The sequence below is a fragment of the Nannobrachium achirus genome, assembly GCF_963921795.1.
Source record: "Nannobrachium achirus genome assembly, chromosome: 2".
Taxonomy (NCBI): domain Eukaryota; kingdom Metazoa; phylum Chordata; class Actinopteri; order Myctophiformes; family Myctophidae; genus Nannobrachium; species Nannobrachium achirus.
Genome location: NC_137811.1, coordinates 37929203 through 38073381, shown reverse-complemented (window position 1 = coordinate 38073381; position 144179 = coordinate 37929203). Strand labels below are relative to the sequence as shown.

The following is a 144179-nucleotide window of genomic DNA, read 5'->3' as shown; positions in this document are numbered from 1 at the left end:
ACCACCATGGTGCATCTGGCTTGGCTGAGCGTCTTTCAGAGGGGCAAAGCCGGGTGGGGAGGGTGGGGGTCTTTGTTGCTGCGCCAGGGACCATCCATCCACAAGTTCCCCACAGAGCTTACTGGGGAAAAGGTTGTGTTCATCACTTCCTGTTGTCAGTCATTCAATTCATCTGAGGGATCAAATCAGTCAATAATGTAATAGAAATAGAAAAGGGTCATATTAGTCTGCCTACTTAACCTACAAGATCTTCCTCCACACAGCTGATTCAAATGAATGATCAATGCTTATTATCAAGCTCTGAGAGAACAGGTGGTGGATGTGAAGGTGTGATAGTGGAAGGTAACGGCAGTCAGGCAAGTCCCGGAAAAGACGCACTGTGATTGGCCAGAGTCATGATTGGCCAGAGTCATGATTTAATATTCTGTCCCTATCGGGACAAAACTAGAACGATGCTGAGTCGGCTCAAGCGACCTTCGCAACGCTCGACACGGCGACTCTCTCGCTTTAGCTCGCTCGGCAGTGTCTCACGTGGATCAAGGTCGCTTGAGACCCATCACGGTTTCGTCAATAAATATGGCGGTGTCCATGTTTTCTGTCTTGCATTCAGCCAATGAGAACTGTTAGGATTCCTTATTACGCTGTCCTCCCCCCTCCCAGCGAGCTGTGGTGTTCCTCAAGGAAGCATACTACTATGGGGCCTTTACTGTTCCTAATTTACATTAATGCATGTGACTGTAATTTGTCCTCGTTCGCGGAATAGCGGATGACTCTGCTTTCCTGGCCAAGAGTAAATTGCAGGTTGAGCTCCAAGCTCGCTAAAATCTGCACATGCTGCTCGCTGATAACAAACTGTCATTACTCCAAAATAAACCTCAGTAAGGCCACAGACTTTTCGAGTAGAGTGGGTGACAATGTTATCACAAGGAAAGAAGAGATTACCTATCTGGGTTGTAATCTATCTATAAATGCGAGAAGTCTCTGCGTGTCTGTCTGTCTGTCTGTGTGTCTGTCTGTAAGCCGCGTATCTCGAGAACCGTTCGTCCCACCGGCTTCAGATTCGGCACGCGCGTTCCCCGCCGCGGCACGGAGTGCAGTGCCGGGTCTCGACCCGACCCGACGCGCGGTTTTCCCGAACCGGCGCGAAACGTTCGGAATCTCCTTATGCGGGGTTGATTGTTGACATCAGGCTGTTCCGGAGGAAATCGGCGAAAGCTCTGACTCATTGTGACATCACTTCATAAAAAGCTCTGACATCACATAAATGGACACAGGCAAACAGATACAGAGATCTCCATATATGGGCATGAAATGGATGCAGATAGACAGATACAGATATCTCCATATATGAGCATAAATGGACACAGGCAAACACAAGCAACAAAGCGTGGGACTGGGAGGATGACTTGAATGATGCAGATTTAAGCAGGCTGCGTATTCTGCTTAAAGAAGAAACAAACAAAAAGCAACAGAGATCTCATATATGGGCATAAAATGGACGCAGATTAACAGATATCTCCATATATGGCATATATGGGCATAAAATGGACGCAGAATCACAAAGATCTCCATATACGGGCATAAAGGGACACAGACAGACACATACAGAGATCTCCATATATGGGCATAAAATGGACGCAAATAGACAGATATCTCCATATATGGGCATATATGGGCATAAAATGGACCCAGAACTATATCTGCAGTGATCTCCATATATGGACATAAAATGGACACCGACAAGCAACAAAGCGTGGGACTGGGAGGATGACTTGAATGATGCAGATTTAAGCAGGCTGCGTATTCTGCTTAAAGAAGAAACAAACAAAAAGCAACAGAGATCTCATATATGGGCATAAAATGGACGCAGATTAACAGATATCTCCATATATGGCATATATGGGCATAAAATGGACGCAGAATCACAAAGATCTCCATATACGGGCATAAAGGGACACAGACAGACAGATACAGAGATCTCCATATATGGGCATAAAATGGACGCAAATAGACAGATATCTCCATATATGGGCATATGGGTGGGTGACGTGACGTAACGTTTTCGCTGTCCTCGGTGTCAAACATGTATAAATAAAAAATATATTTGTCAAAAACCTTCTGAATATTGTGCAGGACATTACGCTTTATGTGAACTTACTCAAGATTAAAACATTTCATTCCTCATTTCTTCAGAATCTTCAACCAAACATGGCAAAACTCATATGGTGTGACTGTCCTGACCTTGTTTCTCAAAGTGGGAACTTGAATAAAACTAAGAAAAAGAATTGCTAAAAATCATTTGAAAATGAATTTAGGCTAAAAAAAATGTCTATTTTGAGCCTATATCTTTTCAAAGTCAAAGCATAATGTTTTCAGTCATTTCTGATCAAAAACATTTTGTCCCCCAACCCAAAATCATTTGGTGTGACACTAGTTTGGAAAAATTAAACAGGCAATTATTTGGACACCTATTGGCTAGAGAGGTCCTTCTTCTGTAAGGCTATTCAGCACTCCCAGCACAACTGCAAGACAGGTGTCTGAGGTGAGTTATGATTTTAACATTTTCATGAAATGCCATCTTGTTGAAACGTTCACAAACTCACCATTCTGGATGTCTTTTGGTGTGACACCTTTTCTTTAAAAAAAGCTTAAGTTATTTGAAGTTTTGGTCATATTTCCATGTAGATCTAGGCTGCTTTGTTATAGCTAGCATGCTGTTAGCATGCTAATGTGTACATAGTAGCCTCAAGGTAAACCTAAATGCAGAAAACAGTAATATGGTGTGACACTTAATCATATGGTGTGACAGGTCTGCTTGTCACGCCATATGACTTGATTGTCACACCATATGATTTATACTGTATTTAACTACAGATATAACAATAAATAACAAAGTTCCATGTTTCTTTTGTACATTTAAACATTTGTTTTAAACATTTTTACATAAAATGTAATTTAGCTTCATTCAGTGATACTTCAAATTCATCAGACAGAGCAGAAACCCCTTCACAGAAACCTTAACATATTGTTTCAATCTAAACAATATTTTCTCTTTGTCTTAAACTATACATTCCATTTTCTTTTGTCAGCTGGGAAATGACAAGTGCTGAGAGAACGAGAAAGTACAGGGAGAAACTAAACAATGACCCAGCAAGGAGAGAGGAGCCAAAGGGGCGAGACTGCATTTTCTAAGAAGAGCAGGAGGTTGTCTGTGGCATAGCAGAACCACAACAAGGCAGCCGGTTTGCTACCCTCACCAAATACGACTGGCTGATGTACAATACAGTCTAAATGTATAATCTAATCTGATCTAATACTTTTGTACTTTCACTCACTGGACTGGACAGTGGACAGTGTTAAGGTAGGACCCGAGACAAAACTAGCGAAAATAGCTGATCTACAAGCGCTCAACACGTTGTGCTTGTAGATCAGCTATTTTTGGAGTTGCGCAACCCAGCACTCTTTAGCTAGTGGAGATGTGGTGTAATGTCATGATTCCTAATTACATTTGTTCAACACAAAATGCTGTGTTCAAGTTCAGGAGACTTCGGAAAAAAGCAATTTACCTGAATGCTGAGTTCTGTTTCCACTAATTGGTGTTAATAAAATGTTGCCTTGGCTCCAAGTGTGGCTATGCGCCTTATTGTCTCTTTAGGATCCTTCTGCCGTGGGCCGGCAGAAGACTTAGGTGTGTGTAGCATTCCTGTGCACATCCTCATCATCCATCTACTACTACAATTCTTTCTTATCCCATGTTAAAGCCCTACAATAATATCCTGTTCAGAAATATTAAGGCCATGTTATCCTGGGTAATTGTTTAATCAATCAGTAAAGTTCAGTACTCACTAATAGGTAGGTTAAACACAGTTTGTTTTGACACATGAAGATATGATCATACGGTGTGACACTAAATCATTTGGTGTGACATTCCAAATAGTGAAAAATCATACCTTTATTAATGATTAAACCAAAAAAATGTTTATGCATTACATAGAGAATATTATCAGGAAGAGTCACAAATATTTGTGTAATTTTAGAGAAAGTTTTGACAGAATACATTTAAAATATGTTGTAAGATCATGAACATGGGCCTCACACAGAGTGTCGATTATGAAAAAAACATACAGATATAATTAATTTTCAAAAAACTATAGTGGATCACTGGTTAGTTATGATAAAGGACTTTGATAAAGTGAGTAACTTAAGAAAGATGTACTCCATTTTCATTTTATGAACAATTATTTTCATGTCACACCATATGACGATTTTAGGCACAAGTACAACAAACTGCTGAATAAAGTCTGATTCCAATAAAATATCTAAAAACAGAATGTATTTCCATAAGGTTGAGAGTGAGTAGAACAAAAGTAAATAACTTTTATGCCTGCAATTTAAAGTTTTTTTAAAAACACATTTTTTGGGGCGTCACGTCACTGACCCATATATGAGCATAAAACGGACCCAGAACTATATCTGCAGTGATCTCCATATATGGACATAAAATGGACACCGACAGATAGATACAGATATCTCCATATATGGGCATAAATCGGGTTTGCATTAAAGGGTGGGGCATTCATTCCCTATTTACATCGTTCCCGAGTTGGCCAGGTTTCGGGCGGCCCAGCTTCTAGTTTAGATAACAATCTTTCCGGTGATAAAATTGCAACAAAAGTAATCAAGAATGTCAACCAAAGAATACGATTTTTGGGCAGGAACTACTCGTTGGTCAGTAGGAAAGCACTGAGGACACTAGCTGGAGCACTGTCATTTTGACTATGCATGCTCGATGCACCTCATGGTACACTAAAAAAATCAGACTACTACTAGACCTCACACCTGGGACTATCACCCTGCTCATTATGCTAGGGTGGGATTGGCTCAAGGTAGAGGATTGAGTACAGCAACTTGCAATGGATTTCAAGATACTCAAGGGACCAGTGCCCATGTACAGTACCTGTCAAACTACCCGGGCACAACGCCAGATTCGCCAATTCATTTTACTATTATCTGTGTGGAGAGAGATCTTGTAGGGAAGGAGACTAACCCTTTCTGATTTCTGTCAGGCTGTGTTCCCACACTATTGTCTACTAATCTCTCAGCACCACTGCCCTAAACATGTAGTGTTGTTCTTAGTAGGAATAAACACAGAAGCACCCAGAAAGGGGGTGAGCCAAACCGAGTTCCTGTTTCTACACAAAAAATGACACCTCCTTTTTTGTGCCGTCAGAGGCAAAAACAAGAGGAAAAGCGTTGTTCCGACGTTGCGTTCGTCCGACTCTCCACCCCATTGTTTTTTAAGTCACCCAGCCACACCTCAGTCAGTCAGTCAGTCAGTCAGTCAGTCAGTCAGTCAGTCAGTCGAAATTGACATTGACTCATATTGGCTGGCCCCTGGGTCCAACAAAAATCCAATCTCTGCCCCCTTGAGCTGTACCAATTTAGTACAGTTTAACACTTCTTTTGCAATCACAGCATAAAAATAGTGAGGCAATTACTCATAAATCTCTCGTAGACCGCTTCCCCCCGAGGAATTTCAATGAAATCACCAACAAAGGGACAAGCGGGGTTGGTTATTTTTCAGTTTCTGTCCGTCTCTGTTATTCTCTGCCCAGTTCAATGTGTCACCCGCATGTTGTCAATGAAACTGTCACTTCAGACAAGCTCTGGGCTTTGGTGAATTGAGTGCTAGTTTGAAAAAACAGGAAATAGAGTCTCCAGTCTCTCTCCGTTCATTTCAGAAACACGCAATCTCCACCAGCTGGGAAGGTTACCAAGCTCAGGCACAGCATGACCCCCCCTCCCTCGCCAATGTTTACACACTTCCTCTAACTCCAAACACACTTTGTGAGACATCTATTTTATGTAAAAGTATCTATACTGCAATGTAGAAGTACTTTTGTTACAAGTAAAATAATTCAACATTGAATTGAGTAAAAGTACAAAAGTATTGGTATTAAAATGTACTTAAAGTACCAAAAATAGAAAGTGCTCGTTATGCACAATGTCCCATTTCAAATACATTTTCAAATACAATGTCTAAACATCTTTTGAAAATTGCAAATCTACAAGCTCACAATGTGTCGCATTGTGACACATTGTGAGCTTGTAGATCGGCTATTTTCAAATGGCCGAAATGTATAGGCATGTAGGGCTGAAGTGGTTAATGTATGTTAACTAGTAACTAAAGTTCCCAAATAATTGTAGTTGAGTAAAAGTACGATATTTATTTGTGTAGGTGCCTCTTATAGGTGTAGTGGAGTAGAAGTATAAGTACTGAGAATTGGAAATACTCCAGTAAAGTAAAAGTAGCTCAAAATTGCTTGAGTAAATGTACGTCCACCACTGTCAATTTGAAGACTTCTTTTCCAAAATACAATAGATTAATTTTGTTACTTGTGTTTTAATTTTGCATTCATCGTCAGTCGTCAAGTGTTCGTATCACATTTTGGAATAAATCACATTTTGGAATCAAAACCCCTTCATTTGTTGAATGTTCTTTAGTGTTCTTCCCCTTTAAGAAAGGGGAGCAAGGCTAAATCAAAGGGGATTTCTAATGATGTGACCAGTGTTGAATTGCTCTGGTCATGCGGGCAGTCGCTGTCCTGTATCTTTTCTGAGCATGGTCACGCCTAGCTCTCACGCACACGGGACATACATTGATGCCAAACAACCCCCAAGTTCACACCTCGACAACGCTTTAGTGTCACAGAGTCTGCATATCAATAGACCTGTATATTAGGTGTTAAGCGACGTGCGCGTGATGTCATGAAAACCATGTACCCCCAATAAGCAATGCAACACTGGATGTGACAGCTGATGGAAATCTGTTGCGGAAAGATCTGCTGTGTCATTGGCAAGCTACATTTTCAGCAGGACTAAAATTAAAATGCAAGCTTTGTTTACAAAAGAGATATATATATATATACCTGCTCCTGCAGAGTATATGCAGCTTGAAACTTGCTGGGGGATGATTTAAATTCTTCAGTTGAAACCGTATATTTGTCTTCCTGTGCGGCTCAAATGTCTCAATGGGCTGAGTGTTCGGAGTCTCCTTTTAGGAAAGATCTCCAAACTGGAGTCATGCTGTGTCATGGGGCTGACAGAAAATCACATTAACCAGACTTAGACATTTTCTTTTATGTCATGAGCTCACAGAGGCGGTGGGGGTAATTACAATCATCTTGGACATAAGGCTTGGTCAGTATGATGTTAGGCTACTACACATTATGATTATGCAGCCTTAGGGTTTACCTCAGTTGATATAAAAACACAACAGGAAAGACATGAGCATTATATTACAAAGTGGTCCTGTGGGAATTTCAAGTGAGTCTGATGAAAAATATTATGCTGGAGGAAATGAATAAAGAAGGTGCATTAAGCTACTCACTATACACTTGTAATGTCCTGACCATTGATTTGCAATGGTAGCTTTCTTCCACAATACTAACTTATTTAACAGATAACAGGAATAGTGTAATTGGTTTATCCTGACTGCCAGAGCATGGCCTTGTAGTCATTGTGAGTGTGATGTTCTTTGGGTGATGTATCACTACAACACAGAGGGCTACCACAGCAGTTTTGTTGCTCATGTCTCCAATGGTTCACAAGTGATTTGATGATGCTAATATGCTTTCTTTTATGTCATGCAAATATTGGATCACTGCTACCGCCATGCACATCAAGTGTCTGAATTCCATGGTATTGAAGTAGGTGTAACAAATTTCCTGTGCCCCCAATAAAAGCAGAAAGGGCAGGCAATTTAATAGAACAGACTGGACAATGGAGAAAAGGAAATTGAAGTCTAGAAAAAACAAAGTGTCCCTTCATTCCTCAACACCTGTACACGCACAAGCGCACACGCGCGCGCACACACACACACACACACACACACACACACACACACACACACACACACACACACACACACACACACACACACACACACACACACACATGGATTCCAACGAACCTCTTTATGACATTCCGTTTTTTACTCACATATTCCCTAAAGCATAATTGAGTAGAATGTAGAATCCAAACCATCACTGGCTTGTCCATGCGATGTCCACTTTTTTCTGACATAAATACATCACCACATAATTATTAACAGGGTCCCAATGGGGCACAATTGAATCAAGAACAGATATACTGCATGTGATTAATTTTATTTTCATTTTAATCCCTCCCTTCAGCTATATTCTCAAGGGGAGCCATCTGTTCCCAAGTTCAGACACTTTCTTCTTTTCCGTGCCAAAAGTCTCCGTCGAACTACAGGTACACGACTCTCCTGTGACCGAGACAGTTAAATCTTAATCTCATCAGCTCTGGTAGGGGTTACTGTGGCCAGATATTTTTAAGTCTGCCCCTCGTAACAGAATGCATCGGCCTTGAGTTGCGTCCAATAAAATTAAATCACACGGTCCTGAAGTGGAGGCCTTTTTATTCTGTAACAGCATCATTGCTGTCAGTGAGCACACAGTTTAGGAGAATTAGCCGGTGCTGTTTCCACTCCCCGGGAACACCAGTGTATTGGGTCTCACTCGGGCTCCACTGTATCTGAGGAAAATGTAATTCTAGAGGCCTTGTAATGGATTGGGCTGTCTACTTCTGTATTGTGTTTTCAATATCCACTTCGGCGGGCCATATAGCTTGTCTACACCCGGTGCCAATAGTGAAGCAGGGCAATGAAATGAAACCCTTGTTTACGCTCTCTTTCCTCCCCCAAAAAAGAACTGGGCCAAGCTAGTGTGCAGTGTGCACAGTAAAATCCTGAAGGACCCTTGTGGGTCCATCGTTACACTCTCAGAGTTAAATTAACACTCAAGGTTTTACTGTGTACTGTGCTTCTGTAGTATCCGCTAGCAGTACACAACAGAGGCTAATACATAGTACCTATCTATTTTCTATCTATCTATCTATCTATCTATCTATCTATCTATCTATATATATATCTATCTATATATCTATCTATCTATCTATCTATTAGCCAAATCTATGTCTGTGTCTGTCTGTGTATCTGTGTTTATGCCTGCAGCCAATCACAGGCCATGGGCCCGTAGCCAATTAGAGAGGGGGAAAGGGTGGCGTCATAATATCAAGGCATATATAAGGGCCACGAGAGGGGCCGTCTATTAAACGGGCATATGACCCATAAGCAATTTGGCCACCCAGACTCTACAGTAAATGGGCCAATCTCCATGATTGTTCAAGTTTCACGTGACATCATAATATCTTCCATAAAACGGGCGAAGCAGGAAAACCTCTAATATACACAAATTGGGTACTGTGAGGGCCGGCCGGCCTAACAGTCCACGGCCACTTTACTCTGATTCAGACATAACCATATAAGGAGTTCCCAATGCAGCTACACTCAAATATAGAGTGTGTTGTCTAACCTCAATGTGTCGTTATGGCATCAGGTGCAAACAAATCAGTCAGCTCCATACAGTATATGGGCACAAAAGTGGGCATGTACTGATTACATCAGAGCTCTCCAAATATGGGCATAAAAGGGACAAGGACTGACAACTCCAGAGATCTGATGGCCAGAGCTACAGATCCGACCGCCACGCCCAATCGCCCATATATGGTCATGTGCATATATTGGACCGACTGACCGGCTTCAAACAGCGGCAAGGACTCTATGGAGTGCAGGGCTTGCCGATGAGTAGTTCGGATATCCAGTTGTCCAAAACCGCCGATTCAACTAATAAGCCCATATATAGGCATTCCAATATGTGGGCATATGATATCAGGGAACTCCATATACGGGCATGAAAGGGACACGGACTGACAAATAAAGAGATCTCCATATGGGCATAAAAGGAACACAGGTAGACAGAAAGAAACAGACATCTCCATATATGGGCACAAAAGTGACTCAGATGGATACAACAGGTACTCTGACAAAGCCCCTGGCACTATCAGATATATTGGTCAGATATGGCCAATTTTAAAAACACATTCTAAATCCTGATCTAAGTTTTCAGAAATGTAAAAAACTAATTAAAAAAAACATGTGTTGCAATGTACTGTATAGCAACAACTAACTCATTCTGTGCCAATGACGGTTTTCGACGGTTTTTGTGTTTTTTGTATACGCTCCCTCGTTTAGCTGATTGAGAAAATGTGTGTTCATGTGTGTTCATTCTAGTGGATGGACACTTTTTGTCATTCAAACAGCTCTATCTCTGGAACCATTTGCCTGATTGACAAAATTATTTTTGCCACTGAATCACAACAACTGTGTCTGTTTCTGTGGGGGAAAAAAATATATATATATAAAAAAAAAAAAAAATCATTGCATAGTAAAGAAAAACATACAAAATGGTGGCACACCTACCTTGGAGCCATTTTGGCATTTGGCACAGAATGAGCTAAGATGACACAGATGCTTTCCAGGTTTTAAAGGTATAAGGCACGGATACATCCCACTTTTATTCTACCTATGAGGGCTGATTCTGCCAATGCATTTCAATGGGAATGGAGCAGTTTGCTGCCATTTGCCAAAAGCTCCATTCTCATTGAAATGCATTGGCAGAATCCATCCCATACTGTAGGTAGAATTAAACTGCGGTGTGGCCCTTCCCACACTGCTTTCCCGGTCTTAAAGGAGTAGTTCACCCCCAAAATAGACTTTTTTTCTATTGATTACTCATGCCATGGAGAGTAGAGTTCAATAATATTTTTTGGTTTTTGTCACATTCCTAAGACAAAAATTTGATTCGAGTAAATTTACCCCCATTGATTCCGGATGGGGCCCCGTTTCGAAACGGGTCCCCATCCGGAACGAATGGGGGTAAATTTATTGTTATCACATTTTTGTCTTAGGAATGTGACAAAAAACTAAAAATATTATTGAACTCTACTCTCCATGGCATGAGTAATCAATAGAAAAAGTCATTTTGGGTGTGAACTACTCCTTTAATGGGGGTTTAATGCAATGGTTATTATCACCAGAGAAGCTCATTTCACACAAATATAAATTTGACAGATATTTTAAATGAAATGAGCCCCACATGGAGGTGTGATTGATACACATATAGCAATTTAAGTTTGGGATTGCGTTAGGAAAGTGTAATACAGTACCCTCATTCCCAGAACATGGCTTGCCTAGATTTCCAACAGAACAGTAAAATACTGTTCTTCAAAACTGTAAATCTGTACAGATCAAGTTTTCCTCTCCTTTTGTCCTCTCCTCTTTTTCTATCTGCAGCACAAGCCATCTGCAGTTTGCCAAATGGACTAATGAAAATATACAAGGAACATAAAATCTGTTCAAAGCCGGAAACCATTTTTTTCATCTGCTTTAAATAAACCATGCTTGGAAACGTGTTGACCGCACCAGCAACTTTTGATTTAGATTATCACAGATGTGCCTTTTGGTGAGTGACTTTCCCATAAGGCATTGCAATCTGTATGCAAAACAGCATCAAGCTTCTTTTTTTTTTTTTTTTTTGCAAGAATTTCCCTGTCTGATAAATGAACCGGCCTCTCTGTTGTCACTTCCTATATTTCAGGAGAGGGGTTAGTAACCCTTATGTATATTTTAAAGTGGGGCACATATTTTTACCTCTGTGCAATTCATATGTGAGTTTAGCTCATCTATCAGATTCAGATTTCTCATTGCATATTCATTGAATTGAGCTGTAACTTATGCCACGTGCAAGTGGCAGCGGTGCTTTTCTGCATTACCCGCTGTTTACTTGATAAAAGGTAGAGGATCTACAGCAACTGTCACAGCTTTCTGGTTGTATGGTAGGAGATATTGGAGAGGAGCAGGAGGCGAGTGGCGTGTCACTGTGTTGCAGCAGATAAGGCTGCAAGGAACTGCTGTGTTCATCACTTTAGGGGAGGATGAAGTAAAGTGGTGTCTTCTTGCCTTAGCCATTGCTGGCGAGTACAGATTCAGTCAAAGCAAGAGGAGATCTGAGAGGAGTATCTTGATAAAAACTGCTAACACAGTGCAACTTTTTCCCCCTTTCGTTTCTCATGATATATTAGTCAAAATCTTTCAGTCTTTACGTAACTCTTCCAGCTAGGACTTCTCATTATTACCATGGTGATTTCTTCTCTCTATTTCTTGTTCCTTTTCCCATCTATATAATGTTTTGTTTTTGTTCCAGCCTAATTCTGCTGATGTGAGAGTGTGAAGCAAGCAACAGCAGGCAAAGATTTTGTGCTAAAGACAAAGCTCAGATGAGATTCTGTCTTGTTCCCAGACAATGCAGCTGCCAAAATGACCAGAACACAAGTTAGTCTTGGTGACAATGCACAGATGTTTTATGTTTCAGCCTTCTGTCTCCATGTTGGTGGTCATTCTATGAGTCTTTATTGAATTATTAGCACACCAGCTAATTTCTTTTGTAAGTGCTAGCCGCTCCAATATTGTGTGTATGTCCAATGTGGGGAAAATAAGTATTTGAACATTGCAGAATAGAGAGTCTGCGATTTTCCCTTTTCTGATTGGACAATATAAAGGATTTGAGGATTGGTCAAGCTTCACGTGACATCGCAATATAAATAGTAAGAGAACACTATTTTACTTCTGGAACACTATTTTCTACTGTGAAATGAGCACCGCTCACTCAGTTACTTATTTTATATATTTTATATTTCAGGAGAGACATTTTACTTATGCTGATCAATGACCGAAGAACTGAACAAAATAAATGACTCTTACCAGGAGTCATCAATATGTCTGTGTACACAGACAAATGTGTCTTGGCCTTGACATAACAATATAATGATCTTATTTTGATAAGACCCTGAATCTCTCAGTCTCCAGGTTTTCCTCAGAATATGTATGACACTGATTTATTGTCTCCACCAGCCGAAGGCTGAGGGAGAGTATGTTTTCCCCTCCGTCCGTCCGTCCGTGTGTGTGCTCAAACTGAGCACACACACTCCCTGGATGCTAATTCAGAACCTCTGCCCCACATTTTTTTAAATCAGCCTCATGGTGGCGCTATAACAGGCCGATTTGTGTGGCCTGGTGGAGACCTGTGCTCGGAAGAGCACTGCTTCTAGTTATAATACTGTGAATGGCACAATAGGAGTCCACTAGGAGTGGTTCTTTTTTTTTTATCTTCAAGGACCCCCATAACTCTGAGAGTACACAAATGGAACCTTGGTTCCATTTGTGTACTCTCAGAGTTATATACTGTACCTGTAAAGGTCATTCAAGGCTATAGCTCTTTATGTGTTTCTGGTAATATGTATTTGTATGTCCATGACAAAATAGAATTATGACAAAAATGTCCATCCCAAGCTCTTACATACCTGTACAGAAGATGTAACGCTAAACAACACCTTGAAACTTGAACCTTTTAACCTTGGTAATTCACTGCTTGAACAATGTGCCCCTTTGTGATTTTGACAATATCAAAACCTTTACATTCACTTGACAATTATATTACATATTACATATTATGGCGATCCACAGTGTTCTGTGCTTCCAATAACTATTGACAAATGTCTCTGTGGAAGAGTGGAGACCACCTCCAACCACTGCAGATGTGGTTGTTACAGTACATTGTATTAACATACTCTATCATAATGGTTAATAAGAAAATATAGATTGTATCGTTAAAGCAAGACTGAATAGTATGAAAACTTCACCTTTCAGATTACGCGGTCGTTGTTCCAAAGAAGAATAATGTTGACAGCAGCCAGACCCATATTTCTTTCAGTTTTTTGTTGACCAGGCAGTGTATTGGAATTGGAATTGGAGTGGATCTGATTACTTGGCCTGGGATGCATATTTTGGTGAGAGCTCACTTACAGTAGGTACCCAGGAGCCAGACAGTGGAGGTATTTGTAAACCAACAACAAGATCTTAAAATCAATCCTGAACTTGACTGGCAGCCAGTGCAGGGACCTTGGGTGCATGTGTACTTATTTTTAGGGAGGCAACATTAAGTTTACATTAGTCCAATCTGCTGGTTATGAAAGTTGTTCAGTGTCACAGAAGAAGATACAAGCTCTGACCTGATTGCGACCGTAGGTCGCACTTTACTATCAAAACCACCACAAAGTGTAAGTAACTCCGTCCGTCCATCCGTCCGTCCGTCCGTCCCTCCGTCTGTCTGTCAGTCTGTCTGTCACACCTCACACGTCACACTTTTTCCCTGCTTATATCTCCGCAACCGTTGCCCCGATCCATGCCAAATTTTGCACACACGTTCCTTGGCTGCCAAACTACAACCTCCAAGGACCCCCGGAGCTCCAGGGACCCCCAGGTCCCTGGGGGACCCCCAGATGTAAAAAATGACCAAATGCGCAAACATGACCAAATGACCACCCCAACGGGGCTGCTCACGGGGAATTCCCGGGGACCACCGACTCCTGGTGCTCCAGAACGGATGCAAAAGTGGTGGCGCCCCCAGTGGAGGACCCCCTACACTGCAGCTCACATAAAATGCCGTAACTCCGGCTAGGAGCGACCGGGACAGCCGGGGCCGGTACCTATTCGTCCGCCTTGCCGGCGCGGAGACCCCACCCCTCATTTCTCACATGGCCCTCTTCTAGCGCCACCATGAGGCCGATTCTTGCAAAACACATTTTTGGACACTGCTCCTACAATTTTCGCCCTAAAATCACGCAAATCGGTACACAGTATGTCTACACTCATCCCATCAACATGAATCTGTCCCATATAGCGCCACCTACAGGCCGATTTTTAAAATCACATTTTTGGACACTGCTCCTACAGATTTTGCCCTAAAATCACGAAAATCACTACACAGTATGTCTACACTCATGTCATCAACATGGATCAGGAAGATTTTGGCAAAACACATTTTTGCCCTATTTGTGGATATAAGTGACCTACGGTCGCTTATCTCCCGATTAGGGAGCCTTACTGGTGATAATTGTAGAATGCTGGTAAGATTCTGATGATATATTCTGATAGGGCTGATGCAGCCTGACAGCTGGTCGCCAGTTCGACTCCCGATCCTGACGACCTTTGCTGCATGTCACTCCCCCTTCTCTCTCTCCCCATTTCCTGTCAGTCTACTATAATCTATCAATAAAGGCAAAAGCCCCAAAAATATAATAAAAAAAATAAATAAAAAGTTTATACTCCTGAGTGGTAACATTCATAGACTTGATAATGGTCTCCGTTTCGTCTTCTTTCAAATTTTTATCCCACGATTTTGCAACAATTTTTCACCCAGTGCCAATTGCCTAGGCTGTAATCCCGGGCGCTGCTCTCCCTCTTTCTCTCTGTTTTGTCTTTGTTGAGTTACAGGAAGTCATTTTTCATCTAGAGTAGACATATTGGAGATACGGTTCATAAGGGAGTCTCTGAGATAGTAACTGCAGGTCAACCGCATATGAAAATTTATGTTACAGTACTGTATATGCACATATGATGGCTCACAGTGGGATCATACAGTATAGAGATACTGCACAGTCGAGGGCCAAGGACTTTGAAGCACGCCACTTGTAATGCTGAATCTAAAAGAGGAATGGTCCTATAGAGACAACAAAAGCAATTTTCCATTACCGTTCTGAGGCCAAATGAGTCTGCGCTACACCGCTCCTCTCCACCCTGTTCTGTGCCAAAGTTGTGTGAGAGGTTAGCATTTGTATTTCCACTGAAGTGGACCTGGAATCAGTAGGACGTCGAAAAAGCTAACAGTCAATTGTACATAGGCCTACAACTGAAAAGTAATGGCAAGTAGGATGATAACAGCATGCAGTGACAACTGTGTGTAGGGCATAACGCATAACGACTCAATTGGGGAGAAAAGGGTATAAAAAGCAACAACTAAAAAAAAGTGGTTGGGCACATCACTAAACGAGCACAGGTCTCCACCAGGCCGTGCATCCTGGTGGTGCTACTGTATAATAGGCTAATGTAAAAAGGGTGGCATATGTTCTTCACCTTAGATCTTTCATGGCAATCGGACGCTGCATGCATGATTTGAAGCATTGTGTTTCAAAAATGTGTTTTGCTAAAGTCTACCTGCTGGTGGCGCTATAACAGGCCAATGTGAAAAGGGTAGCATTTGTTCCTTGACCTAGTGGGAATATGTGTGCCAAATTTCACAGTAATCGCAAGCTGCGTTGATGATTTGAGGCATTTTGTTCAAAAACGGAGCAATCCTGCAAACTTTGGAAGCCAATATTAGCCAAACAGGATGGAATATGAAATATCAGACGGATCGGACTTGATCACATGACTATAGAGATACTGTGTACCGATTTGCGTGATTTTTGGATAAAATCTCAAGGAGTAATATTCAAAAATGTGTTTTACATAAGTCGGCCCAAAGGTGGCGCTATAAAAAACTGATGTGAGAAATGCAGGGCAAAGGTTTATCCTTAGCCTCTAGGGAGTGCGCTTACAAAGTTTGAAATTGATCGGTGGAGTTATAGGTAAAACCACAAATCGGCCTGTTATAGCGCCACCATGAGGCTGATTTCAAAAAATTTAAGTGGCATTTCTTCCTCGACCTAGTGGGAACGTGTGTGTGCAATTTCATGATAATTGCACTTTGCGTTTGGGATTTGAGGCATTTTGTTCAAAACGGCTCAATCCTACACATTTTGGAAGCCAATCTTGGCCAATCAGGATGGAATATGCAAAATTGGACAGATCCGTGTCAATCACATGACTGTCGAGATACTGCCTACCGATTTGTAGGATTTTTGGACAAAATCTGTAAGAGTAGTGCACAGAAATGTGTTTTGTGAACATCGGCCACTAGGTGGCGCTAGAAAAGGCCTATTTGAAAAATTTAAGGCAGAGGTTCTAGATTGGCACCCAGGGAATGTGTGTGCTCACTTTGGCAGCGACCGGGCCAACGGCGACTGAGATTTGGTGCACACAGGGCCGGTTCCTGGCATAGGCAACATAAGCGGTCGCTTAGGGCCACAACCATAAGGGGGCCACATCACAGGGAGAAGACTGCAACGCGTTTTGAGCTTGTAGATCAGCTATTTTTCACTATATGCATTGTGGAGTGAGTGTGAAGTGGCCCTCTCGACATGTGGCCAAGACCCATAATATCGGAATACTGATATATTATTGATTTCAGCTGTTACCCACTTTAATTACTTCAGTCTATAGTAGTAGCATAATGACCAGTGCTATAGTCTTTTTTGTCAATGTATTTGCATTTCATAAGGTTAACATACGAACATATAAATGTATTTGAAATTAAATAATAATGTTACTTTTCAGGATTCCAGTAAAAAAAAAATAGCTAAAAAGAATACAGGATTCCAATTTAAAACAATTTGAAAATAATGGATCACCGCAATGCTTGTAGATCAATTTTTTTTACAATATGCATTGTGGCCCTCTGGAGTGATTGTGAAATATAGTGGCCCTCTCCATCATCTAAGTTGCCCACTCCTACCCTATCCAAATGCTACTTATTATTTTAATGCGCAATAAAATTTAGATCTCACACAAGACAACAGAACTGAAAATATGCCACATACTGTAGAGTTGAATAGGCCTACAAGTTGCAATTTGAGACCAAAAGAACACAGGATGAAGGTGTGTGATGTTTTGTATGAATCTGATTCAAATCAATTGTTGTTTTTTCTTGTTATAACATGTTTTTGGACAAATTAAACAGTGTCTAGAAATAGATAATGTATTATAATAGTTATATCTTGGTTTTGAAATGTTTTTCATTAGAGCATAGGCCTACATGTTTCTGTTTTAATAGCTTTTAACCAGAGAGAATGATCTAATAATGTTTTACCTCCATTGTAAACTTTATTGTGTGTTATAGGTAGAACTGTCTGATCTGTGCCAAAATGCAGATTTCTATGCATTTCTGGGGTTTTGACCGCCCCTCAAAACCCCAAATATTTTTGGCTGCCCGCCTTGCGGGCGGCCAGGATGTATCCCGTATTTGAATCTCTGGGAGTTGGCAACCCTATGTGTAGTTAGTAGATACATGCTTGAGTGCTAACAACAGACACCACATGTTCTACTAGATAGAAGAAGACATTATTATTTATAACTTTGGTTTTGGCGATTCAAAGACAGTTAATAAGTGCGCGCGTCCGTCAGTGGGGGGCCACCTAAAATAATCTTGCTTAGGGCCACCTGAACCCTAGAACCGGCCCTGGGTGCACACAAACTGCGAGGACGCACGCACGCACGGACGGACGCACGGACGGACGGACGGACGGACGGACGGACGGACGCACGGACGGACGGACGAAGGGGAAAACATACTCTCCCCCATGCCTTCGGCTGGTGGAGACAAATATAGGGCAAAGCAGTGGGTGTGGGTTTCTGGTGCCACTAAATAATCGTCCATAATCTTTTCCCAGAGAAATTTACAAAAACATGTATCTATTATTTTAAGCCTAGATCCAGGATCCTGGTGAATTTGTATTCTGTGGGGGAAAAAAGGAAAACCGCTAAACAATCATATACCGGTAATTAAATATACATTTTATTTTTTCACACAATGAAAGCTTTTATGGCCATGATTCACCAGGATCCTGGATGGCTTGATTCTAGGCTTAAAATAATTCATATACATATTATTGTAAATCTTTATGAGAAAAATGAATGGACATCTTTTTAGTGGGCACCAGAAAACCACGCCCACTGGGCCACTGCTATATGCCCCATAGGCTAGGGATGTAGTGAAATCGGGGACTGAGCATTGGTTCGACCTCCCGTTGGTTCGACCAGGTTAACATTCACCATGCAGGTTAGCATTTCACCAGGTGAGCATTCACCAGCGTTAGTTTTACTGAGGTAACTTAGGGTTAGGATTGCGACAAAAACATCTTTGGCATTTATATGACTGTCTTTTTTTTTTGTTTTGTTTTCTCTATTTGTGATTGGTTCGCATAATATATGAACAAGTCTTGGTTTACTGTATGCCCTGAATTTCAAATAAACAAAACTGTGAAAAAAAAGGATTGCAACAAAAACTAAAAAATATCCATGCATTCAAGTCTCCATGGCGTGTGTAATCAATAGAAAAAAAGTCATTTTGGGGATACTCCTTTAAGGTTAGGTTTAGGTCAGGGGTCGGCAACCCAAAATGTTGAAAGAGCCATATTGGACCAAAAAAAACCAAAACAAATCTGTCTGGAGCCGCAAAAAATTATAAAAGCCTTATATATCGTCGTTGTCGGGTGGAAACCTTGTATGTCTAAAACTTCGTTTTGTATTTATCATTTAAAAAATGAACTAAACTAGTGAAAACAGCCGATCTACAAGCACACAACGCCTCGCACCGCGAGGCGTTGTGTGCTTGTAGATCTGCTGTTTTCACTACTTTTGTGTGTCAGTCTTGTCTGATGAAGCAGGGCTTTACTTTGCGAAAGAAAAACATACAAATTTGAAACTTGGAGATACAAGGTTTCTGCCCGACAGTGACGATAAAAAAATCGTTAAAACAAAAAATATCTTTTCCCCCCCATCTTTTTTTCTTTTCCATACATTTTTTAAAAAGCTCCAGGGAGCCACTAGGGTGGCGCTAAAGAGCCGCATGCGGCTCTGGAGCCACGGGTTGCTGACCCCCGGTTTAGGTGGTCGGAAAATTGGGTGGTCGGAAAAATTACATGGCACCGTGAAATCAAATTTAGACTGGCATTCTCATTCAGCAACACATGTCTACCATTCAGTATTATTGATATGAAACAGCTGCGTTTATTCTGTATAGCTCAGCTCCGGCTCATTAGCCAAACAATGTTACAATCATAGGCTACTTACGCTCTAAAAGCACACTGCGCACACAATAATGTATGTTGATGGAATGTCACAGATCATCCCTGAAATGACACTTTCTGCGCCCTACATATGAGATACTTAAATGGTTTCCTGTTGAAATAAGCTTAGTCTTTTCATGGATCTCCTTTTAGTAGACCTTGTACCAGTGAACTGTACCGTCATGAATCTGTACATTTTCCTATGCAAACTTCTAATAAAGCCTTCAATCAATCAATCAATACACAGCCCTGGGTCGGCCACCCTGCCTGGCGGAGATATTGACTCTGCTTAGTCTGCTATGCATTATTTTATTATTTGATTACCCCATCCGTCGCTCACCTCATAAATTAGCCTAGACTCGATACATCTATGATAGTCGATCTTGATCCAAGGCCTACTCATAAACAAAATACAAAAACAACCCCTGTAGCCTACTGCATGCATTTGCTTCTCATGTTTTCAGATGTCTTAATTGTCTACATAGGCCTATTTTAGTGTAGCCTAGCCTAAACGTTTCAGTTTTAAACAGGAACGTTCTACAACCCAGCCATCATCTTATAATAAATTCAATCAGAAATAGCAGCAGCCCTGTACTGTTCCATAATGAAGAGTGTGGAGGAACATGTGTGCAATCACGCAGGTGAATTAAATCATGATTCATGATTAGGCGGCATAGGCTATTCTATTCAGAGCTCAGAGGGGCTCGCTGATCGATGTCGATGTTTTCTTTTGACAGGCTGCCGCGGGAAAAAAAAGTCACAGTGTAAATGTATGTCTACAGACACAAGTGCTGTTGCTTACCTTGATAAAAATGAATTAGGCCTACAGCAACAGGTAGCCTACAAGGCAATAGTCTCACTCTCCAATTTATCCATAATGACTGACGAGAACGTCGAGAAGTCAGCTTTGTTTTGATTCCATTGCCATCACGAGCATCGCGTGTGACATATCTTTCATCCTCACCGACCAACGGGAGTTGGAACCAAAAGGCCTACTCAGTTCCCTCATCACCTGGGATCGGTAAGTCAAGACAATGAATACATGCCTAATGCAGTTTGCAGACATGTTATAGGCTACATTATATTACAAAGCATAAAATAAGAAAAATATATTAAAGAAACCACAAATTAAAATACATAAGCAAATAATTATGTAGGCTATAAACTGTTGTCTTTAATACATTATAAATAAATAAAGGGCATAGGCCTATTACACAAATGCTGATGTTGAAGTGGAAGAATGTAAAAGAAAAAGTTAGAGACAAACATGTCTAAATGGGTTATGAATAAGATTAATAGCATACTGTATTATGCATGCTGTTGTTGTGACTGCCATAATTCTGTAATTATAGGGATGTGGCCTATCATTCAGAGCACAGTATCACTTATGCAAAGTCTATGTGGTCTAAAGGTCATGGAAATCACATTATTTTATTTAGCCTATTCAGTTGCTCATTTCTGTCTATTGCTGGGTGACTATAGGTGACAGCACCAGTAAGACTCCCTAATCGGGAGATAAGCGACCGTAGGTCACTTATCTCCACAAATAGGGCAAAAATGGGTTTTGCCCAAATCTTCCTGATCCATGTTGATGACATGAGTGTAGACATACTGTGTAGTGATGTTCGTGATTTTAGGGCAAAATCTGTAGGAGCAGTGTCCAAAAATGTGTTTTTAAAAATCGGCCTGGAGGTGGCGCTATATGGGAGAGATTCATGTTGACGGGATGAGTGTAGACATACTGTGTACCGATTTGCGTGATTTTAGGGCAAAAATTGTAGGAGCAGTGTCCAAAAATGTGTTTTGCAAGAATCGGCCTCATGGTGGCGCTAGAAGAGGGCCATGTGAGAAATGAGGGGTGGGGTCTCCGCGCCGCCAAGGCGGACGAATAGGTACCGGCCCCGGCTGTCCCGGTCGCTCCTAGCCGGAGTTACGGCATTTTATGTGAGCTGCAGTGTAGGGGGTCCTCCACTGGGGGCGCCACCACTTTTGCATCCGTTCTGGAGCACCACGAGTCGGTGGTCCCCGGGAATTCCCCGTGAGCAGCCCCGTTGGGGTGGTCATTTGGTCAGTTTAGCACATTTGGTCATTTTTTACATCTGGGGGTCCCCCAGGGACCTGGGGGTCCCTGGAGCTCCGGGGGTCCTTGGAGGTTGTAGTTTGGCAGGTAAGGAGTGTGTGTGCAAAATTTGGCATGGATCGGGGCAACGGTTGCGGAGATATGAGCAGGGCAAGAGTGTGACGTGTGACGTGTGACTGACGGACTCACTCACGGACAGCCTGTGGAGGTTTTGGTAGTAAATGCGACCTATGGTCGCAACAAAAACTATTGGCCCTGACAGACTGACTGCCTGATGTCATAGTGTTGGGGGCTTTAGAGAGGAGGATAGAAGGAGGATTTTGAATAGTCTTGCGTAGCCAGACAACTATTCCACAATCTCCGAATGCTATATAGAGTCTGGAACGGCAGCTCCCGAACGGCGAGCATCGGAAGTATCCGCTTTATCTCACACTCATCGTTTCTATTTCCGTTTGCCAGACTGTATGCCGGGAGCATTTGCCCAAATCGCGGAGGCAACAGTGTGGCCTTGCGAGACTAATTTTGAGTGGTGTCAGTGGTCCCAGAGGGGAAAACGCTTCTCTGCACTGACCCAGCACTGCCAGCAATGGCTACAGCCTACCTCAGGCTAAGCACATGCAGGGGAGCAGTTGAAGGGTTAAGTCTGTGCCTTGCACAGGGACAGTTAACTAGGCTAAGTTTGGAGGAGCTGACGATGGAACCGGGGACACCCCTGATTCCCAGACGGCCACTCTACCACAGTAAATGTGCCATGTGGTAGTCTAAGCTACCTCAAAGTTAGTTTTTCTAAAGAGCATGTTCGATGATAAATAGCTGGTATGGTCTGCTGCTAGGGAAAGGCTAGATATTTCTATGTGTCATTAGTTCGACTAACGGTTAGTAAGGTTAGGTTTTAGGGTTAGATTTAGGCATAGTTTTACTGAGGTTAGGGTTAGGGATTGGGTTAGGTTTAGGCATAGTGGTTAACATTCACCCGGTTAGCATTAACCAGCGTCGGCAGGTTAGCATTTCACCAGGTTAGCATTCACCAGCATCAAACTAATGGGACGTCGAACAAATTCTACGTTGCAATATCAACACGCTCCCCTGCTGCTAGCCTTGCATATAAACAGAAGGCGGAAAAGGGACACTTAAAGATTTTTCTCTGTAAATAAAGTTGGGGCATTAAAGACACATTTTGATTTTATTTATTCTTTACTAATAATAATAATTACAATAACAATGTACTGAAGACACTGCCAAACCATGATTGACTCATGACAATTCTCCGAGTCTATGAATGCACTATTATATTTTGTCTCAGGAAATCTCAGATTAGAGCCATTCATATTTTAGTGAAAAAGACAACGTTTCTGCCCGGAAGACATTAAAAAGGGGAAATAAAAACATCTGTCCAAAATGTGGTAATTAGCACGGCTTCTGCGTCCCAGGCCAGCCTGGGATGCATCTATCTTGACATACCGTAGTAACTAACCCCTCTGGTCAGATTCTAAACCATGTTCAGGCCTTCACTAGAAGCATTCTGCTCTAACTGGCTGATCCACCATGCAGCACCCCAAGAATTCAGTCAAATACTGTATGTTAAAACCCTTTCCCTGACCCAAAATATGGATGTGCGCTAATACTGCCAGGAATATCATTAATTTTTCAGTTCAACATTACAGCATTAAATGTGGCTTTGAATGGCTAGAGGCTGTGTTGGATTTAATATACCACTAGAGCGCGCCAACGATAAGCTTTTCAACATATATCTATGCTTTTCAAGGATGGAGTGATCACGTGGCCATAGTTGGCCTACTGCGTCCGTTAACATTGGCCTGGAGCTAACCATTAGCGTGGGACCGCCACACGCGCGCTTGATGGTGTAAATATTATGATGGCCCATCGGCTGGGACATGTATCCACGCCACAGACACTAAGTTCAAACCGGGTCAAAATCCGACGTAATGCCGCAGCGTTATGTATTGTAGTGTGTATTGAAACCAACGGCTAGCATAGGCGATTTTACACAGAGGAGGCCTGAGCTAGCGGTGACGTCACAAACCAATCCTTACTTTACACGGTCACCCGTTACCATCGTACAAAGTAGGCAAGACCATTTCTTCAGCAAAAAATATCCAATAAATTACTAAAAGAGAGAGTCTCCTATAGTTAGAATGTCGATCTCGAAGTCGACCCACAGGAAGAGAGTTAAAGAAGCTGACTCGAACTGACTGTCATTTATTAATTAAACTTGAACTAGGGAGGGGACGATATGGAAATTTCATATCACGATTATTGTGACAAAAGAAATCGCGATTTACAATATTATCACGATAAGCAAAATCCATTATCCTGGGGCAGAACATTTGCCAAAAAATAGCAGATCTGCAAGCTCGTTGTGACGCGTTGTGAGCTTGTAGATCGGCAATTTTTTGGCAAAGATGTTTGATACAGGTTATGCAGCTCAGCAAATAAAAGGTGAATTGATCCCAGTGCATGACGGAGGACGATATCACAGTAAATGAAATCTCCACAATACGATTATCGTGAGTGTTTTTTATCACGATAAACGGTAATATCGCTTATCGTCCCATCCCTAACTTGAACCTGATCCAACAAACGGCCACCCTTGCTCATTCCTCAAGGGCAGCTAAGCACAGTCAGACAGCCATTGCTCAACTGACTCTCGAACGTCACGAATCGAACACACTCCAAAATCCCCCAGTCCTTCCTCTGACAGGACAGACACTGGAAGTCATCTACTCTCCGTTCCTGGTGATCGAGACCACAGTGGGGGAAAATAAAGAGTGCTGAGTCCCACTCCCTTGCAAAGTGCATTGCTCTGAATAACCTTGACAATGGCTTGGAGGATGGGTGGTGGGGGGAGGTAGGGTGGCAGTTGTATCCATTTATCTTTTGTTGTAGTGGCAGTGGCAGGATTTATTGGGCTTTGGGTGTCATCCGGTGACAAGGTGCACATTCTTTCTGTGCATTATGGGCCTAGATGATAGTGGTGGAAGGCCTCAGTAAATAACCTGAGGTTATGTGTTTTATTGAGCTATACATTGTGTGGAACCTACGATTGATTGAATCGCTATGAAGGAAAAGAAAGTGCTGGTGAAATAGAAATACGATTGAAATACGATTGATACTTGATACTGAATGGTGGGAAATAGTTTATGTCTTAGCTCTGGAATTGGAATTTGGCTTATCTTGCCGTTGATAATTATGTGAGTACATCGAATCAAAGTAGGGATCTGTACATCTGTCAGACAAAAATGTGTACACACAGCGGCCAAGAATAGCTAATGTGTCTTCACACTTCAAACACGCTGTTAACAGAATATGGGAGAATAGCACATTTGATGATTAGACATGTGACTGACAAAAAAAAAATATTAAATTGACTAAAAGAAAGATTGGCTGAACTCTGCCTTGTCTGTAAACAATCAGTTACGTAAAAGACCCAATGACTCATAGACTATACAGTAGATGACAGCAAAAATATCCAAATTAAATCGTCATTTGATCTAGAATTGACTTAGAACAGGATGAAATAATTGTTTCACGTGTATCCTTTTTGTTGCAAATCTAAGGACATTATTGAGTTTAGTGAAAAAAAGAATATTAATGATAATAAAAGAAAAAGGTAATGGACCAACGTTTTGAGATAGGAAAAAAATGTTATAGGAGTCTGGTAATACCGCCCACCCCTTTTTCACTTGTTTTGATATTAAGACGTAAGATCTACAGATCACCTCACTTGTTAAGATTGCCTAGCTTATGCAGCAGTTGTGTGGCAGTAATTCAATTATACAGGCCTGATGCATACGGTTGGGCAGGAAGTTTAACTGCCCTCAAAACTGCAAACATTTACTCAAATGGTTTACAAAGGAGACATTACTCTCCAGCCAAGAAAATTTGGAACGGATCAGAAATGCATTTTAAGCAGTGTAAGTGGATGTACGCTCACAGAGGCACTGGCATACGTTCAAGCAAACATTCCTCAAAATGTTCCTCAAAAACCAGGAAATATGGATAGGATTTTGGGAAATATGTCATTTAATGCCCACCATGGGTGTGCAATACTTTTAGGAAAACAAACCTAAACAATTATAAACAATTTTGAGAAGAGTAGGCCGGTCACAATTACTACCTAATTGCTGCCTAATTGCAATTATTTGAGATAATCACAATTATTTTGCATAGTCGTCATAATCATTTCCATATCAAATAAGGTTCATACTATGAAATATTAAAATAAATAGTGGAAATAGCAGATCTACAAATAGATCTGCTATTTCCACAATTTTGTAACACACTTTGTGTATAAAATACAGCGTTTATTTTTGCTATAATACCATAATTATTTATTTTCGATTTTTGGTGTCAGCCCTTGCCCCATTTCTTTGTGTATTTAAGTTTTTATCATATCTCTCTCTTCCGACTTCTGTTTACAACTTCACTATCAGGCGAAGGGGTGATGCAAATCAGACGGAAATAGACCTGAAGTGAAGGCTCGGTTGACACAAGGATGCTGCAATCAATACAACCACACTGGATTGGCTTTAGTGGCACACAATCTGTCTGTTATCCCACAACCACACTGATTTATTCGGTGTGAAATCTCCCATTGCTGATAGTTCTAATTAAGCTTTGGGACGCAGGTGGGATCAATTTGGACAACACTTGGGTTGAACTTCTGCATTGACCTGACCTGATACTGTCACTCACCACAATGACATTGTTTGTCATGAGTGATTGTAAAACTGTCTCCGTTGTGTAACTAATGATATTCCACTGTTAATACCTTGTCAGTATCCAATATAACAAGAGTCAGATGACTGGCCACGCACCCTGCCAACGATATTTCATCATGTTCAGCTAGCATAATAGAGCTCATCCAACTGGATTAGTCTTTATATCTGCACTTTGTCTTAAATGAATCTAATGGCACGCTTCAGCGGTCCTTGTTTGTCTTTGTTTGCTGCTTTCGTCTCCAAGGGTTACCCAACAGCTCACTGCATCATAATATACTCAACTGTTTATTCCTTCCTGTTGCCCATAAAAATAGATATTTAGATCGTTTTACCACTTCCTTGAACCGTGGCATGTTTATTTTCTCCTGATTTAGATTGATCGTTGATGGCCTTTTAAAAAGGTCTTTTCATCTGGATGAAGGCAGGATATTGAGATCACATCAGTATCTAATTAGCTGCCGTTGACGCTGGGAACCTCGCGTGTAGAGTTTGGCAGAGGTAGAAGTGCAATCCTTGGGTTTTTCTCCCCTCCTGTCAGAAAAGGAGGGAAGAGAATGATCTCCCCTGGTAGTTCTGGAGTGACGGTGTTGGCAATCAAAGCAGTGACAAACTAAATCAATTTAAAACGCCTGTTTTCCGAGATCATATCATTCCTCCGTCCCCTTTAGTTCGCACGTTGATACCGCACACCACTACTGTTTTGACATGCTTTTCCTGTCATGGAGTGACTTCATACCTTAGGTTTTTCATAGCATTTCTTTTATATTGAACAATAATATTCACAGCATGGCATTACATAATCCATGTTTTTTCTTTCTTTCTATAAATATAAATGTTTCTACACTTTAGACCTTTTAGCTCAAGACCCAATTTGACATCATTTCCCTGGGACCCAAACTTGTGAAAACAGCGGATCTACAAGCTCACAACAAGTCGCTTCATGCCACGTTATGAGCTTGTAGATCTGCTATTTCACTACTTCTTAAGCATTGGTTTCTAGTTTATGGAATTTCTTTGATTTAATATTTATTCATGAAATTACTTACAAAATACTTTTGAAAGGTATTTTGTATTCATGAAAACTGAAATACATACCGGTAGGTATTCATTCACTCGCGACCCATAAAAAGTGGTCCATGACACACAAATGGGTTCCGATCCACTGTTTTGGAAACAGTGCTTTAGACACTGCACAGACTGATTGATACACTAGATAGACCTTTATAGATAGACTTTTATTGCTCCCCTGAGGGAAATTCAGTCACAGACTTGACACTTGATACACTTTAGTCTTTAGTACTTAGTGCTGCTCAGTTCTATAATAGCCTTATACTCGTATTATTATACCATGTTTGTTTTTGTATCTTGGTTTTTGTTTTTATTCTGTACTATGTTGGACACTTAGCACAGAATCAGAACTTTATTGTCACATCACAGATTTACAGGTGTAAGTGGGTGGATTTAGTTTTTGTGCAAGCTCCATCAAAAAGGAGTAGCAAAACCCTGTTTGACCCGGGGCGAGCGTGTTTTGGGCGAGCGTTGTGTTGTCACATGACTCACATGATAATTTGTATCTAATTTAGTTTGGCGGGGTCACGTAACAAACTGTGACCTTTGTTGCCGATTTGTGGGACCCAAAGTGCATTACTGTAGCTTTTCACTCTGTGTTGTTTAAAGCCCTCTAAATGTGTGATTCAGATTTGGAGCAGATGGAACATCACATGCGTTCATGATTTGTGGCATTTTGTGCAGAATGGGCCCCTGAGCCAATTGTAGTTAATCCAAATGGAATCTGAAAAATCTGACAGAAAATGTTTGATCACATGACTACAAAGATCATGTGTACTCAGTGATTTGTGTGAGTTCCTTTTTTACAACAAGATGCTGCAGATCGGTCGGTAATTGCCTGCTTGCATGGGGTGAGGTAGACCTGGGCATTGTGCGGCCTGGGGGCCATATGCGGTCCTTCGGTTCACTCTGACAGGCCTGTGTAGGGTTAATGGCAAATTACAAAATAAACACATTTTCAAATTTTACCTCATGCATGGACTAAAGCTGCATTGCTTTTATTTTGAAGTTTTGTATTCACATACATACGTATGGACTCAATGCGTACATAAGCACGTGTGCGTGATCATTGGATGTTGTCTCAATAACAAGCAGGTGGTCAGACTGGTCACAAGTCAAGACAACCTGCCTTACAATACCCATAAAAAATGGCCAAAGTGGCTAAAAAAAGAAAAGACGATAACGGGTCTTGGACCCGGTGCGTTGGCCCCTGCCGGAAGGGTTTATGTCAGTGGCAGTGTTGGGCAGTAACACGGTAACACGTTACTGTAATATTATAACTTGTAAGGAATTACTGTAATGTTTTGAGTAACAATATTACGGTTACTATTTTCCCCAAAAGTAACTTGTTACAATTTTCACAAGCCTTGGTGGAATTGCAGGTTGTGACATAGTGCTTGTAGTGTGACTTGCGTGTTGTCATGATTTCGATTTTGTCAATTTACAATTTAGGCATTTAGCAGATGCTCTTCAAACAGAGTGATTTACAATAAGCAAGGACAGCAGCACTTGGTAATAATACATCAATACATCAACATCAATATCAAATACATTAATAGTAATCTAAAAACGTAGGTAGACCAAGAACGTATTCAATAAAATAAAAATAATAAAAACAAATAAAACATCAATAATCTGTACATCGAAGCTATACACACAATAGCTTTGATGTATGATAGGATGCCAAGCCTAAAATGGCCAGACATTGGTCTATATAAAAAAGATCACACCCGTGTGAACTGAGCGGTGGAAGCTGTGCGCGTGTGTGTGTGTGTGTCTGTGCTTGTGCGTGTGTGTGTGTGCGTGCGTGCGTGCGTGTGTGTGTGTGTGTGCGACTGTGCGCGCGTGCGTGCGTGCGTGCGTGCGTGCGTGTGTGTGTGTGTGTGTGTGCGCGCGTGTATGCGTGCGTCTGTGTGTGTGTGAGTGTGAGTGTACCTGGCCTGAACAACAGCGCCCCTCCCTTAAAGGGATATTTCACTTTCAAAAAAACTTTTGGTAGTTTTATCATCTAATCAGGCTTTTATGAACACCCTTAACAGTTTTTAATTAGCTTGATTGAATATTTAGATATTTGATGTAAATGTTACCAGGCCCTACAGGCCCAGGGCCTCTCCCCACACACACCCATTGTAACTTCAAACTTCATTTTAACCATGATAGATTCATAAAAAACACCCATTATTTTTTCTGGTGACTCATACTACCCTCCAAATATGTGAGCAGGCCGTGTTTTTTCGATAACTTTTTTCATTCATTCTTAATAATTATTTTTTTGCATTTGATTTTTTCCATTTTCCCAAATAATTATTAAAAATAAATGAAAAAAGTTATCGAAAAAACACGGCCTGCTCACGTATTAGGAAGGTAAAATGAGTCACCAGAAAAAATAATGGGTGTTTTTAATGAATCTATCATGGTTAAAATGAAGTTTGAAGTTACAATGGGTTTGTATGTGGAGAGAGGCCCTACCACTGCTCCCTGTTGAAAGTGGAATATCCCTTTAACGTGTGTGTGTGTGGTCATCAGAGGTATTGCAGGCTACATACAGACACGCATACACACATACACGGATACACACACAGCTCTGCTCATTGAGGGTAGGCAAGTGTTACAGTAAGTGCTATGTCTAAGGTGGAGCCTGAAGAGGTGAGTATGAAGAGCTATAGGAAGCTATATAGGGAGTGAGCCTGCAGTTCTAATTGCAATGGGGAGTTCATTCCACAGTTTGGGGGCCAGGAGGTGTCGACACACTTACAAGCAGCCTTCAGGCAACGGCACAGTCAGTTGGACTGCAGTCCCCTGCCCTCCCCAAGGAAAAAGCAGTTACAATGTCCTTTACCTTGTTTTAAAGTCCATAAAATGAGTTAATATAAAAGTAACTGTTCGATCTCTGCACCCACAAGTTGGCCACAACACAACTGTATGTGTTCTTTACGCCTGATCTGTTCCATTTTCATGCCACGGTAGTTGTCATCTTCATGCCAGATTTGTACTTGGCTGCGTGACTGTTGTGTCACGCAGCAGCCATAGCTGATCTACAAGCTCACAATGCATTGCGGTTCGCACTGAGACCAGTTTTGAGCTTGTAGATCGGGATGGTAGATAGTAGATATTTTCCTAAATCCGGCATGCTGCAAACCCCACTTGATCTGAGAAAGCTTTTGCTTAGCAGACTATAGTCCATCTAAATGCTTTCTATAAGCTGTATATATATATATATATATATATATATATATAGGGGTGCAACATATCAAACCAAATATCGAAAATCGAACCGAACCGAAAAATAATATCGAATCGTATTTTGGTGACACGATTCGATACTTTTCGATACAAAAAATAAACAGAAATGTCCTTGAATTATAAATGTATCTTTATAACTATGTATTTTTTTGTTTTAACTTTGAACAATACGGTACCCAACCTATAGGGTAGTGGTTCTCTAAGTGGGCTCTGTGGACCCCTAGGGGTCCTTGAGGGGGTTCCAGGGGAATGTGGATGTGGAGTGGTATTGTATTGTTCGGTACAGGGTCATTCGGTTCGATATTTCTCGGTTCGATTTGATTTTCGATATTCGGTTCGATATGTTGCACCCCTAATATATATATATATATATATATATATATATATATATATATATATATACTATTGTACCATCGTTCATTGTTGATGGTGTTTTTATCAGGTCGTAGACGGCCTGATCAATGAAGAGACATGCAAGTAGTGATCACGTGGTCATATTTATCATCACTTACACGTGATTTTTTCTTTACTTTTTCCTCATTGGCTGGCCCCGTAGCCAAAGAGGGCTCAATGTCCTCTCAGAGTATGGCATTATACGCACAATGCAATACTGTGTTCGGCCACTGTTAATATCTATATATTTGTGGCGCTGTTGGGCTCAATGTCCTCTCAGACAATGGCATATGTAAATGCCAGTATACAAATAAGAACGTTTACATTTATTGAAATACGAGTACATATGTCTGGACGTAGTACAAGTGTGACCTGATGAATATGTCTGAGTCATAACTTGTTTACAGCTTGCCAAAACTGCCAATAAACACGCTGCACTTTCTCGTCACTTTCTTGTTACTTTCTCCTCATTGGCTGGCTTTCTTTTGCCTGAGATTAGCTGCTCACAGACAGACTCACGGACAGACTCGCAGGGGTGAAAACATTATCTCTCACTTCAGCCGTTCCAGTGATCTTGAATCTTTACTCCATAAATATACTTATTTATAGATACAAGATTCAAGATTCAAACAGATTTATTTGTCACGAGCAAGACGGTAACAAAAATAGCCCAAGGTTAGATAAGAAGCTGGGATTGAGCAGACATTTTCGATTTTGGCTGCTGGGTAATGACTCACAAAGCTGTACTTTTCCCAACCTTCTGGATTTAACAACCTTGAAGTTCCTTTATCTCTCCACTTTAGTTTATCCTTTCAAATATGCTAGTCAGATCTGCTTGCAAGGTGTGCGTATATTTACGTGTGTGGCTGGGGTGATGACAGTAAACATTTCTTCTGAAGGAACAAGTGATTTTAGTCAAGTGATGAGCTCTTGACACCAATTTAAATGTTGGTTAGACTGCAATAATTCTTCCTTCCTTTGAGATCAATACAACCCTCGTTTCTCCAACTGTTTATCTGTACAACCTGCTGTAAAGGCGAGATAAAGGAAAAGCGAGAGATGGAGATTGAAAAGAAAGAGAGAGAACAATATAGAGGGTAGGGAATCACAACAACCTCAGTGGAGACTAAATCTGTAATCGGTTTGATTACCGGTGCGTGACTTCCCTGATGTGTTCCGTTAACTTATGTGAAGTTTTCAGATTGAGTCTGTGGGTAGAGTGGGTTAGGACTTTCCTTCCAGATAATTGTTTTGTGTTGTTTTCTAACAATATACATTTGTATTTCTTTTCAATACACAACTATAGACTGCACTCTGTCGAGGTGCCAACGACGCCATGTATGGCCTACTTGTGTGCCAGCAGAGAGCGTAGTACCGTGATCGGTGATGAGTGCTGCCTGTATGTACAGTATGTGGCTGGACAAGTTGAGGTGCCAACTTGCGATTTGTTATTATTTGCGGCAGTGGTGGAAAAAGTACTCACATTTTGTACTTAAGTAAAAGTATCAATACTGCACTGTAGATGTACTCCGTTACAAGTAAATGTCCAGGATTCAAAATGTATTTGAGTAAAAGTATGAAAGTATTGGCGTCAATAAGTACTTAAATTACCAAAAGTAAAAGTAATAAATATTTGAAAATAGCAGATCTACAAGCTCACAACGCGTCGCATCGCGACGCGTTGTGAGCTTGTAGATCGGCAATATTTGAATCCAAATACAATATTTGGATTCAAAATGTAGTGGATAGAAGTAAAAGTATTGGAAATTGGAAATACTCAAGTAAACTACAAATACCTCAAAACTGTACTTAAGTACAGTACTTAAGTAAATGTACTTAGTTACTTTACACCACTGTTTGCGCCAGCAGAGTGCGCGAGTACTGCGTTCTGTGATTTTGTATGTGGCGTGTCTGTCTGTCTCTCTGTCTGTGTACGTCATCCAATGGGAAAACCCTTGAAAAAACACAGGGTGACGTCACCAACTTGGTGAACAAGTGCGACCTGATATGAATAACAAGGTGCAGGTTGGCACCTCGGCAGTGTGCCAACTTGCCCACCCAATTTCATCTCTGTGTTAATGCTTGTAATGACAGACTACTGGCTGGTCCCCGTATACTGTTTCCTTGCTTGTTTACTGGTGGTTCTATTTTCATGGATAGCTTAGCCTCCCTATTTATTTTGTGGTGTTTTTGCTTTGTTTTTCTTTGTTAATTGTACTGATTGCGTTGTTGTGTAGGTAGGTACCAATTTTTATTTGGTTGTTATTATTTTGTGTTTTTTGACTACTGCATCAATTAGTATATCTTAATTTTTATGCATACATGGCATAATATATTAAAATCATTTCTATTAGCCTTCATACTGATGCCTTATACTGTATCTACAGTCATTAGGCTGTAATCTATCTCACTTATAATATCATAATTGCTAATAAACACAAGTAAACTTTTATCATTGGGAGCATAAATCGGTATGCAGACTTTTATTCTTCTACCTGCTAATAAACACTACCCATTATTCATGAAAAGTTATAAAGTCGTAAGAACATAATGCTTTCTGTAACCATTATGAATGGAGACTCAGAGTGTGGTTGCACCTTCATGACAGCCCATTGTCTGCAAGTAAAGTAAGGGTGCAGATATCTCTATAATGTGTTTATTGTTAGGTATAACTATATTTTAATGATGAATAAATAAATATTGGTGCTTTTGTTATGATAATATCCACTGTGTAATGCATTAAATGGATGTCATATAAACTGTTACTGTTAAATTAAAATGTCAATCAAATGCTATTTTCTCCTTGTCCTTGTGACTAAATCATCACCAGGGTATTTGTGGTTTGCCTGGGCGATAATCCACTTGTATCAACACAGCATAATGTGATTAAAACTCATATTTTAAAAGCAACAAAAGTGTAGGTATCCCCCCCCCCCCTCCATAAAATAGGCAGAGCTTATGTTAAAAAAGACACATCCTTTTAGAACCTGGTGCTAACAGTCATGACAACCTTCAGTGATCCTTGAACCACATGAACCAATTAGCGTCCCATTATGTTCATGTTATAATAGGCAAAAAAGGGTGATCATTCAGCAAAAATAGGTGAACATTCATTGCATTGCAATGTATTATGAGCTTGTAGATTGACTGTTTTGTGCTTCTCGATGTACAATGAAACCAACGTAATAACTATCTGGTTTCAATTATCCTGTTGAGTAAGCAGACGGCAGGACATGGATGTTGTCAGAAGAGGGCTTTGAGGGTGCTGCCTTTGATCATCTCTGCCAGGCAACTTGAAATAAAGCACAGGATGGAACACTGATCAATAGTTTTGTGACTGGCCGACCAGTGCAGTATTTCAGGTTGATTGCCCAAAGACCCGGTTTCAACTTCAATTTCAATTTTACAGCAACTGGAAGTGTTGTTGTTGCAGCAGCGGCTAAACGTTTCATGCATCATGTTCCTTCTTAAATGTCTGCAATTGCTGTATAACTCACTTGGCTGAAACTCAAGTAGAAAAATATTGCATGTTTGGGGGGGCACAGACCAACTCTGTGGAAAAGGGGTTTCCCAGCATTTCAAACCGGCGAGAGAGGCTTTCTAAGCGTAACTTTATACCCTCCAGGTATGATTGGTATCTCCCGGCCGCCTGTACTCCATTCACCAAGTGATGTAAAACACATGGCGAGGAAACACGAGGAAACCAAGCTTTGGTCCCAGAAGGCGAAGCGGGAGGGAATCCGGCCAGAGCGGCGTCCTCGCACATGTAGGTGGGTTACACACAAGCCACATTTGACATGGTGAATTTTTATGTAACGCTGCGTTTTATGAGCCCTCCATAACAGTACTTGGACATCAGTACTACTACTTGGTTTACTTAGAATATTTGTGGCCGAGGCAACGTGGGCCAATGCTTTCTCATTGGGTGTTGCGTTTCCACATCTGCATTTATGACATTTCTCATGACTCATGATCTGCGCCGAGTCCAGGGCAAATAAAAATACAACACTGTTTGCAACCCGCTTCTTTTATTTCCCTTTGCCGTCGTTGTCATGACATCTCGTCTCTGAACTCTCGAGCAGCAAGCGCTAATAGATGTTGCGAGGAATTACAACATAACGTTCCCTTGGCCTGTCAATACAGACAGCATACATAAATATTCATGTCTTGAATCTGGTTATGAGAATATTTGGCCCCGGCGAAAAAATGAACAATTCCTAGCATAACAAATAGGAATTATAACAAATGACAGATGCATGAATTACATGCCTGAAGGGCAGTCGTCTGATGAATTATTCACTTATTTAATTTGTGTATCATAATGTCGGCACACACCGCTTCTTCTCGCTGATTTGGGCTTGCGGGGGCAGGCTGTGCGCGGCTGCACTGAAGGTGACACTAGCCTCTGTTCCACGGTGCCATAGAGGGAGCATTAAGCACTGTCGCTTCTTCCTGTTTGTTTGTTTAAGGTCAGGACGCCATGGCTTCTTTGTCTCCCCCCCCCCCACCCCTTCTTTGTTCCTTCTTCCCTTTCCCCCCCATTTCAATTCCTTCCGTCCATCCCGCTCTTCTTTTGACTCCCCCCTCGGGCTTCTCTCTTCCCCTCAGATAGCCACTAAAAGGCTCTGAAAAGCCGGCAGCCTGCCTGTTGATCAGATAGCCCTATAACTAATGAAAAGCGTCATGGAAGTGACAGCAAGATTAATGAAGTATCCTGGGCTGCACTCGCATGTGGCCGCAGTGGGGCTCCTCCTGCGCGGCTGCCGGGACTGCTTAACCACTATTTATGGTGACAAATAATGCCCCGTTCTGCCACCGACACCTGTGAGTCAAGGTTAAAAAACACATTCGCCGCAGCCAGCCCGACACTGGCAGAGGATAGGTTGAAGGAGAGTGAGTGAGGGAGGACAGAAGAAGAGAGATGGGGAGAGCAAGAGAGGGTGAGAGACCCATTGCTGTTCCTGCCATAGAATAAACTTGGATGTGATTGTGAGGATGGAGTTGGGCAGGGAGGGGGGCGTGAGAGAGTGGGGTTGGAGGGGGGGGGGGGGGGGGGGGGGGGCTATGAGACAAGGAATTCGGGATTAATTGAAAACATCTGTGCAGAGCAAAATGGCCGCTGCAGAGAACGAGAGAAGCCGCCTGGAGGGGGGGTGGGGGGGGGAGAGAGAGAGAGAGAGAAATCACAGCACTCGAGTGTAGCCTACATTGATTTTTCAGTCCTGAGGAGACTGTTATGATGTCACCAACCGGCTGGCCGGCTACCTCAGTGTGTGTGTACGTGTGCATGACATGTGTGCACGTGACAGACACACCGCTTTGATCAGGAGTGTCTCATTTGTAGTCGATAGGAGTGGCCAGGGCTCAGCGGCAGTCAATGCTGTCTGACCTTCAGTGGCATTACAGTGAGCCAATCAAACGGACGGTGTGAGGTAGCAGCCAAAAGGATGTGTGTGTAGGTAAAACACACACGGCATGCACATGACGCATGCATGCGCACACACTCGCACACCTATACTCCCATACACACCCACTTGGACATAACATGTGCACAATTAACTCAAACACGAACATATGCTCGTGCAACCAAGTGAAACCCAGAGTCCTTCACACCGGTGTTGCACACCATGAATAGCAGATCTATCTGCTATGTTCGGTGCGTGACACGGCGTGCAACCAAGTTTAAACCAGTCATTGTAAATCAGGCATTAAGAGTGGTGTGCGAGCAGCAAGTCCACACAGTTAGCATGTGCAGGCTTGTTTAGCACTGTACCAGTGACTAGCTTACAAACATCTCTGCAAAGAAACACATGGTGAAATACATGTGTACACAGGCGGTGGTGTGTTCTACCGTGTTACGCTGATTTCTCAGTCCAGCAACCATAGCTGTGGTGTCAGGTGGTACTATGTGTGTGTGTGTGTGTGTGTGTGTGTGTGTGTGCCGACACCGCAGCCACACGGCAGCGCTCTGAACAAATGTCTATATATATGTAGTATGCTGTAATCTTTGAATTTGTATTTTTATGGAATACCCTCTAATGGTGACCACACGTGAGTGTATATACGGGAATAATATTGCTATTCAATTCAATTCAATTCAAAGCGGTTTCTCCATAGCTCTTCAGGCACGGGGGTCTGTAGCTCCGTTTTGATGCCCTGCCCCTTAAGTGTCAATTCACAACAAGTTGTCTCAAGACATTACATGTAAGGCAGAGACCAGACAGTCCCACCCTGAGAAAGCAAGCAAACAGTGGCAACGAAAAACTTAACTGGAAGAAACGTCAGGTAGACCCTGGCTCTAGGGTGGGCGGCCGTCTGCCTCGGCCATGTCGGGGGGAAAGAAAGAGAGAAAGAGAGACTAGAAAACCAGAGCACACCACCTCTGTGTACAGGTGTGTGCTGCATAGGCACATTCTTTACACACTTCATGCCACACAGTCACACATGCATATCATGCCATATGCATGTATAAAGGCACACACATATATATATATGTAGATTATGTACGGTGTATACCGTAAGTGTAAGCACTGTGGGGACGGGTCTCCATTCAGAAACACCCCCATTCAGAATCACCCCCACTTAGAAACAGGGGCTGAGCATTCACCAGGTTAGCATTTACTAGCGTTGGCAGGGAGATGTGTAACCAATAGGGGTGTAACGATACATTTTAATAGCGATTCGATACATATCACGATACATGGTTGACGATACGATACATGAAGGATATTGGTTCATTCATGGCGATACGATACGATTCGATTTAATTATTTAAAATCGATATAGTAACTATTTAGCAAAGAAATTAAATCTGTGTGAAAGGTGTGGATAGTGCAGGTCTTTAAGGGAAACATGTATTATTATGGATTTAAATAAGTAAACACAGTGATTATCTGCCAAATACATGGGCATTGTATATTGACAAACCTGCACCCAGAGATTACACACATTTATCAATAGACCAGTGTAGCTATATGGAAAGGAAAAGTAATTAAACCCCTCCTTTTCATTTTTTCTTCTTAAAAATGCTAAATACAATGCACAAGTAGGTAGTATTGATACAATCGATTCTTTGCACTGCCGATTCGATACGATACAAAATAAAACAATACGATTCGATTTTAGCTGTTTTCATTTCGATCTACTTCGTTTTTTTAAGTTAAAAACGATATTTCGATACAGTTACTATATCGTTACACCCCTAGTAACCAAGCACTGTGGTCTAGCTGTTTACCACATAACTTTGTGGTCAACTGAAGGCCTACTCATCTAACACTGTGGGGTCCTGAGCTGTTAGCATGGTGCGTGTGTGTGTGTGTGTGCGTGCGTGCGCATGCACTTGCAAGTGTGTGTTGTACGTGTGCAGGTGCATGTGACTATGTGTGCACATGCAGCACATACATGCGAACATGCAGGGACACGTGTGTGTGTGTGTGTGTGTGTGTGTGTGTGTGTGTGTGTGTGTGTGTGTGTGTGTGTGTGTGTGTGTGTGTGTGTGTGTGTGTGTGTTCCTGAGGAAGGAGGCCACAGATTGAGAAGAGCATTGAAGCAGGTCTCATGACTACAGCAGCAAAGCAGCACAACTCTCATATCAGCCCTGCTCCCAGAGAGTCCGATTACAGCCAGAGAGAGAGCGAGAGAGAGAGAGAGAGAGAGAGAGAGAGAGAGAGAGAGAGAGAGAGAGAGAGAGAGCAGGCAAAAAGGCAACTGAGTTAAAGAGAGGGAAAGAGAGAGAGAGAAGGGAAGAGATGAAAAAAGAGAAAAATGAAAACAGATTAAAAAGCAATGAGACTGACCACAGTGAGGGGGAAAAAAGGAGAAAGAGGCGCGAAAAGAGAGATTAGGAGAAAATGGAAAAAGAGCGATTTAACAGAAAGAGACAGCTTACAGAGAGACAGAGGAGCGAAGAGACAAAGCAGTGAAAGATATATAACATGATTAAACAGGGAGAACAGTGAGTGGAGAGCGAGAGCAAGAGAGATCTGACAGAAAGTGCAGGAGACGAGGAGACGTTCAGATAGAGCCTCGCACAAATGAGAAAGCTATAAGGAGCAAGAGAGGCAAGTGGAAGCCGAGGATCAGTCAGCAGAATGAAAAAAGGAGCGAGATACAGAGAGAGATGGGAGAGGGATCACATGAAGGCGAGATAGCAAGGGCAGAGAGAAGTCCGCTTGATATAAAACAAAGATGAGACAGGAGGAAAAAAGTGTGTGTGAGTCAAAGAGAGAGTCAGGCAGACAGAGAGAGAGGGGGAGAGAGAGAGAGAAAGAGGGGAAGCACATTGGATTTCAGAAGACGCTGTTGCTGGAAAATGTAGATAGACACCTCAGAGAGAAGAGAAGCACATTGAGCTGAGAGAAGAGCCAGTGTGTGAAGGAACGGGGGCCACGGCCAGCCAGCGGTGCTCAAGCAGAGAGGAGAGAGGAGGAGACGGAGGGAGGGGATGGTTAAAGAGGAGTGGAGGGGAGGGGAGGGAGGCGAGGCAGGACCAGTGGGAAGAGAGAGAGAGAGAGAGAGAGAGAGATAGAGAGAGGGAGAGAGAGCCACAGTGGTGCACACACAGACACCGCGCACAGTTGCAGAATGCAGACTGGCTGCTGACTGCACTCTCCGATTGAACTCCCTTTTATCACACGCACACGCACTCACAGACAAGCGTACACACGCACACGTGTGCGTGCACGCGCGCACACTCATACACCACACACACACACTCACAAACAACACCCAAGGAGTGTATGAGACATGCCAAGGCTTCTGTCCATGGACACACACACACTGGCAGGGCATCAAAGCGGAGCTACAGACCCCCGTGCCTGAGGAGCTATGGAGAGCAGCATGTATTTTGGTGAGTGTGTGTGTGTGTGTGTGTGTGTGTGTGTGTGTGTGTGTGTGTGTGTGTGTGTGTGTGTGTGTGTGTGTGCACGCACGCACGTGCGTTGATACCTGTGTGCAGGAGGTGTGTATGTGCGTGAGCTCGTTTGCCTGTTGCCTGGATTTCTGTCATGCATCCAGATATCGTTTTTCCTAAAAGCATGTGTATTGAAAGTGACTCGGTGCGTGTCGCGTGTTCTACAGCATGAAAGGATGCACAATGGAGCTGACTGCTGTTAATGGAAAACAGCATGAAGTTGGACATTCTGGAGACCCAGCCTGAAACCCCCCTCACCAGGTGTCTGCCCCCCCCCTGACGCAAAAAATAAAACATTCTATTTCATTCGATCAAATCCCATGTGGCAGGGGTCGAAAGTCCAGGCTTCAGATTTCATTGTGGACGTTTTATAGACTGTCCAAAGTGTTTATAGTGAAGGAATTTAAAGAGCAGTGGAGTTAGCAAGTGGCCTGTCTTAAGAGCCACTTGATATTCTGTGTGGGAAATGGAATCAAAGAAGGAAAAAAAAAAAGGTCTCCTTCCATTAGTTTTATGAAGGAGACGAGAGGAGAGGAGAGGAGGCTTAAGCAGTTAATGCGCCAGTGACTCCTCTTCAAGAGCTTCTCACATGGCTGGATTACAGTCACATCGGACGAACACTTACACAGGGATCTGAAGTTATAAAGGAGCGGGTGATTTGTTAAATGAAAGACTCTTTTTATGTATATATGCTGCTAGGGCTTAAAGTGATGGGTGAAGTTGGAGCTTGAGGCTTATAAGAGTGATTGGCACATCCTCCTCGTATGGAGAGACTGGATGAAGCATTATACATGAAAAAGGTGTCAGGTGGAGCAATGGTTTTTCCTCAAAAGATCTATTGCCAGTGTTGGTCTGGGGTGGTGCTGCAGGAAAGTGGAATGTGTGAATGTGTTCAAAATTCAGTCATACATAACAGTAGTCTATGTGTTATTAAAAGCTGGTGTGTAGTGTACACATCTTTTTGTGGTACAATAATCATAAGAGGCATGTGGTTACGGAAAAGCATAACTTGGGGAATGTGCCATTTTCTCCACCTGCGACTAACATTCACTTAAATGGAGGTGCTCTCTCATTCGTTGTTGCGTTGTGTGCATCAGTATCGGCATCATTATACTGTAGCAGCACATATGGACTCTGGGATCTAGAGCACAGAAAAGCTGGAATATTAACAACAACAAAAAAAACATTAACGACATTGTATGATGTGAGTGATGGTGAAACGATTTTACTCAAGTGTGTTTTTGTTTAAAATGGCATTGCATTTTATTTGGGGGTGACATCACTTACACTGTTACACCCCTGAGAATGTGACCTCTTTAAAATTGCATATAAAGAATACAACAGAAAAACAAAACAAAATCTAGATCAAAGGGACTGTCCCCCTGCGTCGAAGCAACCTAAACAGATCAAACAGGGCCGTAAAAGAACAATAACACAGCGGGACTAAACCGTCCTAAGTGCACATTGCAATCATACAAGCCATTAGTGTCTTTTGAATGTGATGCCTGGAGCAAATGGATCTGGTGAGTCGGGCCTCGCGGTCAGAGTTTAACGGCACACTAAACATCTCTTTGGTTAACCTCAGATTACAGAGCTCAAGGGAAGTGATTGTTGGATCAAATTCAGAGACGGCTGTGTTTATTAGAGGTTACACGACTAAAAAGTCATGACAACAGTGAGAGCTACACGTGTCTGTCTGTGAGACCGGTGGGGTGTGGATCTGTGGAAGAACAGGTTGTCTAGATAGAAGTACTAAACACGGCCTGGGCCACAGGGTAGTTAGTGGTCCAGGCACCCAGGCTAGTAATCCAGCCCTTGCAGCGTTGCAAGTTCGAGTCCCGATCCTGACGACCTTTGCTGCTTGTCACCCAACCCCATCTCTCTCCCCGTTTCCTGTCAGCCTATCAATAAAGGTAGAAAAAGCACCCAAAAAAAAAATATATATATAAAAAAAAATAAGAGCTAAACGCAGGCTCTTTGTCATGCAGCGTCGATGAGCATCGTGGAAAAATATTTGGGGGTCTTAAAAAAGTAAATACCTGAAATGTTAATGGGAAGTGCTATATCTGTTCTAGAAAAAACAACAACATTTGCACACAAATTGTTTATTCCAATTGGGGTGAGAAGTTATTTTGTTCTCTTTCGTTGAAGGCAATAATTCATCTCATAACTCATCTCATATTGAGAGTCATGGAACACAATCAGTGAATTCTCCATAAATGCAACGGGGGCACACATCTGAGTCGCCATCAGCATAAGAAATGGTTTTGACATTCAGTTGAACTTGCACTTATCTAATAATTGGATTTATATTTGCCGAGTGAAATGGGGAGGTCTGGTGCGGTGCACGACTCTCCATTCCACGACGACAACAGTTTCGCCGGCTGTGTGGAATCATCGGCGTCTTTGGACAGATCTTATCGCTTTAGCAGGGGCCAAGACCAGGACGGAGAGAGAGAGAGAGAGAGAGAGAGAGAGAGAAAGAGAGAGATAGAGAGAGAGAGAGAGAGAGAGAGAGAGAGGCAGTAGTGGAGGGGAGTAACGGAAGATGATTAATTATTAACATCAGTCTCCTCCAGACATGATTTCTACTCTCCCTTCCTCGCTCTCTCCCTCTCTCTCAACCCACGGCCGCAGGGGTAAAAACGCTTGAGTTCAGATAAGTGAATTTTTCAGGAAGGGCACTGAGGAGGACAGGCGGACGGTAAGGGCACACGGTGAATCCTGAGTGTCCATTTAAAATTGACACTCAGGATTTTGCAGTGGGTGCCTCGAGGGGCAATGGCTGAAACTTTCAATCACGTGTGGTGTGTCGGACATGGATGTTTCCGAGGAGTATAGGTAGCGGTCTCATCTAATTTAAGAAGACCTTTTTTAATGCCAGTTGTAGCCTAAATGATCATAACTCAACTCGGTTGTACACCAGCGTCTAAATACATTAGCAGTCTTTCCAATAAATAATAATGTAAATAAAGTCAGTATAATAGAAGCTGTGTTTGAAAAAGATGCACTGACTGCAGTGCACATGCTGAACCTTTTCTAGGGCATTTGATTGATTTGACTTTTGTGATAAATGTTATTGTTTTGCTGAAACAATGACAAAATTGGAGATAAAAGAGATCACAATCAACTACAGTAATGTCACTCGGTGTCACTAAATGTCACAGAATGAATACGAGACCTGACTGAACACATAATATGTACAGTGTACAAATTACATTACTATAGGTCTGAACTGTTACACCTGATGTATTGATGTCAGTTAATGATTCTTAATTTTTATACTGACATTGCATGCCAGTATCGAGCTGTGGAAATAGCCGATCTACAAGCTCACAACACATTGTGATACAATGTGTTTTGAGATGTAGATGTGCTTTTTTTCGACACATGACGTGTCAGTGTATAAATTACGTATAATTCTCAGGCTGGGCACACAGTAGCACAGTATTCATTTTAATGGCTGTGACCCATTAACCTTTCAGCGTTAAGTGAGAGAAATACTGACTCTAATTCTGTCCCCTGCACATTACAGTAATATGTCAGTACCAGCTGGAAAGTCTCAAGCCCACCTGGGCCCCGTGCTGGTGAAGAGTGAGTGAAAATTTTGAAATTGTGGTTGAAATATTGACTTCTTTTTTTCCAGCCACAGTCAATGTAAATATTAACATTTCATACGAGTTGGCGATTGTGGGCACCTGTGTGCTGTGCTTAAGCTTTCTCTGACAAATGCAAACATCTTAAAACACACATCTTGAGACACATACAGTGCAGGGGTAGAGTAGAGTTCAGGTAAGGGTTAAGGTTAGCACGCAGCCATAGGCTCATTTTCCAATTCAAGTGCTTGCTGCCGATGACAGATGATGCAGGCTGAAGAGAGTTGAAACACTATATTACCTATGGCAGTGTTGCAGGCTGGAATCTGCCCCTTGTGTTTGGACATGTTCTGTGCCCTGCTATTGTTCCAGTAACAACCACTGAAAGAATATGATCTTTTATTTACCTCAGCAAAGTGACGTGAGCTCCAAGTTGACAGGGTCTGCTGGAATGTGCTGTACGTGGGGCACAGCCATTTTTGTTCAGTTGTTTACAGCACTGGTTCAAAAACAGTGGGTCGGGACCCATTTTTTGGTCACGGACCAATTTTTTAGGGTCACGACTTGAGTAAAAAATCTATTTTCTTTTCATTTCAGATTAATTTTTTCATATACTGTGTACATATATATTTTTTTAAATGGTTTTATATGGTACATTTAAAAGTAGTGAAAATAGCCAATCGACAACACAACGTGTTGTTCGCTTGTAGATCTGCTGTTTTCACTAGTTTGGGTTCCAGGCAAAGGTCTGATCTCTCTTTTGGGTCTTGACCTGAAAAGTTTGGGAACCACTGCTTTACAGAAACTGCTGATTGTAAACTTTCAAAACGTATCATACATTGAAATCTGAAAATAGTTATATGTATTATAATGGGGAAACGTGACACAGTGTGCCGCAAGTTGGCAAACATGAAATTGTGAAAATGAAGGAAACACAATTTCACGTTTGCCTACTTGTGGCACGTTCTATCAGAAACCTTATCACGTTTCCCTTTCACGTGTCGCAAAATAAACTCTACTTGAGGTTACATGGAAAGTCACAGACTTCCATCACGTTGACATCTTATTTCATCACATTTTTCAATTTCCCAAAACATTGAAATGTTTAGTTTTCCTTGTTGTTGGGGTTACCTTTTTTTTGCACTGAATAAAATTCACATCTCAAAAACGTCCTCCAGCACGCTGTCACTCTACACCACACTCGAGAGTGGAGAAATAATCCCACATTTCATCCCCGATGATTGAGCTGGTTGTTTTGACTGTACTGTACACGTTGTGGAGCTGGATGGTGGATCTGGCTGGTCCGTGCTGAGGCATACTTATAGCCTGACGTCAGGCGGGCATGTCAAAGACACTGTGCAGTAGGATGATGTCTGCCTGGAGAAGGACATGCTTTGTTAAAGGGGAACCGGGACGTGTCTCCACATGAGAGACGGCATGTGTTCTTTTTCCAACAGATGGCAGCGCTCTGGCGGCTGAAGGCTAAAAGACAGAAGAGAGCAGGGAAGAGAGCGGGCGGCTCGACTGTGGCTTGCTCCCTCTCCCTCATTTTATGACTTATGCTTTTTATTTACCCTTTACCATCGCCTTGGGACCGAAACGTGGCAAACCTTATTTTTATTTGTCTCAGGCCGGTGGTTTGACATCCTATCAGCCAAGCCTTTTTAGAGCAATGCTGGCCCAGACGTCCACTGTCGTTAAATGTACAGCGATAAAGAATTAAAGAAAAAAAAAGAAATCCTTCCCTCTGGTTCTCATTACGGCTTTACGAAATAGCTTCTTTAATTTCTAATGTTTTGGAAGACTGGAAGTGTTTTTTCTTTCTTTTTTTTTGTGCTTTTCTCTATCGCCTTGTGTTGAAATCAGTCCTGTTCTGTTTCCAATCCACAGCTTGTAAAGGGCTCTTCCTGGCACTGCTCACTCACATGACAATAAAAGTAGACCATTTACTTTTGTTTTTCCTTGAGGTTTGCATCACAGGCTCCTCTTGCCGCTGAATCATCTTATAGGCAAGATGGTGCCTATCTGGGGGTGTACTTCAAGGATGAGAATGTTTTCCCCCCAGGAGTGATAAACAAAACATTCACGAGCAAGTGTGTCACGTTAAAAAAAGTTATTCAGGTTCTCATCACACCCAGTACAGTATTTATGTATTGTATAGACTATATGTACATGCACCATTCATGTGTTGGGTGTATTTCAGCAGCGTGACATATACAGACATACAGTACATGAGTGCAATTCTAGAGCAAAATGCCAAATATATGAATGTGCAAATGAGGGGCGCGCCTCTACAGCTTACTCACAAATATCAGAAAGCAGTGAAACCGCAGCTTACTCTCATTATACATGAGAGTAAGCAGGTCTTATTTTGATTAAGAGAGGAGATCAAATTTAGGAGCACTGAAAACCTGAACATATTGCAAGCAGGAGCTGGCCAGATGATATTTTCATGATGTGCGGGCTGTGACTCATTTTACAGTACTTGGAAGCCAATGACATCATGCTGGCAGTCACTGAATTCAGAAACTCTTTGCAACGTAGTACAATAAATGGTGCAGGCATTTGTTTTGGCGACAAGTCGAAAACGTACTTAGTATTATTGACACGGTACCTATTAACCCGTGAGACAAGTACAGCAGGACGTCATGTGTACAGTGCAAAGGGCAGTGGTGGAAAAAGTATTCAAATGTTTTACTTTAAGTGAAAGTATCTATACTGCAATATAGAAATACTCGGTTAGGGTCCCCTCACACCAAAGTACCTATGAGAGTGGAATCCGCGTTCCGCCAATGCATTTCAATGAGAGTGAAGCGGTTTCATGCCAGCAGAGGATTTCTGCAAAAAACGCTCCATTCTCATTGAAATGCATTGGCGGAACGCGGATTCCACTCTCATAGGTATTTTGGTGTGAGGGCAACCTTACAAGTAAAAGTCAGGATTTAAAAATGTAATTGAGTAAAAGTACGAAAGTATTGGCATCAAAATGTACTTAAAGTGCCAAAATAAAAGTACAAATGTTTTGTAAATAGCAGATACGCAACACGTTGTGAGCTTGTAGATCGGCTATTTTCAAACAGCCTATAGGTATAACATAAGGCTAAAGTGGTTTATGTATGTTTTATAATATTATAATTTATAATCAGCAAAGTAACTAGTTTTCAAATAATTGTTGTTGAGTAAAAGTACAATATTAGGATCCGAGCTGTAGTGGAGTAGAAGTAAAAGTATTGGAAATTGGAAATACTCTAGTAAAGTAGGCTACAAATACCTCAAACCTGTATTTAAGAACTTGAGTAAATGTACTTACTTAGTTACTTTACACCACGGGCCAGGGGAGGGGACAGTGCAAAACAGAAACAAAAATTTGCAGTCAGGTGATAACCAATCTGGTAAATAATAATAATAATGTTTTTAAATATTATATTATGTATTCTGTAAGTAGTGTTTTGTGGGGGTGCCACACAGTACGGGAGGTGTCCAATTTTGGGGACAAGGGTTAAAAATGATGAAACAGGTGTGCATCTTTTATACTGACCTGACGAAGATCCTGTGAGATCGAAACGTCACTATAAGTAAATCCTTTGCCTAAAAGCGGTGTGCGGGTTCTACCTCCTTCCTTAGTAGCTCTGTTGGCCCAGCACCCAGCACCCACCACAACGCGTCGCAGCGCAGCGCGTTGTGATCTTGGAGGTCTGCTATTTTTGATATTATTACCAAAATGCTCTTTTAGAAATTTCAGCCCCTGCCTCTCTAACATTCTCTATACATCCCTTATACTGTGGTAGTGATTGCTTGTCAGATTTTGCCAGTTGTCACACATGGTCCTTGTCTCCTCTGCAGGTAACACGTGTCAACATGGCCTCATGCCCACACTGATGCGTCCCACACTCTCTGCCGTCCAAACCTCACTGGGCATGAAGCAGTTTCTCCCATTTCCTGTGGACACAGCCTCAGCAGTCAGTCTCTTTCCAGGCTTCAGTGCGGTGAGTCCCCGGTCCCCACTGTCAGGTCATGTGACACGTTCGGGTCGCTTCAGGCCACTGACTGACTATAGAAACCGTATGAATACTAGCCTATTGGGTCCAGTGGTGGTGAAAGCACTCACATGTTTTACTCAAGTAAAAGTATCAATACTGCAATGTACATGTACTCTGTTACAAGTAGAAGTCCTGTATTCAAAGTGTATTTGAGTAAAAGTACAAAAGTATCGGTGTCAAAATGTACCTGAAGTACCAAAAGTAAAAGTACTCATTGTGCAGAGTGTATAAAGAATATTTTGAAAATAGCAGGCTCAATGCATTGCGAGCTTGTAGATCTTCTATTTTCAAATGGCCGAAATATATGAAGGCTTTTGATATATTCCTCTGGGATGTAGTGGAGTAGAAGTACTGTACTAGTGAATGTACAGTACTTAGTTACTTTAAACAACTGATTGGGACATACTAAAGGGTATCTGTCAAAACTATTGTGACAGCTGACTGAGTGTGATGAAACAGCAGGGATTTAGGAAATAATTACATGAACCCTAGTGTCCCAATTCTAGGCATAGATGGTGAATATTAGGTGGAGATATAGCTGATCTACAAGCTTACATGTATATTTGTAGAGATTTGGTGTAGGGAAAAAGGACCCGAGTATATATATTGTAGGGTTTAAGTGGGTAATTGATTGGAAGTATAAACCAATTTGGAATGGAAGACAGATATTATTTAAACATTTTATGTAAACATGATGTAAGTTAGAATCATTACAACCAAGATCACTACCTACAAACATAAAATCCTTTTTCAAATTATGCTTTTTTTTTTGCTGGTTTCAGTTTTATTGAGGTTATTTACTTATTTGTTAATTCTTTCTTTTTACAAACATGTCATTCCAGTGTTTCACTGGACATATGGAGGATGGTGATTTTTCAAATGCATGCCATAAACTGCAGCATATCGACACTGTCGGGCAGAAACCAAAACTTGTATCTCCAAGTTTTAAATTTGTATGCTTTACTTCTTCATCATACAAGACAGTCGCACAAAACTAGCGAAAATAGTATACAAGCATGCAACACACAACGCCTCACGCTTTTGCTTGTAGACCGGCTATTTTCACTCGTTTTGAATCATTTTTGAAATGATTGACATACAAGGTTTCCACCCGACAACGGCGATATGGCCGCTATAGACCTTATTGAATTTGCAAACACTGGCTTTTAAATGGAGCTCAGAGCACTCACCCAACGTGCACTTACCAGGAATCATCCATACCCTGTTATAGATCTATTGATTTCCTCTTCTTCTTTTTTTAAGTAGAAAGTAATTACAAGGAAATATGTGGGCCCACATGGTCCTAATCAGCAAAGTCATCAACGAAATATCAATAACATGTGACAGATAAAAGTCCAAAGAAGAGCTTCAATATCTTTGCTTGTGAATTACGGGGATGGCTCAATTTAGTCTTCTGGAAACCAGAGCAAAAAATATGGGAGACAGCTGGATGAGAGAGAAACACCACACGATTGCACACGTATACGTACGCACTACGCTCACATGCACGCGCACGCACGCACACACACACACACACACACTCACACGAGACAAGTGGCGACATTACAGAGAGCAAGACTCAGATAACCCATTGGAAGCCAGATTGTTTCGCCAATGAGTTTCATGAGAAAGTTCAGCCTCGCTGCCTCCCGCTCCTTAGCCCTCTAATCTGCATTTAACAGAGTTTTCCACTGATAATAAGTATACTGCACTTTGGGACGCCTCCAAACGAAGGAAAGCTGATACTAGATTAACGCGGCGTAATCACCTCTCTCTCTCTATCTCTCGCTCGCTCTCGCCCCATCTCATTTCTCGCTACTCTTGCTTTTCTCGACCCATCTGTCTCGCTGTGCTCTCACTGCCTATCTTCAGTGGTGTAAAGTAACTAAGTAGATTTACGTACTGTACTTAAAGCCATACTGTGTAAGTTGCCCAACTAGTGGTCATTAGCCCTATAGCAAACCGCGGTCGCGTCCGCGTCTTTCGTCCGTTTTTCGTACCTTCAGACCCCCGCGTCTGCCTCCACCTCGCTGAGATCTATCTTTTAAGGGGTCCCTTGTTCCTGTGCGTTCAGTAATTCCAGAGATACGGACTCCTTCACCCTGCCTGGTAGGCGAAATTACCTAGAGAAGGGATGGTACAAACGGGCGACAACAAATATGGCTGCCATAGCGACCCCACTTCAAGATGCGCTGTGATTGGCCGGCAGTTGTATAACCCTCGCTGTGATTGGCCGGTAGTGTGATGACGCAATTTTGGCGCGAGATCCGGTCCACGGCAAGGATCTCAGTTTACATATAGAGAAGGCTTTACAGGCTGAAATTCACGGCGCGGATCTTCTAAAACTTTTGTGATTTAATAGTTAGGAGAATTTTAAGATTTGTTTTATAAAAAAAGTTACATAGTACAACTTTAAGTACAAATTTGGGTTATTTGTACTTATACTGGAGTATTTCCAATTTTCAATACTTTTACTTCTACTCCACTACAACTTGGATCAAAATATTGTACTTTTACTCCACTACAATTAATTGAAACCTCGTTAGTAGTTACTTTGTAGAAACATACATGAACCGTTTCAGCCTTATACATTTCAGGCCATTTGAAAAAGGGCCGATTTACTAGTAGATCGGCTGATTTCAATTTGAAAACATGTGAAATGGGATATTCTGCATAATGAGTACTTTCTACTTTTGGTACTTAAAGTACATTTTGATTCCAATAGTTTTATACTTTTGAATTCCCGACTTGTGTTCAGACATCCCCCATTCAGACACTACCCCTATACCTAACCCTATAAGCCTAACCCTAACCTGTCAATGGAAGTGTCGCCATTCAGACAATTGGAAGTCAATGTCTGAATGAGAACACTTCTGACTCACGAAATTTGACCATCGTGCCATGCACAGTCTCACACATAAAACCCACAGGACATAAACTACAAGATGACATGTATGATTTTATGAACTAGGGGAACCAACCCAATCTAAAATTGCAACATTCTTTCTTTTAAAAACAAGATGGCGAAAGCACTATTCTCTATACTGCATCTTAGGCATTGACTTTGCCTAGGACAATATATTGAAGTCTTCACTCCCTAACCTAACCTCTATGGAAGTGTCGCCATTCAGACAATTGGAAGTCAATGTCTGAATGGCAGCATGTCGGAATGGAGAGCGGCCCCCGTAACGGGGTATTTCTACATGGCAGTATTGATGCTTACGTAAAATAAATTGAGCACTTTTTCCACCACTGCTCACTGCCTATCTTTCTAGCAACCTTTTTTTTCATGGCTGGCAGAAGGTGGGTGTGATTGTAAAAAGCAGTGAGCAGCTCAATAAAAAACCTAATATGCACATTGTTATTGTTCTGCATCATTTTGCCATGATGCCTACAATCGCTCTTTTGTTATGATTCTAATAAGTTTGATTTTGAGGAATACGAGCCAATGCAGCCAAGGCATCCAACCCCAGCATGTGGGTTCGATAATAAAGAGTAGGAATTAAAAAAAGAAAGAAAAAGAAAAAAAGAGGGTTCAAACTCACAGCTCTTTTCTGATGCTCCAATATGTAGTTGATTTAGACAATTACATTGTCTAAATGTCTCAACGACTCTTTGATGTGGCTTGAAACCCTAGGGCTAATTTGTTTGTTTCCCAATTCAGGATAAAAACGACAACAGATTAAAAACATGGCAGTCTAGTACAATTTACAGCAAACCCTCTTAATCCAGAGTGATTTACAGTAAGCAAGGAAAACATGAGGTTATACATCAAATGCATAGAATAGTAATCTAGGATCATAGGTAAACCAAGAACCTATCAACAGTCTAAACAGTATAATAGCAAAACAATCAATAATCTGTACATTGGTTTGGATCAGGCTATTTTAACATATTGGGGTGCCATATCTTTGGTTGCTTTGTAGGCCAACATCAGTGTTTTGTATGCGGGCAGAAGTAAGCAACACGGCTGCAGCTTTTCAATTAATAATGGGTGTGTTAAATTTATGTGTGCTCAGAGTCAGAGCCATGGGTGTACCAGTGTGCAAGCATAGACTGGTCAGCACAGTATTGTCAGTGCACATTGACACACATAAATCAAACACACCTATTATTAATTGTATTAGCTGCAGCTGTGTTGCTTACAGTATATCACAAGTGGTCATCAGTCTTATCGTCTGCCATGTTTTTACCCAGCTGTCATTTTCTTGAACCTTAACTGGTGCAGTTGCGTTGGACAGTGACAACTGAAGCTATCGTGAAGCAAGCACACTGTTCTTCGGTTTCCATTTTTATTCAAATTGACTGATGTTTCGGTCCCTCTTCATCAAGAGTGTCTCACCAGTGTGAACCTTATTAGAAAATGCATGCATTGTGGTGTCAACATGTGTGCAAACGAAGTATAAATTAAGTGTTAACATGTAATGCTGAATCTGTTACAGTACCACTGCTGGCTGGCTTGGTGTTTTTAGAGTTCTGGTGACAGTATCACACGTCGGTATCACTTGGATCAGAGTATATTAGAATTGGCAGTTCTGTGATTATCAACATTCACGCCATTATGTTTCCCCTCACTTTCTCTGCATAATTGAGACATGGAATTACTGTTTGATTCCATGCTGCAGGTTGTGTTAAAGTCACTTTCCATCTGCTCTCATAGTGAAGGGATACCGTTCTATCAGCACAGATGAGGTCAGATATATTTATGGGCCTCGTAGGAACAATAAACTTTTATGCTTTATTTTTTACAAAATACCAAATCACCATATAGAAGATGATGACTGCACAATTTTTCCATTCATCTACCGCAGCAAGAAAGACTCACAGTGTCCTGGCAAGATATAGATTATTAGATGCCTTTTCCATCTTTATTCAAAGAAAGGTTGTCGATGCCTGACCACCTATGGATACAATATCAAAGCAAATGCCTTACCAGGTCATTGTAAAATCCTCTTCTGTGTTGAATAACTGACTCAACCAGGATGTCCTTGGGGAGTGGTAGATTATTTATGGAATCCACTTGCTTTTCTGTTTTGTTTCCCTTCTGATCTGCCTTGAAATACTGTATAGAAAATATAATAGTGCCTTAAAGTCATTTTAACAGACAACGCCAGAATACTATAGTGTCTATGAGTCAGATGAAATTAGTAGCAACAGCACACCCTTCTTGTATCTCTTACAAGGTTAACTGTGTAGGATATAATGCCAGCTAAAACATCCCTCAGCTGCATTCAAAATATCTAGAGTGATAAGGTTTGCATTGATTCACACCAAGTACCTTTGTATTTGATATTATGCTTTTGAAACTGATATTATCCTAGATAAAGTACTAGGTTCTATCCGTCTGTCTTTCAATGTTATATGAGATACTTAAAGTGTGGTTCCTGTGGAAATAAGCCTCGGCTTTCTAGGATCTCCTTTTAGTTGACCTTGTACCAGTGATTTGTACTGTCATGAAACTGTACTTTTTTCTATTGCAAACTTCTAATAAATTCTTCAATCAATCAATCAAGTAGGACACCTCATGTGGATGGCAAGCAGGGGCCAGGGCAAAGGAGAAAACCAGGATGCAGGACTGAAGGGCAGTGCAGGTCCGGGGGTGACCAGGGGGTGGTGTCGAAGGGCAAAGAAGGGCTGAAGGGCAACCAGGAGGCAGGGCCTGCAGGGTGGAGCAGATCTGGATGAAGGCCTATAGAGGTGCTGGTGGGGTAGGGCGAAACAGCTCTGGAGAATAGACAGGAGGATGAGCAGTCGTGCAGAGTCACTCTGGAGGAGGACCTGGAGCCTGTATGGCAATATTGTTGGTAAGGTTGACAGCTCTGGAGGTTGGCGACATAAAACAGGACCGCTCTGGATGTCATAACATAGGCCAGGGTTCTTCAACAGGGGGTCCCGGAACGCCTAGGGCAGGGGTCTCAAACTCAATTTACCTTGGGGCCGCCGGAGGCAGAGTCTGGCTGAGGCTGGGCCGCAGCCTCAGCGCACATGCATGCACTAACATTAAACTTTCATATTAAGGTGGGGGCCACAAAATATCGTCTCGCGGGCCGGCCGCAAATGGCCCCCGGGCCGCCAGTTTGAGACCCCTGGCCTAGGGGGTCTTCAGAATTACTACAAGGGGGCCACCACATCTATGTGTGATAGGATCATTCTCTTAAATGAACAACTTGAACCCTCACATCCCTATTCTGAGGAGAACTTCAGCCAAAAATAGCAGATCTACAAGCTCACAACGCCTTGCGCCGCGAGGCGTTGAGAGCTTGTAGATCGGCTATTTTTGGCAAATAGGTTTGTTGTAGAGGTAAAAAAAAAGAGCAGACCAATTAGGCTACTGAGTGAAATGTCAAATTTACTAAGTAAACGATCAACGAAGTCTGAAAAAGAGAAAAACACACAACACAAAAACACGAATCCAACTTAAACTGATGACTGGTGTCAAACAAGTCGATGAAAATCTACAACACAAATTTATATATGTAGTGGGGGTCTCTGCTTTATCTCCCTCAGCTAAGGGGTCCTTGGTCTGAAAACGTTGACGACCCCTGACATAGGCTGTAGGTCAGGAAAGGCAGCTTAAAACACAAGTCATGGGAGTTTCACTATGGTGGGTTTCAGGCAGGGTATTGACAGGGTTGGAATCAATTGGATAACAGATATTGAGACAGCAAAAGGAAGAGAAAATAAGACAGAATGCCCAATGTGGGCAGGTGACTTTTGAGGTACAGGCTATGATGAATTAAGAGAATGTGGGGGAAACTGGTTTTCAGTAAAAGGGGGGTGTCTGTCTTTCTTTGGCCCAGAAAATGCCATCTATCTTGCCTGGAGCCAACATTAGTCTTGGAGAAACAATACAAACTCTATTTCCACTCACAGAGTAATCAGGAGTGTGAGTTATCGATTCCGTGCGGTGATCTGCACGCTGGAAAATTGCTTTGTAGTCCCGCACCTGGAGTGACACATGGACCTCAGTCTGCATTCTTCTCTCAAGCATCACGTCCTAATTCAATGTCCCCCTCCCAGTAACGTCAATACCCATAATGGAAATGTACCTTTCCTCAGAGCATTGAAAGCAACATAGCTTCATCTGCCCCGATACCCCCTCCCCTGCCCTTTCTTTGTCTGTCTTTCAAATTATATTTTAAGCATCACATGTGCTCCGTTTAGAGGACAAGAGAGAAGAACAAAACGGTGTCTTGTGTCTCGGTGTCATTCGATTTACGCAAGTCCTGTGAATGTCTAATCATGGATCCTAATAAACCGTATATTCCCAGAGGGAGAGAAGCAAGCGAAACCGCAACAAACAGAGCAGAATGATCAAAGCCTTCGAGAGAGTGCGACCACCGCCGCAGTGCCAGCTGCCTCCAGGCGACTCACACCTGGCGGAGCGAGGAGAGCGTGTGTACGCTGTATCTGTCTAATGCTCCATGTCACCGTCCTTATCATTTAGAAGGGAGCTCTGGGGCTTTTTAACCCCTGAACCCCTGACGTGCAGCGCAGTCCCACGATAGTATTTCACTCCCTCTGGATAACTGCCAGCAGGCTGCTCTCAGTGGAATGCAGAGATTATGGTAGAAGAGCTCAAGAATGTTTTATGGGGGGGGGGGGGGGTGGATTGCTAATGCCAACTTCCCTGGCAAAGGAGTGATGATCTCCTCTCCCCCCCCCCCCCTGTCCTTGTTTGAGTAACTTATTGCTTTATCTGCAGTTGGATTGAAACCCTGGTGGTTCAAAGGAAATACTTTTGAAATGAAGTTATGAAGTTACTGATTGTACTTGAATGCTTTCAACGGGTGTGTGTGTGTGTGTGTGTGTGTGTGTGTGTGTGTGTGTGTGTGTGTGTGTGTGTGTGCGCGTGCGTGCGTGCGTGCGTGCGTTTGTTTGTTTAACATAATATTGTAGCTTAAATACTGATGAATCAATAACATAAATATTTCAGGCTTAAATGTACATTGCGCCAACTTAAAAGGGACCACAGCTTACTTTCAATATTTACAGACTGTGTACTTAGATCATTACTGTATATATACTGTATGTCAGGAGGTTTGAAACCCAGTTGCTCTCAAATACATTATTGGACAAACCCACGCACAAGGTTGGCTCCCACCAGATGTGACCAGACCTCCTGAACATTTGGGGCAGTTGCTATGATGTTGAATTATACCATTTATGGAGGTTAAGAGGGTAACACAGGTGAGTTTTCTTTTCTATGTGTAGATAAATATAGCAGAAGTTGCAGATGGGAGGACAGGGGAAGTAGCCACGGAGAAGATGACAGACTCGTGTGATAACCAATGAAATAAATAAAGTGAAAGATTACTGTACATAACCAGGTGATTTGCAGACATTCTCATTATCTCCACCTGACCGCTACGGCCAGGGCAGGGATTATGTTTTTTATCCCCATGAGTCAGTCTGTTTGTCTGTAAGTAGCTTTCTTGGGCACTATTGCTGCACCGTTCGCTGTGAAACTTTGCTACAGTCCATGAGCCCATTTGTACATTTTCACTAATGGGGGACATTCAAGGTGAATAAATCTAGTTTGGTATTTTGAAAAGGTCTGTATCCCTAGATAATATTTCAGCATGATAGCCCTTCCCAAGTGGTAGCTTAGTCACAGTTATCAGCCTTCAATGATTATACCAACCACAGATCCACAGAATCAAAAAACGCCTAACTGTTTTTTGAATAAAACATGTCATACAGAGGGAAAAAAACATTGTTCAACCTCTTTCATTCACTTATTTCACATTTTAACCACATGAACCCTAGCACGGGGTAAACATTCAACAAATGGCATCTCTACAAGCTCACAACACCTCACGTTGTGACATGATGTGAACAACTATTTGTATTGAAAGTAGCGAAGAAGGCGTGGACAATGTATAGAATGGGGACTCAGCGAAGGAAGTGGTAAATCAATGAACATAATCATACTATTATACTTTCAGTATATTATGCTATCAGTTTCCGTTCAACTTCTACACCCGCCTCCACCTCCCACTGATTACTGCAGATTTCACTGCACCAATACCTGCACTACTTTTTCCAGGAGGATTATACAGTGCATTTCTTGTTTCCAACACCAGATTGCATAGCTGATGATATAATTTCATTGAAAGAATAAACATATCAGTGTCAGTGGACTCAAGCTGGAGTTTTGTACCATTCTTCCATGTGGCCTAGCTATATTTCATGGAAGATGGGAGATCATGGTTGTCAAAACACTACATAGATTTCACTATAATCTTTGGTATGTTGGCATGGGAAATCATTCAGTGGTAGCATTATGGTTGCTAATCAACATAACCAAAGTCATCACCATGCAGTCGTCTTCTGGTTGGACAGCTTTTTGAGTATGGTCATTACCTTGCTCTCTCCTCTGAATAATGTCCACAAGGCCTCCAGTGACATGTGAATGTGCTCAAGTGCATTATCTACCCAGTGGCACAGAATGTCATGTAAGTCTTATTAAAAGTGAAATGTTCATTGCTGAATTATTGGTATAATATCTGTGTGGTCTGCAGAGCCTTCATTTCTGCAATTTTGAGGAGAATCAGTATGCCATATGGCTGCTTGTCATGAGCAAAGAAGTACTTGCATTAGAGAAGAAAGGTGAAGTTCCCCAAGGTGTAGAGCAGGCGCGGTTCTAGCCCTGAGCAGCAGGGGGTGCTGCAGGGAGCTTTTGCCGTGGGCGCGAAGCGCGAAAATTGGCGGTTTTTCGCGGATTTGATCGTGTTTTATTCGGGTTTCCGCGGTTTATTTCTTTGCTAAACAATCGGGAACGGCACACTACACTTTCCCTTTGCCTCTCTCCATATGCACCAGCCAGCAAGATAGTCTATAGTAGATGGAATTCTTGGTACCAACACTCCAACAGACAGACAACACCAGTGTCATATAATCATTCAGTTCCAAAAGCTTTTCAGTTAATCTACTTAATTTTACACCACTCTGTCTACTACAGCAATCATGATGGTATTGCTTCCCAAACGTTTTAGCCCGTGAACCAAGAGAAACTAAACCCAAACAAGTAGTGAAAATAGCCAATCTACAAGCTCACAACGAGTCGCTTCGCGCTGCATTGTGAACTTCTAGATCTGCTATTTTCAGGACACATACAATGTGTCCGTGACGTGACCCACGCATCGATCCCGACCAAACAGTGGTTCTGGTTCACGTAGCCACTAGCCCACAACAGTGTACATTAGCCAGCAGGCAGCATAGCATTAGCATCCATCATCATTACTCTAACTCTAATATATAGCCACAACTCACCAAGTGTTGAGTTAGGATGAGAGGAGCAGAGGACGATGTTTAATGCCTTTATAGCCTACATGGTCTTGTCTTGGTGTTCTGTTTATATTCCTTTATGGGTTACATGTCTCCTCCTTTATGCCTGTGTTGTTAATTTCACCATGAGTCCATGACGCATGACGCATGACGACAGAGAGGTAAAGGTGCTTCCTATGAAAGCCATTTCCTCTCTGCACAGAAGCGCATTTCAAAACAAGAGTCTTTATTTTATTTTTTTCATATACAATCGATCATTCAACATGTTTATTTTGAAATTGTCCTGGAAATAGAAGTAGCCATAGGGTGAGAGAGAGAGAGAGAGAGAGAGAGAGAGAGAGAGAGAGAGAGAGAGAGAGAGAGAGAGAGAGAGAGAGAGAGACATTGAGAAGCAGAGAGAGAGAGAGAGAACTGCCGTTGTTTAGGAGTAGTACTGCACTTGGGTATTCTCCGTCTGACCGTCTCTCTCCCGATTTTGCTAGCCCCGAAAACTACTGGTGCTAGTCCAGAAAATAGTGGTGCTTAAGCACCAAAAGCCTCTGCGTAGAACCGCCACTGGTGTAGAGGGAGTTTAGGAGTACTGGATTATTTCTTCCTTAAGGACTTTGTTGTGCTAGCAAGGCATGCTGCTCATTTTCCACCTCTTGATGATGGTTGACATCTTCTGTCAACTAGCTGTGCTAACTAGTCTGCAGAAGGACCGTTCCGGTTGGGATGATACTCTGTGGAAGAATTGTTCCACATAGAGGTAAAACCTTGCTTGGACTGTTTTCCTGTGTGCTTCTAGGGCCCTCTTCTTGTGCTTTGCTTCAAGGATATGCCTTATTGTGGTGGGACCATATAGCATAGTGCCTCATTCCAGGCTTCATCAAGCCAACTATCTTCCATCTATATTGTGTTGCCAGCAGCCCTCAGGGCTGTCCTCACAGTATGCCTTTCACCCAGGCTCAGCACCCACTTACCATCATAGTCATCCCTTGTCATCTCTAGTTGCTTTGTGTGTTCCTACAGGGCCAGGTCCAAGCTAATCAGTCTTCCAGACCTTCCTTGGGGGAATTTTTGATCAGGCCATGAACCTCGATTCGCACACAAAATCAGTAACACGCACCTGTTTCTTTCCACCTTAGGAATATTGCGATACTTAGGTTGATTGTTTCTCATTCGGACCTAGAAATGATTATCCATGCCTTTGTGTCCTCCCACCTTGGCTATTGCAACCTCAATAAAATGTCCATAGATCGCCTTCAATTCATCCAAAACACTGCAGCAAGACTGTTAACTAGGTCCAGCAGAAGGTATCACATTACTCGAATTTTGGCCTCTTTGCACTCTTTGACCTGTCACCCAAGAAGGTGACAGGTCATCTGTTGGCAAGGTGTCCACGACCAGGGCATCTTCAGCTTCAGTTCTGCGCATGATGAAACTTGAATACAGACCATGTCTTGTGTATAGGGTTTGATACCTTCAAGGCTTGTCCCAAGTCATCAAGATGACCTGTCACCTTGATAAGATATTATTTTATGGACATCTAAACTGATATAGACTGTAAGATCCTTCTCAATAAACTAAAAGCAAAACATATTATATAAGTAGCTATTTCTGGGTTTCAGCCCGATTATTTCATAATTTATGCAAATATGACCAGGGCATCTTCAGCTTCAGCTGCTTAATGACAATAGGTTTAATAATTTAGCTATGGCAAGATAAGAATGTTATTTTAGATCAACTTTCTAAGTTAAGAAGAAGCAAAGTTATAGTAATTTCCTGTTTAGCGGAATAAATAGCTAATTAACTCATTTGCTGCCATTTTAACATTGTCCTGTATGGCCATTTTGTATAATGAATATTTTTTTTTTATATTTACATTTTTCCTAAATTTCCTACCATTCTATACTTATAGCCAATTCAAAACCCTTGTTTTTTGATTTTCCGAGCTTGAAAATCGAATGAAAAGGAGTTATTTAGGTTTTTGTGAATGGTCTTTTTTCGAGCAGATAACTCACTTGATATATGTCTTTATGGCTTCAGGCACTTAGCAGATGAGTGTACTAGTGTAATAAGTGTAATTGTGTATAACTGGAATTGTGTAATAGTGCTGTAATAGGTCACCTCTTGCCCATAGGGCGTCTTACCTACTTCACACAAAGAGAAATAAGCTTTTTATATTGGACTGGCCCACGATGGTCTGCAGTACCTCCTCACACACACACACGCACGCACGCACGCACGCACGCACGCACGCACGCACGCACGCATGCGCACGCACGCACGCATGCGCACACACACACACACACACACACACACACACACACACACACACACACACACACACACACACACACACACACACACACACGTGTATAACTTTATATAAGGCCTATGTGTATAACTGTAAATATGTTCCACATATTCAACTGTTTTTATTTTATTTGTGGCACTTGCTTTGGCGATGTAAACATTATATTTTCTCATGCCAATAAAGAATCGCTCTCATGCTCTGGTGCTGTGCGTAACTGCTGCTGTGGGCTGTTGCTGGCCTGGGGGATGGGGATCAAGTTACTCTGCTTGTTGCTGATCCGGTCTGGGCTATACTGGATGAGGAAACGTTTCTTGCATGCATGTGAGTGTGTACATAACGGATACAGTAGGCGGGCTTTAGAACGGAACAGACTGCAGCGATCACACACGCCCAGTGGTGAGATTGCTCCGGGAGCGCGCACGTTTCCTTCTTTTCAGGCTGCACGCACGTGCGCGCCGCGCCTCAAATGCACATGCGTGCATGCGCGTGCACGCACGCAGCAGGGAAAGCCTAGTGAAGAACAGTAGTTTAGGATGGAAACAACAACAAAAAACGTACTGCCAATGATGATCGTCGTGTTTGCGTTTCTTCCTCGTTGGACTCCACTCGTGAAACGATTTGTGTTGTGTGCTTGTAGATCTGCTATTTTCACTACTTTTTTTTTTGTTACACCACTGGGAGTTTGGACGCGACCCTTTCGTCAGAACTGTCATCCACCGAGAACAACTCCTCCATGGTCGCGCTTGGATGCGAGGCGTTGTGTGCTTGTAGATCTGCTATTTTCACCAGTTTTGTTACATACCGATGGAAGTTATATGGACGCGACGCGTTGCTTTTCTTCAGACCACCGAGAACAACATCTCCATGGTCGCCTGACTGAGGACTCCGCCGGGGGATATTTTCTCCCTCTCTCCCCTCCCGCGAGCATGGCTTGAAGATCGGGTTGGTGGTCGAGTGGACTGGCGCTGCATCTTGTCGAGTAGGTGATGTGTTGTTTGTAACCTCGCCTCACCAGGCTTTCTATGTGTTTGTAGTTTGTTGTTTGGTTCAGAGAGGCTGAGGCTCTGTTCCAAGGGTGTCGGACCAAATGCTGGGCCCTGGGTACAAGGATTCACTGCGGGCCCCCCATGAATGTTCTTCATAGGGGGATTTCAAAAATAGATATATACAAGCTCACAGCATGGCACCGAGTGCCGCGCTGCAAGCTTGTAGATCTGCTATTTTTCAATAGCAAAAGTATAAAATACCAAAGGGCCTTCCACCTTGGGCCCTAGTAACTCAGCCCCACTTTCCCCCCCCTTGTGACAACCCTGATTTAGCATCGTTGTTGGCTAAAAATCTGGACATAATAGTTTGTTGTGGAGACTTTGAACATTTTTGTGGGGTTATGAAGCTGTGTGTTGTGTAGGCATGGCAGAATATGACTTTTCAAGTGAAAATGTCACGGGATTTTGTTTGATTCATGCAGAACGGTCTCTTTGATAGAGCCAAACTGTTTACGTTGCTACTTCTAGCCTCGCATGGGGCCATTCTGACATGCTGCCATTCAGACTTTCTAATTGTGGCGACACTTCCATAGATGTTAGGGCTAGGATTTGTTGGAATGGGGGGGGGGGGGGGGGGGGGAATGGCATGGCTGCATGTTGGAATGAGGATGTTTGAAAAAAAAAAAAAACTGTGCTGGAGCCGCAGCAGGCTGCAGCGGTGCGTGCGAAATGCCTTCACTGTGCCTTCACTACGGATTATGGGGAGAATTATACACTTTTATTGAGATTTATACATTTATTACACTCTTGTTTTCAAACACACTAACCTTGATGTGTGATATTTTGGGTTCCCTATATGACAGAAGGCTCAAACTTTATCAGGGGCTGGGGAAGAGTGTAATTAAACATTATATTATATAAAAGCAAATTCTCGGGTTCCTCGGGCATGGCAGGGCCGTACAGCAGGATTTTTTCGGGCTCCTCGGGCATCGCAGCAAACGAGTTAAGCAAATTAATTGTTATTATAGGCTGACATATTTATATAATTTCTTAACATACTTTTATATGGCATAGCCTTTGTGTGTGTGTGTGTGTGTGTGTGTGTGTGATTATAAGTGTGAATCAAACTTAAATGTTACATATACGAGATACAATAAACTGCACTAAATTCTACTCTGCATATACAGTAATGCGAGTTAATGGGAAAACAATGATTGTCCCAAAAAATTATTAAAGCTACTCATTTGAAAAGGCTATCATGTTTCAAAGTACTTATATGGACCCTACAAACAAACTTATAAAAAAAAGATTTATTCACTTTAGGTGTCCCTCACTTTTGGTCTAGCTCTTGGTCTTTCTCTTTTATTTTCAAGATGCCCCGACAAACGTTTGTCGCTGCTATGCTGCTGGGGCATCTTGAAAATAAAAGAGAAAGATTTCATTCTAAAGTGAGTGCTGTCATCTCCTTTCTAAGTTCTTGTTAAATACTACTTAGAAAAGACTGTTATTCAAAGGTTGGAACTAGGACCCGCCACAGTGGTGTCCGACTAGACTTAAACCGGGATATCTAACGATATGGTGAAGGTAGTCGAAGGTTTGTGTGTACAAAGATATCTGGGTTGTAAGGCCAAATATCTTGGGAACTGAATATGAGTTGGTTGAGGTTGAAATATCCTTGAAGATACGTGGATAGTCCTGCTGGTAGAGTTGGAGATTCTCGGGTGCGATGATGGACTATCATGGAAACAAACAGCACCGAACAACAAAGTAAGATGAGGATAAGCCCCCCATTGCAACAAGAGCCCTTCTCACATGGGCCTTTCCCTTTGGGCTCAACCTTATTCCAGGAGAAGGTCTCTGGATTGAATTTCCACAGGTCATTGAAGGTCAGGTTTGAGTTTTTGCCACCAAATATGTACAGCTCTCCATTCTTGGCAAAGGCTGAATGAGCCCTGCGCCTTTTTGGAAGAAGCTGTGCAGAAGGTGTGCTCAGCCAGCAGTTGGTCTCTGTGTCAAACACACTGATGAGATTGTAGTCGACCTCATGCCCATCCCAGCCCCCAAATACAAACATCTTTGTCCCTATGATGGTGGCAGAATGACTGGATGAAACCGGTGGTAGAGTGCCTCTGGTGTTAATTAAAGACCAAACCATTGTGGTGGATTCCAACTTGTAAATGTCATTAGTGCATGCCAAGTGCTGGGTCATTCCCCCATAGACATACATGACCTTCCCTAAGGCACAGGCTGAGTGCCATGACTTTACCATTGGAACAGTGCCAGTAACATCGGGCTTAAACCATCTGTGGGCGTCAACATCAAATGCATAAAGAGCGTTGCAGTAAGAAGTCCCTCCCCTGCTAGGAGTCCCTCCCCAGATGTATGTGAAATTGCTAATCAGCACAGCCGTGTGGCCCTTCTTCAAGCATGGAACCTCAAGAGGACGTTCTCCTCTTCCTGTTGTCTCTGGGGGCAACATCCTCCAGCGCAACGACACTGTGTTGAAGATGTGGACTTCAACCTGATTACTGATGTTCCCTTTAAAAGGCCCTCCAAAGCCATACACCTTGTGCCCGACTACCACCACAGCGTGGATGTCATTCATTTGTCCTCCTTTCAGATGTACAGTCCATTGCAACATTCTAAATATCAGCACTACTGTGAATATATGTGACAAATTACGGAAATATTACAAGGCAGTTCAATCCCAAGTTGCTAAATGATGTTTTGTTGATAGCTAAATGCATTTTAAAGTACAATAATGACGATGTTGTGATGTCATCTATCTACAGTTTTCGAATTTTCTGTGTGTCTCTCTGTGGCCGGTAGAACTCAGAACGCGTCTGACTGAAAGGTCTCAAACTTTTTTGTCTCATATGACCCCAGTTATGCATTGTGAATGGTAAAACCTGTCTGTATCTCTCAGTTGCTGTCCACTGTCCAGTGTGTTCATCTCTGTCTGTGTGTCACTCTGTGGCCGGCGTAACTCAGAAGGCATCTAACCGAACAGTCTCAAACATGTAACTCTGGGTGCATTTTCACTGGGTGTGCATTTTCACTAATGCAAATGGGATTTCCGGTAGAGGGGTGGTTTACGAAGCTATCAAATACTGATGTTGTACGTTTTCCAAGTGTTTTTCCATTGTATCAAATACTGACGTTGTATGACGTCATGTATGTCTATCATCATCATCATCATCATCACCACCATCACCGCTCACTTCACACAGGTGTGATTTTAGTATTATATAGGGATGTTAATTGTTCAGTTGTTGCTGGTCATGGCTGCCACTTCCCACCTGATGTAGTGTGGAAGCTCTGACTGCTCCAGACCGTACTGAACTAGAAAAGATGCAATTGAAAATTACAAGTGTGGTTGCTGATGGTTGGTGACGTGACTATATTCTACAGTAAGCTAACTGTCATGTGAAGCTCAACCTATTGATTCCCTGTTGATTCCCTATTGATTCCCACTCCCATTGATTCCCTACTGATTCCCACTCCTATTGATTCCCTATCTCTGACAGAAGTCTGTCTGTCTGTTCATTTCCAATGGCAGCGGAAAGGTTACCCTAGAAATAAAGTTTCCCCAGGACTATAATGTGTTGCCCTGTTGGGCAACCACACTAACTAGAAAAGATGCAATTGGAAATTGCAAGTGTGGTTGCATATTTATTGCCTGTGTAGCCCCCACAGTTAGTACCGGCCATGAACCAGTGACAACAGCCCTGCTAATCGGGCTCAGCCCTATTAGCACGACTGGTTGTGCGTTGGACTGGCGAGTGGGAGTCCCGGGTTCAATCCCCGCTTCCGCGTAGCACTACAATCTGGCGTTGTCGGCAGGATGAGGAGCGTGGTATCCTCGCGTGAGGGACAGGTCCACGTCGTGTGCGGCAGTCCGCGGCGTGAAGTGTGAAGCGCGAGGGCGCGCTCCAAAGATCAGGGGGGTGATTGTAGCCCCCACAGTTAGTATTAGCCATGAACCAGCGACAACAGCCCTGCTAATCGGGCTCAGCCCTATTGGCACGACTGGTTGTGCGTTGGACTGGCGAGTGGGAGTCCCGGGTTCAATCCCCGCTTCCGCGTATCACTACACCTGGATAGCTAGAAATGATTATCCATGCCTTTGTGTCCTCCCACCTTGGCTATTGCAACCTCAATAAAACGTCCATAGATTGCCTTCAATTCATCCAAAACACTGCAGCAAGACTGTTAACTAGGTCCAGCAGAAGGTATCACATTACTCGAATTTTGGCCTCTTTGCACTCTGGGTGACAGGTCATCTGTTGGCATGGTGTCCACGACCAGGGCATCTTCAGCTTTAGTGAAACCTGAATACAGACCATGTCTTATGTATAGGGTTTGATACCTTCAAGGCTTGTCCCAAGCAGTGGTGCAGATCCAATAAAAGCATAGGGGGGGACCTGCGCGCGCCGGCGCGCACGCGCGCCCGATTTCTTTTTTTTTTGCGTGCAGAGATCGGTTTTCGGGCGGTTTTACCCCCTCATTTTCCTTCAGATACAGGCATTAACGGTTTTATGATGTATTATTTATTTACTTATCAAGTTATCACTAGTACTGCAATAACCAACACAACCAAAGCTTAAAACACACTTCAACACAAACACTGACATTAAACAGTCCTCTCGTCATAACCAACGTTTCTTTCATGTTTCTATGGTTAACTTTTTACCTCAAGAACACGACTATAGCAGCAATTTGGCACAGCGACCGTTCATCACTCAAAACACTGGCCACAATAAAATACAGTATCCTACTCAGAACTCAGAAGCATGACAGCATACAGGCATTAACGGTTTTATGATGTATTATTTATTTACTTATCAAGTTATCACTAGTACTGCAATAACCAACACAACCAAAGCTTAAAACACACTTCAACACAAACACTGACATTAAACAGTCCTCTCGTCATAACCAACGTTTCTTTCATGTTTCTATGGTTAACTTTTTACCTCAAGAACACTGACTATAGCAGCAATTTGGCACAGCGACTGTTCATCACTCAAAACACTGGCCACAATAAAATACAGTATCCTACTCAGAACTCAGAAGCATGACAGCATACAGGCATTAACGGTTTTATGATGTATTATTTATTTACTTATCAAGTTATCACTAGTACTGCAATAACCAACACAACCAAAGCTTAAAACACACTTCAACACAAACACTGACATTAAACAGTCCTCTCGTCATAACCAACGTTTCTTTCATGTTTCTATGGTTAACTTTTTACCTCAAGAACACCGACTATAGCAGCAATTTGGCACAGCGTCCGTTCATCACTCAAAACACTGGCCACAATAAAATACAGTATCCTACTCAGAACTCAGAAGCATGACAGCCGCTCAGCCGTCAGAACACTGAACACACAATACAAGGTAGCCATGAGATGGACACCACCGGGGAAGAGAAAAAGAGGCAGACCTAAAGAAACATGGAGAAGATCTGTGGAGAAAGAGATGAAAGAGCTCGGGTGGACCTGGGGCCAAGTGCAACATTGGGCAGAAGACAGACAGCATTGGCGTTCGTTGGTGAAGACCTTATGTGCTACCTAGCACGAAGAGGATTAAGTAAGTAAGTAAGTATTGAGTTTCAGCTGCAGCAGCAGTCTTCTGTCGTTTCTTAACTTTAATTTCTTGTTGCCAGATTTTGCGAGAGAAACAAGCAGCCAGCTATATGAAAACCACCCTGGAATATTGTGGTTTTTATATAGCTGGCTGCTTGTTTCTAAGAACTTGGCAACACAGACCAAACCATTTGCAGGAAAACAGAGGGGTGTTCTCATATAATAGCATCTATAAATCATTCAAAAAGCATCTTCGATCGTGTTTAGTGCATGATTTCAGAATTTAGACCACTATGTCCCTGACTGGGGGGGACAGGGGGGTCTTCTGGAAGTGAATGGAGGGGACGAAATTGGACCTGGAAGGTGACAAAAACACCTTGTCCCCCCCGCCATTTTCGCCTATGGTCCCAAGTCATCAAGATGACCTGTCACCTTGATGACAAGATATTATTTTATGGACATCTAAACTGATATAGACTGTAAGATCCTTCTCAATAAACTAAAAGCAAAACATATTATATAAGTAGCTATTTCTGGGTTTCAGCCCGATTATTTCATAATTTATGCAAATATGCTTAATGACAATAGGTTTAATAATTTAGTTATGGCAAGATAAGAATTTTATTTTAGATCAACTTTCTAAGTTAAGAAGAAGCAAAGTTATAGTAATTTCCTGTTTAGCGGAATAAATAGCTACCGGTAATTAAGCAAATTAATTGTTATTATAGGCCAACATATTGATATAAATAATTTCTTAACATATACTTTTATATGGATTAGCCTTTGTGTGTGTGTGTGTGTGTGTGTGTGTGTGTGTGTGTGTGTGTGTGTGTGTGTGTGTGTGTGTGTGTGTGTGTGTGTGTGTGTGTGTGTGTGTGTGATTATAAGTGTGAATCAAACTTAAATTTGACATAATACGAGATACAATAAACTGCACAAAATTCTACTCTGCATATAATGCGAGTTAATGGGAAAACAATGATTGTCCCAAAAAATTATTAAAGCTACTCATTTGAAAAGGCTATCATGTTTCAAAGTACTTATATGGACCCTACAAACAAACGTATACAAAAAAAGATGTATTCACTTTAGGTGTCCCTCACTTTTGGTCTAGCTCATGGACTAACTCCCAGCAGGCACAGATTTACTGTAGGCACAGTGAGGCCCTGGCCTTACCTGAGTGAAGCGGTGCCTTCCTTCAGCTGTGGGCAGATGTTTGTGTATTTGATACACGTTGGCTATCGCCCCTCGACTCAAGGCCGACAGACAGCCTCTATACAACCTGCATGTTGCCTCCGACGGCTCTCTGGTAGATGCCTTGAGTCTTCTGTGAGTGTCAATGTGTATTCATGAGCTTCTTTTGAAGTTGAAGGTTGAATTGAATATGTTATTTGACAGGAATGTATAACAGCATGTGATTACAGTCAAAACACTTACAGTAGTCTAAAAGGATTACCCCAAAAAGGTCCTTGCGGTCTTGTTTCCATTGGGGTCCTTGGTATTCAATTCATCAGGTGTCTGTCCGTCTCCCCATTCACAGACACAAACCCCGCTTTGCGACTTAATGACACACACAGTATAAACAGCACACAACAACAAGGTCTCTCTTGGTTTTTGATAACGCACCACCACCCGCAGTCTCTCATTGGGGGAGAAAGAGGAGGCACCCGTTGCTGCTTCATAATTCCATGGAATTATGACAGCGTCCATCAGCCTTTTTCCTACTTGGATCTGACACTTTTGGCGTGAAAGAACTTTTAAAGGGGAATGAACTCCCCACAATAATGGAGTAGCCTACTGGACTGGACAGACGTCTTGTGAACATTTTTCCAAACCTGCCATCCTCTAACATCCTGGTGCTCTGTGGAGAGACTTTTCTCTGCAACAAATAGAATCCAGAAAGCGCCTGAGAATGAGATCACCTTGACTGGTCGTTTTAACTTGATACCTTACTCATTTGAAAAAGAACTAGACGGTATTTGGATTACGATGACATTATCATTTGTATTAGCCTGTTATGTTGATTGATCTCCTGTTCGTAGCGTACGTCGTATCAAAGCAGTAGGGTGACCAATGACCATAAATTCGACACAAATCCTATTGTAACATCTAAGCTAAAAGGTGTAAAAACATAAATAAATATAATATGTAGATTGTAGACCGTCTATTATTATTTCAGGTTATTTCAAGAGGTTATTCAACTCTCCCCAACTGTCTTTCAATCGCTCGTCATTTGTGGCATGCACAACTGACAGCGCAAGGCTGGCACTGCCTGGCCAACCCCCTACCATGATGTTTCAAGGCAGCAGCTTCTCCACAAAGACATTCTGTCTCTGCCACTGACTCCCAGTAAGCCAAGGATGAACCTGTGCCCTAAATTTGATAAATCAGCCTCAGGGTGGGAACTGCAGGCTGCTTCATGTTTTGGCCTATAACTCATGAACCGTAAGAAAGAAAAAAATATCCCTGGATTCCTTGGATCATAACATAACATATCCCATATTCGATGTGCCACTATTTTTGGGGTTTTCTCAAAACACACTATTTGCTACGTGCTCCTATATTTTGTCCAAAACTCACACAAATTGGTACACATTACATGATCTCTGGAATCATGTGATCAAGATGTATCAGTCAGGTGTTTCACTAAATTAGAAACAAATGCTCTCGTGCCTTGTGTGACAATAACTGTCATACAGGTTTTTTTTATACAAAGCAATATAGCTTCCAGTCTGCGACTTACGAGACCGCAAAACGGAGGTGGGACATACGTTTTATTTTCGACTCATTTTCAGAGCTTCCGAAGTACGTATTAAGTGGAAGTATTTGAAAATTGTGCGAGCCAAAGTAATGTGTCTTAGACTAATGACGGACAGTTGACTTAATGAATACGTTTTTGAATTTCACATGTTTTACTGTTCGTACAGAATGTAATTTAGTGGAGGCCAGCTCCCTTGTATTGAATTTCACCGATTCTCATCTGGCCACCATACCCAACACCAAAGGAACTACATATGCATTATTTTGTAAATGTGTATGCAGTTCTCCTTTTAAGACATTCAGCTAGTTTTTGAGTCTTTCCATGTCTGCCACCGCAGGATAGAGGCATTCGTCCATCTGTCTGTTGTAGGCTACATCCATTTTTGGTGTGTGTGTGTGTGTGTGTGTGTGTGTGTGTGTGTGTGTGTGTGTGTGTGTGTGTGTGTGTGTGTGTGTGTGTGTGTGTGTCTGTGTGTCTGTGTGTGTGTCTGTGCGTGAGGTTTGGGACCGTTACTGTACCATGTTTCAGCACTTAACCGAATCCAGCTGGGACTGCATGAGAGCTATAGCAGTTTGCACCTGCAACAGCATTGTTCCCATAACGAAAAGCACGTAGGGTCCCGCTGGGAGAATTTAGCGGCGTCTTTTTTCGCACGGAGACAAGGTTGATCTGGGGATTTACGGGAATGTCAGACTCCCAAAACTACATCATGGTTTTAGATGGCTGCCCTGGGGCCCTCGCAGCGGCGCGCCTTTGGTGCGAGGTCTCTGGCCCCACCCTGTGCCTATGGTCCTGTTATTCTCCCTCTTCTCTGCAGTGATACTTTCACTCTGCACACAGAGCTTGTAAAGGTTTATGATATGTATTTTCTCTCTCATGAGCTATGTCTACGTTTTGATCCATGTGCACTCATAAAAGTGTCCGATGCATGCTCAGAAGACCCCAAACAACAACCCAGTAACTTATGGTTCACAGTGTTAATTTGACACAGAGACTGTTAAAATGGCCCCAAGTGGACATTTTTACACTCCAAAAGGTTCAATTGACACAGAGGATTTTACTGTGTAATAAGTCATGATGTAAAGCACTCGTAAGGAGTCTGTGGTTAGACTGCATTCTTAAAAAGCAGGTCTGTGACTAAGAGATCAGTGGTCTGAATCCCCAGGCAGCTCGGGAAATAAGAGGAAAATCAGTGTGGTTAACGTGAATGAGAAAAGAGTTGTTCTCTCCCTGCCCCTGCTTTCGGCACTTAACTCACATTTGGACCAGGAGAAGAATGTGGTTGTTTTGTTGTAGCAAACAAAAGTGAATTGACTATGATAGATTCATTGTTGAAATGGGGCACAGCTGAAGAAGGTCATGGGTAGTCGGCTGTCCTTACCCATTAAACAGACAAGAAGTTCGGGCCATGAACTTCTAGCCTTCATCTTCCCAAAGACTCCCAGCTTCATGTCGTGGAGGAGCTCATCCAGACTCCTTTGGAAACTTTGTTAACAATGTCTGGTCTGTCAGTGGCCTGCTGTCCTGGAAAGACGTTACTCAGTACACCTTCACTCCTTGGGTTTGACCTAATGGTAATGAAGAGGTCAAACTTTCTATATCTGGCTGCTATGGCAAGGGCATCTTGAAAGCGCTTGAAGAGGTATCTGGGGCTACCAGTGTGTGAAGCTGGAAGAATTATCTGTTGACCAATCCTGGTGGCCTCAGTCTGTCCTGGCTGTGTTTGCTGTTTAGTTGGAGTATTGATCACAGAAGTGTTCTTGAGCAAGTCTCCCTGACTTCAGAAAGGTGTCGAAAGACTGACTGTGTTGAATGTCTTACGTTATCTACACTGTAGATAACGTAAGTCATGCACCTCCTAATCCCATCTCATCCCATCCCATCCCAACTACTAATTGAAGCCAAGGCTGATGAGCCCCGAATCGCATGACAGGAACTACGGTAATTCAACTGTGTCTTTCAACTGTGTAGATTCTACACAGTAGAATTTGTTCGTTAATTTAATATTTTAATAATGAGGCAAATTAACCCTGAGAGTGAAAAGTTGCCCCCTTGCAGGGCTAAATCATAGTTAAGTCACTAGACAGGATTTTGCTGTGTGTGTGTGTGTGTGTGTGTGTGTGTGTGTGTGTGTGTGTGTGTGTGTGTGTGTGTGTGTGTGTGTGTGTGTGTGTGTGTGTGTGTGTGTGTGTGTGTGTGTGTGTGTGTGTGTGAGGTATGTTGCATGGACAGGAGGGTCTTCCTTCATTAAAGACAATGTCATGTCAATGACATTCATAAAGTACCACTTATCCATTCCTACCGGTGCGAAGCGTCCCAGACAAAGCGTCCTGATGTGTGACCTACATCTGGCCTACATCTTGGCACAGAGCGCTCAAAGTTTGTTGTACACCCAGGGTCACATTGGCCAAGCTTTGCAGGACGCTTAATGAAATTAACTCATAAATAGCACTGCTCACTTCACACTAGGTGTTATTTTTCAAAGAGGAGCAGCTGCTACAAACTACAGCCACCACAGTTGTGTGTTATTTATATTGTAGTTATAACATACTCTACCACATTGGTTCTCAAAGTGGGGTCCGAGAACCTTGCCTGGCGGTGCCAGCCTCTATCACACACTTCGTTTTGTGCAGTCTGGTTTATTAACCAGGCAACCGAGAACCCCCATGAGGGAGTTCCAGGGGGTCCCTAGCTTAATGACAGTTAGGAACCAAATGGACCCTTATGGGTATGTAACTCAGAGAGTGTACCAATGGAACCGGTTCCATTGGTACACTCCCAGAGTTAAATTAACTCTCCTACTGCCAGATTATTTATTTATTTATTGGGTCTGGTGCCATCAAAAAGCGGCTTACCTTTGCGACGTTATAGTACAGCTTACAGTCATCAGACGAACGAACCGAACGAGCGCCGTATTGGCGGAGAGGTCTTGCGAAATCGGGCGAACGTGAACGTTCAAAGCGTTGGGAGAGTTAACATTGATTTTACAATATAAATTGGGGTCTCAGAGATTTATACCATTAAATGGTGGTCCGTAGCCTAATACATGTCAAACTGGGGGTCTTTGAAATTAGAATGATTAAGAATCACTGCTAGAGCCGTAAGAATCTTCTCTTATGGGGTTCCCTGGCATATCTTTTCAAATGGGGGTCCGCGGGCTAATAAGTGTCAACTTGGGTGTCCTTGTTTGAGAGTCACTGCTCTACCATGCAGTACACATAGGTCAAAAATAAATGTATATTCACAAATGTTTGCAGGTGGTTTCATGTATTTGTCTGTTCAGGTGTATTGATCTAGGAGGGAATCCAATAGGTGGTCGTGGTCCTTTGCTCTCCCTCTCATTACCTTCATATCAGCCTGGGGAAAAATTATAGGAAGATAAATCATGTAATCTCAGTTCACATCGAACCTCGTTATGAGCGAGGCACTCCCCCTCTTTTCTGTGGGTGATGCTGGAGAGCTCGCTGATAGAATGATGGATTAGAGAATGCCCTGTGAGGGAATTTTGCAAAAATACTATTGAGCGGCAGGCAGCCACTTGAGCTTTAGCGCGCTGACGGATCGTGATTTATATGCGAAAACACTTTTCAGTGTTACTGACATTACTCTGTTCCAAGCCTTGATATGACATAATGCATTCCAAAGTGCCGTAGATGGATCCACTTAAAACACCAAACTCACCAAATGCATTCACACTTTGTGCACATGCACTTCATCAAACATAATATATTCTCTCACTCTATTGTGTATCCATTGCCGGCTTGTGTTTCATTTTAAATAGCCTACATGGTAATTATATTAGGTCCAATACCAGTGCCGTAAACTAAAGCAGCTTACTTTTTTGGTCGGTTAGAAAACTGCAATAATGCCACAGGCCAGAATAGCTTGTACTGACACGGAAGGGCCAGGTACACTAAGCCGTTACATTTCTTTCATCTCAGCTGGGGGCAGAGAGTGAGGAAGCAGGCTGTTCAATATTTATTGCTAATTTATTCATCCATTTATATTCTATTCTGTGTACAGCACTTTCTTTTATTTGGCCGCAACATACACACACAGCAACATTTTCCAAAGAGCAATGAGAAAATACTAGTGACTATAATACCTGAAAAACATTGTCTGCCAGAGGGAGACAAGAGCAGAGGGTAAAAGGGTGTGTGGTAAAATGAGATGAGTTCAATAGAAACAGAGAGAGCAGCATAGAAACCCTCATGGTCCTCTGAACATTACGGCAGAGGTCTTGTCTTAGGGTGCGTGGTGATTTTCCGATGGCCTTAAAGTCCGAAAGGCTGTTCAACTAGGAGGAGAGGCGGCCGCGTGCTGGCTTTTAGGCTAATTAATTATTTGAATCATGCCAACCTCTGAGGGGAGGGGGGGGGGGGGGGGCGGGGGGACCGGACACCTCTCTCTCTCTATCTCTCGTCTCGCTCTCTCACTCTCTCTGGGACATCGGATTCGGATCTCCGTGCCGTCGGATTTTCAGGCCATCGGAATATCGAGATCTAGCCGTCTTACATGCAACTCTGGATCAACAGGACACCGGAGAGGGTGAGCAGCTTACAGTACCTCGGTGTGTGCACATTATTGAGGAACTGACTTGGACAATGGACACAGAGACTGTGGCAAAGAAGGCCAGACAATGCCTATGTACCGGTACATAGGCATTGTCTCAGGCAGTTGAGGAAGTTCAAGGTCTCCACGAAGGTCCTGAAATCCTTCTACTCTGCATCCTAGTCCTACCAGCCTACCACCCACAGCATCCTGGCAGGGGCAAACACTGTCTGGTTTATGGGACTATAGCTCTTCCCAGGGTCTGCAAGCCCTGGGGAAGGTGTTGCAGTCTGCAGGAGAACAACATGGGGAGCTCCCGAGTCCATCCCCGCAGGATGCATTATGACAGCAGGTGCATATGAGGTGCCTGGGGCTCAACACTTTATTCCCTGAGGCTGTCAAGTACAGCCCTGAGCCCAAGGACAAGGACAGGGGGGGAGGGGGATAAAATCGAACCCAAAATCCAAACAAAACAGTAAATCACACTGTTACTTGCACTAATGTACATATAAACCACTGTTTCCGCAAACACTGGGCCAGGACCCATTTGTGGGCCATGGACCGCTTTTTATGGGTCACGACTCGAGTAGCCTCGGAAACCCAGGCTTCTTTTGGCGTTATGATCACTGTTGGAGGAAGGCTGTGTAGAATTCCCCTAACCAATCAGAGTGCAGAGAGCGTCGCACCGAATGTGTTGGCGTCATGACGCAGCAGCGTTCTCTGCGCTGAGCAGAGGAGCAGAGGGGGGTGGGGGGAGGAGAACACATGCTATTGGCCAGAGACTCGCGGAGAGATTCGCCGCGCCAGCCCATCTGCCTACACAAACTGGTCCGCGTTAGGTTAGAGTGCGACTCGAGTAGCCTCGGAAACCCAGGCTTTTATTTCGGCGATCGGACGACTCGAGTAAAAATCCCATTTTCTTTTCCTACATTAAAAAATATCAAATCTAAGTAATTCCATAAATATAAAATAATAATAATTAAGAACTAGTATATTAAGTAGCCGATCTACAGCTTGTAGATCTGCTCTTTTCACTAGTCCCGGGCAAACTAAGCTAATCTCTCTTTTGGGTCTTGAGCTGAAAAGTTTGGGAAGCACATATACACTTCAGTGGGGGAGGTCCTTGAGGGGGTCCCAGGGGGCCCCAGCAAGAAAGACGTTTTTTCATGTATTAGTAATTATATTTCACATACCATCCATGACACAATACTCTATTTCTGCATGTCTCATTCTGCATGATTAGCTGCAAACAATAAGCTAGTACGCCACTGTTGATTAGTCAGTCCGTCTGTCTGTCTGTCTGTCTGTCTGTCTGTCTGTCTGTCTGTCTGTCTGTCTGTCTGTCTGTCTGTCTGTCTGTCTGTCTGTCTGTCTGTCTGTCTGTCTGTCTGTCTGTCCGTCCGTCCGTCTGTCTGTCTGTCTGTCTGTCTGTCTGTCTGTCCGTTCTTCCAAAATCTTCTAGTGCAAACCGAGCTTATCTTGCAAACCGCAGCTTATCCTTTACATGTGTGTTGTTTTATAGTAACCAACACTAGCCAAACTCATGCAGAATGAAAATAAGACCAAATGGAAAGAAAAATAACAGCTTTTATTGAGTAGAATATTATTAATGCAACTATTATAGCAGTGTTGCCAGGTCCATATGGCATGCATTACAGTAATCATTTCTCTGCCTGCTTTGTTTGATGTATCGTTTTAAAGATGGAAGCGCCTAAACTGGAGCATAGCCCTTTTTAAGTAAGTGTGAGGTACATTCTTGGTTGACTATTATTTTGGAACTCTCTGCGTGAAGTAAAGGAGATAAACAAGTACAGTAGCACTGAGTGGAAACAGACATTTCCAAAATGGCTTTTAGAGGGAGGCTTAGAATTTGAGGAGCATCAAATATAGGTCTTTAGTAACTCATATAGTCATTAAAATATGAAATGGAATAAAAAAAATGAATGGAGATCTCATGAATTTCATTCAAAGCACAAGCAATGTGAATTTTCCTATTCAATGAAGCGCTGAACAATGGAATCTTTTTTTCTCTCTCTCCTCCTTATCTCTCTCTCTCTCTCTCATGCTTTTTCTCTCTTTCTCACTTTCTCTCTGTCGCCCTCTGAGTAATTACACCCATTATGCGGCACATAATTGCATGCTTTTGAATCTAATTTCGAAATCCATACAGCATCAACTATTCAGTAGAAGAACCGCAGATATTGCAGTCAGGCACTGTAGCATTACATTGCACCTGTTCGCGTCCAATGACAACAGTTATGACATTCCATGTTGGTTGAGGGTTATTTTCTCTGTGTCACTACATTTCTTTTGTCACACCTTTTTTTCCCAAATCATAATAATTTCCTACCGAGCCTCCTGCCTCCCATGTGTGTATTTTAATGAACACCTGAGGAGTCTTGTGTATCTCATTATGAGCCAGTAAGAGGAGCCCTCTTTGATTTGACTTGCTAATTTCCTGTTGGTGTGTGCTAACAATCCAACGGTGGCGACGGAGGCTGATGATAACTAAGTGACTGGGGTCGGCCGAGGCTGGTAATTGGGAGACACATAGGAGGGGGGATTACTTTTGACAGGTCATTCATTCCACTTTAGTTAATGGTAAGCAAGACTGGCGGCCATGAATGGAACATTCAGACCTCACCACTGGAGCCTTCCCATGTCCAGTAATTTTCTTTGCTCTCATTTTTCTCTCGTTCTCGCTCTCTCTCATTCCCTCCCTCTCTCTTTTTAATACTCTCACACACACAAGCGCATAACGGATTCCTAAGCGGCTGGCAGCGTGTATTGTGGATACAGGGTATAAATAGAATATGCTACCCAGTCACATGTCATATATCAAACGGTTTCCGAACATGGCATGCAGTATATCATGTGTAGCAATATTGTGTATGTATTATCCAGTGGCCAGACACACTGTTACATTATCAACTGTACACCCGACTTTGATTGAATGCTACTCGGTCTGGGTTATAGGCTAACTGTTATTGCATGTCATATTGCACACCGTCCCTTTGCACTCAAAGTTGGGGTCTTTTGTTCCCTTACACTGTTAACATGTGTTACTATAAAATGCGGGGAAGAAATTACACTCTGAGGTCATTTATCACTGAGGATTGCATCGCGTCAGTACTCTACAAGGTGTAACTATAATGGTAACTAAATGGACTGCATTTTGTACTTTTTCTACTTCACATTCACGCATTCACACACACCACAACAGCAGAACACCATTTACACATTACGTGCCAGATGCCAGCCGGTGCATTGTCACCGACTGTAACAGTGCAATTGTGACACATTCTTGTATATTTAGAATACTAGGCCTACTTAATAATTAGTATAACCTTGTAGCATGCAGCATTGTTAAAACCAGCCAAGCCAGCTCTTAAATTAAAATGATAAAATAACTAATGAATGGTTATTTTAAAATCCTACCTGAGCCTTTATCGCACACACATGTAGCTGACATATTAGGCCTAGTAACATAAACCAGATAGTGTGCACGCACTGTGTTTTTCCTCTCCTTATCAGTCCTTTGCAGTAAAAGTCACCCAAACCACAGTTTCCCAGCACCGTCTTGTACTGTCACTTCATTATCTGCCCATGCCCAGCCACAACAGGCCCATGGCTGCTACACTGAACTTTGAGACGGACAGACCTTCTGTAGGCTGTCAGATAGCATCCGTTAAATGGCCTGGTTATACTCTCTCTCTCTCTCGCGCGCGCGCGCGCACACGCTGTCGTAGCTACGGCCCAGACCACCGTCTGACAGAAGCACATCAGTATAAATCAAACTGCGGCCAGACAAATGAAAGGAGGCAGGCACCCTCAGATGAGGGGGAATAGTGAAAACCTACTCTGTGTGCCACTGCAGGAATTTTCAAATGTGTTTGTGTGACTTTGCATGAAGATCCTGCCGTGAGCTGTGTGTGTGTGTGTGTGTGTGTGTGTGTGTGTGTGTGTGTGTGTGTGTGTGGGCTGCTGTGAGCTGTGTGTGTGTGTGTGTGTGTGTGTGTGTGTGTGTGTGTGTGTGTGTGTGTGTGTGGGTGTGCGTAAGTGTGTGTGTGTGTGCGTGTGTGTGCGTGTGTGTGCGTGCGTGCGTGCGTGCGTGCGTGCGTGCGTGCGTGCGTGCGTGCGTGCGTGCGTGTGTGCGCGCGCGTGCGTGCGTGTGCGTGCGTGAATGCGTGCGCGCGTATGTTACAATGTGTTGGTAGCAGGCGCGGCCCATGTGGAGTATCAAGCCCGACGGGGGGCTGATGGGAGTAGAACACAGGGGAATAATGTACCCGTGGCACTGAAGCTGTGCACTGCAGACACAGCCTAATACTGCACACATCAGCTTTCAGTGCCGTGAGGGATTGAAATGCTGATATGATTTCTTCAAAAGCAGCACGGAAAGTTGATACAGTAGATGAAAATAGATACAGTACATGTAGTCATACCGCTGTGGCATTGTTGGAAATTGAAACCTTCTGCCAAGAAAAACTGTGTAATATGTAATACATCCCATAAAAGGAGCTTTTTCGTTTTCATTTTTCATTCATATTTATTCTTTGATTATTAGTTATAATACATGAATGATTAATCATATTGTGTTATTTTTCTTCTTTTCTTTTTTCCGCCCCAGTAGATCCCAATACATAATTTCACGTGGCGTCATCTTTACATTCTACTGTACATCCACTTTACAGCATGAAGCTGTGCGCTGGACTGTGAAATAGCGTGTTCCTACTTCCTACCCTAGTACATGTTTCAAGTAAGAGGTCATCAGTAATTCTTTTTTTCTTTTTCGTTTTGCACGGCCCAGATGTTTTTAACTGGTGTTGTCTTTCCAGAACCCCGGCCCTGGTTTCCCAGCAGGCTGAACTGTGTCCGTGTCTGTGCTGTAGTGTTTCCTCTGCCAGGGCACCATGCCAGCCCCATGTGTCATCTTCCACTGACTCCCAAAAACCTGAGATTTATGATTAGAGATTTATAATGGAAGGCAGTTACATAAGAGCCTCTTTTTCTCTTCCACTGCAGCATGAAAGCATGGCCAGTGTGTCTGAACAGGTAGCTTGTACTGAGGTGGTGTAGACTGTTAGACCATTTCAGATCTATACATCCTTTAAAGAAGTCCAGTTACAGTAGTTCCTGGTTTCACTTCTTATATTTTTCTTCCCTCTAGAAATGTTGATGTGACGAGCAACTCAAAGGTTTAGTTTCTTCTGAAGACCTTTGTTTCAGCCTGATCGGAGCCCCATGGGCTCATCAAAGCTGTCATAATCTTTTTTCCCCTTTTTTTCCTAAAGATATGTTTTGGGGCTTGTATGCCGCAGGCCCGCAGCAAGGTCATGTGGTATGCGCCCGGACCTGTAGGCCAGCGGGCGCCCCAAAAGCTGTCATCTTTTAAGGTGGTGATTGGTTATTCAGTTAAATTACTCTGTAAGCAAACAGCGTGCTCAGAGAACAGGATGACACCAAGGCAGTAAGTATCACATGGCATGTTGAACCCTGTTCTGACATTTATTAGGCACATAACATACAGAAAATATATACGGTACATTTGCACAAGACACATTATGTGGCCGGGAAGATAGTGAGTCATGTTCTTCTCACATAATGCTGCCCTGTAAGCAAGACAGGGCAGAAACAGGAACAGACAGATGTGGTACAAAGAAACTATTCTGGGCATACAGTTATGTGATATGGAGAAGTGCAGATGCAAACACATTATTTTTGTGATTACACAGCTTAAGAGTGATTTAGTATAGTTCTAAGATTATAAACAGATTCTGGGAAGTGGGTCAAGCATTGTGAATATTTTAACACTTAACACAGGAACATTCCACTTTGGATAAGGTCCTGTAGTCTGGTGTTAAACATGTACTGTAACTGGAGAAAGAGCAGCATGCAATTCTAACGTGACCAATGCATGACTGATATGGCATAACCCCTGGGTTTAAACCTGCTCCTTAGTTGCACGGGTTAATTGAGTCCTCACATGTTGGACATGTTGGATACTTATCTCTTGTGGTGGTGGGGTGGCAGTGGCTCAGGGGGTACAGCAGCCACTGCCTTGGGGATCGATAGGTTCCTGGTTTAGTGTCCTCCTGGTTTAGAGTCGAAGTGTCCTTGAGCAAGACACTAAAATACCCCTAAAGGCAGGAACACACTGCAAGTCTTAGACATTGAAGTACCCGGGGAGTCATCAGATCGTTAAAGTATTTCACACTACACAAGTGTCTTTCTTGAAATCGGCTGTCATAATATCATTGTGGTTTTCACAATACGATTGATCCCCGAGAAGGGATCATAGACGAGACGAGAGCGACCCCTTTGGGCGTTTGTGGCCAATGGGAGGGGGTGATGTTGGGAGAATGGACATTAGCAGCATGACGCTCAGGGATTGGTTGTTGAGAGGGATGTTTTGGTGTGTGCACTCACTCAGTGCGCTCTGGAAGTTTGTGTGAAACTCAGTGAATAAAGTTTGAACTGAGTCTCTGCCAGAGGTCAACCTGTCAATCCTCCTTTTCTTGTGTCTGTGTAAATACATCTACTGATGCCTATCAGGACACATCATCAGTGATGTGTTCCTGAGATCTTAGGGCGTTTCGGGTCTTTCAACATCATACGCCCTCCCCCAGGTGACCCAACCAGGGCAGATCAGACCCCAGCTTGTGTCCAGATGGCTAACTAGCTTCCATGACTCCATGGCTCCCCTCTTTTGAGCCACAGCCATCTTGAGGCTCTCTCAGCCGCATCGGTGGTACTGCGGATGGCTCTCCTCTTTCTCTCTCCCTCGATGCCTAAACTACTGAAGGCTCTGGCCAAGGAACGGGCTGCAAATCCTCTGCATCCAACTTCCACAGGGAAACACAGTGCTCTCCAACCAGCCTGCTGACAGTCCATCCAGTGTCCATCCATGTGTTATGTGTCCATGTGCATTTTTTGGAAACATGCTGCATCGTCTTCTCCCCTGTTTGTTTTCATTTTGATGCCCAAAACAACACATGGACCCAAGGAAACTAGGATCGGCTGCTACTGTTCTCTCATTGGTTGAAACCGATGCTTCTCACAGTGCTTCTCGCAGCCCAGTCGGCCATAGAGCCAAATATTTAACCTGCCAGATATTCAGAAACTCTCTGGAAGCTCTCGCCGAGCGCCAGAATCCCTTACATGGTTACAGTACCTCTGCCGTTGGTGTGTGGAGGTGTGGGAGAATGTAATGCACGTCGTAAAGGGCATCGGAAAAAGGCTCTGTCTAAATGTGCCATTTACCATTTGTGGTCATGTGGTATTTTGGAGTGTTTGGGGGGGGTTTGTGATTCAAGCCAGGTTGAAGGCAAAGTGCTATCAGACTGCTGGCGCTGACCTTTATGGAAACGTTACACGTAAACAAAGGATCTTTGCCAGGTGTTTCAACCGTATTTCAAAAGGGTGATGACAGCTACAGCATCATTTGGGGCAGTTAGCGTAGACATGGTGTCTCAACAGCTGTTCTTCCACATGGGAGGCAGGCTACCTCCCACTGTGGACATGAGGAAATCAGTTTTGGAATTATTCACTTTATTTACACAACAGAAATGCAATTCATCAACACAATAGGACACAAGTCAATGGACTCTCAGGGTTAGATTTAATTGGATATACTAAGAAAGTGATTGTTGGATGTTTTGAAGTACTCATTGATTGATTGAAGAATGTATTAGAAGTTTGCAATAGAAAAAAGTACAATTTCATGACAGTACAAATCACTGGTACAAGGTCAACTAAAAGGAGATCCTAGAAAGCCAAGGCTTATTTCCACAGGAACCAGGAACCTCAACAGTAACCAGTAAGACTCCCTAATCGGGAGATAAGCGACCGTAGGTCACATGTATACACAAAGAGTAGGGAGCAGTGTCCCCAAAAAATGTGGACGGATCCATGTTGATGACATGAGTGTAGACATACTGTGTACCGAGTTGAGTGATTTTAGGGCAAAAATTGGAGGAGCAGTGTCCAAAAATGTGTTTTGCAAGAATCGGCCTCATGGTGGCGCTAGAAGAGGGCCATGTGAGAAATGAGGGGTGGGGTCTCCGCGCCGCCGAGGCGGACGAATAGGTACCGGCCCCGGCTCTCCCGGTGGCTCCTAGGCCAAGTTAGGGCATTTTATGTGCGCTGCAGTGGCAGGGGGTCCTCCACTGGGGGCGCCACCACTTTTGCATCCGTTCTGGAGCACAAGGAGTCGGTGGTCCCCGGGAATTCCCCGTGAGCAGCCCCGTTGGGGTGGTCATTTGGTCATTTTTGCACATTTGGTCATTTTTTACATCTGGGGGTCCCCCAGGGACCTGGGGGTCCCTGGAGCTCCGGGGGTCCTTGGAGGTTGTAGTTTGGCAGGCAAGGAGTGTGTGTGCAAAATCTGGCATGGATCGGGGCAACGGTTGCGGAGATATGAGCAGGGCAAAAGTGTGACGTGTGACGGACTGACTGACGGACGCACGGACACCTGGTGGAGCTTTCTGTAGTAAGTGCGACCTACGGTCGCAATTAATCTAACAGGTTATCGTCCAAGGTTTACAATATCTTCCTCCTAAGATAAATACATTGTAAAATATGTTACAATAAGTACTATAAGTTACTATAAAGCTCGTTTGAATTGAATTAAATTGACTTGGGTAAAATTAATATCCAGGATATTGCAGTTAATATGTTGTAGATTATGCCTGTGTTCATTCAATTTATTCTCAAAAAGGCCTATAAATACTTTGTTGAAGCTTGCAAGGTTGTCATTTCTATTGTGATCATTCCATCAGAGTTTGGCAGGTTCGTGATTCAAGCCAGGTTGTGGTAAAAGTTCTCCATGAGACTGCTAGTGGCAATGGCCTTTATAGAAACTTAACTTTTAAACAAAACATATGACAGGTTTCACAGCGCTCATGTTAGTGATGCTGAAAGCCATCAATCCACTGGCAATGTTCCATATTGGCATAATGTGGGGACAGGAGCCAGCAACAATTTCCTAAAAATGTAATTCCGTAAATGTCTCCACTCCCGACCTAGTATCGTAATTTTCACCTGCCACTTAAGTGGGAATGAACATGTCAGATTTCTCTAACTTATGACCGTGCTTACGTGGCAATGTAGACAAAGTGTCTATTTAAATCTTGCGAACTAAGCACATCATTCATTTTTGGCAAGGAGGATTTGGAACAGTAAGCAAAACGTCTGATGTCTAGGAAAATGTCGAGGAACTGGAAAGACTCCAAAATAACAATACACTCTACCGCCTCATACATTATGTAATACCTTGTATTGCCTAGTCTTTCGTGCTATTAGACAGCATGCGTGAGCAGGGGTGTCGCACCAAATTCTGGGCCCCGGGTACAAGGATTCACTGTGGGGCCCCTGTGCTTTAACTTTTGAAAAATAGCAGATATACAAGCTCACAGCGCGGCACCGAGTGCCGCGCTGCGAGCTTGTAGATCTGCTATTTTTGAAAAATCATGAAAATCTTTGAATATTTCAAATCCTTCTAAGGTTTTTTGAAAAATCTATGTTTCGATGTCAGTGGAGCTCAAACCTTTCCATGTGAAGGACCCCCAAAATGGTATGTATTTGGCCACGGACCCGCATCTCAAAATATTTAGTTCCAGGGACCCCCCAGAAGCAAAATTTGAGTTACAAACTAGTACTAAAAAATACATATATTCAAAGATTTGCACACATTTTCACGACTTTTCAAAAATAGCAGATCTACAAGCTCGCAGCGCGGCACTCGGTGCCGCGCTGTGAGCTTGTATATCTGCTATTTTTCAATAGTACCAAATAATCAAGGCCCCTCCACCACCTTGGGCCCTAGTAACTCAGTCCCACTTTCCTACCCCTTGTGACGCCCCTGTGCGTGAGCCATCCCACAATGGCTGTGGGAACAGACACCATGCAAAAACCACATGAATAACCACTGCCACTTGCTGGATATTCTTTATGAATGAATGAATGAATTATTTATTTTATTCATGGTTTATTTAGGTTATACAATATAAATGACAACACTGCAAATGATGTGGATGTAAACAAGTGTTTAATAGTCAATGTTGCAAGGAAAAAGTTCCCAGTGATTGAAAAAGGAACAGGCTGGAGGCTTATTATTGCCTATCCTATACAATCCATAAAACACCCAACATTTCAGCATTATTAAAACAAGACATGACAGTCATATATATCAGCTGGCAGCAAGGCATGGCAACTTTATTTATAGAGCACTTTTCATACATCAAGGCAATTCAAAGTGCTTTACAGAATAAAAACAAATACATTCAGAGAGCAATAATGCAATTTTAAAATGGGGTAGAGTAAGCAATATTAAATAAATAGGCATTTAAATTGGACTTAAAAATGGCTATTGTTGGGGATTGTCTAATGTAACCTGGAATATTGTTCCAGGTTTGTGGTGCATAGTGGTGAAAGACTGCTTCGCCATGGTTTGTTCCAACAGTGTGAACAATTAGCAGGCCAGCCCCAGATGACCTAAGTGTTCTAGACTAGTGGGTTCATATGGCTTCAACATGTCTAGGATGTTGCTGGGCCCAGAGCCACAGAGACATTTACAAGTAACAATATTTTAAAATCAATTCTCTGGGAGACTGGTAGCCAATGTAAGGATTCTGGTCAAGCTGAACCCCTTGAAAAGTACTGTCAAATCATGACTATACTAAACATTACCAAGTGTATATTAAACTCAAGAGTTAAATTCATGTGGCTTTCACAGCCATTGACAGTCATTTCAGGGTTTTCAGTGATTACGCTAGAGGGCGCTCTTCGCCAACGTATGAATGGTGCTAGGTTGCTAGGAGACGGATACAACTGGAATTGACATCTTCCCATAATATTCCGCCCCATTCACTTCCTGGTTATTGGTTTTGGGAAAAATACATTTATCTCAAATTATTTTCCCAGATTGCGTTTTTGGTCAAAACAAGCTTTTTTCTCTATGGAACTTCATCTTGGATTTTTTTTTAAGACGATCGTCCACCTGGCCATGTTTATATCCTTGCCACATGGTGCGTTCCTGTTGCAGGCGAAAATAAGGTAAAAACACAGAAAAACCCTGGCAGAGGCGGATGAATTAATTAACTAGTAAGACGCCTAAGGGTGCCATGTCTTGGCCATCTGGCCAGTGATGTAGATCGGACCAGTTACCCATATATGGAGACCCCTGGTACCCATATACAGTATGGAGAACCATGTACTGTATATGTATGCTGTGAGACCCTAAACAAAGGCTCGAACACACTGTACGATATTGCGTGGTCGGCGAGTCATCAGATCAGAGTATTTCACACTACACAAGTGACTTTCTTGAAATCGGCTGTCATAATATCGTTGGGGTTTTCACACTATGAGATTGATCACCGACAAGGGATCAAACACTGCCAGATATTTCACCAGGATGCATAGCCAAAATTACATATGTTTTCATTCTAATTGTGCACGAGAGCGATCAGAGCGCTAATGATTTTCTGTCTCTCACCGCACGTGCGTGGCTGCGCGCATGCGCGCACACACACACACACACACACACACACACACACACACACACACACACACACACACACACACACACACACACACACACACACACGAGCACACTGCGTACCTGTTAGATGTCCTCATAATAACACCAGCCGGACTATTATTTAACAGCAATATTACTACCAACATATTGTGAGCGTTGGTTTTATATTGCTATGAAACAGCATCTATATTATTATGATGAAACAGACTATTATTTAACAGCAATATTACTACCAACATATTGTGAGCATTGGTTTTATATTGCTATGAAACAGCATCTATATTATTATGATGAAACAAACTATTAAACAGCAATATTACTACCAATAAGACACCTGCATTTACCCTCGGAATAAAGGTATATTAGCCTATTCATGATATATCCATCTATCCATACAGACAGACAGACAGACGTTCTGTCCCCGCCTCCGTCGCATTTTTTGGAAAAGTAATGGCAGTGTCCTTGTTTTCTCAGTCTTGCATTCAGCCAATGTGAACTTGCCTGAATGCCGCTATCTTCCACTATTACGCCTTTTGCTAAACTGAGCTGGCCCTTTGATTGGCTGGCCAAGTGAGAAACAGCACCACAGATTTACCGTAGAGATATACTACAGTATCGCATTGCATGTTTAGATCCCATATGCTGCCTAGTTGTTTAGATGCAACATGGAAGCGATTGGCGAGCCCTCTTTGGCTGGGCTTTTAACAAGGCCAGCCAATGAGGAAAAAGTGATGAGAAAGTGTTGAGAAAGTGACAACTAGTTGCAGCTCTGCAAACTGATTAAAAACAAAAGAGAACTAACGAAAAGCACTTTACTTTAAGTTATAATTCTTAATTATTTTATACTTTATTTTTTATAATGGCCCATTGAATGCTGATATTCTGTTGCTCTATTGTGTCTGCCTTCCTGCTGCATAATATTGTCAGAAATACACAATGTCTACACCTTTGCACCTTTGCCAGCCAAGCGGTCCCCACTGAGTCTCTAGCTCTCTGTGAGGCAGATGGGTGTTTGTTCATTCCTAGGCTTTGTCATCAAACAGCTGGAGGTACATACCAAACAGACCATGAAGATGCAGCAATGCAGTAAAAACACAGTTCCCAGACACTCCTAAACAAGGAAGAGTATCGAATGCATGTAGAGTAGGCTAGATGTGTGCAGTGCACTAGAAAACAAAAAAAGAAAACTCCAATGCACTCCAAAGGCTAAAAAACTGCCCCTGGCAATACGCATTGGGTTTGCTAAGAATTGGTGTAGCCAAAAGAATAGACTTAACCTTGGATGTCTGGAGATTCAGTTTGATAAGTTCAGTTCTGCAGTGCTTTTTTTTTGTTTGTTTTGTTTTTTAAAACACCTTTTTTTTTGCGTTGTCGCTTCACAGCTAGAAGGTTTAGGGACACATTGTGGGCGCTGGGGGCGTGTTCTCTCCTCCGCGTCATCAGTGCCCATACCCTAAGGTGGCATTGGCGAAAGGGTTTTTCTCTGTGGATTTTGCATGTTCTCCCCGTGTCTCCTAGGTATAGGTACCCTCACAGAAAACATGCAGTAATCCTGGTCTCTATATACTGCCCTCCCCCTGGCCAGCCGGGGCGCCTGATGGAGGGTAAAGGAACTAGTTGTCAGGTGAAAAGAAGCGGCTTGGACTCCTCCTCATGCATTGAAGGAAGCATGAGGTCAGTCCGTTGCTCTCCCCAGGTTGGCACAGAGAGTGTAGTGCCCAGGATTACATTAGTGAAAAAACAGGTTCCAAAATTTGTGGGATAAAAATGTAATAAAAAAAAAAAGTAAAATCTCATTGTGATATTATTTCTCATAATGGATCTACTGTAGGTTAGATGCAGCTAGAGAGATAACTCACCCAAGATATAAAGGGGTGCGCTCAATATGCAGACGGGCCGCTGTTCCGACTAGCGTCGGCAGGTTAGTTACTACTCGTCACGGTTACTGAGGTTAGGTTTAGGGTTAGGGTTAGAGTTAGGGTTAGTTTTAGTGTCGGAATACCGGCCCGTCGGCATATTGATGCGGACCCAGATATAAAGCCTCCCGTGAGTTATCCCGTGAGTACAGTAAGCGTGCAACTCTGTGACCGATTTTGAATAGAACTATTATACTAACAACATTCAATTTCAACAATGACATTTCCCCGGAGCGGGCGTACAATGACCTAATTCGCCATGTGTCTGCATTAGCGTCTCAGTGAGCGAGCACCTGTTGTAGCTAAAGATAGATGCCCGGCGTCGTGGAGAGCTCAGGGCGAAGTGGGCTCTCGTAACAACAGCACCGAGAGGGATGGAAGAGTGAGCTTGATTTACAGATTAGCCCTAACACTGTATCTTAATTAGCTACCACCCCCCTTTCACCTGATCTCTAAACTCTCCGTCTCTCTCCCCCATCCTTCAGATGGATCCAGTGCAGAAAGCTGTCCTGCATCACACACTCGGGGCCCCTCCCGCCACCACCAAGAGGAAGCACGTCTCGTGTAGCGTATGTCAACTGAGGTTTAACTCGCAGGTAAGTGACTGAAGATGAGCAAATATTTCACAAAAACGTAGTATATTCCTGTAACTGTTACGGTCCCAAATGACTTTATAGATCCACATTTAACAATGTAAACAAACAGCAGCCCCTGCCCATCAGCTCCCAGTACATAGTTACATACTTACAGTATTTCCCACACCCGAGCTTTGCTACTCATATGGTGAGTTGACAATGACAATGCCTGGGATCGAACACATAACTATGTGGTCCAAAGGCCTGGACACTTTTTTTTTTTTTTTTTTTTTTAAGATTTGTTTTTGGGCTTTTTGTGCCTTTATTGATAGGACAGTAGACTGACAGGGAATGGGGAGAGAGATGGGGAATGACATGTGGCAAAGGTCGTCCAGATCGGGAATCGAACCGGCGACGCCAGTAGGCATCATAGTCTAGTATGTGGTATGCGCCTTGACCACCAGGCCAGCGGGCGCCCCAAGGCCTGGACACTTACGTACTGTACAGCAGGGTTCCTCAATAGGCGGCCTGCGGGCCATTTGCGGCCCGCGGGGAGCTACTGTCTGGCCCACACCAACCCCAGTAATAATGGTGGTATAAGAGCAGCAACAACACTAGTATATCGTCGTTGTCGGGGGGAAAACCCATATCTCAAAATGTGTACGTTCTTTCGCAAATCATACAAGGCCGTCGCACAAAAGTAGTTTTCACTAGTTAAAATACATTTTAAAATGATGAATGCAAAACGAACGGTTTTGGACATACAAGATTTTCACCCAACAACGACGATATCTGAACTGTTGCTGGAGTAGCGGGAGCACCACCGTCACCCCCTGCAATGTTGTGGCCTTCGGCTTGGTACCCTATAATTCGGCCCTTGGGGAAAACTAATTGGGGACCCCTGCTGTACAGTTTCATCACTTTTTCGGAATTGTATTTTATTTTACTTAATTGGTCTTTTGACCAACTCTCAAGATGCTGGCCTTGCATCCAGTGATACCGGTACATCTCATAGCTTGTCTCCTCCACCAGCTTTGAGACTAAACCGTCATCTTATTGGGCTGAAAGTACAGGAAAGTGCATGGAATATAAAGTACACACTACACAGAGCGGCAACCATAACACTGCAACTAAGGGCAGCGATCTGTGGATTTGTCTATAGATGTATACCCCTTCTAAAAATGTGATATATTTCCCTCCATCATTGCTGCTATGGTTTACTTTAAAAATCACACCCAATGTGAAGTGAGCGGTGGTCGTGCTTGCATAACGTCTTCAATTAATTGGTGATGTAATACAGGCTACACACACACACATTGCTATGGCAAAACGCTGAGGAAAAAGACTAGTATATAGATCTAGGATGTAATTGGTGATGTAATATGGCTACACACACACACACACACACACACACACACACACACACACACACACACACACACACACACACACACACACACACACACACACACATATTGCTGTGGCAAAACGCTGAGGAAAACACATTGCTATGGCAAAACGCTGAGGAAAAGTGGCTACAGATAGTGGCTACAGATAATTGGTGATGTAATGTGATGTAATATGGCTACACACACACACACACAAACACACACACACACACACACACACACACACACACACACACACACACACACACACACATATTGCTATGGCAAAACGCTGAGGAAAACACATTGCTATGGCAAAACGCTGAGGAAAGGTGGCTACAGATAATTGGTGATGTAATGTGATGTAATATATGGCTACGCACACACACATATTGCTATGGCAAAACGCTGTGTAAAACACATTGCTATGGCAAAACGCTGAGGATAAGTGGCTACAGACACACGCACACTCTTAGGAGCGGTTTACCACCGCTCAAAAAGGTCAGAATGTGTGTCTTGCCCATACTTTTCTTTTAATTAAATCTTACTGTGTATATACATTTTCTTGTTCTTTTTATTTCATTAGAATCCAGTATTAGCTCTATTACTGCCTTGTGTATTTTGTTTTGCTATTGTTAGCACAGTCTTGCAAACATTCCACATTTCACTGCTTGTACCAGGGAGTCAGCGACAAATAAACCCTCTTGATTCTTCATTCTTGGTTCTGGAGACAGTCCATTGAGAGCGGAGAAGCAGCTGGAACTGAGCCAGGTGGTATATTGATTACGTGGTCAAAGCATCTGGTCAACTACCAGCACGCCCTCGGGAAGTTTGTAGGTTTTATTGCGCTTCCATTCGAGGTTACCATGGATACAAAGGTTCTAGAATAAGGTTGATGATACTGTAGCTCCACCTTCACTGGGCAGTTCAGTGTGATCATGTACAGTAAAAGGCACAAGTATCTCAACTGTTGTTCTTCGACAAGGGACAGATGGTATGTCCCGTTGTGGGCAGTGGGCGCATGCCATTGATGCCAAAACAGCCTGTTTTGGTATTGGCTTTGTTTAATAGCAGCCATGTTCATGTTATAAGTTGCTCTAGGTTAAAGATGGGGTGCCATGATTTTCCCCTACTAGTCCCCTCATGATTATCTACTATTATGATTATACTAGGAGGAAGACTTTTTTCTAAAAAGTGTACAGAAAGAGTTAAAATTATGTTTTATGCGTGGTTGTCATGGTGGGTGGTGACCCAGCTGAAGTTAGCCACACCCACATGTGTTGGGTGAATGGTAGTTAGGGGAGGGGTTGATTCTATGATGTAATAAGTATGGGTGTTTTTGGAACGGCACGTCTGACCCAGCAGGTGGCATCCTCCAGCTAAAAACCCAAATAAAAAGAGAAAGCATAATTGCTCATAACAACCACACCAGGGGGTCTAATGAAGTACTGTCAACCTCCTAGACACATGAAAACCAGAAAAAGTACAAAAATATGGCACCACCTCTTTAAGAGTGTCTGCTAAATGCCGAAAGGGACTCGAGTCAGTGGACTCTCATGTGAAATGTTTTCAAATAGGAATGAGAATGAGATCAGTACAGTGGATAGATTTCATTGGATATAGTTGGACAAAGAGAGCGATTGCTGTGCAGTGTGCACACGCCACGTGAAATCCAGGTAAATAAAATAGAACAAACCTTGACAGCTAATCTACATTAGTTATGGCAAAACTATGGCAGTCTCAGGTCGTCGCCCCAAGACATTTGCATTATCTTCTTCCTAACAAAAGATACACACATGACAATGTAAAGCAGTATTCGAGAGCGACAGCACTTAACATAAGACAAGGGAGGGAGTTTCAGCCATGGGCGTGTCATGATACTACCGATACTGTACACTGTTGTTGTTGTTGTGCTTTTAAATTCCTGCAAAAGAACTAATCCAGAGTGTTAATTTAACTCTAACATCGTCAAAAATGTTGAGCGTTCAATTAATACTCAGGATTTTGTTTGATGTGTTGGGTCTGTGTATTGCAGTCTATCCCAGGATAATCAAACGTTATGTTTGTCTTGCCTGTCAGTAAATGTTGAGGGAGAAACTTCCCAGTGTTTATTTAACCCCAGTGTACAAATTGACAATCCTGAATACCAGGGGCGTCACAAGGGAGGGAATAGTGGGACTGAGTTACCAGGGCCCAAGGTGGAGGGGCCTTCATTATGTTATACTTTAGCTTTTGAAAAATAGCAGATATAAAGGGTGCCACACTGCGAGCTTGTAGATCTGCTATTTTTGAAAAGTTGTGAAAATGTGTGCAAATCTTTGAATATATGTATTTTTAAGCGAACATTTGTAACTCAAATTTTGCTTCTGGGGGTCCCTGGAACTAAATATTTTGAGATGGGGTCCGTGGCCAAATGCATATCATTTTGGGGGTCCTTCACGTGAAAAGGTTTGAGCACCATTGCCATGGAAACATAGGTTTATCAAGGATTTGAAATATTCAAAGACTTGTACACATTTTCAAGATTTTTCAAAAATAGTTAAAGCACACAATAATGCGTAATACTGCGTTCCCAGTCTAAATGGGTTAAACCTCTTCCCTCTATGAAAAACATTCATGGGGGGCCCGCAGTGAATACTTGTACCCAGGGCCCAGAATGTGGTGCAACACCCCTGCTGATTACACAGATTGTACGGTGAATTCATCACATTGTCAAGCTAGCAATGTAGCATCCAAATGAAAGTGGTTTGCTATGCAGAGCAGGGGTTTGAAATGGCCTGTTGTGATCAGCACAGCAGCAGATCACTGGATCAGGAAGCATTGGCTCTATTTACCAATACCAACCAGTGAGGGCTCTGCCTTGTATGCAGTGTAGATTAACTGACTGCTGATCTCAGTACATAAACCTTCTGTACAAACAGAGCAGATCTACCCCTTACAATAAAAACACATTCTGGCCAATTTTGGCAAACTGCTGGCCTGATCATTTATTGTGCACACTGCCAGCAGGACAAGGAAATACATCTAAAATATTTCTCAAACGGACATACACTGTTAGTTAATTTAACCTTCTATAGATATTAAATTGCAATGTTACATTTATTTACACACTTCTTTATTCTATTTTCTATTATGCCTATACATTTAATTGTTTGTTTTTGTTCTTTCATTTCACACTTGCTTTGACAATGTGATTGATTGATTGATTGATTGATTGATTGAGTGATTGAGTGATTGATTGATTGATTGAATACTTTATTAGCAGTTCGCATAGGAAAAGTACAGCACAGCACAGTTCAGATCCAAGGTCTATAGGCCTAATAGGGTTTAAAACCAAGAAAGCACAATGGCTTGTTTACACGGGGTCCTTTTGTACTCAATTCATAGAGATCGTTCTCTATGGGTCCCTTGCCAGTAAAGCAAAAAAATAACTGAATTCAGTTAGGAGAGAGAGGGGGGTGATGGGCAAATTCTATGAGTAATAGTAATTTAAATCCCACAAGGGCATGGAATGCAACCTGGCCGGTTGAACCTGGGTAACCTTGAAGTGATCTAACTGGGGACACACTTATCATGATAAGGCCTTTATACTTTAATGCACCTTGCTATAAACCAAAAACACACAGGGTAGTGCAGAAGCGATTGATGCTCAGTTAGAACAGTCGATGTACTCATTGTGCTGGCGGGTGGGCTGCATTTCCCCGAAGAAATCACCGGGTCTGTGAGAAAACTGTTCATTAGCAGGCTTGAACAATGGCATGGGAGCAACCACTTTTAAAGACAGTTTTATTTGGTGTGCTTCAGACTTTTATTGCATCACATGTCCTGGATTCATGTAATGTTTGGATAACCCCTTCCAGGTCAGTCACTTTGTCTGAAGAAATGCTTAATTTAATGGTATTTTCTTTTTCTTAACTTCAGTGCCTGTCAGGCTAGATGACTGATGGACAATATCAGAAGGTGCACAGCTCTTGTCCAACCAGAACTACTCTTTCTCCCCACGTCAACTTTCACTGTGTCCCGCCTCCCCCCATTATTACTGCTTGAACCCACCCACAGAACGGTCCTGAACGATTGGCACCCACTTAGAAAGTGTTCCCACCCACTCATACCACACTGACTACCACAGTTTAAGAAATGGCAGCACAGAGCATTTGCACTCTACTCACCTGTCTGGCTGTGTGGACTTACTGGAACAATGGTGGTCAACAAGTACTTAAAATACCTGCTTTTCGCCTTCAACCTGTTGTTCTTTCTTGGTGGAACCATCATGCTTGGTCTTCACATCAGGTGCAACCCTGCAGACTACCACAGCGCTAAGCAACTGAACCCAGGAGTAAATCTGTTGATTTTTGTTGGAGTTGTGACTCTTGGTTTTGCCTTGCTGGGTTGTTATGGAGCCCTCAAGGAGAGCAGCTTTCTGCTGTCCACCTTCTTTCTGGGTCTGCTGATCATGTTCATCATGCTGATTGCAGTAGGAACTCTGGGGTGGATATCAAGAAGCGAAGCGGCGCAGAACCTGGTGCAGGACGGCATGAAGAACCTGGTTCCTCTGAGTGAGCAGAAGATGGAGGTCCAGGAGTCATTCCAGAGGGTGGAGAGAGCTATGAAATGCTGCGGGTTTTTCAAAGGACATTTGGATTGGGGTAACAGCTCTACTGTGGTGCCACAATCCTGCAACTGCATTGACACCTCTGGGCAATGCACAGTGCTGGACGGACGTGAGATCTACTCCACGCCCTGCATGAAGTATGTCATGACGTGGCTGGATAGAGTGTCAGACTCCCTAAAGGATACTGCCTTTGGCTTTGCCATCCTGATGTTCCTGGGCTTGGTTGTTTCCAAGGTCATGATTTGTCATATAAGGTCGTCTAATGACCTTGATAGCCCATGCTTTAATCTAAAGCTATTGGTCATCAAGTTTATATAAATATAATGTCTGCTCTGTCTGTCTGTCTGTCTGTCTGTCTGTCTGTCTGTCTGTCTGTCTGTCTGTCTGTCTGTCTGTCTATCAGCACACTACATTGACAGTCATTTAACATCAAGCTGAAGATGAACAGTTCAACTTTTTAGTTTTCATTTTATTGTGTCCAGTAATACCTGTTTGGATTATTATTTTCTTTTATCCTCCCCCATACTGTACACTCCCCATTGCTGCTACCTGTCTTTTTTTATTACATCCAGAATGGATGATCATTATTATAATATATTTTTGTTAAATTGGTAATAGTTGTTAGTCTGCAGAGCATGCCGTACCAACATTGCACCGCTTGAACCTGTATAATTATTGAATCTTGAATATTTATCAGCAGTGCAATATATTTATTTGTCAAATAAACATCTTGATAAAAACCTCTCTTATTTCTTTAGTAAAACCAAGTAGCTAACATTTGATATGTACAGTATATGAAATAAGATTACATGCTATCATCAGTATTTTAAAATCCAATCAACATTTCTTTTCTTCCCAGATAACCAGAATGTATCTTACCTTTATTATTCATATTACCTTACAGTCTCATTCTTTGTTTTATATTATTATTTATTATATATTTAAAAAGAAATTAGAGTTGCCAATAATTTCTCTCGCTTTTTTCTTTGTTGTTTTGCCAATTCCTCCACAGTCCCCACACATTTCAGTGTTTGCACTGCTTCTCTCCACTACTAGCACAGGGGGTCTCAACCTTTTCAGTCCGCGACCCCCAAAATAATCATACTTTAACTGGGGACCCCCACCCTGACAAGCACTAAGAGTTGAGGCATTACATTTTGTATAACATGGTTCTATTGTGAAAATAGCAGATCTACATGCTCACAGCGGCGTTGTGAGCATGTGGATCGGCTATTTTCACAATTTCTTTCTCTAATATTTGATCATCTGGCCAATGTTTATTTGTCATTATAGAGGTATTAAAAAGTCCTTAAATTGTCACTTTAGAAATGTGCTATACAACCAACTTTGTTTACTGTTGAGTGAGAAAACAATTCCAATTCCACATTAAGCTCATCATCTGGGGACCCCCCAAAATAATTTCGGGACCCCCCTATTTGTCCTGACCCACAGGTTGAGAACCACTGTACTAGCACACCTGCTAGCGAGGACCCCCCACTGGGAGGATGTGGCGCCCCTGCCCTACTCCTCCACTTCAACATTCCCTGCTGACAGGCGCCACCCTGGCCCATAGTTGTATGTGCAGTGACTAAGATCACCCTTCCCGCCCGACTGCCCTCCCCCGAAACATGGCCAATTGTGTGTTTTGATTCTCAGCCAAACCGGATGGCCCGTGGTGGGATTACATCATGGGTGGGTGATCATGCCAGTCTTAGAAAACTGGCTGGTGTTATCATGTACCCGAAAGGGGTACTGTAGGGAGGTACCCTCCCTACAGTCTATAGCCTTCTGTTCTTGGTACAATTGATTTAATACAGCTCTGAGTTGATGTATTTTGTAGAATGAAACTGAAGTGTTTTTTTTTGTTTTATCAAGAATTGCTGGCATGCCTTTGTGTGTGTGTGTGTGTGTGTGTGTGCGTGCGTGCGTGTGTGCGTGCGTGCGTGTGTAAACACCAACTGGTGGTTGACAAAACATTTTTACATGGGGTTTCCCGTACTCCATGATTGCGAAGCTATTTATTCTTAAATCCAAGAATAAATAAATTCAAGTTTTGTATAAAATATGTAATCCTAGACTCTCCTAATTGAAATATGCTCTATAGACAAATCTATTGCAATTACTATAATAACAAAATGCCAAATTTAGAGTTCCCAGACACTTTATTAGAATTAATTAAACTTTGTCTTTGACAGTAATGAGATTCAATTGTGCTGAGCATGATTGGGGTTTGTTTATGGTCCCATATTCCCCACGCCATTACAGTTCACAACAAGGGTTAAAATGTAGAACATTTCAAGTGGTCTGCCATAAATACTTTTTATGTTTTATGTACTTGTAAAATGTTGTTGTAAAAATAGCAAAAAGGGTGACAGCACATTTGTTTTCAGTGTCATGACTTTGCTGGAAGAACTAGGCTCTCGTTTTACATGCAAGGCACTTACACCTCACATCAGGGGTGTCGCACCAAATTCTGGGCCCCGGGTACAAGGATTCACTGTGTGGCCCCTGTGCTTTAACTATTGAAAAATAGCAGATATACAAGCTCACAGCGCGGCACCGAGTGCCGCGCTGCGAACTTGTAGATCTGCTAATTTTGAAAAATCATGAAACTCTTTGAATATTTCAAATCCTTCTAAGGTTTTTTTTGAAAAATCTATGTTTCGATGTCAGTGGAGCTCAAACCTTTTCATGTGAAGGACCCCCAAAATGGTATGTATTTGGCCACAGACCCTCATCTCAAAACATTTAGTTCCAGGGACCCCCCAGAAGCAAAATTTGAGTTACAAATGTTCGCTTAAAAAAAATACATATATTCAAAGATTTGCACACATTTTCACGACTTTTCAAAAATAGCAGATCTACAAGCTCGCAAGCGCGGCACTCGGTGCCGCGCTGTGAGCTTGTATATCTGCTATTTTTCAATAGCTAAAGTATATAAAAGAATTAAGGCCCCTCCACCACCTTGGGCCCTAGTAACTCAGTCCCACTTTCCTACCCCTTGTGACGCCCCTGCACTTACGCCTCACATTCCTATGGGGACAGACTTGAACATGTACTGTAGGGCAGGGGTCCTCAAGGTGAACATGTACTGTAGGGCAGGGGTCCTCAAGGTCTTTCAGGCCAAGAAACTCTTAGCGGAGCGTGGTGGTGGAAAGTACATTTACTCGAGTACTTGAGGTACTTTTACTTTACTGGAGTATTTCCAATTTTCAGTATTACTTCTACTTCACTACAGCTATTTGAAAACTTTAGTTATAGTTACTTTGTAGATTGTGATACATTTTTTTTTACCAAACATACCATTACATACAGGGACATGCAGATAATGTTAGAGGCAGGGGCTGAAATTTCTAAAAGGGCCTTTTGGTGAAAAATATAGCAAATAGCAGACCTCCAAGCTCCAAGCTCCAACCTATTTTCAGTGCTTGATATGATACCACACTGAACTAAGCATTTAATCAAGTCAATACTGGCGTACGGCATGGATTTCTACACAGAGAGGGCAATTCTTTCAACATAACACTGCATTCAAGTTCAGGAGAGTTTGGACAAGGCAATTCTTCCATGCCTTCAGGTATGGAAAGAGGGCATTTATGTCTTTCACCATAGTGAAAACTGCATTCATGGTCTGGAGAGGGCACAGACAGGTAAAAGGGCAGGGGCTTAAAGGAGTAGTTCACCCCCAAAATGACTTATTTTCTATTAATTACTCATCATGCCATGGAGACAATTCAATAATATCTTTTTTGTATTTGTCGCATTCCTAAGACAAACATAATTATAGTAAATTTACCCAAATGCATTCGGGTCCCCATCCGGAATCAATGGGGTAAATTTATTGCAACACATTTTTTGTCCAAGGAATGCGACAAATACAAAAACATATCATTATACATAAGTAGGTTTATTATTTACATATAAGTTTCCATGGCATGAGTAATAAATAGAAAATAAGTCATTTTGGGGGTGAACTACCCCTTTAAGCCCCCGTTTATATCTATGTGTGCACGTGCCTGATTACATACATACATAACACTTCAGCCCTTTACATTCCAGCCATTTGAAAATAACCGATCTACAAGCTCACAATGCTTTGCGATGCAACGCATTGTAAGCTTGTAGATCTGCTACAAGTGAAAATATGTGAAATGGGACATTCTGCATAATGAGTATTTCTACTTTTGGTACCAATACTTTTGTACTTTTATTACTCAATTAAATGTTGAATTCTGGACTTTTACTTGTAACAGAGTACTTCTACATTGCAGTATTGATACTTGTACTTAAAGTTGTACCATGTAACTTTTTTTATAAAACAAATCTTAAAATGGTCCTAGCTGTTAAATCGCTAAAGTTTTAGAACCCCCACTTCGTTATTTTCAGCTTCTAAAGCCTTCTCTTTATATGTTTTCTATGATCCCTGCCCGGGACCGGTTTTCGTGCAAAAATTGCGTCATCACACTACCGGCCAATCACAGCGAGGGTTATACACTGCCGGCCAATCACAGCGCAGAACATACACTGCCGGGCTCTCTGGTGGGTTTAGGAAACACGCCTTCAGGAAGTACACTGCAGTGTTTACACTGGAGGAGTCTAGCATGTAACTCTCCAACCGCTGCTCGTAGAAGGACACGGGAGACCTCACTGAAAGCGTCTCGGCGAGGCGAGGCGGACGCGGTGGTCTGACGGCCCGGTCCGCGAGCGAAAAACGGACGAAAAAAGCAAACGCGACCGCGGTTTGCTATACTGCTACAGACCACCAGTTGAGCAACTTACACAGTATAGCTTTAAGTAAAAAAATTTGAGTACCCTTTCCACCACTGGAGGGGGAGCAGGCACCCCCACTACATACCGTATATCTATACTATAATTTTGCGAATGTCTGAGTGAGTGAGTGTCTGTCTGTCTGTCTGTCTGTCTCAGCGTTTCTCCTCAGTGGCTGGAGCAATTGATCTGAAATCGCATCACCATCAGCATATGAACACACCTGACATAACTGTGAAGCCCGTTTGTCACTTTCACAAATCGTATGCTGTATAATAGCATTTTTATGGTGTATCTATATCTATTTAGCCTACAGTACCTTTTGTGACCACACATGTTAAGGGAGGGGCGCTGTTGTTCAGGCCATGCACAATCACACACAAACCCACACACACACACACACACACACACACACACACACACACACACACACACACACACACGGGGGGGGGGGGGGGGGGGGTTCTGGCCCTGTTACAGATGTTGTCCAAAATCATGCAGATCGGTACACAGTATCTCTGTAGCCGTTAAATGGAACGGGTATTTCTTACATTGATGCTCCTACATATTAGCATGCAAGCACCAGTTAAAGTTACTTTCCATCCCTCATATACTGTGTGCACAGTGCACATCCCATAATCCACACACTGCACATCATTTCGGAGCTCATATCTTTGAACGGGTAAGGGCTAGTATTATATATTCATATAAACACCCACTCCATAATATTATATATTCATATAAACCACTACATGTACATTATACTACATATACATTATATGTTCATATAAACACCCACTAATATTATATATTCATATCAACTTTTCCTATTGATTTCATAGATAGCTGCATAGACTTGTTTGGCAGCAGCACCATCTATCATCAGTGTTATGTAAATTAATGTTTTGGTCCAAGTGCATTTTCAGACATCCAACCACTTACAATAAACCCTTGATCTGCTCTTTTTTCCCCAATCTACATCACGCGTTGTGAGCTTGTAGATCTGCTATTTTCAGTGAATGTTTGGCCCAGTTTAGGAATACCGGGTTAGGTGATTATACTGTATGTAGCACATGCTATTCTGTGGCTGTTACTACGGGAGTGGTGTTATCGGAAAGCCGTTTTCTACCGCTACAACAATATGACACGTGTTCACACAATGGATTCTTCTTACGAGGAAAAAAGTAGAAACAGCACTGTATTTAACGATAGTGGAGAAAAAGTACATAGAATGGTCTCTTTGTCTCAGTGGTCTTCAGAGAACCCCCCACTACAGCCCATAATTGCAGCTGCTGACGAATGTCTGCCGGGGACGTGTGGCTGGCACATTTATTTATTTCCCCCTGATACCTTAACTTCCTGCCACAGGCAAATTCCACACGGAAGTGTGTGGAAGTAAACAAGAACAACTAAAACTCTTTGCATATGCCCCAGATTCTGTGAGGCTGGATTAAATGTGTTTTTGAAGGTGAGTCTTGGTGGCAATACGTGTTCAGACTTTAAAACCCCACCCATTTAATAAATGAAGAATCATGGGTCAGTCACAGAGAGATTCATCACAGGGACCTTATTATTGTTGATGGGACGTTAAATGTTTGACATTCAGGAACCACATCTATACAACAAGGATTACTGGGTGTTTCTTCTAATTGTGCATGCTGGTTTGATAATAAGCCCGTAAGAGGTTATGCAAGGTTCCAACATTCGCTGTTTGCCATTATTGCAGAAGTGCGAAGCCTATTAACTGTCAAACTCTTAATTATGTTTTGTCTGTCTAATGACTCACTGGTTTTCATCTAGTTTTCCTCTTCAACATCGGCGCGGGCCTTTGTTGGTTCCTGTTTCAAACTGCTGCCTGTTATTTTCTCCCTGCAGAGTCAGGCCCTGTCCCACTATAAGGGGACCAAACACGCCAAGAAGATCAAATCTCTGGATGCACCAAAAAGCAAGCTCAAAGGCTCAGCTGTCGCCATGGAAACCAACAACCAGGAGATGTCCAAGAGCATCACCACTTCACAGATGCACAACGGCACCGACAGGAAAGGTTGGTGTCAGGTCGCCTGTTTTAGTCCATTCAGTCCATAACTGCTTCCTTGGCCATGTCTCTTTGAAATGGAGATTGTTCCTTTCAGCGGGGGACGTGGTAAGAAGGTGCAAATGCACGATGAAATCAAACTGGACAAAGTGCAGATTCTTTAGACAGATTTGACTGTGCTCGTCGTCCATGATAAAACCTCCCAACTGCACAACTGTGGCGCCAAGAAGCCTTCATTTCCTAAGACCACCTGTAATTAAGTCATAAAACTGGACCATTAGACCAGTCCTTCAGACTCTGAGTATCTAATACATTTCTAAAATAAATTGAAAACATATTGTGTTGTTGTCCTCTGGGATTAAGTCTAAAGTTTGAATACCTTTACCCAGAATTTTCCAGAATTCCACATGTAATTGCCTTTAAACAAGAAGCACATTTCTGGAGCTCACACTCAACATCTCAAGATACACAACTTGGCAGGGGCGCTGGAAGTGGGGTGCTGAGGGAGCTGCAGCTCCCCTGGTGGTGGGGAGGAAGAAAAAAAAAAAAAAAAACGTTTTTTTTTTTTTTTTTTTTTTTTTTTTTTTAAATAAGCCTATATATACACACACAGAGCTATATTAAAACAATAATGTATTTGACTTTGGGGAATAAAATATGTTGAAAAAAGGTATTTGATTATCACATGGTGACCTGGTCACATGGTCACCTTGCCACTTCCGGTCAGAAGGGAAGTCAAATTTAAATCCTGCTTTGATGGCACACCAAAGTCTATTTATTTGAGAACTAGAAACTGTCTATAGGCTCATTGTTGCAAACTAACACCGTTGTATAGGCCTATGGGGAATAAAAAACAGTAGAAACTGTTACAAAAATAATACCCGATTTTGTAGTGTGTGCGTGAGTGACTGTGTGTGTGCATGCGTGCTGTGTGTTGCACTGTGTGCTAAAATAACTAGTAACTATATAGCTCCTTGTTACACCGTTGTGCGGGGAATAAGCACCCGAAACCGTAATAAAAATAACCCAAAACCGGATAAAAAAACGTGAATTTTTCGGCGTGCGGCCTTTGGCCGCACGCATGAACTCCTCCAGGCTCAGCTCCCCTTGGGATTTGGGAGTTCCAGCGCCCCTGCAACTTGGTGTAAAACTGCTTTGTGTGGAACCATTTATGCTACCAATGAACATACGGTAGTTACTGAGAATATTTACATGAATAACCTGGTAACTTAATAGCATTGGTTTTAGACATTAGCTCAGGTTTCCCACTCAAACTCCCTTGGTGACAAAACACACTTCAATTACAAAATAATATTGTCCACCAGGATTTGTACGCATGAAAACCCCAGAGACCTTGACAACCGCTCAGACGCAATATCACAACAGACAAATGGCTACTCATTATTTCCATTACCGACAATGCTTAACAAAAAGAAAAGAAACAAGAGGGGAAAAAGAGAGGTAAAAACAAAACAAAACAAAACAAAACAAAACAAAACGGCACATTAAGCCTTGGAGTCTAGCTACAGTAAGTGGGAGCGGCGTTTTGTCACAAGTGGCGCCGGGTAATGAATATTAATGTGCTCAGATGTCAGAAGAATTAATTGGCAAGGCGGGTAAACGCTGCATTATCTGAAAGGCTGAAGTATTTGACGCTCTATCAGTGCCAGATAACTCCCACTAATGAAAAGGCGAGGTCACGGAAGAGTAATGACCATACATAGAGTAGGCTGGAACAACAGGAATAGTGGACCTTTGTTTGCTTTTGCGGAGTGGGCACTCAGTGGTGATGTTTTGGTCTCAAATGTGACAAAAAGCAATTACATTTCTCAGGCTACTGCCTGCTGTGTTCAGAGAGTGGGAGGAATGAATTGTTTATGTTCCGAGAAGAAGAATATACGGTAGAAGGTGTAGAGAGTGTATGAGAGAAGGGATTTGGACACTATATAGCATATCTGTTTTAGGAAAAGAGAAATGTTACCTATAATCACTGTTCGGTTTTTCTTATCCTATTTTCTATCTTATCCTATGTTGTTGTAAATAGAGGTAGTTAGATACATAATTATTTCCCGTAATTGCCGGACTATAAGCCGCAGCTTTTTTCCCATGTTTTGAACCCTGCGGCTTATACAACGGTGTGGCTTATATAACGATTTTTACAGCTAACGGACAGTTAGTTTGTTTTACAATGGTCTTTATAGATAGATTTATACAGCTAACGGCCACCAGGGGCACTCTAGCGGGAAGCAGGAGGGACACCTGCGGCTTATAGTCAGGTGCGGCTTATATTATGTAAGCATTCATTTTTTATTCTAAATTTAGTTGGTGCGGCTTATATTCAGGTGCGGCTTATAGTCCAGCAATTACGGTAATAATACAATTATAATATATTTCACTTTAACTATTTATTTCAAATGGTGGATGCCTTACCCTAGTTAGGTTTCAGAATTCCATGTTGTCAAAGTGGGAAGATAAAGCCTAATGTATGTTCTATTGCACATGCAGTGCTGTCATGCACAGAGAATGGCAGAGTAATAGCAGACCTACAAGCTCACAACGGGGCGCATCCACGTCACGTTGTGAGCTTGTAGGTCGGCTATTCTCGGGCCGGTGACACCGCCACACAACGAAGTATGAATCGAGCTTAATGGAATGCTGCTATGTACTGTATTAGTGCTGCACAATATATCGTTATCGTATCGTTATCGATCGGTATGACCATGCGCAATATCAAAAGGCAGCGATATGGCCGATACTGTATATCTCTCCCAGGGCAAAATTGAACTCAGTGATTTGCTGTGACGTTGACTTAGCATGTTCGTGTCAAGAGAGTAGACACTTCAAAATAAGAGCATGTGTCCTAGGAAAGTAAGCGTGTTACTTTCAGTCAGAGAAATTCAATAAAGAGTGAAAGTGACTTTTTCTTTTTTAGAATGCTTAGTTTTCACTATTGCTACACTTAGAATATCAAATAACAAGTGTGGGAACAAGTGATATTGACTTGTTATTGTGCAGTTTTTTGAATAATGCTTAGTTTTCACTGTTGCAACACTTAAAATATTGAATCTGAAATTTGTACAGTAATATCATATCAATATTGAAATATTTGGCATAAATAGCGAGATATGTTTTGTCCATATCGTGCAGCCCTATATGTGTCATAAGAGGAATGTGAATGGGGAAGAACCAGTGTCTATCTACAGTATATTATGTGAATAGTGTGTAGTTTGTAGGTAGGGTGGATGGATCATGTTTGAAGGCATGTGTCATTTGTGTCATTTTCCCTTTCCCTGGGAGGTTGTGTTTAAAGATGGACAGCTGGCCACAGTAAGATATTACAGATTAGCATGATGACTCAGCCTGCCTGTCAACTGTGTGTGTGCGTGCGTGTACGTGTTTTCACACTAGTGCCAGGGAAAGAGATAGAGAGAGCGAGAGAGAGAAAAAGGGAAGGAGACAGAGAGTGGATAATAGATGGGCAGAGATAGGAGAGACAACTAAATGAAATTGAGAGGGAGCGATAGAACGATGTAGAGGTAAAGGACACAGAGATAAAGAGGGAGACAGTCAGACGGAGCGACGGCGACAGAGACAGGCAGATATAGAGACAGAGTGGGGGGGGGGGGGGGGGGGAGAAATATACAGAAAGGGAGAGGAGAGGCAGACAGACAGACAGACAGACAGACAGACAGACAGGCACACAGACAGACAGATAAAGAGGGAGCCAAAGAGATGGGTGCAGAGCGAGAGACAGAAATGGAGTGGAAAGAGAGAGCAAGAGGGGGAGAGAGAGGGAGAGAGAGAGAGAGAGAGAGAGAGGGGTGCCCATAGCACAGCCCGCCATCTCTCAGTTCCAGTCCACTGCCTGAGGAAATGTAGCCTGATATTAGCTATTAAAGAGCAGATTGTCAGGGGAGCCATGCCAGCGCTGACAGCAGCTGTACAATGTAGCCGTCTGCAGCAGGCTGCATGGAGGCATGGAGGCAGGGGGCTCGCAGCGCGCGGCACAGGCTTGTTCAGCCATCAGCAGCACCACAGTCCCTCTCCCCACTGAAACTCTCTACCCCCCCAACACACACACCCACACGCTCGCATGGTCACACACTTTTGTACCTCAGCCCTGCAATGCACTGAGCTGGAAAAATCCCTTACAGAACACACATCAGAGAAAAGGAACAAATCCGATGAGTTGGTGATTAGACCAGCTCCTCACCTGTGCTGCAGAGCTGCAAAAGTCCCGGTTTGTGGGGGAGGTTGGTCGCGTGTTGTGTGTGCGTGTGTTTGTGGTGCGTGCCTGCCTGCCTGCGTGCGTGCGTGCGTGCGTGCGCGCGTGTCTGTGGGAGGGGGTCATAGGTGTTGAATGGAATTTGTCAGAACTCAAGAGCCTTGAGGGATTGCTGTCCTTTAATTTGCAGGGGAATATAATAGGACGCAATCATTTTAATTAAAGAGCCTTAATCCAGCAACATTGAAAAAAGGTAATCAGATCTTCGGGGAGCTTTCGTGATTGCTTGAAAGACTAAACGGAGTGGAAGGGTTTCGCTGATGCCTAAACCTCTTGGGGAGAGGTTTACACGGACGAGGGACCGGCAGCTGTCCAAGAGGTTTGCTGTATCAGTCTTGTTCTCTTGTTTTCTCTCTTTGTCATGTCCTCACTCCCACCCTCTCCCCCCCTCCCTCTCTCTCTCTCTCTCTCTCTCTCTCCCTCTCTCTCTGTAACTGTATTTACTATTATGGGTGATTCATGCTCAGTTGCACGCCAGTGTCACACTCACACACCAAATATAGCACATCCATAAGCTTATCTGCTATGTTTGGTGCGCAACCAAGTATAATGGGCCCTTTAATGTCTGTTTCCTTTACTTTGTGTTAGCTCATCTCTTTTGACTTTATCTCCACTCTTCCCTCTCACTGCACCCCCCCCCTCTCTCTCTCTTGCTCTGTCTCTCCCTTGCCCTGTCATTTTTCTCTCTCCCACTGTTGTTTTCAATGCTTGTTCATCACTTTCTCTTTCATTGAACTCCTCTCTTTTTCAGTGCCCGTATCACTGGCTCATACTGCAATGTATTTCCTCTTTTCCTCCCCTCTTCCGTCCTTCCATTCATTCATTCCTTTGTTCCTTTATCTCTTCTTTCTCTGTACTTTCTCCTCCGTACTCCCTTTAGTGCTTTCATTCCTCTCTCTCTCTCTCTCTCAGGGACGTGCAGAGAATGTTAGAGAGGCAGGGGCTGACATTTCTAAAAGGGCTTTTTGGCTGAAAATATTGAAAATAGACGACCTCCAAGCTCACAACGCGTCGCAGCGCGACGCGTTGTGAGCTTGGAGGTCGGCTATTTTCGGTGCTTGATACCACACTGAACTGAACCATGGTAAAAACTGCATTCATGGTCTGGAGAGGGCACTTTTTACAGACGGATAAAAGGGCAGGTGCTCAAGCCCCCTTTGATATCTACTGTACAGTATGTGTGCACGTGGCTGCGCTCTCTCTCTCTCTCTCTCTCTCTCTCTCTCTCTCTCTCTCTCTCTCTCTCTCTCTATCTCTCTCTCTATACCCTCCTCTCCCTGTCAGCTCCCACCCACAGCACCTTTAGATTGATCACAGTCATTACCTCCATTAATGAGCTGGGATAGAGTTCTTAACTGGGCCTCCCAGAGCCAGTTAGGCCACAGTGAGCGAGGATATGGATTACTGGAGGCTTCCCAGCATGGAGGGCGTCCTCGGCCCAGCCAAAGTACACTTTAATCACCTGCCCTTCCAACGGCAAATGGCTCTTTAATGGCATTATGGAAGATGGGTGCACTGCGACACAAGGGCAGATGCATGCATGGGTTAACACGGGTTGACCCTCTGACCCAGGTCTTGAAATTAATAAGATATATAGCTTTTCCCCCCTCTACGTCTTCTCCTCAGCTCATATCTCTTTCCTTTGGGGCTTGTCTTGTTTTGCAAGGTCTTTACTGTATTTTGACACATGAATATTAGCTACGTCTTTGTTAACCACATTCTTCAACCCTATTTCAGGCATGTCAAAACATATACGAACATGTTCAAAAATAGCGGAGGTAGAAGATGTGCAAGCTCTCACCTATCGCACTGCGACACAATTATTCTATATGTGTTGCGTGAGGAAGTACACAGGGGCTTACAGTATAAGTGGTTAAGTGCTGAACCTTAATCTACGTACTGTATCACGGTTTGCTGGTAATTCCATCTCATTCTACTGCAGGCATTGTAAGTCCGACTCAGAGCTCAACGCTTGCAATTTCATGTAAATGTAGCTAAATTGAAAATGAAAGATCTTGCTCACATACTGTCCTTTGGAAAGAACAACACTGTGTCCATGTACAACAGTGAAACACAGTGTCATGTGCAGTGTAAAAATAAACTGGACAGGGACAGTGATTTTCTTGCACTTTTCTGGAATCTGGAGGAGGAGGACAGGGCGGATGGTGCTGCTGAAATGCTGCCCATAGAAGCCGGTGTGATGACAGTCAAGTCTCTGTTGAGATGGCTGTGATCAAGTCTTTGGATCGCAGTGATTGCATGTTGTTTTGAAGCCTGGCCCACGACAGCAGGCTGGGAGTAGGGATGGGGCGATATGAACATTTCATATGACGATTATTGTGACAAAAGAAATCGTGATTTACCATATTATCGCGATAATCAAAATCCATTATCCTGGGGTGGAACATTTCCCAAAAAATAGCAGCCCAAATAATCATGTTTTAACTGGGGACCCCCCCACCCTGACGAGCACTAAGGGTTGAGGCATTACATTTTGTATAACACGGTTCTATTGTGAAAATAGCAGATCTACATGCTACATGCCACAACGCCACGCAACGCGAGGCGTTGTGAGCATGTAGATCGGCTATTTTCACAATTTCTGTCTCTAATATTTTACAATTTGGCCAATGTTTCATTGGTCATTTTAGAGGTATTAAAAAGTCCTAAAATTGTCACTTTAGAAATGTGCATATATTCTCTATACACTTAAACTTTATGTTGGTTTGTTTACTGTTGAGTGAGAAAAACAATGTTGCACACTAAGTTAATCATCTGGGGACCCCCCCAAAATAATTTGGGGACCCCCCTGGGGGTTCTGACCCACATGTTGAGGACCACTGCTCTACACCACTGACTGTACAGTAGTGGATGGTAATTGCAGGGAGCTAAGAGGTCACCGCTGCTGCTCTGCTCCTGGCATAAGCATTATTCATCAGCGGCGACAAGGTGGGCCACATCATAAACAGGCTACCAATTAATTGTTCGCTCACATGGTACACAGCTTGAGTTTGACATGACAGGGCAGCGCGCTGCAGTCACAAAGAAAGAAGTTGCTATTTTGTCATTGCTGTTGTTCTGAGTTTGGTTTATGTTATGTTATATATTCACAACATGGCTCTGCAGGAGTCTAGAAGATGGTCTCTCTCTCTGTGTGTGTGTGTGTGTGTGTGTGTGTGTGTGTGTGTGTGTGTGTGTGTGTGTGTGTGAGTGTGTGTGTGTGTGTGTGTGTGTGTGTGTGTGTGTGTGTGTGTGTGTGCGTGTGCGTGTGTGCGTGTGCGTGCGGGCGGGCGTGCAGGCGTGTGTTTTTGTATGTCCGTAGCTAATCTTGCAAACCAATGGACCTATCAGCTCCAAACTGCAGTATCCTGCAGTATCCTCGTCAGTATCCTGCTGGTGACAGTAATCTGGTGTCAGTATCATGGTATTCTGCTATCAGTATTATGGTCAGTATCCTGGTGCCAGTATTACGGTCAGTATCCTGGTGTCAGTATGGTCAATTGGTCAGTATCCTGGTGTCAGTATGGTCAGTATCCCGGTGTCAGTATGGTCAGTATCCTGGTGTCAGTATGGTCAGTATCCTGGTGTATGTATGGTCAGTATCCTGGTGTCTGTATGGTCAGTATCCTGGTGTCAGTATGGTCAGTATCCTGGTGTCTGTATGGTCAGTATCCTGGTGTCTGTATGGTCAGTATCCTGGTGTCTGTATGGTCAGTATCCTGGTGTCAGTATGGTCAGTATCCTGGTGTCAGTATGGTCAGTATCCTGGTGTCTGTATGGTCAGTATCCTGGTGTCAGTATGGTCAGTATCCTGGTGTCAGCATGGTCAGTATCCTGGTGTCAGTATGGTCAGTATCCTGGTGTCTGTATGGTCAGTATCCTGGTGTCTGTATGGTCAGTATCCTGGTGTCTGTATGGTCAGTATCCTGGTGTCAGTATCATAGTTAGCATCATGGTAAGTATCCTGGGTATCAGTATCCTGGTGTCTATGATCCTGGTATCAGTATCATGGTGTCTATGATCCTGGTATCAGTATCCTGGTGTCTATGATCCTGGTATCAGTATCCTGGGGCAGGTTACACCACCAGAACGTAAGTTCTGCCCTAAGTTAGGGAGTAAAGTCCATACTAGAGGCTTAGTAACTACTAGTTAGTTTGTAACTAAGTGAGTTACTAACAGATGTTGCACCACGACTGCTTAAGGCAAAACGTAACTAGTAATGCATAGACTGTTCCTAAAGTAATGTATAGTCGCATAAAATGACGTCATAGCTCCCGAATCCAATGAAAACGAACTGTTTCTAGTAAGGAAGTAAAGCTTGTATCGTCTTTTGTCAACAGAGAGCTCTCTCTCTCCACTGGCATCTACACAAGTCACTGATATGCATGCACAGGGCGAGCACATCCCTGCGCACTGTCCTGCAAACGGATTGTATCACAAATTATATTGGCCTCATAAATTTTTCCCCGTTGTGAAGTAACGCAGGGCAACGCATATTTGGAGACACAGAGGAAGAGAGCGCACCGTTCAATTCGCTGTTGTGCTGTATATGCAGTGGTTGAAAAGTACTCAAATGAATTAAAAAAGTATCAATCCTGCAATATAGAAATACTCTAAATAGCAGACACATCGTGAGCTTGTAGATCGGCTATTTTCAAATGGCCGAAATGTATATAGGGCTTAATGTATGTTTTAAACCGATGGGTCGTTTAATTGTTGAATTAATTAAATAGCCGATATAATGCTGTCTGCCACGTTAGTAGTGTAGTTGCTCTACTCCCATAGTGATAGGTTACTTAGTAAGGACTGAGAGTGTACAAACAGAGTACCTTGAAATTAAAACTAATAAGACCCGTATTTAAACCAAGAGGTCTGGCTTCCCTGTGAATCTCTGAGTCCTATTTATGACATCAGGCTTGCCCAAACATGGAGGGAGAGCAGGGCGGTCTGAGATTATGACTTCACAAAATGTGAAAAATATTCAAAAGAAATATTTTTACAAAATGTAAAAAAAAAAAAAAAAAAAAACCTTCAGGCAATGGCATTGACATCCTTGGCCAAATGGCAGCCTACAGAAGAAATGTTGCACTGATCGGTGTAGTGGTTTCTGAGATTAGCCACGGACAGACACGGATGGACGGACACACATTTGGGGAACATACTGTACTGTACCTACACTACGTACAGAAGACATATGGATGGACATAAAAATTGATTCATACATACAGCATATTTCTATCCTGTTTCATTACATAACAACCTTACCTAACCTTGTCAGAGGTCTAACATATTTTGTGATTCCTGATAGACATGCACCCAATGACAGCATAGTTTCTGTTGTGTTAGCTGTGACACCTCTGCTGGGACAAATATGAGCCATCCATAATGGCTCGCAAAAATAGCATGACATAATTCACTATTGATTTGTTCTCTTGGCTGGCTGATCTTCATTTCACGTCATCGGAGTATGGAGAGCTGAGAGATGCTGGCATCGATCAGCAGGTGCTGCCAAGACCAAATGAAATTGTGTTAAATGAGCGTGCAGTCCGTCCGGTGTATTGTGCACTGTGACATGTGCTGTTCTTTTGGGATCAGAGTTCATAGATGTGTGACAGACAGACTTAAATCCTACCATTAACAACACGACAATCACTTCCATACAGTGGTGTAAAGTAACTAAGTACATTTACTTAAGTACTGTACTTAAGTACACATTTGAGTTATTTGTACTTTACTTGAGTATTTCCAATACTTCTACTTCTACTCCAGATCTCAGATCCAAATATTGTACTTGTCTTTTACTCCACTGCATTTATTTGAAAACTCTAGTTACTAGTTACAGATATAAATTGTAGCCCTATTTTATACCTAGGCTGTTTGAAAATAGCCGATCTACAAGCTCACAACGCGTCGCATTTAGAACTTTGACTTTTGGTACTTTAAGTACATTTTGATGCCAATACTTTCATACTTTTACTCAAGTACATTTTGAATTCTGGACTTTTACTTGTAACAGAGTACATCTACAGTGCAGTATTGACACTTTTACTTAAGTACAAAATATGAGCAATTTTTCCACCTCTGCTTCCATAGCAGTAATATGTCCTCAGTGGTGAAGTACTTTCTGATAATCGATGAAATATTGAATCATATTACAGTGTCTGTTCATCTTGATAACCTGGAGTTCATGTAAATTGCATTTTAGTTTTGCTGACATAATTCCCATACATCACAATGGCATTTAATCGATTAGCGAACACGGCTCCAGAATACCTAACAAAGAAGTTCCAGTTGCATTTAGAGTAGCTGGAACATTAACACGACAGTAACGCATTCAAATTCCTTTGTACCATATAGCACAACGATAAAAATGTTTAGTTCAGGGGTCTTCAACGTTTTCAGGCCAAGGACCCTTTAGTTGAGAGAGAGATGAAGCGGGGACCCCCACAACCTTTTCATAGATTCCATATAGTTTCATTGTTTGGCAGCACAATCATCAGTGTATTTTGGATTCATGTCAATTTGTGTTTTAAAATATTTAACCACTTGAACCATCAATACTTAATAAACTTGACCTTTCACTCTCTACTTAGTCTGCTCTTTTTCCCCTCCACACCAAAGCTCTTGCTGCGAGGCGTTGTGAGCTTGTAGATCGGCTATTTTCGGCTACAGTTCTAAGAATATGGACACCAGGGTTCAAGTGGTTAATATAAAAAAGGAGAAAAATAATTCTATCACTCAAAGATTTGGAGGACCCCCTGTAGTAACTCTGAGAACCCCCTAGGGGTCCCGGACCCCCTGTTGAAGACCTCTGGTTTAGTTTTACTAGAGGTTCGGGCCACTATTTATTTGCAGCCCTCACACCTACAGTATGTCGCACTGCCAATCTGACCAATATGTCATAGTGTCGGGGGCTTTGTAAATACCCATTGTGCCTGTCTGTCTGCATCCCTTTAGTGCCTATATATGGAGATCTCTGTAGCTGTCCGTTTGGCAACCTGTGTCTCTTCTACATAATGTCCATATGGAGATCTGTCAGTCCTTCCTTGTCCCTTTTATGCCCATATATAAAGATTCCTGATGTCTTCAGTACACACTTGGTCCACTCCTTATTTCCCCCTACAGTGAGTGCACCAAATCTCTTTGCCGGAAAACTACAAGCTCACAATAAACGTAAATTTATAACGTATAAACTTCAGGTTGATTGTAATGATTGCATGTGTATAGGGGTTAGGGTTCTCTACTGAGAAAACCAAGGTGGAGCAGTACAAGTGAGTAGTTCAGTAATATGGATGTCAACTCTTTTCATGACCTTTGGAGAAACTTGATGTACAAATGTATGTGTCGACTGAATGAGTCTCAAAACTATTATTACGCTGCTGTCTAACCCCTGCCTTAGTGCTTCAAGGTATCTGTCTTTTTGTAAACACTGATTGTCTCTTGTTATAGCTGATGTTTTTTATGTTTTTGGGGTGTTCTTTTTCTATGTTATAGTGTTTTTATGCTGTTTGTTTTTTAATGCACGTCACATCTGAGTCTACACAAATAAAGTTGATTGCGTCACTCACAACACATTGCAATGCGATGCGTTGTGAGCTTGTAGCGTAGCTTAGTGTGGTTGAAACACATTTTCTAACCATTTCAAGGTTAGCCACATGCACAGACTGTTTACACAGCTTTTGCCAAGTGCGTAATGAAGCCTTGAAGCATAGGATTGATTCCATGCTCAACAACGTGTTTCCCTCGACAGATGCAGCACCCCTACAATTAACCCCCGTGCTCAGACTGGCAAAACCTCTGGTATCACTGGCTCTCCCTGTCACCCCTACGCTGCCATCCCTGCCAACGGCGTTTCCAAACACCACCGCCGCCACATCTCCAGCCACGGAGTCTACCTCAGCCGTTGGAGGGGAGGACATGGGATCCAAGCCCGGCTCGCCTTCAGACCAAGGTTATTATAGTTTTGTTTCTTTGCTTTTTTTCATTCCTTTTTTTTTTTTTTTAGTTTTTTTTTTTGTTTAGTTTCAAGTAGTTTTTAAAGTGGGTTCACTAGTTTGGTTTATTTATTTATTATTAACTTTTTTCAAAGCCTGCCTGACAGCATTTTTTTTAGTTTAGTTTCAAGTAGTTTTTAAAGTGGGTTCACTAGTTTGGTTTATTTTTGATTTATTCTTTTAACTTTTTTCAAAGGCAGAGTTGTAGATTGGTTGTGGCGTTAGTTTTAATATGGGGTAGTCAGGGGTGAGATTCAACAAGCTCTGAAAAATGTGCTTGTAGATCAGTTTTATTTTACTATTTGTAAGTGAAATAAATATTGGAAGATAATATTTCATATCCACCCATACTAGGCTTTTGTATGAAATATTGACCTTTTCTTAGGACATTTCCTCTATGATTTTAGTTTGTGTGGTTTTACTTTGTTTAGTTTTGCAAAAAGGCAATGAAACACAGAATTCAGTTTGTTATTAGTCAGTAATCGTTTTTCTTTTTTTTTTTTTCTTTTTTTTTTTTTGTGAAGCCTCGTTTTATTTTAAGTTGTAAAGTTGTCAGTTGTAAACTCAAAAGTTTGTTCAGTTCTAGTTTAGTTTAGTTTTAGTTTTTTTTCTTTTGTTAGTTTCAATTAACTATAAAAACCTTGCCTCAGACCCAGATACAGAGCCATCAGAGGCCAATGGCGAAGTGGAGGCTGACAACGAGACGGAGGAGGAGAAGGCTCTGCGTCTCCTGTACTGCTCGCTCTGTAAAGTGGCTGTTAACTCTGCCTCTCAGCTGGAGGCTCACAACAGCGGTGAGAGACAACGTCCTGACATTTCTGCTGTGTCCCCGCGGCTGGCCAGCCAAGTCACTTACCCTTTAATGGCTTTCTGCAGGGGAGTTTCCTCTTGGCAGTAAAGCGCATTTCCAATGAAGAGTCTTCTTGTTTATCCATTGATTTTGAGTGTCTCTACTCTCTGTTGGCGTTCATTCAACACTGAGATTGTACAAATGTAACCATTTTTTGTTTTGTTTGTACAATCTCTTAGGTACAAATTGATTAATTAACACTGAGGATATAACAATATAATATAATATAATAATATTGTTGCAGAGCTGTTTGTACAGAGGACAAAAAGGGACTACCGATTAACAGATAAGCTTGTTCCTGGCTCTTAAATTCCATGATGTTTCTATTACATTTCTTTTTTTCTTTTTTTTTTTAAGATTAGTTTTTTGGGCTTTTATGCCTTTTTATTGGATAGTAGACTGACAGGAAACGGGGGGAGATGGGGAGAGACATGCGGCAAAGGTCGTCCGGATCGGCGACACCGCCAGGCATCAATGCCTATATGGTATGCGCTTAGACCAGTAGGCCACCGGGCGCCCTCTACATTTCTTTTTTTAACCCATAAAAAAAAGTCCGATTTGAATAAAGACTTATAGACCTAAGTCCGATTTGAAAATTACCCGCTGTTTTTCTGGAAAAACGATTACTCAGCCTCTGTAGCAGTTAAAAACAAAATTCCAAAACTATTTGATAGCTTACATCTTTGGCTTTCATAGAAAAAAAATAATAATAGAAAAACCTTTTTCAAAAATGACTGTACTTCAGTTCATACTGAACATACTGTAATACACAAAAATGTGTTCCCGGCCTGAGGGGGTAATACACTTTAATGTGTATCCGTGGGTTAATTCGTTCATATTAAGTTCAAAGATAGCTCACAGTACAACTATTTGTATGCTTTTTAAACATTTCTCATTTGTCATTACTGCTGGAACGCTGTCTTTCTCATGAGATCAGTGCAATGAAGCTAATCCAAACTGTAATTTAGCTGTCTATAAAATGTGTATGTCTGGACCGTTCTGCGCCAAATGTCTTCTGCCTTCTCTTCCAGGAGGTCAACTTAGTACCTCCACACATTTTATGTTTACTTTAATTTTATATTGGATGTCAATGGGGCTCAGATCGGGCTGAAACGATGCCCAACTTTTGAGATGACTGATGTCATTAACGTTGCCAATACACGTCGGAATAAATACTAAAAGAATTGAGCAAGCGCAATACAGTATGACCAAGGATGTGATCCAATAATGATGTTAAAAACCTTTTTGTGAAATAAATAAAATCTGCACACTGGCTCTCGGCCAGGGTACTTAGAAAGCAGCAATAAAAAAGTTGGAGCCAAGATCCAGTGTTGAGGCTTTTTATTCATTTCACTGATGAACTGCTGTTTGTTCAGCGTTTGTTCCTTTCGTTTTTTTATCATGAAATATGGATTCCATATCACTATTTTATTTGTATTTATTGTGTAGGTACGAAGCACAAGACAATGCTGGAGGCCAGGAGTGGCGTTGGGGCTATCAAGTCCTTCCCCAGGCCAGGGGTCAAGAGCAAGTTGGTCCCACCCGTCAAATCAACAACAGGCCTGCAGAACAAAACATTCCACTGTGAGATCTGTGATGTCCATGTCAACTCAGAGACCCAACTCAAACAGGTGTGTTAACTTCAACTCCCAACATCAAGTTTATTGTCACGTCACAAAGTCCACAGGTGTAAAATAGGTGACATCCTTTTCCGTACAAGCTCCAATGATTTGCAGTTATAGACCGATTTCTCAGAGCGGCAGCCATAACTGTTGTCAAGCGGCACCTACAGTATGTATGTGTGTGTGCGGCTGTGCACCGCAGCTATCGGTACACGGCAGCGCTCTGGAAAAAGGTCTATATATAGAATAGAGCAAGAAACAAAGGAAAAGTCAGATAACAATATCAACTATACATACTGTTACAACAAATGTGTCAGAAATTTATCACATGCTCTTGTGCAAGTAAGAGACATCACAGTCAAGATCTCAAACATGTACAATATAGGTGCCAGTGCAGCAGCAACAGGGTGTGTTCATTGTCATATATACTGTACATAAAGTGATAATGTATGGCGGTGTACGTCACCAAGACTGACATGGCGGCAAGGCTCAGTGCTTGTTCAACAGCCTGATAGTTGACAGTTGGAAACAGTTCCATAGTCTGGACGTGTTGCTTTTGATACATACATAGGTATTGCTTGCCTAGCCTGCCTGACAGCATTGACAGATTTTGGCTGGGGTGGTGGGTGGTGTCCATGATGATCCACTCAGCCTTGGCTATGCACCACTGGTGTTGATTTTGACAGCAAAAACGTTGATTTAGTTTTATTCATAGTCTTTTGAATAAAATTCCATTTAGTCATATTTTATTTATTCATCTGAAATATTTTACTTTTAGTCCATTTTTTTTGTCGACTAAATCTACAGTTGATTTAGTGTATTTTGGCAGGCCTTGATGGCGTCGTAATGGCTGATTTTGCATTTTTTGACGATCTACAAGCTTGTAGATTGGCTATTTTCAGAGCGCAACACCTGAGCGCAACCAAACATAAAATGTCTTGTCTTTTAGTTTAGTTTCACCACCAGTCCCTCCCTGACATTGTAGTCATCATAGCTTATTTTTATTTCGTTTTTATTTCCTTTTCGTCAGTGAAAAAAGGTAGTCGACCAAGTTTTAGTTGCCGAAATCAACAATGCGCGCCACTTCTCATATGCGCACAACGCACATGTACAGTATGTCCTCCAGTGATGCACTGGGCCGCCTGCGCCACCCTCTGTAGCACTTCGTGGGTTGAGGGTGGTGCAGTTCCCGTACCAGGTGGTGATGCCTGTAGCCTGTATGGGTGTTCTCCAGAACTTCCTGAGGATGGCGCTGCTGGATTTCTCCAGCTGTCTGAGTTTCACACGGTTGGGTCCAGAGCTACCGATAGATCTCTAAGCTTTGCGTCAAGCTATGCAGGAAGTATGGAGTTGAATGCCAAGCTGTAGCTGTCACCTGAGAAAGGGCGGTGTGAAGACAGAGCCATGGCAATTGTGTCGATCTATTTTGACAAAATGCAAATTTCCATGGGAACAGTGTGGCAGGCAGCACGGAACAAATGTAGTCCCTCATCAGCCTCTCAAAGCATTCGTTGACAATTGAGGTGACAGAGACAGCTCTCCAGTCATTCAGACACGTTAAAACTTGGAGTGCTCGGGGACCGCCACAACGGCGGACATCTTGAAGCCTGCGGGGACCACAGCCTGGGAGAGGGAGAGGTTGAAAATATCCACAAACACTCCCGCCAGCTGGTCCACACATGCTCTGAGGACGCAGCCTGGGAAGACATAAGTGAGAGAGAGAGAGAGAGAGAGAGAGAGAGAGAGAGAGAGAGAGAGAGAGTGTGTGTGTGTGTGTGTCTGTGTGTGTGTGTGTGTGTGTGTGTGTGTGTGTGTGTGCGTGTGTGCGTGCGTGCGTGCGTGCGTGCGTGCGTGCGTGCGTGCGTGCGTGCGTGCGTGTGTGTGTTTGTGTGGCGTGCGTTTGTGCGTGCATGTGTGCGTGCAAAGAATTAGAGTGAGTTAAAGATTTAGCAATAAAAAAGAGGCAGGAAGAGAAAGACGGATGAGAGATAGGGTTGGATAGATTGGAATGCTGTGTAATCAACAACACATATGCTAATAATTCCGATAACTGCAGTTTGGGCTTGTATTTGATTTGACTTTAGTTGCGATGTGAATGTATGTTTATTGAAGCTTGGAGTAGATCGGTATAGTTTCCTACTTGTCAGTAGCACCTTTGGCTAAATGGCATTGAGAGCTCTACCTTGATTGAACCATTTAATTCTGTTCTCATTGGCTCCTGGCCCACGTAATTATTATTATTCCAATTAAACCTCTGTCAGTATAGCAGTACATTTCTCATCACAGTGTAGTTGAAGTCTCCAATATAAACTGGAAAGGAATTTAGGTTGAATCTTTGGCACATTCCATCCATTAAGTTTTATTTCATTTTATTTCAGGCAGACAGGCACTACAGTATATGTTGAAAATGTCAGCAAAAAGCCTTGACATATCTTACTGAAAATAGACAGATTATATACATGATTTGATTCAGTGACTTTGAGAGAGCACTTTCATATGGCATTTTCCTAAATGAAGACAATTAACTTTGACACATTTCAGGTTCAGCTTGATTCAGTTCTGGAAGAATAGGAAACATGTTATTAAATCAATTTTAAGCACTACTGAAATGTCTGACTAAAAGCCATTTTCCAAAATCTGTCATTGCTCATTGGCATGTGCCCACTAAATTCTTAGACTTTAGGCTTTAGTTATTATAAATATTTCCCACTTAATGTATGGCATACATACTGTATAGTATACTGAACAGACATAGGCTATTTGGTGGACCCTTTCGGTGCGCAACACTTGCACGCAATTAATTATAAATCACCCCATGCCTGAACACACACACACACACACACACACACACACACACACACACACACACACACACACACACACACACACACACACACACACACGTACCGGTACACACATGCGTGCGCACACATGCGCGCGCGCACACACACACACACACACACACACACACACACACACACACACACACACACACACACACACACACACACACACACACACACACACATAGGAAGGCATATACAGTAAACTGTAAAAATGGATCGACCAGGGACTGCAGTAGTAAGTTGTCCATCCCTATTCTCTGGAGTGTGCACTGCAGACCCTTCTTTATATTTTGTGTGTGACATATTTTACATTTTAGGGATTTAGCCATGGGTCTTATACACCCTCACAGTGAGTGCACAGGTGGGAGTGTAGTTGCTTGCGGAGATTTCCACAGAATTCATCGCTTTTGCCGGATTTAATTTATAGCGTGTGTGTGTGTGTACACGCGAGTGCACGCACACACGCTCAAACGCACAAACAGTGCACATCTGACTTGAATGTTGTATACCTACTTATGCTACTGCTTATTTGTCAATACACCGTATGGTTGCAACCGAGTGTCTCTAATTAAGATGTTTGACGCAGCTTGTTATTGTTTAATTTCCAGCACATCAGCAGCAGACGTCATAAAGACAGAGCTGCAGGTAAACCAGCCAAACCCAAATACAGTCCCTACAGCAAGCCACAGAAAGGTCTGAGCAAACAACCGGTGAGTCCCTTTAAGATTATCACAACATGTCTTTTTTCTTATTTTATTCAGCTCAAGAGTAATACCTACAGTATTTGTCAAGACATAGACATGATACCTACACTAACAAAATAATTGCTGGTAGAAGGATTAATCATTTATCATTTTAATTTAAGCCCTGATAAATGGTCAACATTTCTTTGGAATACAAAAAGTAGTTTGCCGTTGTTTTGGACTTTGTCTGGTACATGTACAGGTACAATACAAAAGAAGGTCTGAGCCCTGCACTCCGAAAGGTGGAATGCATGGGTCAAATAAAATTTCTCAACATAATTGAAAGTTTAATCTGTACTGTAAATACAGTATAGTATTTGATCTGTATATAGCAGTGGTTCCAAATCTTTTTAGCCCGTGGCACAAAAGAGATACTAGTGAAAACAGCAGATCCACAAGCACACAACGCGTCGCTTCACGTTTGAGCTTGTAGACCGGCTATTTTCACTACTTCTTAAACATTTGTTTTCTAATTCGTGGAATTTCTTAGATTTTTTTTTATTTCTTCATAAAACTACTGAGAAAAATTGAATCATGTTTTCAATTCATGAAGAAAATTACTTTTTTGAGAAGATATTTGGAATAATAATAATTAAAAAACTAAATGAAGGAAACAAAAGATGTATGAAGCCAGGGACTCATAAAAATGTGTCCGTGACCCAGAAATGGGTCCCGACCCAGTGTTTGGGAAACACTGCTAGCATTCAGAGACTGTGGAATAGTTGTCTGTCTACGTGAGACTACAATGACACTAACAACCAAGGTACAGTCACTGCTAAACAGACCTGCAAAACAGCAGCACACATCTGAAACTCTAATGTTGGGTGCCGTGTTGATACCAGTATGGCATGATTAACCACTTCAACCCTAGTCTAGACCACAGGTTTTCAACTTTTTTCATATCAAGTTCCATTATTTATTCGGCATTTGAGCCACAGACCACCATTTGAGCAGCAAAAATAACCGATCTAAGAACTAACAACACATTGCGTTGTGACACGTTGTGACCTTAATGTTCCCTCCAGATTAGCCAAATAATAAAACAATAACAGTTTACTATTAAAAGCATGTGCTCTTACTGAAATGGAAAACAAGACGGGGGCTCGCAACTCACTTGTAAATGCTCCAAATCTTTATTTACGGTAAACAGCAGCAGATACAACATTTCGACCCCTGTGGTCTTTTTCAAGAAATGGGTCACTGAGCAGTGAACCTTGCCCATTTGGTACTACTTCAAGCAGATTGAAATAAATGCAAAAAAAAAAGCCCTTTTGATCCGATTCTAGAGTAATGGATAGAGGAGCTGATGTGGCTGATGTTGAGAAGCAAAGTCAGGCTGTGTGCCTGACTTTCCATCTTAGCTTTCTTGAAATGGCATCCATCACACCCACTGTTGGCTGAGACAAAATGCAGGGGTTAACAGTATGGGGGAAATTACTTTTTCTGAAACCCATCATCGACTGAGTTAACGGAGACGAGGATCTTTGATGAGCAGAGAGTAAAGAATGCTTCCCATAGGGTAACAATGCCTCAGTCAGTGATTGATAGCCCATGACAATTGCTGCCATTGCGGTGTTTTGTGAAACCGTAACTTTTCCATTACTGATACAGAAGATTAAGTCAGATAACTTTGGTGACCTTTGTGGATTTGTGTTTATTTGCTGAGATAGTTCTTTCTGTTCCACTTGTTTTCTTTCTCATATTTATTTATTATGCATGTATTTATTTATTTCTCTTTCTCTTTGTTCTTTCTTTTCTCTGTGTAAAGAATGATTAGCCCCATGTTCAGCAGTTATGCTTCAAACTGGCTTTGTTTCACAGCGCTGGACTTCATCATTAGTGTCCAGTGGTTATGTTCTAAAAGACAGTTTGCTTGTTTGACTATCGTTGTTGTCGGGTGGAAACCTCGTACCTCCAGGTTTCAAATGTGTCCGTTCTTTCGCAAAGCAAAGCCCTGCTTCATCATACAAGGCCGTCACACAAAAGTAGTGAAAACAGCAGATCTACAAGCACACAACGCCTCGCAAAACAAGCGGTTTTGGACATACAAGGTTTTCACCCGACAACGACGCTATCTTACACTGTGTCATTTGAGGATGGGATTGATTAGTTTTGTTTCTATATATCTCCTTTCTCCAGCAGGCAAAGCTGACTTCCATTGGAAAGGAGCTCTGCCAGCCTCTGACTTCACAGATCTTGCCCGCACACTTTGCAGCAACACTCGCCGCAGCCATAAGCAACGGTTTCTCCCTCCGCTCCACACACACCACCAACCACCACGCCCCGACCACCACCCTCTTCCAAGCACAGAGCCTGCAAGCACTGCTTCGCCCGGCCCCCGGGCCCGTCAGGACCTCCCACCACCCGCAGGTTCTGTTCGCCCCCTATTGACCCGGTCTGATATGGTGATGTGCAGACCCCTCCCATCAAGAACCAACCACACACTTAACCTCGGGTGGGAGGTCTGTCAGAATCCATGAACCTTCTGTATATCTGGGCTACCTTCATCCTCCCATCATTCAGTGATGAGTGAAACAAAAACATTTTGAGGATGCTACTGATTGTAACTTCTCCCTGCTCGGAAGATCTGTCTAGATCCACAGTGTCAGTCCACCATTTGAAGCTAAACTTGACTGCTGTCCAGCGGACTTTGAATTGGATTTATTTCTCTAATATATTTCTGATTTGGTCTAGCCTACTAAGAACCTCCCTTCTCTTCAGCTGTATATTATCTGGGTCATTCTGTGTGCCATTCTTGTGCCCTTGGACTATACTGGAACACTAGACCTGGTCCTGTATTTTACCGCAATAATGTATAAGACAAACCCTTGAACTATGCAGTGTCAATTCGTGTGCAATGCAAGGCACAATTTCAGCTCTAGCTAAATGTGGTAAGGATGTACTGTACGATGTACTATTTGTAAAGACACAGTGTGGCACTAACATCATATGCTTTAGTGGAGGCTACAGTACCATCACTCATAGTTTTAACCGGCTGTTTATGATTAGAAAACAAGTCCTTTGCTGTATGCACTTTAAAGCCTGATTTATGCTACTGTGACAGTGTCATGCGACAAAAATAATGTATTTTCAATTGAAAACACAACACAGGTTTTTTGTTGAAATGATGTTATTTTTGCCAAGCAACAGGCCACATGACACTTTGCCACGGAAGCATAAATTGGGTTAAGCCTCTCCTGAGTTGATGTCTACATTAGATGGCTAGACTGTGTTAGATGGTAAGTTTGTGTCGTGTTATCTCTTGCATAATGTGTTTGTATTTGTCCATTCATACAGTAATTGTGCGTGCGTGCACGTGTGCGTGTGTGTGTGTTTGCATGTGTCAACACATTTTTTGTGAACGCTTGGTGAGACATGTCTAATTGGGACAAAGTGTATGATCCAGTTTGATGTTACTACAATTTAATAAGGTTAAGGTTGTGAGACATGGAATGAATTAAACAGTCAATGTAGTAGTGTGCATGAGTGTGTGTGTGTGTGTGTGTGTGTGTGTGTGTGTGTGTGTGTGCGTGCGTGCGTGCATGCGTGCGTGCGTGCGTGTGTGTGTGTAAAGAAGTGATTTTAAGCTTGCCATCCATCAGTAAGCCATCCTAGTTGATATCTAGCACACATTATCACTGACAATGTCTTGGGTCAGAGGGACCACTAAGGCTTGTGTGTATATTACCTGTCAATGTGTATAAGGTGAACAATTTCAAATAAAAGAGTCCTACTTTGTTAATTTTTGCTCATTCTGTGTAGATCAACAGCATTTGTACCATCAGGTTTAGAGGTAGATATGATATCTGTGGTAGACATTCAGGCTAATATAAAGTGCTATGGGAAAATTCATAGAGGAAATTATATATCTATGAATTGGGAGTGCACTCAGCTTACTTACTTATGCCTATAGCCCGAACAAAGTGCTCTCCAGGCATCCCAGTCATGGGCCAGTGTCACCAGCTGTCCTCATGTGTGTCCAGAGGTTTTCACATCTGCATCTCGGTCACACCACCAGGTGTTTCTTCCCTGAGAAGGAAGAGCCTTCTCCCCTGTGGGTTCCAGACCAGGGCGTATCTTGTATCTTGTGATACAAGATGCAGGTTTGCGAAGAGTGTGGCCAATCCATCGCCAGCGTCTTTGGAGGAGTTCTTCCTCTTTCTACAGCATTGATTCTCAACCTTTTCAGGCCGCGACGCCCAAAATAATCTTAAAATAATCATATTTTAACTGGACAACCCCCCCCCCCACGAGCACCAAGAGTTGAGGCATTACATTTTGTATAACACGGTTCTATTGTGAAAAAGGCGTTGTGAGCTGCTATTTTTACAATTTCTGACTAATTTTAGAGGTATCAAAAAGTTGCAATTCCAAGTCCAATTGCAACTTTCCAGTCCAGTTCCAATGCACTCAACGCATGTATAGTAGACAAATGTGCTCCTCAGAACACAGGTCTCCGCCAGGCCAGGTAATTTATTGTGGGCCAGCAAAGTTGGTGGAACATGGTGGAAAACTGGTCAGGTGGAAATCAGTAATGGAAATGGGGCATAGCGTATTTGGGGAGTTGTGTAATAATCCACAATGTTAATCTGCCTGTTATAGCGCCACCATGAGGGAAAAAACATATTCTCCGGCCTTCAGCCCTCCGGCATGGCCTGGCGGAGACGGTACATTACACACATCCTCTTAGATTTATCTGATGTATAAAAACTGATAATGGGTGAGCAGTTAGAGGGTATTAGAGTGAGCAAACCTTCAGACACTGCCAAAGATGAACACAAATAGATTGCACCTAGGCTATAGGTGCAATCTATTTTTGTTCATCTTTGGCAGTGTCTGCCAAAGTTCTGTGATGGTTCGTAGGAGCGGCTAGTATTTAATGACTTTGGTCATAAAGGCTTCCTCTAAGCTAGAATCAAAGGTTCAGGCCATTTCAAAAATGGAAACTGATTTGTCTCCTTCATTGACAACAACAACATCTGATGTACCGGTATTAGCAGAGAGATGTGCAAAGATTTCAGGATATTTGGTACAGAGATGAAACATGGAAGGTTTGACACAGGAATGTTTGTACTTTCTCACGGACAGTGCAAAATGTTTAGAAATGTCCTTTGTTATGAGATCAACTATTCTGTTGTGGCGTGCTATGTAAAGTCCTTTATAGGCATAGCAGCCTTTAAGAATATGTGACATGGTTTTTGTAACAAGCCCTGTGGTGTGACGCAAACAATGAGCACGCATATACGTGCACGCACGCACGCACGCACGCACGCACGCACACACACACACACACACACAGACACACACACACACACACACACACACACACACACACACACACACACACATACACAGAGGTGCAGAAACAAAGAGCTGCTATTTAAAACCTGCTATCTCACCTCCATTGGAAAAAACATCTTTGACAAATGCAGATCCTGTATGTCTCCGAAGAATCCAGTTCAACACGATACCAATAAGTCATCAGACACATTAATCCCAGTAGTTCGGTTGTCTGTGAACTTTTCCATGAACCCATAAGCTTCTCCATCTATCAGCAGGAGTATATCGTCTCCCAAAAAGCTCCCAGTGCACTCCCTTAGCTTCCATCTGGGTTGGCTGCATGTCCATCCAGAGCACGAAGCTTGTTTCCAGAACCCTGCTCCCACACCAAAACGAATGCAGCCAGCAGACCATGCAGGCAGGGGTGTCGCACCAAATTCTGGGCCCTGGGTACAAAGATTCACTGCGGGCTCCCCATGAATGTTCTTCATATAGCGAGTAGGGGGTTTAACCCATTTGGACTGGGAACGCATCATTATGCATTATTGTGTGCTTTAACTATTGAAAAATAGCAGATATACAAGCTCACAGCGTGGCACAGAGTGCTGCGCTGCGAGCTTGTAGATCAGCTATTTTTGAAAAAACATTTGCGCAAGTCTTTGAATACCGTATTTCAAATCCTTCTAAGGTTTTTTTGAAAAAACTATGTTTCTATGTCAGTGGTGCTCAAACTTCTTTCATGTGAAGGACCCCCAAAATGATATGCATTTGGCCACGGACCCCCATCTCAAAATATTTCGTTCCAGGGACATCCCCCCCCCCCCCCCCCCCCCCCCCCCCCCCCCCCCCGAAGCAAAATGTGGGTTACAAATACCGGTATTCGCTTAAAAAAAGACATACAGTATATTCAAAGATTTGCACACATTTTCACTTTTCAAAAATAGCAGATCTACAAACTCCCAGCGCGGCACTCGGTGCCGCTCTGTGAGCTTGTATATCTGCTATTTTTCAATAGCTAAAAGTATAAAATAATTAAGGCCCCCTCCACCTCCTTGGGCCCTAGTAACTCAGTCCCACTTTTCCCCCCCTGCCTTGTGACGCCCCTGCATGCAGGTAGCAGCTCAGTGAGGGGGATCCCTGGCGTGGGCGCCATCTTGTTCCCACCCCCCACCCCCATCCCCCCATTCCCCTCCCCTCGAACAATAATGACAAACATCTGTAAGTGGGATGCGGAGTTCCTCTGTCTGCTGTTTTCCACAGAGCTATCGGCAGAATGTCATCGACTGACTCCAGTTCTGTCAGAGGGGAAAACGGATAACACACCCTGAAGCTGCTGAATGTCAGAAAAAGAAAGCTTTAGAATGTAGATAGGTTAGAGCTGAGTATACACCTGGCTTCAGCCCAGGCATATGAGGCTGTTCCCAGCTATTAGCTAGTTGATGACTAGCATTGATTGTTGGGTCAGGAGCTGAAATCCAGCAAAGCGTAGCTTTTAAAGATGGGGTGCCATGATTTTTACCCCATGATTATCTACTATTATGATTATACTAGGAGGAAGATGTTTTCAGAAAGAGTTAAAATGATGTTTTTATGTGGCCACACCCACCAGTTCATTGGTATGCGTGGTTGTCATGGTGGGTGGTGACACAGCTGAAGTTAGCCACACCCCACAATGTTGGGTGAATGGTAATTAGGGGAGGGGTTGATTCTGTGATGTAATAAGTATCTGTGTTTTTGGACCGGCACTTTTGACCCAGCAGGTGGCATCCTCCAGCTAAAAAAACAAATAGAAAGAGAATACATAATTGCTCATAACAACCACACCAGGGGGTCTAATGTAGTACTGCATGTCAACCTCCTAGACACATGAAAAACAGAAAAAGTACAAAACTATGGCACCGCCTCTTTAATGGAGTGGTGGCTGTGTTTCAGACAATAGCACAATGAACAGTTGATAAATTCAATTCTAATATATAAGATTGCTATGAAAGTAAATGTCACTATTTAATACTTTTGAGGTTATCAATCTTGAGCCCTCTTCTCCTTTAGTTAGGAAAATATAATATGTATCAGCTTAGTTTATTTTATTTTATGCCAATTAATATGAGGGACCAATTTAACAAACTAAACCAACTCAAATATGAATAAAGCTAAAATCAACATAACAACAGATTAATTACAGTGGCACGTTTGATCCAAGTAATAGCTCACTGCTGGAGATCAGAATGTCTTTGAATGAATTTAGAACCAAAAGAAAACATTTCAGTTACACCTTTGTTTGAATGCAACATGTCATCTGGTATATATCTCAATTTCTCAAACAGAACGCATAAGTGTTGTGATGGCCCTAAGGCCCAGTGGTGTAAAGTAACTGTTCTACAAGCTCACAATGCGTTGCGATGCGACCCATTGTGAGCTTGTCGATCTGCTATTTTCAGAAGATTTGTATACATTTTATACATGGGAAAACCTGTGAAATGGGACATTCTGCATAATGAGTACTTTCTACTTTTGGTACTTTAAGTACATTTTGATGCCAATACTTGGGATGCCAATGTGGGAAGTTTGTAAAGAGAGAGGGACACTTCCTACTGTAGGTTATAGTTGTTATTAGGTACTCTCTAGATAGATATCCATTTACATTGTTATATTGCTGTTAATGTACTGACCTATTATCTTGTTTATTATTGTGATGTTGTATCTGCTTATTGTAAGTCGCTTTGGATTAAAAGCGTCTGGCCGTCTGCTAAATGCCTAAACTGTAAACTGTACTTGAGCTCACTGCATGGACAGGATGCTTGCACTAGAGTGCCTTAATGATCTGTTATGATCAAGCGATCAGTCAACATTGCATATTGTGTGTTGTGGAGTCTGTATGTACTGACCTGAGTGCAGTTACATCAGTAAAGTCTGCGAAACTGAAGAGTCTTTGAACAAAAAAAGGGTTTTCAAAGAAGTGCTTTTCTTCTATTGATTACTCACGCCATGGAGACTTGAGTTCAATAATCTTTTTTTGTATTTGTTGCATTCATAACACAGAAATGTGATTATAGTAAATTTACCCCATTGATTCCGGATGGGGACCCGAATGGATTTGGGTCCCCATCCGGAATCAATGGGGGTAAATTTCTTGCAATCAAATTTTTGTCTTAGGAATGCAACAATTTTTTTGGAGCTGTGTGGAACAGAGCTCCGCTATGGGCAGGAATGTGTGTCCAGTCTCACAAGTGAGAACTGTCCCGTTGAGTTTGAACAGGATCTGCGCATGCGCGACACACGCACGCACACGCACGCATGCACACACACACACACACACACACACACACACACACACACACACACTTAATCGTTTTCAAACCGAAATCGCGATGCGAAATCCCGCGATTAGCGCAAAGGCCACGGTTTCTCTGCGAAGTAGAATTCCCAAGCAATATGGAGACGTTTTAATTTTTGAAATCCATTCATAATTGACTAAGGAATGATCAAATCAAACTGTGGTGACTTTCTTTGCTTCCGAGCATCCACACGCTGAAAGTGAAAGTGAATTTGGCACAGTGGCCACTGTGCAGGACTCTGCCAGTGCGTGGGAACTAGGGGTGCTGCAGGTGTTCCAGCCCCCCATGGGGAAGTTTTCATTTTTTTATTTAAATAAGAAAAGAACAAATCAAACATAGCAAAAATACGTTGCCTGTTGTTGTAGTTTTTTATTTATTCATTTATATATATACTTGTATTTATATATAGATATTTCCATTATAAAATGGATTAAAAAATTATAAAAAATATTAGGCCTATTATTTTTCAAACATAGCAAAAATATGTTGCCTGTTGTTGTCGTATATACTGTATATATATATATATATATATATATATATTTTATATACTGTATATATATATATATATATATATATACATATTTCCATTATAAAATGTATTAAAAAATTATAAAAAATATTAGGCCTATTATTTTTTCGCGGGCGCGCTGCTCACACACACACACACACACACACACACACACACACACACACACACACACACACACAGCTCCACTTCGAACCGAGGTTTGATTTTTTTTTTTTTATTGAACTCAAATCTCCATGGCATGAGTAATCAATAGAAGAAAAGTATTTTTGGGAGTGAACTACTCCTTTAACTCCCTAATGTGTGGGCTGCAGACCCTTTTCCACTACAGGGCCGGACCAGAACCAGAACCAGAACTTTCCAGAACCAAGAACCTGTGAAGTTCTGCTTACGTTTCCATATAATCAGTCCTAACCGGGAAGGTACCAAAAAAAAGCAGCAGCGCTGCTTGCCCCACCCATAGGTTCCCAGAACTCAAGTCAGGGACATGCTGGGCCCCTGATTCAGCCCGGGTAAAAGAGTTGGAGAGGCCCTCATTGCGCGCTATAGAGAGATCTATAGCACTGCTGCTACTTTGCCATTTCAGATCATGACAAGTGACAAGCCAGTGGGCCAATTACATGAGTTATATTTCGTCATTGTCGGGTGGAAACCTTGTATGTACAAAACTTTTTTTTCCTTCCATTTATCATTTTAAAAATGATTTAAACTAGTGAAAACAGCCGATCTACAAGCACACAACGCCTCGCGGTGCGAGGCGTTGTGCGCTTGCAGATCTGCTGTTTTCACTACTTTTGTGCGACGGCCTTGTATGATGAAGCAGGGCTTTGCTTTGCGAAAAAATTTACAAATTCGATCTTGGAGATACGAGGTTTCTGCCCGACAATGATGATTGACTTGATTGAATGACTTTGTTGGCCGCCCAGCCCCCAAAATGGAAAGAAGGCCGACATTTTATTTTGATTTTTTTCCTAATGGCCAGCCTGGACCGGCCGGGAATGAACCGGCCGTTCGGGAGTTGTCCCGCTTTTCCCAATGGCCAGCACGTCCCTGACTCAAGTTAATACATCAAGAGCAGAACCTTGTCTGAAACCAGGCTGTGCGCTATGGAAACAAAACCAAACTTGGTAGTGGAAAAGGGCTTAACAAAGACAAAATGACATTCCATTCAGACAGACCCTGATGAAGACCTATTAGGTCGATATGTGTTTGTCATATTTATTGCTTTGCTCAAATAAATCCTTATATTTTTTCATTAAAGACAGATTGCCTTGGAATCCTTTCTTTGTAAGTCTGCAGCCCACACCTTAGTCAAGCAGCACCTTTTTAAAAACCTATTTTTTGTTCATATGTTCCTAGAACTTCCTACCTGTATCACCAAAGACTCAAAGAGCACCTATCTATAGAGCCACTGGCTGATCCCTGCAGCGTTTCTTTTTTCTCTTTTTAAACTGAAGAGTCTTTGTCATGGCCATCATTACCCACACCTCTACACCCAGCAGCACCACAATATCTACATTCATGTCAAGGGAATGACTTAAAAAGTGGTTATGGACAGCCCCAAGACAAAGAAATGCTTGAATAGACATTATGAACCAGTGACCACTATGTGACCAGTCACAGACCTCTGTTTTCAGGGCAAGGACCCCTTAGCTGAGAGAGACATGAAGCAGGGACCCCTCTACATATTCTATGAATGATGCAGATTTCCATCGATTTCATAAACGTGTTTGTTTGACAGCACTGTCATCAGTATGTTAGATTCGTGTTGATGTTTTTTTTTTTTTTTTTTTTTCTTAACTTTTAAGCACTTAAAACGTCGTTATTTACTAAACTTCACCTTTCACTCTGTACTTTTTTACCCCTTTTTTACCTCTACACCAAACCTATTTGCCGAAGATAGCCGATCTACAAGCTCTCTTTCCTTAGACCAACCACGCACCAACCAGCCCAGCCAATCAGAGGCTTACCTACAGTAAGTATTTCTCTGGCTAACTCCGGACATGCTGACCTGTGATTCAGATCCTCCATTACTGGAATTGATGGCGTAGGACATTTCTAACCACATGAGACTACCTTCTCGGAGCCTTTATAAGCTGGCCGATGGCTATCTCTTTCTCTCCCCTTGACAGGTCGATGCAGTGCTATTTTAAGTGGGAGAGGGCACCTTTGACGCATGTGCACATGCTCATGCACGTAATATGAGAATATTGTGACAGCAGAAGTGCACCTTGACCAATATGAACAAGTGGCAAATGTTGCAATGTTGAAAAAGCATGGATGGTTTATTTCTTTTCTCAAACTTCCAACTATACTATTACTAGTAAGACCCCTAAGACTATACATGGCAGTCTAACCAGTGTGGCTGGTTCTACAGACAGGGATCTCCATCCATATATGGGCATAAAAGGGATTGTATGTGGCCGATGTGGCCTCCATATATGGGCATTCCTATATGAAGTCCTTAGGGGAACCACACTAACAGAATCCCTTTTATGCCCATATATGGAGATCCCTGTCTGTTGAACCAGCCACACTGGTTAGACTGACATGTATATATATTGGCATTCACAGATATGGGCTTAATATTGATGACATCAGCGATTTCCATATATGGGCATTGGGCATAAAAGGGATTCTGTTAGTTGTGGTTCCCCTGACATCACAGAGCGTGATGTCATATCATGACAGTCAATCAACAATAAAAGACAAGCATTACAGAGATAGATAGACAGACAGATACGGTCAAGATGTAGGCTTGACCGTGGACACTGCTCTTGTCTATATTATCCTTATGTATGTAAACCTGTCTTGTTTTTGTTACATGTGTTAAAATGTTTGTATATATGTTATGTGTCGCATACATGGCTGCTGTGTCGCAAGACAAATTTCAGTGTGAACTGACAATAAAGTACTATATCATATCACTATATCATGTGACGTTTCTGATACTAAACTGCAACCCACAGTTGCAAATACATACTGACCAATCGCAAGGCCTGTCTCGGTTCAGAAACGTTTACATGGTTTGCAGAAACTCAAACGCACAATAACAAGGTTTCTCCTCTGGTAACTGTGCTGCAGTAGTGCATCTTCATAAAAATCTATGATCACAAAGATCATAAAATCATCTAGGTGTCCTGTAGTTTAGGCCGATGGTTTTCAACAGGGGGTGAAACACAATGTTTTAGCAGTCCCTGTGGGACCCCTCCTCACACTGGTTTTGTTGTTTGGATATTGATTGTGTTTAGCTCAGTCTTGGTTCTCACATAGTTTAGGTTGGCACCTACAGTCCCACTGTACCCATAACCCATCCTTCACTACTGACTTTATACCTCATAGTTGGCTTACATACTGTACATTTAGTTACATTTTAATAGATGATTTGTTTACTTAAACTGTTACTGTGCGGACCTCCTTTCTGTGTTGTGATCCTGAATGAGCCAGGCATTTTCGAAAACCCCCCAAAATGACTAGTGTGTTGAGCAGCATGTAGCCTATTAACTGCTCTCCTCCCTGTTGTTCATTACCGTTTAATAACAGTCAGTGGGTTTTCTGTCGTCGAAACTGGTCAAAAGTTCATTGCTTAGTTATTTTCAGCTGTTTTTCCCTTCCTGTCTTAAGGCCAGTTGGAGTGAAGAAGAAAAAAAAACAGCCCTAAAGGTTAATTCACGCAGGCAGGATGTTTTAACAGAGTGAACATAAACCCAGGCAAGAATTCCCTTGGGACAGCAGAGGGCAAATCCAGGCAACAAGCTTGCATGTCCATGTACAGGCTTTGATTCGGCTTTATGATAAATGTCTCAATTAACATTCCAAGTCCATAAGGATTTGACATCTTTACTCCACTCAAACGTGCAGTTTACAACAAGGTAACACACTCACCTCAACCCTGCCCCGGGGCCAAGTGTCTTTTGAAACATAGTTTTGTGTGTATTTTTTTAAAAGGACACCTGCATTAAACGCTCCACGGTTTTACAGTTTTTACTGCCTTTCATGTATTAGCAGAGTGCTTCCAGGTTCAAGTTAGGAGAGTTTTGCTACTGTGGGTACTAGGCATATTTGCACTGGGTAGGTCATTATTTACTGTAGCTCAGCAATTCTGTTCAAAACAACTGTGATTTATTCAAACTCTTACCAACCCAGCCAGAAGGCTGTAATTTTAGAGCTTAAGGCTGAAATTTGTTTTCAGAGTGACACAGACCCACTTGGATAAATTAGTTGTCAAGGTTAGCAGCAGAATAACAGTGGAACAGGATTCAATCATATGTTCTAGTCCAACATATCTGTTATGGTCTGGTCACTCAATAATTTGTAGGCCGATTCATACTACACTTTTAGAGCCAAATTTATATCGGTTCGTCTCAAACCACAATATGACGTCATTCATATTGGGGGTTTGGGGAGGTGCGTACTGTCATTAATTCGACTGTTCGGTGCCACCGAGATTTTGTGACTCCCCGAACCGAATCGAAATAAATTCAGCTCTAAAATTAGAGTATGAATCAGCCCTTAGGGTGGTTGCATTCCATTCGCTAGCCTTCTTTTATCGCAACAGTTCACAAATCTTGCTGCTGTATTCGCACATTGTTGTATTTTTACCAGAGATTTTTTGTTGTTGGTCATGTTTTCAAACTCACTTCAGGTGTGTTAAATCTAATGTGTAATCTAGTTACTAGTGTGTACTCTAATTTATCCAGTTCAAAATTTAAAGCAGCTAAGTTAACTATTTCAAGAAATGGATAGCGTACGTTGCAACACTTTAACAGCCTCTGATCACATTAGTGAACAGTTTGTAATACCACTTTGGAAGTAGCATCACAGTTCACTTAACATATGAAGTACCCCACAGAACATGTAATGCTGATTATAACATTGAGTCTGTTTCCGAGGACGCTTTTAGACAGTGTTAGTATCTTTCAGCAGAGGTTGTTGAGATGACCCTCATTTGCATGTGTTATCAATTGACCTAATCGTCCCGTGATCTCCTCGACCCATATGACGACCACATCAATTATGGAGCCATTAATTATTGGCTCAAGCAGATGTCACTCAAGTGTGACGGACACTTTGACCCTGGTGAATAAGCCAGAGCTATAAACACATGGAAGAGCGTGTCTGACCAGGCGGCTCGGAGCACTCAAGTGTGAACACATCTGAAGGCTGCAATAAATTATAAGGACAGGGAACTTGTAAAAGGCAATCGTTCCATATCAGTGACTGAACAATATATCAGCCCCTACATGATGGTGCAAATGCCTTTACTTTCTCCATTTTTACCTCTGTGAATCAAATTCGAGTGGCGGTTGAAGGTTTTAATTGCTTTAATCTGAAGCATATGGAGAAAGTGTGAGCTGGATGTAATGAAATAAAGAGCAACAGCCATTAGGCTGTAGGTGCTGTTGGCAAGAGGGTCACAGTGTCCTCATATAACCTTCTCTCAGCCCTGTGAAAAACTTTTAAACTTAGCATGCAATTTCATCTTGTAGGCCGTATGCTAGTGGTTAAAGCTTATATCAACATCATTTCAGTGAATTTATACACCTTGTTAAAAAGATGCGCACAGATGTCCTTAGTTGGAATGTTCAGTGGTTTCAACGGATGCTGTTTGAATGGAAACAAATGTTGTGTGTACATTTTTTGTGTTTATTTTCTGAAACAACTTTCGGACATTTCTTGAAGAGGACAAATGGTTAAAAAAGAAAAGCTCAGTATAGCACAAATCTGCTAGGAGTCACATGTAATAGTGATCTAAAGGTGATGCAGTTCTATCTCTGAACAGCCATGAAGATGTAGCACGGCATGTGATTTCCAGTTGTACAGTACCTTCTCAGTCAGTAGACTGGCCATGCAGAGATAAAGATGGAAGAGGTAGACAATGAATGTGTATGTGAGAGAGGGAAGACAGTAGACTCCCTGTCTCTCATACACATTCATTGCCTACCTCTTTCCAATTTTCTTTGCTTGGCCAGTTGTTGGAACACTACAGTGTAGAGTCTACAGTACACTGTAAAAGGGTCTAAAGTCAGACAGACTGAGTTGAATGTGCAGGGCTCATAATTTGGGAGTTTTGGGGCTTATAAAAATGCATATTCTAACAATGGCTAAGACTGTTAAACGTCTGCATTTGACTATTTCCGGCAACCTGATTGGTTTGGAAGTAGTGGGCCTCTTATCCCATAGGGACGTTTGCTCCATGATTATAATTTTGTTTTTAAATGACATAGTTGCCATTGAAAACATTTGATTATTTAGTTCTTTGGCATACTAACAGCTTGCACAAGAAATATGATTCTGATCGACCTAGTGAGACAGACTGATGCATGCACAAACAGCAGCAGATGCATTTAGCAGATGTTAAGGATAATCTAATTGAATAATTTGACAATATTGAACCAATCATACTGTTAATGTTCCTTTTTAAATATTGACAGTAACTTTATCTCATGTCTAGTCTACAGCTAAAGCCTGGGTTTCCGAGGCTAGTCTACAGCTAATACCCACAGCGTTTCAAATATAGCATGGAGTCGCTACACTTGTCCCTCAGACTTCACTGGAATGCTACAACCATCATAGCACCGTGAGGAAAATAACCATAATATATTCAGCCGGTAGAGTTATCACCGTAATGAGACTGTCATGGCAGCGACATCCCAGGGTTGCTGTTGACAGGCGAGACAGGTGACACGTGCCACTGGCTATGGAGATCACAACAGGCATCAGCAATGACTTTCAGGAGGTCTCACCTTGTGTTTTACTCTCTCATATTAAACACAAGCAGGAAGGAAGACTGAGGGACAATGGCCCATTTAAACTCTCCAGTGATATTGATCTGCATTGACAATAAAGGTGGCATGTTTTGTGTGTGTGGTCTACCCCAAGGGTCTTCAACAGGGGGTCCGGGACCCTTAGGGGGTCCTCAGAGTTACTACAGGGGGTCCTCCAAATCTTTGTGTGATAGAAGCTTTTTTTTCTTTTTCTATATTAACCATTTGAGCCCTAGCGTCCATATTCGGAGAACTTTAGCCAAAATAGCAGATCTACAAGCTCACAACGCCTCGCGCTATTTTCGTCAAAGAGCTTTGGTGTAGAGGGGAAAAAGAGCAGACTAAGAAGTACACAGAAAGGTCAAGTTTATTAAGTATTGACGGTTCAAGTGGTTAAATATCTGAAAACACCAATTGACCTGAATACACTGATGATTGTGCTGCCAAACAATGAAACTATATGGAATCTATGAAGAGGTTGTGGGGGTCCCTGCTTCATCTCTCTCTCTCTCTCTCTCTCTCTCTCTCTCTCAACTAAGGGGTCCTTGGCCTGAACACGTTGAAGACCCCTGGTCTACCCTATGTAATTAGACTACATATACAGTATAAAGCTGATGGCCTTCCAATTTGATGCAAATAGACATACCATACACTGCATACAGCAAACATATATAGGCCTATATGATAAAAGAAAATACCCAGTTTGAAAAAAAAAAGATTCAAGAGAAAATGGGTATGAACTCATAAGGAGAGGTTTGGGCTCAGAGTCAGAACTGATACAAGCATTGTCATAGTCTAAACATCAGAAAGTCCAATATCATATAGACCTATATCCGCAATGTGCATTAGGTCTACAATTGTGATGGCGGGGTTTTCAGTCTGGGTCTGTTAAATAATTATATTCCATGGTATCCAGTAGTGTGCTACTGCCTCCCTATGGATAAACGGGTAACTTACAGGTAAACCAGTTTCAGGCAAGTAAAATGCTGTATAATAAAGTATAATGTGTAAAAAAGCCTATTTTATGGAGTAATTAAATGAGATTCAATAGGATACAATTCACTGAGATTGGAAGGTAGGTAGGCCTATATGAATAGGTTTGATAATGGGATATCCAGATACAAGATCAGCACATTCAAATTTGATGAATTCCTCTTGGTTAACTGCTGTTGATGCATGGTCATTCATGTGATTTCAAATATACACAGGAATGACAAAAATATGTAAAATAATGTATTATTGATCGAAATTGTAAACTACAGAACAGTGCTTCTTGTTTAAATAAATCAACATTCAAGTAAGGTTGAATTTCTAGCTTACTGAACCATATAGCCTAATCATAACATGAATCCACAGCCTATGGTTAAACGTTTAGTCCTCATCACTATAATCAAAATATTGGGTAACACTTGCTCATAAGAGGTCAATTCATACACGCTATTAATTACTAATTAATACATTTGTAGCCTGCTACAGTGGCTTCTCCTTGCTGGACCCGGTTCTTCCAAGTTCTGTTTAATTTATAGAACATTCTGACAAAATCTGCATCATACTTGATATGAGTCCCATTGGGATTTCCCAAAAGTGTTGGGACTAGGGAGGGAGTTGTTTGAAAACACAGAATGTGCTGCTCAGCTGCTGCCATTACAGTTTAGGCAATTGGCGGGTGAAAAAATGGGTTACAAAAATCATGGGATAAAAATTATAAAAGAAAAAAGAAAAAAAAAAGTTGGTTCCTTTACTCCTGGATGAACTGCAGGTTCCTGATTCGATACCCTGAGTTGGTGTCGAAGTGTCCTTGAGCAAGACACTGAACCCATAACTGCTCCCGATGAGCAGGTTGGTGCCTTACATGGTGATCTGCTGTCGGTGAGTGGGTGAATGTAATACTAATGCACATTGTAAAGCGTTTTAGAGAAAGGCGCGCTATATAAATGCAATATTTACCATTTTACAGAGTGGTGTCCTTACCAGAAGTCATTTGCAGCACCAGTTTGTTTCAGTTGCATTGGTAACAGTTACACTGACATAACCACCCCTGGGGCTGATATGGCAGCTGACCATGCAGTCAGCACAAGTTTATGACCAAGTTTGTCATTTTAGTGCTCCTTTTACCTGGGTCAAATAAAGGCTGGGTATGTGATATATACAGTACATTATACAGGGTAGTATACAGTGTCTATAATTTATGGCTAAGGGGGGCAGTAATAAATGTTCATTAATAAAGACTGACCTTTCAAAAGACAGTTTGAGGTGTATTCCCCATTTAAAGGTCAAAACGTGGCTATACAAAAGTGCTTTTTGTTGCTAGGGAAATGAAGGAAACATTTCCGTGGGAAGGCTTGCAGCTAAATCCATTCAAAGTGCTTTCACAACAAGCAAACAGAAATGGACCTCAATAACATAGCAGTACATCTACAATAATAATTGAGGCTGTCATGTTCATTTGTTTGATACTCTGCTTATTCATTCATGATCAAATCCATTGTCTTGATTTCTGTAGATCCCTCTTCCAGGAATTAATTAATATCTTTGAAAAAAAGCAAAAGTCTAGCTAGTAGCTACATGCTGACTCATGCAACAGGGATTTGTGACTAGAGCAGTGGCGATTCCCCGACTGGTGGGCTGTGATGATATTGCAAGTGGCCCCCCAAATAATTGGAAAAACAGTACGATTTTAATGATAATATAACAAACATAAAATGTCATGGTTTTTTTCTTTATAAAAATGGGCTTTCATTATGGGGGCGTTCACACCAGGGTTATTTGGTCCGCTTAAAAGGGACCATGGTCCTCTTTCTCCTTTGGTCCGCTGGTGTGAACGTGCAAAGGGACCATGGTCCCTTTGTTTGGTCCGGACCATGGTCCTCTTGAAAAGGCAGGACTCGGTCCCCTTCCAAACGGACCATGGTCCGGTCCTCTGCTGGTGTGAACGGAGCCGGACTTTATAGAGGACCAAACTTATGTCTGATCAGCCTACTACATTCTGCATTGTGTGTTGTTCATTGAAAAACAATATGGAAAAAATAATAAACGACTACTCGTGAAGCAATTGTAACTTCGGCTACAAGAGACTACACTCATCAATCTTTGTTAATTGCAGTTGTGAAGCTGGATTAATAATTAGTTCTAAAAGCATGAATTTCTTACGGGAATCATTATTGATATGACCCGACCGCTGATATGTCTTCATGACCTGCAGTAGGCTACACGTTAATAATTGTATCGTCTCCTCTCCCTGTGAGCCGTCACTGCGGTGTCTTACATGGAAACTGGTGACCCATCGTGTGCGGTGACTCCAGTGGTCGCTCTCCGAACACGGTGATCATTGTTTGTTTTGACACAAATACAGTCACAAATAAAACTAAGATCACCATCTTGTGTACAACACAGGAGGAGGAGGTGGCGCGGCGGGCGCGCTGCGCGCACAACCTCCATCCAAACGACCACAAAACAGAATAAAGTCAAACTTGGCTTTTCTTTCGAGGCATTAGGATTTTCGCTCTCTTTTCGCTCTCTCGCTGTTCCCTGAGGACAGGCGTGCACGAGTCAAACTCTTCACGTTGTTGCTGGGACGGCAGTATGTCCATGTCATCGGGTGCGGTGCACAAAAATAACGGATTTAAAAGCTTACAACACTGTCCGAGTGTCCGATGCACGGCTGTTATGTTTCATGGCTAAATTAATCATGTGGTTTAAAAGAACAGATCTGCAATTAGCATCCCGTTACATTAATATGTTCTTTTTAAGCATGCGCCACCGCATATAAAGTTATGGCTCACACGCATATAGATTCAACATTTGGGATTATACATTATTTTATTGTTTTTATTTAGGTTATTTATTCATTTAGCTTCACATTTCCAACCTGATAAGGATAGGAAATATCATTATGGACCCGTTGCTTCACTTGCTTGTAAAGAAAGAAAGAGACAGACAGAGAGAGATTTGATGTGGAAACGGTGATGCTTATTATGTTCACGCATTCTTGCGCTATTTATTGTTAAATGAATCAAGGAGAAGGCTTTATACAGGCTATGTTTTGAGAGAGAGAGAGAGAGAGAGAGAGAGAGAGAGAGAGAGAGAGAGAGAGAGAGAGAGAGAGAGAGAGAGAGAGAGAGATTCATCGGACCTCCACCCATCCATCGCTAATTACTGCCTGAAATGCGTGAGTTTCGCTTCTTTAAAAAAAGATATATAGGAAGCGGCTGTGATTAATAACACAAAATTAATTGGAATTGGCAGTGAAGTAATTTTCCATAGGAATAGCCTATTCTGTCAATAGATCAACAGCCGCCTGTATGACCACGTGTCAGTTGTTTACATATTTGGTTCTTTTAACAAAAGTCCCGTGTGAACGCTAACCGGACCAAATTCAAAATGCAACAATGTAAACATTTGGTCTCTGATCCGGACCTTTTAAGCGGACTTTGGGTGAGAACGTGCCCTATGATACAGATAAATATAACTGTATAACTATACTGTTAGTTCCATTGATCCAAGCCAGAACACTATCGATTGATTGATCATTAAAATAAACATGCTCTGAACATGCACACAGCCCACCCAACCTATCGGCTGCCGTGTTAAGTGGTCAGATTTACATATGTGAGTCGCCAACGCTGTCAAGGTTTGGTCCAAGGCCCCAGTCCAAAAAGGATGGAAACCACTGCTATAGAGGCAATATCGGTAGCCTTGCTCATAATCAAATACCTACACCTGACAGGTGACATAATATGCTGGCCTGTACACACAGTACATCCAGCTCCCCTGTGATTACTTCCTTCCAGCAATTGAGGTGGAAAGTCTGGTGACGCGGGGTTATTGGTTCCAGAATGCATACCAGCTGAATAGCAGGGTGGTTGGCAAAACAAACCAAGTCATTGATAGGACCAAGAGGTCACTAACAAGTTAACACAGAGCGTCTGACACACAGGCTAATTAAAGGGTAGATTGGATTCATCAACAGACTGTAGATGGACTACTGTTGACACAGAATGTGCCAATCGAGCAGCCAAGGATCAAGGCGGGTGCACAGCAAAATCGAAGACACTGTCAGGGGAGAAGTGTGGAAATTAAGTGAAATGTTCAACTGGGAATCAACGACTGTTGAAGCAAGACGGCGGAATCTAGAACAATATTCCTCACAGAAATCTCCACATGGACCATGACAACACTGCAGCTGTCTTTGAGAGCTTGTGGACATAGCGGTACTTTCACAGTCCAAGGAAAACAGTTCAGTCATAATTATGAGCTCGAGGGTTTCACTGACTATACACAGGGCCCTGACGATGTTTTCTTATCCAAATGGAAACCTGTCACCCGTTTGTATTTTCCTGTGTCATTTCATGTATTGATTAGAGCAGTGGTTTTCAACCAGTGGTCCGGGGACCATCAGTGGTCATCATCTCTTGTCAGAGTGTAAAATGTAAGGGTCCAGTTGGTTTCATTTAACGCTCTCAAGTGTTAAATTGTTTAACGTCTGCATTACTTAGTTAATTTGGTCTACACAATTCGAAAATGTAGAAGAATTATTTTGATCAACGTTTGCCTGTTTTCTCTCCTATGGTACCAACATCAACACAGTATGGACACAATCTTTATCCAACAATAAAATATTCAAATAAAATAAATCAAATGGTGGTCCGTGGCTCCAATGCCAAATAAATAATAGGCCTCGATATGAAAACCACTGGTTTAGAGCAAGAAAAAGAACATACAACAGACCTAATTTATTGGATTTATTAACTTGTATCCAGACACTCAAACTGATCAGCCCATCATCACTAGTAATGCTGTTTTACATCATTAAAATTCATTGAACTGTAAGAGACTGCCAGTTAAGTTAATTCTGCTACCTGCTCATAGCTGAAGGTTAGCAAGTTCAACACAGTCCATCATATAAAATTCAAGGGCAGTCATTAATTAAAACATGAATCAACAATTGTGCAATGCAATAAAAGGTCCTCTCGAACACGAATGGACCATCTTTGAGAAAAAGTAACAAGACACCAGGGAAGATTCTGTTAATAATACTACATATATCTAAAAAGACCACCACTGATTAACATTTGACCAGTTTGTGACAAGTTCCAGAATGAATAGAAAAAAATAACAAAAGAAAAAAAAAGGAGACCTATATCGAACTGTACAATTGTTCGGAATCTCTAGATACTTTTCCTGGTGAGCTTATGCTCTGCAAGCTGTAGTAGAAGAGGAAGAAGACAACATTGCAACATTGCACCCTATAACAACATTAGAGTATACTTTTCAGACTTGTGACAATGGATAATAGTCAGATTTTCTCAGTGTATTGTTGGAATTCCACTCAAAACAAAATCGCTGAAAGAAAACATAAATCTGGCGCAAGCTGATTTCTGACCTCAACAGTAACAGTGTGGGTTAGCTAAGAGAATAATTAACATTGGACTACCCATATATTTAAGTCTTTGCAAGACAATTCACAAAGCAGGGTGTTTTAATGTTCCAACAGTCTTAAGTTTTCTTTTGATCATCGTAAATCAATTCACTACCCAGTTTTAACAGTGCTGTAAACTAACATGGGACTTCTGTGGCTATGAAGCCAATCATAGCCGTGATGATGCAGTCAAGAAGCAGTAGTCCAATAACAAGTGAAAACTTGTTAAACCAGCTTCCCGTTGTGCCTGTGGCATAATGGCGCTTGGTGTTCCTGCCAAACTGCTCTGTAGCTCAACAGGGCTCCTATACAGTTTCCGTTTTTAAACTTCCATTATTTTTACAGAGCTAGATTTCTTGAATTTATTTGAAGATTTTTCTTTTGCTCAATGGTCAACATGGCATATGCTGACAATGTGACAAAGTCTTGGCAATATGACTGGGCAATAATCCCTCAAACAAACTCATTTTTGTCATACTTGTACAGAATTTCTGTGCCTTTTCCTCTACATTTCTAGAGTAGAAATGATCATTTCCATACTTCTACAAACGGCATAGGAACCCTAGCTGAGGAGGCCCTCCATGCATCTGATGCAAGGAAGGTGGAATTCTTGTTCTGCCAACAATAAGAGCATCTCACAATGGGAATAATTTGGTTTCTTTCGATTAGATGGAAAACTCATCCCACAAACAAAATGTATCAGAGGCAACAGGATACAACCAGTCCACATGACACTGTGAACTGATAAGTGAAGCTAGGCCTTCTCACCAGCAAATCACCCTTGAAAACACACACCCACACTCACAGACAGACAAACACACAAACGCACTCAAACACACAGACCAACTTCCACAGTCGCACACTTGCCTGTCACTTTCTCGCTCATCTCTTTCATAAGGGGTTAGTCTTCCAAATGAATAAAGATAAAAATGTGAGTTTTTAGGCCTTGTAGTGATACATGCATCCAATATACTGATATAACTTTTTTTTTCTCGTTTAAAAACAAAAGTAAAAAAAAAAAAAGAAGAAAAAAAAAAATCAACGAAAAGTATTAGAAACGCAGCTATACAGAGTCTTTAGCTATTCCAGGGGAGTGAGGTGGAAGGTCAGGACTGATGTCAAGGATCAGGAGGAGCCCCATATATCCAGGTGTTATTGGGTTGGCAGGGGGAGAGGTGGAGGAGAGGGAGAGGGTTGTGTTGTGAAGGAGGGTTGGGGTTAGTTACTGCAGCAGGTGCGGCTGGCGGGCTGGGCCGTCTCCGTCAGGTCCACGCCCCGGTTCCGTCCGCTGTTGGCGCCAGCAGCTTGAGGCTCGTTCTTGGGTAGCTTCTTTGCTGAAGAAACAATTCAGCACGTGTGAAATAACACAAGAAACTAATTTAAGAGAGAGCTGTATCAACACTGCAGACATATGCCTCATTATGTGCAATCTGTCAAATCACTGACGTTTCATTTCCTTGTTTGTGAAAGGTAGGCAGGGAGAATATTCTTTCTGGTGTTGCACGCAAACTGGAGAGCTAATAAAAACTAATAAAAACCAAGTTACATTTTCATGACAAAGATTTGTGATTTGCCACAAGCTGTAGCAAGTGTCTCCAATCGCTGTCTATATATCTCAGAGTGGGATACAATATGTACTTTAAGTTGTATTGGTGTGGGTGGATTACTCATTCAGGTTTTCAAAGCTTTTTGAAGACTTGCTGCTCGAATAACAAGCCTGCTTTTCTAACCTTCAGGCGATTGCTGCCAATAAAATTATATCGTTTTTTTGAGGAACATGTCAAAACAATTTCAAACATCAATCCTTTTTTCACCAATGACGCAAGAACACTTACCAATAGCCATGAATATCTCATTGACGTTCATAGATGTCTTTGCTGACGTTTCCATAAAAAGCAAGCTGTTATCATCTGCGTATGACTGTGCATCCTGTTAAAGGTGACACAAATACCATCAGACCACTAAATCCATCTAAACATCTTAATTCAGAAATGCAAAGATATTTTAAATGTGCATGGTTGCTGCCGGCCTTTCAATTATAACCTTCATATTGACAGAAATGGTCAATATGAAGAATGAAAGTTGGATGTTTTTTGACTGGGGTTTTAGGATTTATTTCAATAGAGATTAAAGTTTTCTTACATTCACAATCATATCTCATGATTTATTAATAAGCATTCAAGGGCACAAACCTGAAAGTCCAACGCTCTTTTGTTTGCGAGGTCGGCCTTGTTCCCAGCCAGTGCTATTACAATATTTGGACTGGCTTGTCTCTGAAGCTCTTTAACCCAGTTCTTTGCTCGCACAAATGACTCCTGGCAAACAGAAAAGGGATAGAGGAGGGAGAAATGATTGAGTAATACAACATGTGGAGGATTGATGAGGACCTGTCGTGTAACACCATCCAGGATATATTGT

General features: G+C 42.3%; 2 protein-coding genes across 2 annotated transcripts in view; one reads left to right on the top strand and one right to left on the bottom strand.

Moving 5' to 3' along the window:
- Positions 1-40059: 40059 nt before the first annotated feature.
- znf385d (zinc finger protein 385D) lies at positions 40060-121826 on the top strand (the record flags this gene model as incomplete). Its single annotated transcript, XM_080741773.1, has 9 exons — positions 40060-40081; positions 47584-47726; positions 88204-88314; positions 100936-101104; positions 113131-113331; positions 114025-114168; positions 115674-115855; positions 119301-119402; positions 121578-121826. 9 exons carry the CDS (start codon positions 40060-40062, stop codon positions 121824-121826), a joined length of 1323 nt encoding a protein of 440 aa, XP_080597899.1.
- An 18592-nt stretch (positions 121827-140418) lies between these two features.
- rab5ab (RAB5A, member RAS oncogene family, b) overlaps positions 140419-144179 on the bottom strand; it is an 11105-nt gene continuing 7344 nt past the window's right edge. The window contains exons 4-6 of the mRNA XM_080754464.1: positions 143954-144076; positions 143597-143690; positions 140419-143095 (exon numbers count right to left, since the gene is read on the bottom strand). Of these exons, the coding sequence (XP_080610590.1) occupies positions 142980-143095; positions 143597-143690; positions 143954-144076 (333 nt within the window). The 3' untranslated portion in view covers positions 140419-142979. The remainder of the gene's footprint in view (positions 143096-143596; positions 143691-143953; positions 144077-144179) is intronic.